The sequence below is a fragment of the Abramis brama genome, assembly GCF_963993115.1.
Source record: "Abramis brama genome assembly, chromosome: 3".
Taxonomy (NCBI): Eukaryota; Metazoa; Chordata; class Actinopteri; order Cypriniformes; family Leuciscidae; genus Abramis; species Abramis brama.
In genome coordinates, this window is record NC_139965.1 from 8201236 (window position 1) to 8345414 (window position 144179).

The 144179-nt window shown below is 40.5% G+C and overlaps 5 protein-coding genes, 1 long non-coding RNA gene and 1 pseudogene across 14 annotated transcripts; 4 read left to right on the top strand and 3 right to left on the bottom strand.

Annotated features, from left to right (window-relative positions):
* Positions 1-18790: 18790 nt before the first annotated feature.
* LOC311078633 (macrophage mannose receptor 1-like) lies at positions 18791-45370 on the top strand (the record flags this gene model as incomplete). The annotated part of the gene is made up of 3 exons (XM_084107561.1): positions 18791-18827; positions 18920-19276; positions 45002-45370. 3 exons carry the CDS (start codon positions 18791-18793, stop codon positions 45367-45369), a joined length of 762 nt encoding a protein of 253 aa, XP_083963687.1. The 3' UTR covers position 45370.
* LOC311078631 (uncharacterized protein) lies at positions 30353-33484 on the bottom strand. Of its 2 annotated transcripts, none has more exons than XM_084107557.1 (4): positions 33278-33484; positions 32793-32866; positions 32585-32619; positions 30353-32104 (listed from the first exon to the last, which is right to left on the bottom strand). In XM_084107557.1, coding segments are annotated over exons 1-4 (1482 nt in total). In that variant the 5' UTR covers positions 33280-33484; the 3' UTR covers positions 30353-30733. The 2 variants fall into 2 exon arrangements, with proteins under 2 accessions (XP_083963683.1, XP_083963682.1); XM_084107556.1 differs by having other exon boundaries at positions 30353-32382.
* LOC311078905 (uncharacterized protein) lies at positions 38446-40307 on the bottom strand (the record flags this gene model as incomplete). The annotated part of the gene is made up of 2 exons (XM_084107955.1): positions 38446-39788; positions 40301-40307. The coding sequence occupies 2 exons, from the start codon at positions 40305-40307 to the stop codon at positions 38446-38448; spliced, it is 1350 nt and encodes a 449-aa protein (XP_083964081.1).
* A 10290-nt stretch (positions 45371-55660) lies between the features above and the next one.
* LOC311079880 (C-type mannose receptor 2-like) lies at positions 55661-59080 on the top strand (annotated as a pseudogene). The gene is made up of 4 exons: positions 55661-55697; positions 56050-56409; positions 58196-58548; positions 58713-59080. The product of its transcript is annotated as a C-type mannose receptor 2-like (transcript).
* Positions 59081-75185: 16105 nt separating this feature from the next.
* Positions 75186-98180, top strand: LOC311078638 (C-type mannose receptor 2-like). The gene is made up of 5 exons (XM_084107566.1): positions 75186-75229; positions 75407-75445; positions 75538-75891; positions 96754-97101; positions 97266-98180. The coding sequence occupies exons 2-5, from the start codon at positions 75409-75411 to the stop codon at positions 97631-97633; spliced, it is 1107 nt and encodes a 368-aa protein (XP_083963692.1). The 5' UTR covers positions 75186-75229; positions 75407-75408; the 3' UTR covers positions 97634-98180.
* A 21342-nt stretch (positions 98181-119522) lies between these two features.
* On the top strand, positions 119523-125637 carry LOC311078719. 7 transcript variants are annotated; one of them, XR_014605251.1, is made up of 7 exons: positions 119529-119594; positions 119696-119751; positions 120126-120293; positions 120558-120605; positions 120837-120906; positions 125094-125204; positions 125359-125637. It is a non-coding gene; the product is annotated as an uncharacterized lncRNA (long non-coding RNA). The 7 variants fall into 7 exon arrangements; XR_014605252.1 differs by having other exon boundaries at positions 120226-120293; XR_014605250.1 differs by lacking the exon at positions 119696-119751 and having other exon boundaries at positions 119523-119594; positions 120226-120293.
* Positions 125638-133510: 7873 nt separating this feature from the next.
* On the bottom strand, positions 133511-139996 carry LOC311079847 (macrophage mannose receptor 1-like). Its single transcript, XM_084109576.1, has 5 exons — positions 139953-139996; positions 139736-139774; positions 139281-139643; positions 136431-136775; positions 133511-134242 (listed from the first exon to the last, which is right to left on the bottom strand). Exons 2-5 carry the CDS (start codon positions 139770-139772, stop codon positions 133875-133877), a joined length of 1113 nt encoding a protein of 370 aa, XP_083965702.1. The 5' UTR covers positions 139773-139774; positions 139953-139996; the 3' UTR covers positions 133511-133874.
* Positions 139997-144179: the final 4183 nt, after the last annotated feature.

Here is a 144179-nt window from a genome sequence, read left to right on the forward strand (position 1 = left end):
CATAGTTTACCATGATTTACCACGATTTACCATAGTTTACCATGATTTACTATAGTATACCATGATATACCATGTTCAAGTATGATTTACTGATTCTAGCATGATTTATCATAGTTTACCATGATTTACCATAGTTTACCATGATTTACTATAGTTTACCATGATTTACTATAGTATACCATGATTTACCATGTTCAAGTATGATTTACTATGATTCTAGCATGATTTACCATAGTTTACCATGATTTACCACGATTTACCATAATTTACTATAGTATACCATGATTTACCATGTTTTAGTATGATTTACTATGATTCTAGGATGATTTACCATAGTTTAACATGATTTAGTCAAAAGAGCCAAGTCCCATCTCTATACTATGTTTTGATGCAGAGATATACGTTTTTCTAAACGGTTGCTAGGGTACTCTTTTTGGTTGTTATGGAGTTGCTTGACAGCTGCCAATGATGAAACTGCAAAGGCTTCTTGACACTTTGAATGATATAAACCAACTCCCATGCCTCTGTGACATTCAGAATGGAAGATATCCCTCTTTGGATTTTGGTTGCTAAGGTGCTCGACAATGGTTGCTATGGAGGGGCTAGGAAGTGTTGAGGTGATTCATGATTGGCCGTTTGCTGCCCCGAGTCAAATGAGACCACCCTCGTGTTTGTATGACAATTCAGTCTGGAGATATCCCTTTGATCTATTTCAATGGAAGTGTATGGGACTTGTTGCTAAGGTTCTCTAAATGGTTGCTAGGGCGTGGCTTGATAGCTTCACAATGATCCTGAGAGACTGATTGGTCATCTGAGTAAAATGAGCCCTCCCCCTTGTCTCTATGACACTGTGATCCAGAGCTACGTTCAATACAAAATCCCTATGCAATTTACCATAGTAGGAAAAGCATGTGTGTTTCACGGGACGTTCCTTCCCCATAGTAAGTCAATGGGGCAACTTTGGGCATCTCCTGCCCCCCAGGGGTGCAACTTTTACCCCATTGTGAGGTATGTTTTTACAGAGCCCGTCAGCCTCTTCAAATGTGGCAAATCACACGTTTCTGCGAAATCCTCGCTCAGAGCTACGTGAGGTCAAAGTTCGTCGCAATGTTAAGTCAATGGGACTTTTTTGGCCGCTTTTTCGCCCCTGGGGCAAACACCGCACCCCCGATCGCTTATAAAAGTCATAGCACACCTCTCCTCAATGAGCCGGTCGATTTGACACCTCAATCAGGAGTCTGGGACAAACGGTGCGGGGCGAGTTTCGCGCCAAACTTTGTCCAGAATAAAAATAAGAATAATAATAATAAGTATGCAAGAGAACACTAATGATGCCTTGCTTTCAGCAAGCACCATTAATAAGTATGAGCAATAACAATAGTGATGCTTTCAAAAAAGCACCACTAATAAGTATGCAAGAGAACAATAGTGATGCCTTGCTTTCAGCAAGCACCACTAATAAGTATGCAAGAGAACAATAGTGATGCCTTGCTTTCAGCAAGCACCACTAATAATAATAATAAGTTTAAATAGGATTTCAATATGTTGGCTCTCTCAAGCCAACTTAATAATAATAAGTATGCAAGAGAACACTAATGATGCCTTGCTTTCAGCAAGCACCATTAATAATAATAATAAGTATGAGCAATAACAATAGTGATGCCTTGCTTTCAGCAAGCACCACTAATAAAACAAATCTGAAATGTAATAATCTTTCCAGGAAAATTACAGACTTTGTAAACAATTCAATGTTCTCATTTCCTTCTTAAACTTTGTGATGGTATAAAACTGATTACACAGCTTACATCATCCACTTTATGTTACTCTTGAATGTATGAAATTAATGGAAATAACATCTGGTAGGGGAGACCGGGGACAGTTGCAACACTTTTTGCATTTCTCTCAGTTACTCAGAGACTATTTGGACTAGACCAACCAAATTTGTATATATTAAACTAGCATCTGTCTGCTAATTACCCATACCATTTAAAGATGATTATATATGACATATCGTTCACAGTATTTATTTGAATGGAAGAAGTCAGATGTTGCAACTGACCCCGACCCAGGGGACGGTTGCAACACGTTAAAAATACCTTAAATTTCTCTAATTAATTTTAGCTTTTTGTCTCAATGAGCATATAATTCTGAAAATATAAACTGTTTTAGGCCTACTATAATATTATAGTATTATTTATTTAAGGGCAGTGGGCAGGTCTAACGGACCTGTACGGGAGAGTAAGACGACCCCGCCCTACCACGAGTCATAGGAGCTCACCATGGGCAAGTGACAGTACCCCTTTATGCCTCCCAACTATGGGTCAAATAGTAGATGTCAACTCGGCAGCAGGGGTTGGCAGCTGTTGTAGAGCATTGGAACATTCCTGGTTGGTCTACCACAGCTTCCTCGGTGGGCGGATGATCCTTTACAGGACAACGGTCAGCGTGTATCAGGCCAAGTTAGTAGGCTACTGCGGGGCGATCCTGCTTTGCTCTTGACTGTCGTGCTTTGCACTCCGTCGGATCTAGTGGTGCAGGACCCAGAGGAAGACTGTTGTCCTGGGCAAACATCCGTCTTCTGCACTTTGCCCTGGCATTCGGTGCTATAGCATGCATGGAAAGTAATACACATATTCAGCGACTGGCAAATCGGGAGCCCTTGCACTCAAGGGCTGTCGTTGCTTGGCAGGACACGCGTGTAAGGCAGGCGCGGTCAGGTCGACATTCTGCGACTGCCTCCTCTTCCTCTTCCTCTTCTTCTTCTTTGACATTGGCGGGCTGGAACATCAGAAGTCTTGGAGTGCACTCCGATCTCAACAGTGCTCCTCCTCGGAAATCAGCCGTAATTGACTGCGAACTATCTCGCCTCAGAGTGGATATTGCTGCTATAAGCGAGACTTGGCTGTTGGGCAGTGGTTCGGTGCGCGAGAGGAACTACACCTTTTTCTGGCATGGTTACCCAGATGACCATCATCCAATGCATGGAGTTGGCTTTGTTGTGCGAAACACCCTGCTGTCCACAGTCTCTCAACCATCTGCTTGCTCTCCACGTCTAATGTCCCTGCGGATGTCACACTCAGCTGGCTTTCTCACTCTCCTCTCTGCCTATGCACCCACTCTTGACGAATCTCCTGAGGACAAGGACGCCTTTTATGCCCACGTTAGCGAGGTCATTCATTCCGTCCCAGCTGGGGATGATCTAGCTTTGCTTGGGGACTTCAACGCCAGAGTTGGAGGGGATGTCATTGCCTGGAGGCCGGTCTTGGGTCATTTTGGGATTGGTAATATCAATGACAACGGCCAACGTCTCCTTGAGTTGTGCGCTGCTCATGACCTATGCTTACCGTCTTCCTTTTCATCTGGACCTATTAGATCCAAGGTTACCTGGATGCACCCCCGGTCCAAACATTGGCACCAACTTGATCACATTATTGTCAGGAGGCGCCAACTCAACGCTGTCAAGAGGTACAGGAGCATGCACTCTGCTGACTGTGACACCGACCACGCCCTTGTCTGCTGCTTTTTAAAACTCACTCCAAAGAAGTTTCACAGTGCCACTCCAAAGCCCATTCCAAAGTTAAACACTGAGTTGATGCGGAAACATGAATACGTGGCAAGATTTTGTGCGCGTATGGAGGGCCTTCACCTCAGAGCTGACGACACTCCTGAAAACATCTGGGCCGAGCTAAGAGGTTCCATAATGGAGGCTGCATCTGAGGTCTTTGGCCTTTGTAGTAGGAAACAGCCGGACTGGTTCCTTGCAAGCTCTGCTACTCTGCTCCCGGCCCTTGCTGACAAGCGTGCTGCCCGTCTCAGTGTTCTCCAAGATAGAAACGACTCCACTATCGCTCACTATCATAAGGCCAGGAATGACGTTAAGCGTATCACACGCCAGGCCCACGAGCAGTACTGGCAGGATCTTAGTCAGAGGGTAGAACGGTGTGCAAGCACTGGGGACATACGCGGCATGTACAGCGGCATCAATGAGGCACTGGGTCCTACAGTGAAAAAAACAGCACCTTTGCAAGCCAATGATGGCACCATCATCAACGACCTTCCAGGCCATCTTGGTAGATGGGTTGAGCATTACAGCTTGCTGTATGGCACTCCTGTGGATGCCGACTTGAATGCTGTTTCTGCTGCAACAACTATCGAGGCATTTCGATCCTTAGCCTTCCAGGAAAATGCCTTGCCCGTGCAATTCTCCCAAGACTGCAGCGTGTTGCTGACCAGGTTCTGCCGGAGAGTCAGTGCGGCTTCCGTGCTGGTCGCTCGACCTTGGACATGATTTTCTCAGTACGCCAGCTTCAGGAAAAGTGTGTGGAACAGCAATGCCCATTGTACATGGTGTTTGTCGATCTGACTAAGGCTTTCGATTATGTGAGTCGCTCTGGTCTCTTCCACGTTCTGCAGCGACTCGGTTGTCCGGCAACTCTTTTGGCAATACTCCAAGGTTTCCATGATGGGATGTGGGCAACCGTACAGTTCAACGGTGCCCGCTCAAACGAGTTTGATGTCTGCTGTGGAGTAAAGCAAGGGTGTGTCCTCGCTCCCACCTTGTTTGGCATCTATTTCTCGGCTGTGCTGCGACGGGCGTTTCCGGATCCAGGTGGGGTTCTGCTGCACACCAGGTGTGATGGCAACTTCTTCAGCCTGGCTCGTCTAAGGGCCAGAACCAGGGTGAAGCGCGTCCTTGTGCGTGAGTTGCTCTACGCAGACGACGCTGCATTCGTGGCTCACACTGAACAAGAAATTCAGGAGATGTGCAATTCTTTTGCCACTGCCTGCACAGAGTTCGGACTCACCATAAACCTCAGTAAGACAGTGGTGATGGCTTAGGACGTTCCTGCTCCCCCTCACGTCACCATCAACGGCACAGTGCTGTCGGTTGTTGAAAAATTTGTCTATCTCGGCTCAACTCTGACAGCAAACAACAGCCTTGATGCTGAACTGAATACCAGGATCGGCCGTGCCTCAACAACCTTTGGGCGTCTTCAGTCTCGTGTCTGGAACAACAGCCACCTTTCTCTCAAAGTAAAGGTGCGCGTATATGAATCCTGTGTGCTTTCTGTTTTATTATATGGAAGTGAAACGTGGCCTACATACCGGCGGGAAGAGCACAAGCCTAATGCTTTCCACTTCCGTTGTCTACGACAGATCCTTGGCCTGTCATGGCAGGATCGGGTCCCGAACACCACTGTGCTGAAGCTCACTAACAGCAGTGACATGTACACTGCAATCCGGAGGAGACGTCTTGGATGGATCGGCCATGTGCGTCGTATGCCGGATGAACGTATCCCAAAATCCATCTTCCATGGGGAGTTAGCTGTTGGACATCGCCCTCGTGGCCGACCCAAGCTCCGTTTCAAGGATGTCATCAAGCGGGATATGAATGTCTTTAACATCAACCCTGACCGATGGCATCATATTGCGGAAGACAGGGCAGCTTGGCGGTCTGCGCTGACAGAGGGCATGACTCTGTCATGCCAAGCTTACATTAGTTTTTGCACAGAAAGACGGCATGCTAGACATCGTTTAGATCGGCGCTCGCGCTGCAAAAGGCCTTGATATATATATTATTATATTATTATATCTGCTCTCATATCTTATTCAGCTCATCACATCACAATATTTGTTTATTACTCTAAAAAAAGCCTTTTTAATTTTTCTTCTTCATTTGCTTGTCTCTATATCTTTACTCTCTGTTGGTCATTGTTGTTGTAATTCTTTGGAAACATGTTCATTTGAATGTGAGTGAAGGATCTGTATATTGTATTTCTATAGCAATTCACAGGAAAAATCCGTGAAAAATTTCATATTTGCATTTTCTATTCTTATCATTTATTTTCCATGTTCTTTCACCATTGATACTGTCAGTGACCAATAGCATGTTTCTGCATCCCTTTTTAATCATATAAATCAGCAGCACAGAGTAAGTCTACATTATTTCACTACGTAGGAGACATCACTCACTCTTGATATGATGCCAACTCACAGTCAACATTATAACATGATAAATTTCCTTCAATCTATTTTCTCTCTCTTTTAAAAAAAGAAAAAAAAAAAGAAGCGAAAGTAAAAGGCCCCATACTTGGAATTTGACCTCATTTAACCCACCCAAGTTAGTCCACACACATTAGGAGTAGTGAGTAGTGAACACACACACACTGCAAACTGTGGAAACACACACCAGGGCTCGAAATTAACTTTTTTACTCGGTAGCACTGGTGCTCCCAACTTCAAAAAGTTAGGAGCACCAGCAAAAATTTTGGAGCACCCACCAAAAATTAAGGAGCACCACAACTACAAATTATATATTAACAGATTTCATTTATTTAAAAACAACATCAACAATCACTGGGGCTTTACACATCCTCTGGCCAGGATTTGAAATTTGGTCTTCTGGCTCTATATCATCTCACCCCGATAATATTGGCACAAGATTTGTGATTTGCGTATGTCATGTTAATCGCAACTCCGTTCTTTTTCCATGAGCTGCAACATGAGTTTAAATATAGTGAAGGCAAGCTCTTCTTTGGTGATGGTGTATGCGTTGTTAAATTTGAAGTATAATTAGCTGCCGATTAAAAGCCTTAATAATCGAACCTGAGATGAACCTGATTTGTTTGCCACACACCTGTCCCTGCATTTTTTGCATGACACTTGGCACTCTATTGCTATTAATATGGTGTATTAATCTTTGTTAATCTTAGTTAATAAAAATACAGCTGTTCATTGTTTGTTCATGTTACTTGTACTTCACAGTGCTTTAAATATGTTAACAAATAATAATAAAAAAAAATTCAATAATGTAGATTTTTATTTTCAACCAAAATGCAACGTCTTTCCAGTGTCGGATGTTGACGTCAGTCTGACGCTGGGTTATGACGTCAACCCAATTATCATTTTCAACCAAAATGCAACATCTGTCCAACATTGAAGGTAAACGTCAGTCTGACGTTGGGTTATGACGTCAATCCGATGTTGGGTAATCCTTCAACGTTGGACGTTGCATTTTGGTTGAAAATGGAAATCGGTTTGACGTCAGACCCCAATGTTAAGCTTGACATCAAACTCACATGTTGTGCCAACCTCCAACAGTGGACAGACATTGAATTGTGGTTGTAAATCAATAGAGTTGATGTCTTTAAATTAGCTCCAACTTTGAATTTTGGTCAGAAATCCAAATCAGATATGTAAGGACCATCCATTGGCCCAACGACGGAATCCAACGGCCTGGCGAAGGTTTAAAGCGTGTATGTCTTTTCAGCGCTCCAGTGAAGTTCACTTAATTTATTGGAACTTAGTTTTAGTATTACTTTAGCTCTACGCTTAATCTGACTCCAATTTCAAATGATAATCAAATTTAGATCGTATTTCTGATTAGAAAATAATCATAAATATTGATTATGAATTAATTTAGATCTTTGATTATTCTGATTATCCCATACTTTCAATTATTCGTTCATTACGGACCTAGTGTCGCTTTGAGACGTCACGTCGCGACTGCGCGCTCACGATCACAAACTAGCCAGTCCTGAAATAGTCAGAGGGTGCAGTACAAATATTTTACCCTATGCGGCCGCACACTACAGACCCATAGGTGTAATTTATATAATATTTGCAGCATACAACATGCTAAGTCAGGGAATAGTCAGAAATCAGAAGGTCTTTCTAAGATGTGCCCCATGCTCCATTCAAAGTGCTTTCAGTTTTATCTATTCTGGACAAAGATTTGCGGAAACACCAGACTACACATTAATCTACTGGAAATAATGATTTCAGAAGAATGCAGAATAAATCAAGATGTAACATTTATTTGTCAGGTAAAAATGTATCATGCCAATTACAGAAGTAAATGATTAAAAGCCAATTCAGAAAATACATGACATCATTTACTCAAAGATGACTCTAAAAGTAAGCAATGTTCTCCTGACAAAGACACACTAATGTGTCAGGGCTTTCCAACAAGAAAACACTGAAACATTACTATGGGGGATGTCTCCTGGTAAAAGAGTCCCAAAGTATGCTCTGTCCCCTTGCCTTAAATACCAGATCAGAACAAAAGGGGGTTATACAAATGTTGTTTAGAGTTGGTTGGGCCAATACATGTACCCCAGGGGGGTAGCACCTGGTTTCTTGAGATATCGTAAAGAGATATCAGCCAGAGAGGAGATACAGGATTCTCCTAAGTTCTCAATCTTTTTCATTAAACCAATGACTGCAATGAAATTAAGACCATTTTACCAATCGCACTGTGCCCTTTAAAATGACACCAAACATGAAAAGGAAAAACAACATATTCACAAGATACACCATATGTGTTAAATAGACATTCTTAATGACTTTCAGTGCCTTGAGGAGGGAGAGGGGGGATAAGTTGAAGTCAAACAAGGTGACAATGAGATAAGTTTGGGCAGGACAAGGTTCTGTGCTCTGTCTTTGTTATCTGCTGTCTAGGGTGCATTTTATGGCGTTATTGCAGGGTGAGTTTTGTTTTAGCAGGAAAATCAGTTCTTACAGATATTTGTCAAAACACAACATTAGCTGTCAAATTACAACTTTAATTAAATATATGGTTATTTTGTTGGCATGACATCGAACTTTTAACAGAGCCAGGTTTTCGTTGTAAAATAAAAATCAACATACAAAGAAACTTCATGTAACAACAAGGCCGGACAGAGGTCGATCCAATGCGAGACAACCCAAAAGTATTTATCTTAAGACAAGAGCAAACAGAAAATTAACTTAAAAATCTTAGTGAAACTGGAATCCACAAATGTTGTTTATTAGATAAATGACAGAAATTAAATGGATTATAAAATAACCTTATATTTTATTTATTTTTTTACAATATTTTAACAGAAGGTAAAAAAAAATTCCTGCCATCTCCGGCCACCCTGTCTGGGGCATATTTTAAACATAAGGCAACAGCCGCTCCAATGTTTGCCTCCGTCTCCTTTGAAGTCCTCTGGACACTCTCTACAAGAAATATTTGAAAATTAAAATTTATGGGGAATATAGGATATGATGCACTACAGTAAGCATTAAATTGCAATCAGTCTTAAAGCTAGGGTAGGACATTTCAGAGAGGCTAGCATTCTTGGCCTCTGTCCAACATCAATCGCGTCTTGGACCTCTAATATTTGACCTCTAATATCTAATATTTCTGCCATCTGATAATCAGGAGCGCATTATGAGATGTATCCTGGACCGGGTTCAGATGCCAGACGAACCTTTGCCTACGTTTGTTGCTCACATGCTGAGTACATTTCAAAAATTGAGAACTCCGCCTCCTCGGCTGGAGCAAATTGAGCTAATATGCAAGCATGCTGTGGAGAAATACAGGGTAGCACTCTATGGTACTGCGGTAACATCTGTGATGGACCTTCTCTTGTGTACGCATGAGATGCATTCAGTCTTGGGTCTGTGTAGTCGTAATGCATCCCATGTGCCTCAGTCAGTTCCTGTAGCAAGGGAAGTTCACTGTTTCAAGTGTTTGATACCATGGTATACTTCCCATAACTGTCCATCCCGTAGACTTCGGAATAGTCTGGATGTGTGCTCAGTTTCGCCCAATCAGCAGGTTGAACATACTACAGAGACGCAGAGTTCGGAACACCCAAGTAATGTGTTGCATACAGTGGTTGCGGACCTGGGCGCCTCAGTTAGGCCCAGGTCGGGAAACTTCAGAGGGGGGAGGACGTTTCAGAGAGGCAATCCTCCCCCAAGACAGTAATTGAGCCTCACTTACCTGATTCATCCCAGTCCACTCCACTTCATGTGGAAGACCTCACATCCTCTTCTTATTGGAACACACCTTTTCGTGTTCAGGTCAATTTTCATGGCCGGGTACTTGAAGCTACCTTGTATACGGGTGCTTCCGTTTCAGCGGTTCAAGGGGATGTTTCAAAATTTGTTCCAGGGGGGACTTTCAAAGGTCTGCGACTCGTTTACAGCTTGCCGATGGAGCTATGTGTTGTCCATCGGGGTTAGCTTGGCTACAGTTTTGCAGTCATCCAAAACCTTTCAGCACCGCTTGCTTAAGCATGGATTTTATGATGAGTGCTTCTGTTGTGATTCGGGTTCCTTCCAGAACAGTTGTCCTGGGTGATGTGCCAGAGGCCTCAGATGAGCTGGAGGGAGTTGACTTAATGACGCCAAGTCACAGTATACTTAGTTTGGAATCCGGTTCTTCCAAAGTTGACGAGGCTGCTCTAAATGATGGTGAAAAAATTAAGCTTTCTGAGTTGTTGAGATCCTTTGCTGATTTATTTGATGGACATCTAGGTCATACATCCATGGTTGAGCACAAAATTGACACAGAACTGGCCAGACCTGTCCATCTTCCTCCATACCGTACATCACCTGTGAAGAAAAAGGCAAATTGACATGATGTTGGCGGAAGGCATTGTGGAACCAGCGTCGGGGCCATGGGCTGCACCAGTGGTCACTGTTCAAAAGTCTTCCGGGGAACCAATGTTTTGCGTAGACTATCGAGGTTTGAATCTCTTTACAGTGAAAGACTCGTACCCACTTCCAAGAATAGATGAGTCCCTTGATTTTCTAGCAAGACTTGCACAAGTCTGAATGCCCTTACTCCACCCTCGAGAAGGAATGCCTAGCGGTAATTTGGGCGCTTGAGTATTTCAGACCGTACATTGAGGGACTGAACGTCACAGTTTTTTCCGACCACAGCAGTCTGAAGTGGTTCATGTCATGACCAAACCCTACTGGAAGGTTGGCTCAGTGGTCACTTCGGTTGCAGGACTTTGATTTTGAAATTGTCCATAAACCTGGAGTGTCCCATAGCATTCCTGATAGTTTGTCCAGGAACCCCTTACCTACCTGTGGTCAGCCGCTTGACATTCTTCCTGATCGCGCTGTTCTTGGGAGTCTGAACTTGCGCTCCTTGCCGTCTGTGTTGTTTACGGACAGGGATCACTTGAGAAGTTTACAGCTGAATGATCCGGACATTGGGAAGCTGCTCAGGGTATTGGAGGATGGTGAGAGTTTGTCTCCAGAGGAAGATCCCCTGTGTGCTGTTCTTGATGGTCTTTTGTATCCAAGGCCGCATTAATGCACGGGCTTACCTGGGCTGAAGCCCAGGGGCCTCCCAAGTTCAGGGGCCTCCCATGTTCAGGTTCATGATGAGCTGAAAAGGTCATATTGTTTTAACTTGTCAGATTTTATTGCTGTATGTCGCTAGTCGCTTGTCGCTTGTGGGCGTTGGTAGTGCTCTAATGTTATTGTAATGGTGCGTTCACACCAAACGCGAATAGAGCGTCTGGCGCGAGTGATTTCAATGTTAAGTCAATGCAAAGACGCGTTTACGCGCGTCTAGAGGTCCCGCGGCGCGAATGAGGCGTTTAGACTGCTCGTCTGGCCACATCTATACAAAACACCATCACAAGTGATATTATACAACTATATCATTTTAATTTGGCTAGGAATTAGGCTCAAAAGAAACAGTATGCTGTTGGGAGAGTGTTTTTATATTAGGCTACCACACAACAGTGTTCGGTAAGTAATTTACTAACGATCGATCAATCTACAAATTAAACTCACTCATACTATCATAAATTACTAAAACGTCATCCGAATTTGACAAATAATACATTTTCTTGTCCCTAATAGTCAACATAATGCAGGGGAAACTGTAAAATGAACTGCAGCAGTGCTAAACTTGCATCATAAAACTACAACACTCGAACTATAAATGTATGAATTAAACTCACTGAGACAGACTGTCGACAGTTTCTTTTCCATGCATCATTTTATTATTTCCATGTTTGTGGTTAGTTACAGTCAAATCATATAAAACAGTGAAATCGCCCTTGAACTCTTCTGTCTTGCCTGCACTGCACTCGAGACGTTGACGAGAGCTGAGCTCCATTGAAAGGCTTCTTTCCTATTGGTTGTCGCTCGCGAAAATCGCTTCTCATTTGCATAAAGTTGAAATTTAGTTGCTGTGTGTGGTTGTTAAATAAAGTTTCTTGTGTTTATGTGCTCAGTGATATGTTAATAACAATATTAAAATTAAAAACAATATAAAAAAACTCACTGTTGTAGGTCTCGAAAGAAACTAATGCATTTTGTAATGTAGATAAACTAGATTACACTTTTTTAAAATGAGACTCTATAAATCGATGGGATGGGGGGCCTACAAAACCTCTCAGCCCCGGGGCCTAACATTAGGTTAAGGCGGCTCTGTTTGTATCACAAAGACCGAAAATCTTCTTGCACATTGCATCCCATGAAACAGTTTAAGCTTTATGCTCCTCAGACTGTCAGGAGGTCTTTGTTGGAGTATTTTCATGATCATCCCACTGCAGGTCACTTGGGTGTGACTAAAACGACTAAAGGCTTAAACAGAGATTGTTCTGGCCTAACATGGTGTCAGATGTGAAGAAGTATGTGGGTTCGTGCGCTGTCTGCCAATTCACAAAGCCGTCCCATAGAAAGCCTGGTGGTTTCATGGTTCCAATCCGTCCCCAATTTCCCTGGGAGTACACAGGGGTGGACTTCGTGGGCCCTTTGCCTCGGACGCCGAGTGGTAATGCGTACATCCTTGTGTTCGTAGATTACTTTTCGAAGTGGATCGAAGTTTGTGTTGTGAGGGAAGCTACTGCTCTTGTCGCTGCCAGTAAGCTGCTCAGTAAGGTTTTTTCTCGCCATGGTGCCCCAAAGTATTTGATATCAGACAAGGGTGATATCACAAAGTTATGCTTTTATGAGTGATCTCTTCAAATACACAGTTTCTGCCTTGGGTACTGAGCACAGACTTATAACAGCCTACCACCCTCAGACCAATGCCACTGAGAGAGTGAACCGGACACTAAAAACGTCCATTAGAGCATATGTTGGGACTAAACATGCTTCTTGGGATCGCTTTCTTCCACACATTTGTTTTGCCCTACGTACAGCTCAACACGAGAGTACAGGACTGAGTCCGTCAGTGGTGCTGTATGGCCGAGAACTGGACACGCCCTTGGATCTGATTTCTCAACCTGATTCTCTGGGAGTGGAAGATCCAGGTGTGACTTTGTTGGATGCCCTGAAGCTTTCGCTCCAGGAGGGTAAAAAAAGGTAAAAAAAATATCCAATATTTTTCCAGGGGGGACTCTGTAACGGTCACTTTGTGCTTTTATGTTAATCTGAGGTAAAATGAGAACTGCACATGTGCGTAGAGTGTCAGCGCTCTACCGACCTTTGTACTCTTTCTTTTATTTCCTTTTATATTTGTGACCAGAGTTGGATGTTTGTTTGTATACTTTTTCTCACTCGATCCCCATGTATGCTACACACATGCGAGTGTGACGTTTGAGTAATTTTATGAAACAGGGAAAATACGCCATCTCTCATCTCTTGTGCATCTTTTCCTCCGACACCTATTTTTTTTTTTCTCTCTGGGCAACGTCTCAACTTTGCGTTACACCGCCTCCTTCTTCCCATAACAACATACTTTGCTACATTGGTGCCGAAGCCCGGGAGGAAGGAGGGATATGCTGTGGGAGAGCCGTCGCTGCTGAGGGGGAACGCGGTACTGAGGAGGTCGAGCAGAAAAGGAGCGGTGACCGCCGGTGGCTGTCTGAGGAGGTGGAGCTGGAGCAATTGAGACGGAGAGCTCACTGCCGTGCTCCTGGGTCGAGGAGGGGTGACCGCCGGTGGCTGTGTGAGGAGGTGGAGCTGGAGCTATTGAGACGGAGAGCTCGCTGCCGTGCTCCTGGGTCGAGGAGGGGTGACTGTAGTCCGAGAGTATGGGTTACCATACTCTGCCTTCGCCTTTTACTTTCACTGTTTTTCAAAAAGAGATAGAAAGAGGTTAAAAAGAGAAAAAGTAATAGGAGAGTGTCATTGTTTGTATCATACGGGGCTAAAATACTAATGCTAGCACTTTTGTGTATTGAATATGGACCTGTTAGCCGGTGCTAGCGCTGGCTGTACTTGTTTTATTGTATGAATCAGACTATATATTTTGTGCCTATTTGTATTGAATTTATATGAACAATGCACGGATAATTAATTACATTTAAAGCAATATTAATGTTGAATGATTATGAAGTGGTCAACCATACCTGTCATCTTATTTCACTGTAATATACTCCACAACTTGGCACCGCAACCTTGTGTCTGTGTTTCATTAAACCCAGCCTTTTCCTCCTTGAGCTGAACCTAGTTCATCTGATATTGGTCTACTATTTCTACCTACCATTGCAGCACTTATACATGCTACATGTGTGTTGCTGCTGTTGTCCTTTTTTTCCTTTGCACGTCTGTTGTTGGCCAATAAATTGTGTGCATATAGAGCTCCAATATGAAGTATAGTAAATATAGTAAATATAGTGCTGATGGAGACAGACTGCATCTTAAATTTTGTGTTTGGGATGCAGAAACAAGGTATTGGTCACTGACAGTATTGATGGTGAAAGAACATGGCAGGGCTTGACATTAACTTTTTGAGGCACTTGTCCTTCGGACAAGTACATTTATGTTTTACTTGTCCATGCACAAAAGTCACTTGTCCGGGTAAAGATTTATAATTTTATCATTTATTTATTTTTTTGTGTTTTGCTAATGCAGAATTCAAAACAAACCATTGAAAGCATCCAAACACTATCAATATTAATAAAATTCAGTTGAAACAGTAGGCCTAGTTCCCCTTCAACAAGAAATAAGGATCTCCAGACTCCAGATCTCCAGACTCCATAATACAAAGTAATACTTTGCACGCTGGTGTGCAGTGTATCACCAGAGGAAGTGGTGACTCTTGTAGGTATCCTCAGTATTTGCAAGCTAGCTAGCCTTACTGTACTATATCTAAAATAATTTTGTAGATGCACTGATTACAATTTTCTAGGCCGATTCCGGTTTTTCATTGAGTTTGACCTGCCGATTCCGATTTATTTTTTTTCTAACCACTTTACAGCACACACAAATATTCATTTTTTATATTTTCTTTAACCCTTTCACGCGCAAGTTTAAAATATTCTAACTGACACCCCCACCCCCAGAGTGAGTTTTTTCAAGGCGAACGTTCCCTTTAATGTTTCCATGGCGACGCGTCACGCGATACACCGCAGCCACAATAATACTGTATGACAGATGTGTCGCTTTTATTTCGCTTTTCCTTTTTTATTCAAAATATTCACAAACTTGCTTACCATGTCATCAATCAGCCTATCTGATATTCCGATTCTCAAATACGTGTGAGTGGTTGTTTAAAAACCTTTATAAATAATCTTGATCTATAACATGAGATGGGCGCCGCAATGTTGTCCTGTCAGTCGGATTTACAGCACGTGAATTCATCAGTTTCTCCCGAAATAAATGCAAGAAAGTGGCCGGTGAACTGAGAAGAATAGAGTAAACTTTAGTTACTTCCACTATGTTTGTCTGATATGAATAACACATGTCGGCAAATTATATTTGAATAGATTATTGCTGCTTCAGACATCAGTGTGTATTGTACAAACTCCCAATGTATGTGTATGTGTATATGTGTATTTAAATATCTGAAACCTAAAATAAACATTATGAGGTTGAAAACACTGCTTAGGGGCCGATCACACCTGACGCGTTTTTCAGGTTCGAAAACGCGAGGTGCACAGTACTTTACATTACACAGAACGAGCAGTGCGCTGCATTTTTTATGTTGCTAGGCAACCAATGAAACAGCTGTCCTGTCAGTCAAGTAAACGTCAAATCAGACTTTTATTACCTTTATTTACTTTCTGTTAACATTGTGGTAGTTATGGTTCGTGAAGTCGTTAAGCTCCTAGTAACCCGCGAGAGCACCACAAGTTTATCCTCTATCATCGCACTTTCCTGGCGTTCAAGCAACTGTAGCTTTCATCACTTAAACGGAAGGCCCGCCTCTCACTTCATTCGATTGGACAGTGGAAAAAAACGCGATGACGTCAGGCGGTTTTTCCGCTCGGAGTTGCTTTTTTTCAACTTCAAAAACGCGAGGCGCAGCGGGCGGTAAAACGCGAGGCGCAGCAGGCGCATAAACAGCGCGCAGAACGCTCGCTGCCATAGGAAACCAATTGAAAATAGGCGCCTCTCACTGCAAAAAACGCATCAGGTGTGATCGGCCCCTAACGGTGCGTTTCCACTACAGCGGCAAAAGTCCGCTCAGTGCCGCTGGCAACGCTGTAACGTCTCCGCTTTGGGGTGTGTCTGTTCCGAGTGTGTTTAATATAAGTTTTTTCAACACACGGACAGTAATCATGATCAGCGATGCACGCGATTACATTTAGAAATAGACAAGCTTTGTTTCCAAATGCCCCAAGCAAAGATCCTTTCAATTTTATAAACTTTTATAAACCCAGCCAATATAATCACAATGAACACATCCAAAATAAAATCTTTAACATATATATAACAACTGCAAAGCGTATAATTTGTAAACAAAATGATTTACGCACTAAATCCAGCATAAAATCCGGCACAATTTGCATATTTTTAAACTCTCAAAACAGACGTCACATCCCGAACCTCACAGCAATTGGCTGCCGACCGCGTTTTTCGCTTGATATTTGCATAAAGTCGAGAACTGCCCAACCTTTTGACGCTCTCGGTCGCTCTCAACGCTTTCTCCGGTCCGCTGTCAATCCCAAAATGCACTGCGCGAGCGTGAAGCTCGACTTCCATAGGAATGAATTGAAAACGCTCGCTCCGCTCCGCTCGCAACGCGCCAGTGGAAACGCACCGTAACGGTGCGTTTCCACTACAGCGGCAAAATTCCGCTCAGTGCCGCTGGCAACGCTATAACGCCTCCGCTTTGGGGTGTGTCTGTTGCGAGTGTGTTTAATCGAAGTTTTTTACAACACACACACAGTATAATCATTAGAGATTCACGCGATTACATTTAGAAATAGACCTGCTTTGTTTCCAAATGCCCCAAGCAAAGATATCCTTTCAATTGTATAAACTTTTATAAAACCAGCCAATGTAATTACAATAAACATATCCAAAATGAAATATTTAACATATATAACAACTGCAAAGCGTCTAATTTGTAAACAAAATGATTTACGCACTAAATGCAGCATATACTCCGTCACAATTTGCATATTTTTAAACTCTCAAAACAGACGTCACATCCCGAACCTCACAGCAATTGGCTGCCGACCGCGTTTTTCGCTTGATATTTGCATAAAGTCGAGAACTGCCCAACCTTTTGACGCTCTCGGTCGCTCTCAACGCTTTCTCCGGTCCGCTGTCAATCCCAAAATGCACTGCGCGAGCGTGAAGCTCGACTTCCATAGGAATGAATTGAAAACGCTCGCTCCGCTCCGCTCGCAACGCGCCAGTGGAAACGCACCGTTACGCCGGTTTCACACCGCAAGCGTCAGCGGCGCGTGAGCAGCGCGTATTTTTTTCGGCGTCCATGTTATTCAATGAGTGCATTCACACCGCACGCAGAGGCGGCGCGGTAGCGCGTAGCAGGAGCAGAGCAGGAGCAGCAATGCCGCGATCGTTTCGGCGCCGAGTCTATTTTTGCTGCGCCGCTTACGCTGAATTAAAGTGACAATGCTTTGATCATGGCCAAAATACACCGCAGTTACCCAAAAAGCGCATTGATGATATCTATTGTGTTTTAAACAGTCTATCAAATGACCAACAGCAATTTAAAAAGAAAACAAATGTCCAAAAACAAACTTGTTGCCAGAACAATAAAAACAAAGATGAACCAAAAGTTATATAAATGCAATGATTAATAAAATAAGCTTCTTGACAAGTCATTTCTCTTAAATGTATTTGAAAACGAAATAAAGCAATGCCAACTTATCCATTATAGAGTACTCTGTCTATACACACGCCTCGGTTCAGCCGCGCGTGACAAACGGTTCCAGTGTGAAAGCAAAACGCGCGTGTCCTGCTCCTGCTCACCATACGCACTGCTCCTGCGCTGCTTAAGCTCTGCTAACGCGTGCAGTGTGAAACCGGCGTAAGTTGTGATATATGACAGCGCTGAACGCGTCCGACTCTGGCTCAGCGCCAGGCAACGTGCGAAAGCACAGTTTGAATCTGGCAGTTATGCGATGTCTCAAATCGGTAAAATTAAATCTGTAAAATTATAGACGTAATGAGTGGCATATAACGTGAAGTAACATGGCATTTTATTTTGTTTGAAATTTAACTTGTCCAGTGGGACAACTAATTTTCTCTTCCACTTGTCCTACAAATAACTAATGTCGAGCCCTGCATGGAAAACAAATGATAAGAATAGAAAATGCAAATACTGAGGTGGACTTTTCCTGTGAATTGCTATAGAAATACAATATACAGGTCCTTCACTCAGATTCAAATTAACATGTTTCCAAAGAATTACAACAACAATGACCAACACAGGGAAAAGATGTAGAGACAAGCAAATGAAGAAGGAAAATTAATAAGGCTTTTTTTTTTATAGAGTTATAAACAAATTATGTTATGTGATGAGCTGAATGAGGGATGAGAGCAGATATAATAATCACGTAGTTTAAATCTGCATACAGAAACATCAGACTCAGGACAGAAACACACGACCTCTAAAGTAAGAACATGTTCATTCTTCAAACACAATTAGACTTTCAGATGTTAATGTCTGAATGATTGTGAATCATGTTATGCTGATAAAATGTTTTTATTACATGATCATGTTAAAACTTGGGTTGAGTTTTTCAATGTGTTTCTTCCTCTTGCTGTTGTTAAGATACTAACTTAAATTGTCATTTTTTACTCCAAAATTAATCAGGGAATGTTTGATGTCTGAGTTTTTCAATGTGTTTTTTCCTCAGAAATGGACCAAACTCTATATTTGATTCTTCTTCTCATTGGTGAGTGTGTTTGTTGTTTTATTTATGGTTTATAGTTTCACCAGGTTTGACCCTGTTATGAAAAGCATTAAATCAAACGCTCTCTTTCACAGCTCTCTGCTCCGTATCTGAATGTGTTCAGCGTCAGTATCACTTTATAAACGTGAGGAAGACCTGGACTGAAGCTCAGAGATTCTGCAGAGAGAATTACACAGATCTGGCCACCGTTGACAATGTGAACGACATGAACGAGCTGAAGAAGAGTGTGAATGGTGTTCAGTATATCTGGATTGGGCTGAGGAAGACGAGTGTTGATAAATGGCAGTGGTCTTCAGGTGAACCTGCGCTCTATCTGAACTGGGGATCTGGACAACCTGATGGCACAGCTGAGTGTGCTTTAATGAGAAATGGAGAATGGCATGATTGGTCATTTAGCATCAGCCTGACTTTCATCTGCAGTTCATCTAACAGTAAGTGCAGCTCCATACAATCACAATAAACATTCATTAATAAAAAGATGCACCATATACTGTACAAAATTATAATGCAATAAATGCTGCTACTTTTTAATTTGCTCATAAATATAGGAGAGACTGTGGATTTTTGTCACAATTCTAACTTCTGTATAGAAAATAAACCGATATTAAATGCATGTTGATCTTTTGTTGTTGATACCTGTGAGAATCTGACATTAGAGAGCCTAGAGAATTATATTTTCAAAAATTTCAAACCATTGTTTTGACAAACGATTTAATGAATGCATAATATTTTAACATAAAATAGACATACAACATCTTGCCCCATCTTGATATTTATGAACAAAACTCTTGTCCTGAGAACAAAGTTCAGTTCACATCTTGTCAGTTGATTTGATTGTGTTCAACTGTATTATAGAAATATGATTGTAATTTATTATTTTTATAATTTATTTTAATTAATATTGTAATTAAAAATATATCATCTCAACATAAACCTGTAAAAAATGTCATTCTTAGATGAACTTTAAATTAACTCACATAGACACAATGGCCCTCATTTATCATTCTTGCGTAGAAACGGGCGTATATGTTGGCGTAAGATTATGCTTACACTCCTCTCACCGCCTGATTTATGAAGCTGTGCGTACCTTTGAAATCCAGGTGTACGCAATACCTGCCCTGTCACAGTGTCTGGTGGTTCCCTGGGTTAAACACTAGAGGTCCTCAGTTTTCACGGTGTCTATGCATTCTCACTACAATTCCCATGATCCTGTCTGTCACTGATTGTTCATTGCCTTACAGCTGTTTCTCGTCACCTTGTTAGCACTTGTGTATATATACCCTGTCTGTTTCAGTGTTTGTCACGGAGTCCTTGTATATTGTCTTCACACTTCCGTTGTTAGTTCAAGCCTGTTTCTTGTGTTTATCTTTTATGTTTTTTGGATTGCCTTTTGGATTATTGACCTCTGCCTGGACTGGTTGTGAGTACGGATTACCCTTTAATAAAACACTGCTTTTGGATCTTACCTTTCCGTGTGTGTGATCGTGACATGCCCTTGATAAATGCCGCGGCTGAAAACGATCGTCATTAGAATAACACGCCCCTATTGGATGAGCAAATGACCTATCACAATGCATTATTTTACAGCACGTGTATCACGTCACATGTATTGGGGTGTACAATAGTGATGATGATGTGATGTGGAGTACCATTCATTCACATTAATAATTGCATGACAATTTGTAATATTCTTATTATTATTATTTTGAATATGATTTATTAATGACGCTTATTGTTATTTAGAAGAAGAATGTTGTTAGTATTATTATTATTATTATTATTTAAAAGAAGAGTGTCATTTTTATTATTTTGTCAGTCTGAATAATTTTTTGGTCATTGAAAGCCTTTCATTACTGAACCCAGTCCGTGCGCACCTGCCGGGCCTAACCCTGAAACGTCAGGTAAAGCGCACAGGCTCGCAACCAAGCGGCAACCTCCCCTTCTCTCTCTTGAAACCAACACGGAAGTGAGTTAAACTGCAATTCATTAACTGGCCGCTTGGCCTGGCTGCAGAAGTGAGTCAAATCTGTATCTCCCTCATGTTAAAATGACCAACTTTACAGCAGAAAAAAACATGTTTACAGCCTGGTTCTCTCTGTGGCTTTGGTCTATACAGCTAATTTTGCCCTTCATAACAACTGTGAGGGGGGTGAATTTTTTTATAACTCATCCGTTTAGTTGATTAATATTTAAATTTAAGGGTGTGGCCACTTGAGTGACAGGTGGATTTCCGCTGATGTCAATGCTAGCCGTTTGTCTGCTGTTACTGGCCGTCACGACGCCTCAGCAAATGTTAGCTGCAGAACTTGCCTTCTCTGCAGTGTTTGTGCTTTTTTTCGGGATTATTTCATAGTATTTTCTTCAAAATTATGTGAAAATAGTCTTGCTTTATCGTTCAAATAAAACCATACATTGATTTAAATTGATGTAAAACAGGTTTTGCTTGGAAAGCCAATATGCGAGGAGGCGTGAACGAGGAGTGGTTTACACCTGAAATTACAATGTCCCATCCCACTCTGCATAATGACTCTGCATAATGACTGTGTATAATGATGAGCCATTCACACAGGTGTGACAACTGACTGAGCCACAATGCAAGGACAAAATATATATTTAGAAGAAGACTTATATTGATCATTTAAGATTTTGCTTACATCTATCTTGTAAATATGTTTTGCTATTTTATTAAAAAGGTTACAATTACAACAATAATTACAATTTCAACAATATTTCAAGTGTACTCTTTCTTTGAAAAAAAAAAATGATTATAGGCCTACATTTTATCTGTATTCATTAGTTTGAATATAATCAACATTGGAACAGCTAACATCTTAGTTGATGACTTTATTTTTGACAAAAAAAGTATACAGTACAGTAAAAACTATACCCAAATCTAGTCAACAAGATGTTGTCTTTCATATTTCGCCTGACTGTAACGTTGTTTTCATGAAATATTAGGGCATATTGTTCATTTGCAGTTTAATACGTTGCTTATACAAATAGCCTACATTTTATTTCAACATATTTCAGTCGATTTTTACTCATCTCAGTATAGCAATACAGTTTGCTAAAACATCATCATTCATCCACACACGCGATTTAAATTTAAACTGTCTTTGCCAGTTGTGGTAAACAGCGCGCATCTCTGCCGTTCATTCATTCATAAACAGAAACCCACGTGAAGAACGTGAGAAGGAAAAAACACTTACTAGTATTCCTCAGCTCGCTCCTCGATATACCCGCACTTCTGAGAGACTTTTTCCATTATTATTATAATTCCTCACAGCGCTGCAAGACGGTGTTAAAGTAATGATCTGAAATAAACTTGTGTTTTCTCGAGCTGATGGGGCGTTCACAGAATTGCGCTTGGATTGTCTCAGTAATTTGCGTTTGAATAGCTCGCGCTCTCCGTGGGAGGAGTCACATTACATCTGAATCAGCTGTAATGAGCTCGACTGGAATCGCTCTCTTTTAATACAGATTTCACAAGATGAGAATATTTGTTTTTTATATAAATTACTTCATTTAAAAGAAGAGAATTCAAGCTTCATGCCTGTCTGTCTGAATGCCTGTTTGACTGAGTATTCGCTGAGTTATGGTTCATTTTCGGACGCGTTTCAGAATGGACTACACTGGCAGAGAGAAGGCAGAACTCGCATCACATTTATTTTTCTTTATTTGGCAAAAAGCACAACACTTTGTTTTTATTGTGAGTATACACAAAAATAATACACATTTAACAGAATCGATTGATGTATGAAACTTGTTTTGTAAAATCAAAGTCAAAATAGTATTTCGGGTCTCAATTCAACTCATAAGGAAAAAAGCGAGCAGATCACGCCGACGTGATCTCCGACCTCTAAGGGTTAAAACTGCATTAATTCATTACTTATAATTGTTTTACATAACTGTTGGCGTGAATTTGATTTATTATTGTTTTCCCGTTTACGCGATGAACTATGACCAATTAGGCATAATGGTGGAGCTGAATTAGTCATGTCTTTGTTTTAAAGTTTTAAATGGTGACGTAAACTAGGATTTATGTAGCGTGACTACAATACATAAGCTACACTTTTATTACATCTCGATACATATGATTATGACCGTTCATAATTGATAGACATTGATAAACACTGTGTGCTGACAGACAGCAAATCATATATTTACATATAAGTTAACATTGCATGCGCTTTGTGATTTTACAAAGCTACTGTCATATTACTATGTTAACATGACCTAAAAATAACTGATTTTACAATTATAACTTTAATTGATAACTGAAATGAAATCAACCATCTGTAATATTTAACCCCCTGAGGTCGACAATCACACCGGCGTGATCTGCTCGTTTTTTTTTTATATTAGTGCAAAATACTCTGTTGATATTGATTTTACATACTTGTATTGTACATCATTCAAAACTTTTAAATGTCTTCTTTTATTTGTGTACACTCATAATAAAAACAAAATGTTGTGTTTTTCGTAAAACAAAGAAAATGTGAAACTCATTCTGAAACGCGACAGAAAATGAATGTATATATATTGTTGTAGCAGAGTTTGTGCTGAATACAGTTTAATTAGACTTTACCCATGAAAATGTCACAAGTAACAGAAATAACCAGAAATGTCAGAGCATGTCAGAACACCTCCAGGGCCCAGAAAACAGCTCAGACCTCAGAGGGTTAATTAATTATTAAAAGATATAACAGAAGTAGAATATTTAGGCCATGAAATAGTATTCCCATTAAATATGAATGTAATTTATCTTGAATGTATACATTTCATCAGCGCGTTAATCCATACAGAGCAAAATTTGACTCAAATATTAATTTGATTCTTTTCTCCCTTTTCCTTGTGTGTAATCAGATCATTGGCACCATCAACTAAAGGCACCGGGGTTGCGGTGCCACCGGCTTGGGCCCGTAATCGCTGCTCGCAGCTATATTTATTATTGTTGTTCAAGGGTTCGGGGACTTTTGGGGCCTTTAACAGATTCAAAAACTCATGAAACTTTGCACACAGGTCAGAACCCGCGGCCATTAGGGCCGGGCTGAAGCTGGTACCCGGGCGTGGCAGGGGGGCTCAACAGCGCCCCCTAGAACACAATCTGAAATCTTGGACACATACAAGAACGTATTAGTATGAAACTCGGTACACATATAGATCTCATCGGGCCAAACAGCTTCTGCACTCTATGTTCTTAGCTCTGCCCAAAAGGAAGTGAGCTATTATGGGTTGTTTGAAAAACACATGCTGAAACTTCAGCAGTGTGTTCGTTGTCAGAGGCCGATCACATTGATGTGACTATTGTGAGTCAAAGTTATAGCGCCACCAACTGGCAGCAGGAAGTGTGTCACTTTAAAAATGCTTTGAAATCACCCTCTTAGTTTTACCCGATTTGCTTCAAACTTTATGTGTATAATGTAAACACACGGCAGATGTAGACCTGTGAAAGGATTATTGATATCTTAGATACTGTTGCTGTGGCAACGCATCAAACTTTAATATTTTTTTCGGATGCTTTTGAGACCCTTAGCATGCTTGAAATTGGATGAAACTCGACAGACACATCACATTTATTATCCACTAGACATGTGCAAAGTTTCAGAAATGGGCGTGGTGAGGGGCTCAGTAGCGCCACCTTTAGTCAAAAATGGGGGCTTAGTTTTAAGTAGAGTCACAAAAATCGTTATGTATATTGTTCTCATCAAGCCGGACAACTTTCTAATTTATAGTCATAAGCTCTGACCAACAGGAAGTGAGATATTTTGGTTTGAATGTGATTTTTTGGAGAATTCTCTCTCTCTCTCTCTCTCTCTCTCTCTCTCTCTCTCTCTCTCTGTATCTGTATCTCAGTGTGTGTGTGTGGGGGGTGGGGGGATTTGTCTGTTAGGAGAGATTTGCTTTTATAATTGTTTTTCATGGTTTCAGGGGCTTTTGGGGCTCTTAATGTGCTCAAAAACTCTTGAAACTTTGCACACAGGTCAGAACCTGTGGCCATCAGGGCCGGGCTGAAGCTGGTACCCAGGCGTGGCAGGGAGGCTCGACAGCGCCCCCTGGAACGGGATCCGAACACTTGTCCATAAATCAAACACACTTGCATGTAATAATATGAAACTCGGTACACATATAGATCTCATCGGGCCGAACAACTTCCGCACTCTAAGTTATTAGCTCCGCCCAACAGGAAGTCGGCTATTATGGGTTGTTTGAAAAATGCATGTTATGGAATTTGATGTACTCCTCCTAGATAATTCATCAAATCGCCTCCAAACTCGGTGTGCATGAAGCCAAGACATTGAGGATGCTAAATTGCGGACGGATTTTTGATATCTCGAACGGTTTGGCCGTGGCGAGGAAACTAATTTATGGCGAATAATGGAAACAGGAAGTGTGTTTTAACTTCAGCATAAATTAACTGATCTTGATGAAACTTCAGCGGTGTGTTCGTTGTCAGAGGCCGATCACATGGATGTGACTATTGTGAGTCAAACTGGCAGCAGGAAGTGTGTCACTTTCAAAATGCTTTGAAATCACCCTCTTATTTTTACCCGATTTGCTTCAAACTTTATGTGTATAATGTAAACACACGGCAGATGTAGACCTGTGAAAGGATTTCTGATATCTTTAATACTGTTGCCATGGCAACGCTTCAAACTTTAATATTCTTTTTTGATGCTTTTGAGACTCTTAACATACTTGAAATTGGATGAAACTCGACAGACACATCACATTTATTAGCCCGTAGACGTGCAAAGTTTCAGAAACGGGCGTGGTGAGTGGCTCAGTAGCGCCACCTTTAGTCATAAGTGTGGGGGGGGTAGTTTTATCAACAGCAACAAAACTTGGTATGTGTTTTGTTCTCATCAAGCCGGACAACTTTCTAATTTACACTCATTAGCTCCAACCAAAAGGAAGTCAGATATTTTAGTTTGAATGTGATTTTTTGGAGAATTTTCTCTCTCTCTCTCTGTCTCTGTTTGTGTGAGGGGTGGGAGGGATTTGTCTGTTGAGTTTAATGTTTGTTTTCAAGGTTTCAGGGGCTTTTGGGACCCTTAACGTGCTCGAAAACTCTTGAAACTTTGCACACAGGTCAGAACACACGGCCATCAGGGCCGGGGCTGAAGCTGGTACCGGGTGGGGGGCTCAACAGCGCCCCCTTGAACGTGGTTCTAAAACTTGGTCCATATATCAAACACGCTTGCATGAATTAATATGAAACTCGGTACACATATAGATCTCATCGGGCCGAACAACTTTCATCCTCTACATTTTACACCAGCCCAACAGGAAGTCAGCTATTATGAGTTGTTTGGAAACGCATGCTGTGGAATTTGATGTACTCCTCCTAGGGAATTCATCCTATCGCCACCAAACTCTGTCAGCATGAAGTCAAGACATTGAGGATGCTAAATTGCAAATGGATTTTTGATATCTCGAACGGTTTGGCCGTGGCGAGGAAACAAATTTATGGTGAATAAGGGACACAGGAAGTGTGTTATAACTTCTGCATACATTAACTGATCTTGATGAAACTTCAGCAGTGTGTTCGTTGTAAGAGGCCGATCACATGGACGAGAATATTGTTAGTCAAAGTTATAGCGCCACCAACTGGCAGGAAGTGTGTCACTTTCAAAATTCTTTTGACAAAAGTGGGGGGGGGGGTGTAAGACTGAAAATATTGGTTGCGACCTGGTCTATGAGACAAAGGGGCCTTGCTGGCTAATTAGCATTCGACCTCCCCATACAGCCTGACTTCCTCTCAGAAACAACAAAGAACACACTCAAGAACATGGTTTGATGGTTTGATGCGAATGTTGATCAATAACTTATGTTTTTAGTGTCATTTGAAAGGTCTCAAAGTGAGTGGTACAGATATCTCATATCCAGATAGATAAAATAAAAGGTAATAAGGTTTATAGAAGTTTAGAGAAAACTGGTTAAGCCATTTGAGGGTGGTCTTCCCCATCCCCCATGTCACCTGGGCAAACAGTATAAAGGAAGGTGTGCTTGCTCTATGGGGTCTCTTCTTGGCTGGTCACGAATGGAATAGGTGGTCTCTCTCTCTCTGTTTCTCTCTCTCTCTTTCTCTCTCTCTCTTTCTCTCTCTCTCTCTTTCCCTTTTTCTCTCTCTATCTCAGGTGCAAACTGGGTAAGATTATTTGGTGTAACCAATGTATAACCATGTACTAGATATTCGAATTGATTGTGGAATTGATCTCTAATATCTGAAATATTAAATTGTTACATGTGATTATTCTAACTGATTTTGACATTGTTCATTTAATGGTTAAAAGGAATAGTCAAACATTCACTAATGATTAATGATCCACAGATATCATTAAAACCCTTTCATTTATGGAGTCAGATGAAATTACGAGAGAATACATAACTAAATGTATTGTAAATTTAAACAACCAAATACTTTGCATGAGTGAGGACAGAACACGTGATACCTTCCCTGTGTTATTGGAAAACCTCCATTGGGCCAATTTCACGGGCCTACAGGGGGGTAGTTTTACCTACAGTTAAAAAAAACTCAGTACGTACAGTGAGGAAAATAAGTATTTGAACACCCTGCTATTTTGCAAGTTCTCCCACTTGGGAATCATGGAGGGGTCTGAAATTGTCATCGTAGGTGCATGTCCACTGTGAGAGACATAATCTAAAAAAAAAATCCAGAAATCACAATATATGATTTTTTAACTATTTATTTGTATGTTTGTTAACTACTTTAAGCAGTGCAGCTACAATGCTGGTTGAACGCCCGAGTGCCTCACAGAGCCTGGGCTTCCGACGGCATTCGAATCAGAGTGACTCAGAGCTGCGTTTCAGCACTAAAGCCCTGGTTAGCGGCTGACTGGTACCAGCGGGGAGTGACAATGGGAGCCGTCTCACACCGCAAAGTTATCTTGACGGACGCTTCCACCTCAGGTTAGGGCACTCTTTTTGAGGGCAAACCGGTCTTCGGCCTGTGGTCAGACCAGGAGAAATGCCTCCACATAAACTGTTTGGAGATGATAGCGGTCGAGAACGCGCTCAAGCGCTTTCTCCCATTCATACGGGACCACCATATGCTAGTCCGCTCGGACAACATGTCCGTGGTGTCCTATGTGAATGGAGAGGACCTCTTTACGTCGAAAGACAATGCTCACAGCCCAACGTTCTTCTCAAAAAGCAAGGATGCGCTGGCCCAAACCTGGCCCAGCCTCCCGCTGTACGCTTTCTTTCCGATCTCCCTGTTACCACAGGTCATCACGTGGATCAGGGAAACGCACCACCCAGTGCTTCTTATAGCCCCGCGATGGGAGAACCAAATCTGGTACCCAGAGATAGTGAGGCTATCGCACTCTTCCCCATGGCCGATCCCGGTGAGAAAGGATCTCCTCTCTCAAGCCGGTGGATCGATCTGGCATCCCCATCCGGAGCGATGGTCTCTGCATGCATGGGTGATCAACCGATACCCATTGACCTGCCAGAAGGGGTCGTGAACACGTTCACGCAATCTAGAGTTCCCTCCACGAGAAGGCTCTATGCGTCTAAATCAGTGGTCCTCAAAGTGTGGGGCGCGCCCCCCAGGGGCACTACAAAGCTGCTATATATTAACTTTTAATTATAAATTAAAAGTTAAAGTTCTGGTTTATTATTCTCTCTTACTGTTGATTCAATGACATGGCAAATTAAAACTATTCCTGTTTTTTATTGCACGTTTTTATTTTATTTTGTAATTTTTTATTTTTCATTTTTCAAGGAGAAATACAGAAAGCAGGCCTTCAATAATTTCCTAGATCAAAGACACTTTGCGAAATTTATCATTTCACGTTTTTCATTGTAAAAAATATGTTCCGCATATATATATATATATATATAATATATATATAAATAATTAAATTTTTTTGGGAGGGGGGGGCGTCAGATTTTTTTAAAGTTTGAGAACGACTGGTCTAAATGGTCTGTGTTCTCTAAATGGTGCGCTACTAAGAGCTTGGATCCAATTACATGTGGGGTCCCACGGGTGCTCTCCTTCCTCCAGGAGCTGTTGGACAAGGGCAGGTCCCCTTCCACGCTCAAAGTGTATGTGGCGGCTATTGCAGCGTTCGCTGAGACGACACGCAGCTGGGCAATAGGAAGGAACGAGCTTATTATCCGTTTCCTCAGAGGAGCCAAATGGATGAATCCCCCGCGGCCCCCCTCGGTTCCTATTTGGGATCTGTCCTTGGTCCTGGAGACCCTGAAGGCTTTTCCCTTTGAACCGTTTGAATCCGTGGATTTAAAGTACCTTTCGCTCAAAACTGTTTTTCTGATAGCTCTGTCTTCAGTAAAACGCGTGGGCATCTGTTAGCCCTGCATGTCTTGAGTTCGGACCAAATGACTCAAAAGTCATTCTCAGACCGAGACACGGCTACATCCCCAAAGCGATTGGAACCCCCTTTAGGGCGCAAATCATCTCCCTTTCGGCTCTGCCAGCATCCGATAACGGGGACAGTGATAACTTCCTATGCCCTGTTAGGGCGCTGAGAGTTTACATCACGCGCTCTGCCGCTTTCAGGCGTTCCAAGCAGCTCTTTGTTTCCTTCGGTGGATGCACCAAGGGTCTCGCCGCCTCGAAACAGAGCCTGTCCAGGTGGATAGTGGACGCGATTGCAGCAGCTTACGCCTCCAAACACCTGCAGTGCCCTTCGGGTATCAGAGCCCACTCCACTAGAGGCATGGCCTCTTCGTGGGCCTGGTCCAGCGGAATTTCTATTCACGATATTTGCATGGCGGCAGGTTGGGCCTCCCCATCGACATTCGTGAGGTTTTATAACCTGGAAGTTCCTGCCTTGCAGGTTAAACTGTTGTCAGTATAAGTGGCATGTATGCTCTGCCCAGTCGCTTATGCGCAGACTACGTTCAAATACTGGTGATATTTCTGGTATGGCACTAAGGAAAGGAGTATTTTGTACTCAGACCGGCTGTGCCGCTCTGTTCCTTATTCCCTGTTACATGCTGTGTACTGGTGCTGGCCCGCGCCGCTGGCCGCCCGTCATACACTCTGTTGCGCGGGGGATTATTTTCTACACAAATAGACTGGTGAAACCGCTCTATTTCTTTGCCCTAATATATGCTTATGTACTGTGTGGGCCCGCACTGCCGGCCGCACTGTTTACGTTGATATGTATAGACCGGCTGTGCCGCTCTATCTTATATACGAACTGAAGTGCTTTGTGTTGGTCCATTTATTATAGGTTATCATAGGTTTTGATAAGTAACAGTCATTATCCTTTGTCCCATAGGTGCCCACGGGCAGGTGTGTTTTATTAGAGTTGAAAATGAACATCCATCATTGAATTCTGGTATCAAGAATGACTCCTGCTTTCTTTTTTCCTCATTCACTTTGCAAATAGTTCTGTTTAAAGTATTTCTAAGTTATGTTTATGTTAATTTATGTTTATATAATCATTTCCATATAACCTATTTGAAATATCAAAGCATACATGTCAAGCACAGACTACAAAGTATCAATTTAAAAGCATATTATTTTTATTCAGTCATCATGTACTTTGAAATAATCAAACATGCTCAATCACACATACTGTATATAGACATAATAATACCATGTTATCAATTGTATTATGGGCATTTGTCTCTGATAAATTGAAGAAGAAAATATAAAAAGCAGGGCAAGTTTAGCACTAATGATTAAAAAAAAAAAAAAAAAAAAAAAACAGCCGATATCTGCATTATAAATGTATGCGGGAAGTTAAAATGTGTGCAACACAATTTAATTAACAACCCTAGTGTGCAATGTCTAAATGAGTTTTACATAGTTTCCCAAGCTTTTGATGTGGACAAAAGTAAATGATACTGGAAATTGGAATTGCTGAATATATCTGAATTAAATTTTTTTATTCAATTATTTTTTTCCCCCCCTCAAGTTTATTATCATAAGCAAGAGCAACTAATTCACTTATCTTCTCAACCACAACTGTTGCATTCTCGTAGTTCAGCTTTGCAGCTTTGGTCATTGCGTCGTACCATGAATCAGCTTCTTCTGCAGCTTTCCATCCAGTGACTCCTCCACCAATGGCTCCTGCTAGAGCTGCAACTCCGACAGCTTTAACTGCAACAAGCCCTGCACCTGCCGCTGCTCCGGCACCTCCAGCCACTGCTCCTGTTTCCGCTGCTGCTGCTCCTCCTGCTACTGCTCCTCCTGCTGCTCCTGCTGCTCCTGCTGCTGCTGCTCCTCCTGCTGCTGCTCCTCCTGCTGCTGCTCCTCCTGCTACTGCTCCTCCTGCTACTGCTCCTCCTGCTCCTCCTGCTGCTGCTGCTCCTCCGGCTGCTCCTGCTGCTGCTCCTCCTGCTGCTGCTCCTCCTGCTGCTGCTCCTGCTACTGCTCCTCCTGCTCCTCCTGCTGCTGCTGCTCCTCCTGCTACTGCTCCTCCTGCTGCTCCTGCTGCTGCTGCTGCTCCTGCTACTGCTCCTCCTGCTCCTCCTGCTGCTGCTGCTCCTCCTGCTACTGCTCCTCCTGCTGCTCCTGCTGCTGCTGCTCCTCCTGCTACTGCTCCTCCTGCTGCTGCTCCTCCTGCTGCTGCTCCTGCTACTGCTCCTCCTGCTCCTCCTGCTGCTGCTCCTGATGCCACTGCTGCTCCTCCTGCCACTGCTGCTCCTCCTGCCACTGCTGCTCCTCCTGCCGCTCCTCCTGCTGCTGCTGCTCCTGTTGCTGCTTTCAGCAGTTTGCATGCTGGGAAAAATGATTTTAATATAACCAGAGCTGCAACCACTGCAACAGCTACACCCAGTAAAGCACCAATCACCACCCCTGCTGCTACTCCTGCAAGTTGCCTACACAACTTTTTATTAACAATTTCCTTTGCTTTTTCTCGCTTCTCTTCTGGAGGCAAATTGTCCTCATTTTTCTTAATCTCCTCTTGAATTTCTTCTTCCAGCTTTTTAAGCAGCTCATTTGAGAAGCAGCCGTTCTTTTTCACCATCTTGTCGATGGTCTCCAGCAGATTTTTCACCTGAACTCTGTTGCTCTTGTATCCTGAATCACAGCCATTCCAGTTTTTGTTGTCGATGACGTGACAGCGTCCTCCACATTTATCAACCAGCTCCTGTAGTTGTGGATTGACCTTCACAAATTTGTCAATGGTCTGGCCTTCTAGTTGATCACCATGAGTGAATAAGATCACTGTGTGTTTCAGCACATGTTCCCCTTTCATTGTGTTGAGAAATTGTTGTACCACCTCGTTTTCTTGGCTTGTGTATCTTCCAACCTTTAGAACAATCACAAAGGCATGAACAGCAGGAGCGCATTCAACGAGAGATTTGATGATCTCAGATTTTATCTCCTCATCTTTACGATTTGTGTCAAAGAATCCAGGTGTGTCAATAACTGTGATCTTTTTTCCATGGACCAAACCATATTTTCTTTCAGATTTAGCTGTAACAGCATTTGGTGAAGCTTTAGTGGTGAATACTTTTTTTGTGAGAATCGTATTTCCGGCACTGCTTTTGCCATCTCCTGTTTTTCCAATAAGGACAATCTTTCTCGCTGTCAATAATAATAATAATATATATATATATATATATATATATATATATATATATATATATATATATATATATATATATATATATATATATATATATATATATATATATAGTTTTTTTTAAATACAAAATTATAATGTGAGGTATCATCAATGATTGTACATTTTACACTGAAAACACTGTATGCAACAATAATTACTTACATTCCATGATCCTTGTCTGTTGATGACGTCAGTCTCTATAAGTTAAATAATATTCAGGTTATTCTTGGCTCTGATTTAAACTAAAGTGTAACATATCCCAGCAAACTCAAGAATATTCCTGACGAATTCACTGACATATGAGCACTAGAACACTTTACACAGTGACTGTTTTACTTTCTGTAAATGGTGTGCAGTGCAAAATACTCACTTTTTATTTCCTTTTCAAGACTTAAATAGAAGAGGTTGTTGGACGGTTGGACTTTCACTTCCTTCTCACACGACCTATATGGAAGAGTGACATGCTTAAACTCCCTTATAACAGGAATAATAGCAGAATAAATAATCAGTTTTTTAGATTGTTTTCAAAATGTGGATAAAAAAGATTAGAATCATGATTGCAAACTTTTAACTGCAGACAAAACAAAAAGCGATATCTAATTTTTTTTTTTTTTAAATTTTATGTTTGACATGATGTCTATTTGAAAAGTAAGGAAAGATGGGTCTCAGACTTGTTCACAATCAAGTCAACTGTATCTGTGCAAAGTTTTGTGTTGATAGCTCAAAGCAACAATCAAAGGTTATGTCATCTGTAATCATATGATAGCATTCTCATCAAAATAGTAGAAATCAAAGAGTCCCAAAACTTCCCAAACAAGTGATTTGAGTGTTCTACTGAAAACAAGAACTACTTACATGTAGTGACACTGAGAAATATGCAGTGGAACATCCAATAAAGCGCCGTATAGAGCTTTTTCTTCTTCTTGTTTTTTTTTTCTTTTTTTTTTTTTGCTTTCAGAGAGTCACGCGATCAGTAAAACAGCTCTACTCTCCATTCAATCGTTTGTAAGTTTGCATGTAGGAACTTTACTCCAGTGATCTGCTTGTTTGGATTTGGGGAGTGTAGTGTACTTTGACCATTTAAAGAAAGATATGGGTCATTCCTGGGATTCAGTAATATCTCTACTCAGTCAGTTTTTTACTTTCACTATCTGAAGTGAACAACTGACTGAGTTTTGAGAATTCTTCACTGCGACATAACTCTTGCACACATTGTTGATATGTGTCATATCAACTGGCTTGATCCATTGCCTTAAATTATGTCACATATGGGTGGAGTCTAAATAGGTGTGATGGGGGATTTTATAAAATAATTTTTTTTTTTTTTTAAATAACCAAAATTTTTTTAAAAGAATTCACAAGAACGTAACACAAGCAAATACTTAAAATCACAAATTATAGACTGTGCACATTTTGTTAAATATTTTCAAAGTAAACATTTATTTGAAGTGACAAAATATTGTACGATATAAATAATGGGCCAACATTATTTTATAATAAAATATTTTTTTTATATTATGTTTATTCATTAGCCTATAATTGACACACCAAAGTAGAAAAAGAAAAATGTTTTAACATTCCATTTTGGTGAACCATCACATTAAAAAGTTATTACATACTAAAAAGTATTAGAGAATCCCAGGAATGACTGAGTGTTTAGTAAAAACTAGGACATTGCGTCCTATAAGGTGCGAACAGATCCACCTGTGCCTGGCCAAAAACCCCTCAAAATGTGCTCCACCACCTCATTCCCCGTGCCTCAGCCCCTGCTTCGACAGAATGTCTGTGTAACCAAGGTTACTAATGCTCATATCAAACCTATGGAAAAAAAAAAAGATAAAAGTAAGATTTACATATAAATATTTGATTACTTTATTTTAATGTTTAAGATTAGCTCTTGTTTTTTTTTTCCCTTCATGTCCTTGATATTTCTCTTTGAAAGTGAACAAGGAGTTCTGAGTTAGAACTGTTTCTGCCATCAATGAGGAGTGCTCAACATTGGTGGAAACCGGCGGGCCAACCTGGTTTTTCCTGAACTTGGACAACATTTCATGTTTCATCGAAGTGGTAGGACCACACATATACATTTTTTCTTCCCTGGACATTATTGCATCTGTGAACAAGAAGTATTTTTTCCTTTTTTTACCCCTCTCATTCGTTCATCTTGAAGTTTGCATATCTGCATTTTATAACTGAAACACTGAAACTGGTGCAAAGGTCATTGAACTAAGTTAAACTCGCTTGAGTCATTTCTGACTCCGATTTCATGTAACATTGGACATTTTACCTGAAATGTATTGTCTCCATTGCTGTTTTTTTTTTTTTTTTTTTTTTTAGTGTGAACTGGGTATATCATTTACATGAAAAGGAAATAAACTAAGGAAAGTAAGAGTAAACAGCTAGGCTATAACTAAAACAAGCTACAAACTAATTTAGTTAAACCAAATAAACAAGGAATCTCAGAACTAAGTAAAAAAAAAACTAACAGACTAACCAAAGAGTTAACTACAGAACTATTGAGCACAGGAGGTCAGTTATTTGAATTAAATTAATTTGTTTCAAGAAGTTCATTTAAATGGTTTTGTGAATTTTTTTATTTAAGCTGTTAACTGTTTTTAGTTTCTGTGGCTATTTCCCTTGTCTTGTTGCAACACTGGCTCAAGAGGGAACGTAGTCTGCTGATCTGGTCCAATACATCAGAAAGTGGTTTAAAGGTGCACTAAGTAACTTTTTTACCTTAACCGAACAGCTTTGGAGTCATTGGAATAGTTATATGACTTGTTTCGGGTTGAATGGTGGTCGTCGCGCATCCCCCGAGCGCCTGTGAGCGGAAAAACCACCCTTGCAACTTTGGGCCGGCGGGTCGTGTCAGGAAGTATCGCGTGATATCAGGTCTCGCGATGTAACAAATTGCTTTACGGCACTGCACACAAAGCTAGGAAAGCTTTGTCGGAGGACGAAAGAAAGGAAACGGCAGACTGACCGAGCAAGGAGTCAGACTCGAGTAAATATCGTTCTTGTTGATGGACTAGTAGACATCTTCAGAGGTTATCTGTGCCTGTTCGATGTCCGCCGCTTTGTAACGCGTTCTGTCAGGAGGAGAAATAGGGATAGCTCACAGATGAAGTTATTACCGAGAGCCAGACAGACTCACGGAGGCGATTGGCATCTCACAACTGGCACTTTATTCCCCAGTTGAACACGTGTAACTGTCTGTCACCCGTTCTACCATCCACATCTTTACTTGATAAACAAAAGTAGGATAAGAATGTGCATCAAACTGAAATAACCCGCAAACGGGTGTTCGAGGTGCACATGATACAACACAGACTGCCGACGACAGTTCAACAGGGCGCGCGCAGCTCTTAAAGGGGCCACACCTTATTTCCACTCGTTACAGCTTCCATCCTACTGAACAGGTACCGGTATAGAGGGTGGAAGGGATCAGGCCGTGAGTGAAGAGACGGCTCTGCGCGAGTGCTATTTACGACAGTAACGTTAAATACAAGTACTCCACAGCGACTCTAGGGGTCGCTGTTTGACAAAAACGGAAAGCTGCAAAGTGTCCCTTTAAGCTTAGACTGTGGGGCGCTATATCTGCTCCTACATTATGATGTCTCGGAATATAAACTGCTATTAGGGTGATATAACTCTAGGGACCATGAGAGAAAAGTGGACATAGTGGACGTAAACCTCTGTGGACTGTCACCCGCCCGTGACATTCACTCTCGCCATTGGACACGCATGCTTCAGATGTAATCACGCAGGAGCATTCCCAAAGCATCATCGACACATCGCGAGTTCCCTCAAAAGGGAACAATGTGCAAGTGTACCTAGACAAAAGCTGTTTTAAACACAAAGGGTTTTATCACCATCAGATCAGATCTCCGTGTGGAGCACCAGCTGTTGTCAGACTCCTTGTGCATACACAAATCTCACTGGCTTATTAGAAATAATGGCATGTAAATGAATGTAAACTGATATTTCTTACTGACACACTTCAGCAAAATATTTAAATAACTGGCTTAAAACCATTTAGTTTAGGTGAAAATACAAACATGACTAAGACTTTTGCACAGAATTGTATATTTACAAAATTCAGTGACCACAGGTCCATTTCATAGTGGATGTTTTGACATGCCTCCCATTATCCTGCACTGCTGTTGATATCGGCCACTGTAATAAAAGTAATACTGTAATTAAAACATAAATAAATAAAAAATCCAAATAGCTTGCACAGCATGTGAGGCAGAAGAACAACATGGAACAGCCTATTAATTCAGAATTTTTTTTAACCCTTTCATGCATGAATTATGATAACCTCAGTCAGGATTTTTTGTCCTATCTGTTTTTATTGCTCTTAGGGCATGAAAAACAAGAATTGATTTTTATTTTATTTTTTTTTCCAATTTCTCAAAGAGATCTTCAGATGTCCACTTGAGTGGACAGCATGCCGTTATGGTTTAAACAGAAGATATACTGTATTAAATGTAAGGACCACCCATTGGCCCAACAACGGAATCCAATGGTGGCTGAAGGTATATGCATGTATGTCTTTTCAGCGCTCCAGTGAAGTTCACTTAATATACTGGAATTTAGTTTATGACTTTAGCTCTGTGCGTAATCTGACTCCAATTTCAAATGATAAACAAATTTAGATCATGTTTCTGATTAGAAAATAATCATAAATATTGATTATGAATTCATTTAGATCTTTAATTATTCTTGGCATTTCTTAATTTCAAATATTCGTTCATTACGGACCCAGTGTCACTTTGAGACGTCACGTCGCGAATGTGCGCTCACGATCACAGCTCGCCAGTTAATGAAATAGTCAGAGGGAGCAGTGTAACCATTTTACCCTACGCGGCCGCTCACTGCTTAACCCGTAGGTGTAATTTTTTATAATAGTTACAGTGTACACCATGCTAAGTCATAGATAGTCAGAAATCAGAAGGTCTAGGGATGTGCCCCCTGCTCCATTCAATAGTGCCTTTCCAACAGGAAAACACTGAAACAGCTCTGTAAGGGGGATGATCCTGGTAAAGGATCCCATGAACTTCTGGGTCACCCAGCCTTAAATACTCAGACCAGAACAAAAGGATTATACCAATAGAGTTTGTTTTGGGTCAGCTCATGTATCCTAGGGGGTAGCACCTGGTTTCGAGATATACATCACCCAGAGAGGAGAACAGGATTCCAGTTCTCAACCTTTCTCATTAAATTAAGTTGATTCACATATGCAATGTTTTTAAACTTCACATTGTTGGCAAACAGCCTAATTACATTTACAACTAACAATAAAAGTAATCAAACAGTCATTATGACCATAAAGCAAGACCGTTGAACTCCAGTCCAGAAGGTTTACGATGCATATTATATCTTAGAAGAGGATTCATTAACCATGCACACTGCAGCTAAAATCGGCTTCACTTTAACAAAGAGTTCGGAAATTTGGCTATAAGGAGTGACTCCTGTGTTCTCATGGCTTTACTCCTATGCCAAAGACAGTTGAATAGACGTGAACGTGAACCTAGAATTCATGTAACACATCCCTCAAATGCAATAAGTTATGCTTTAAATACCTGAAACTATTGTACATTATTGTAAATGTACAGACTGCAGAGTATCATTTTAAAGGCATTTTTATCCTCAGTTATCATGTGCATTGTTTATGATCACTAGAAATTCAGCTCATATCTGCATTCTTACCAGGAAACTATATATATTCAAATGTGCATTACAAGAAGAATTTAGAATTTCCTTTAACAAATAATGATACAGCTCATATAATGTGAGGTGAAACTGTATGAAAAGAAAATCTTTCTTTGGTCACGAAAAATAATAACAATCTTAGAATAAAGAATCAAACATTTCATGATTTCAAATAGAAGTTAAAATTAATCAGAATATAATTTTTTTGATTTACACGAATCAGTTTTTCACACCTGTTAATGTGGCTAATCATGAATACAACTGATTTGTCTCTGATCAGGTCACTGAATACACATAAGTTCAAATTATTATTTTTTATTTTCCTCTGTTTGTGTTTTACTGAAAGCATTAGCAAAAAAATTGTGTATGTTCTCAACCACAACTGTTGCATTCTCGTAGTTCAGCTTTGCAGCTTTGGTCATTGCGTCATACACTGAATCCGCTTCTTCTGCAGCTTTCCATCCAGTGACTCCTCCACCAACGGCTCCTACAAGAGCTGCAGCTCCGACAGCACCGGCAGCGACTGATGAGCCTGCTCCTCCTGACACTAAAGCTCCTGCCACTGTTCCTCCTGACACTAGAGCTCCTGCTACTGCTCCTCCTGCTTCAACTGTTGCTCCTCCTGCTTTTTCTCCTGTTTCCACTTCCGGTTCTCCTGCTTTTTCTCCTGTTTTCTCAGCTTTTCCTCCAGGAACTGTTGCTTTTGTTTCTTCTATCGCTGCTCCTCTTGCTCCTCCTCCTGCAGCCTCCACAACAAACGATGCCACATTCAGAAATGTTCTTTGGGGGAAGGTCTTTTGCAAGAGACTCAAAATGCAAGTCACCGCAACACCAAGAAAAGCACCAATCAGAGCCCCTGTCGTTGCTCCCGCAACCTGCTGCAGCAGCTTACCCTGAACGTTTTTCTTAGCTTTTTCTCGTTTTTCTTCTGGAGGCAAAGTTTCCTCATCCACATTATTTTCAATCTCCTCTTGAATATCTTTCTCAACCTTTTGAAGCAGCTCATTGGTGTAGCAGCCGTTCTTATTCCTCATCGTGTCGATGGTCTCCAGCAGATTTTTCACCTGAACTCTGTTGCTCTTGTACCCTTGTTTACGTCTTTTCCAGTGTTTGTTGTCGATGACGTGACAGCGTCCTCCACATTTATCAACCAGCTCCTGTAGTTGTGGATTGGCCTTCAGAAATTCTTCAATGCTCTGTCCTTCTAGTTGTTCACCATGAGTGAATAATATTACTGTGTGTGCAAAGACAACCTCTTCCAGTGTGTTCAGACGTTGCTGTAGCGCCTCCATTTCTTGTGTTGTGTACTTTTCCACCTTTAGAACAATCACAAAGGCGTCGACACCTGGAGCGCATTCAATCAGAAAATTTACAATCTCAGGTTTCATCTTCTCATCATTACCGTCTGTGTCAAAGAATGCAGGCGTTTCAAAGACTGTGATCTTTCTTCCATATCTCCCCGACTTTTTTCTTTCACTTTGTGCTTTTACAGAATTATCTGAAGCTCTAGGGGTGAATACTTTTTCTCCAAGAATTGTGTTCCCAGCACAGCTTTTGCCATCTCCTGTTCTTCCCAAAAGCACAATTCTTCTCTCTGGCACAGACACACAAGCTGTGAAAAAAAAAAAAAAGTAATGTATGTAATATGAGTCTATTTAACAGTTAATGAAAGAAAAATGTTGTCAATGTGACCACTCTTAAAAATATAGGTTCTTTATTGGCATTGATGGTTCCATTAAGAACTTTTAAACTTAGGAAGTGTTCGGTTGAATTATTATTATTATTATTATTATTATTATTATTATTATTATTTTTATTTATTTATTTAAGTAAAAAGTCCAAACAGCTGATAAAACACCATCCCAATCTGTAAGTTGTCCACATGACTCCAGTCCATTGATTCAGACCTTGTGAAGTGAAAAGCTTAGAAACAAATCCATCATTAAAGTGTTTTAACAAACTCGTAACATGTTGGATGGCTTATATATATATATATATATATATATATATATATATATATATATATATATATATATATATATATATATATATATATATATATATATATATTTTAGGTGAACTACTTCTTTAAAGGGTTATTCATGGATCCATCAATGCCAATAAAGAGTATTTTTAGGAGTATATGATAATGACATGACTTACATCCCATTATCCTTGTCTGTTGATGACGCCAGTGTCTGTAAGTGAAATATGAAGGTTGTTCTTGACTTTGAGGCCTTCGATTTTATAAACATTCATGGATATAATGCATTTATTTCACCAAACAGCATTTTGTTCAAATGTCTGAATACATTATGTATTGCTATGTTTTCCTGTTGTACTATTACCAATTTAATCTGTGAATCTGAACTACAATAAAATAAATAAATAACACAATAAAGCAGAGCTTCATTTGGCAGCTACTCAGATGTCATAAAAAGTAATAAATCTTTTTACAGATCAACTTTGGTCTTTGCAGTGTTATGGTTGGGTTAGATGTAAGCTGTGCTTTTCCCCTGTAAACTCTGTTTATCTTTTTTTATTATTATTTACCATATTATAAATAGCACTGTCAAGGGGCTCAGAAATCCTTTGCCAACACATTAAATCAAAATTCAATCAAATCGATTTGAGATTTTACAGATTACCTAAATAAATGTCTATGCTAATCTGCCCTGGTAAAACTTCACACAACACTGTCTGTTAATGGTGTTAAAAATGTAAAGTACTTACATTACTGTTTCTCCGTCTTTTCTTTGTGGAGAGTTTGCTGATGGCTGGCTAAAACCAAGATCTAGCTTTCACTTTCATTTATTATCAAGTTAATATTTTTCTTATCAATAAACACACCCAAAAAACACGTGTAACTGTTTCATAAAACATCTTAAAGGGGTCATATAATGGTACATGCACTTTTACAAGTTGATTGTACTGAAATGTGTGTTGGCAGTGCCTGTACACAACCATCATAAAATGATAAAAATCCATCCAGTGTTTTTGTTTTTTTAATCTTATATGTTTTCCCCGTCTCAAATCAAGCTGTTCGACCATGTGACGTCACACGGTCGGATGCCAGCGTTTCAACACAGACCCGCCCTGAGCGAGCTGTCATCATAGTCCACCATTGTTGATACGCTGGAGCAGAATGGCGTCTAAGCGTTTCTGGTGTTCTGTTCTTGGGTGTAATAACGAACACAGCAGTCATATTGATGATGTTCCTAAATCCGAACCACTGAAGACGCAGTGGCTGAGTTTGTTTTCGAATGGAATATTCCACACGATTAACGTCAATGCTTTCATGTTTGCGTGAATCATTTCACCAGACTGCTTTACAAACGAGGGTCAGTATAAAACTGGTTTTGCTAAGAAGCTGCTCCTGAAAAAAGGATCGATACCAACTATTCATGCTCCTGCTGCACCTCCAGAAGAACTGAAGTGAGTGTAACGTTTTATTGACCTTTATATTAATATTTATATGAATCTTTGCAAATCGCTAGCACGCTTCACGATGAATGCGGCTATGATTTACACTCAGGGTACATTATGGCATGTTTTCTATGTACGACGTTCTCAATATAATTCATAATCACACGTTTATAATGAACAACGCGTTATGGTTATTGGGTTATTACAAACTGTGTACGCAGGTGTTAAAGTTAACGTGGTAATACTACACTAAACTTACTTTTGTCGATGGTTTATAACGGTGCCTGTTACTGATTAAGAAGTAATGTAAAAAAAAAACAGTTATAACTGATGAATGGTAATGAATGGTAAAACAAAATTCTTAGGTGTCCTTCAACTACTGTTAGAAACATTCCTGCTGTGACCTCATGTTAGTGCTTCAGCCCTGACAGTTGTACCTAACACTGCATAGATAACGTTACGCATCACTGACAAGCCTACATTTACAGAGAAAAAGTTTTTCATGACCATTAGCTGTAACATCAATCTGTCAATGAACTAACGTATACATCAGTAAACCCATAGCATTAGTATCTCACTACTATACTCTATACAAAGATAGATCAAAGTGACATTACGTTAACCAACCATTCAGAAACGTCCTGTTCGAGCCTTAATTGTCGAACTTCTTCTGGGCCGTCATCTTGTTCCGGGTCCGACTCCGGTTCAAATTGATATGGTTGCACAGATGTTTCCTCAGAGACTCCTGCTGCCATTCTTCAAAATATACCCTCAACTGTTGTCAAGGCAACACTCCACGTGTGTTGTGTCAAAACCAAGCGGCAACCTCCCCCTCTCTCTCTTGAAACTAACACGGAAGTGAGTTAAACTGCAATTCATCGACTGGCCGCTTGGCCTGGCTGCAGAAGTGAGTCAAATCTGTATCTCCCTCATGTTAAAATTACCAACTTTACAGCAGAAAAAAACATGTTTACAGCCTGGATCTCTGTGTGGCTTTGGTCTATACAGCTAATTTTGCCCTTCATAACAACTATGAGGGGGGTGAATTATTTTATAACTCGTCCGTTTAGTTGATTAATATTTAAATTTAAGGGTGTGGCCAGTGGCCACTTGAGTGACAGATGGATTGCTGCTGTCAGTGCTAGCCGTTTGTCTGCTGTTACTAGCCGTCACTTCACCTCAGCAAATGTTAGCTGCTGAACTTGCCATCTCTGCAGTGTTTGTGCTTTTTTTCGGGATTATTTCATACAATTTAATACTTGGGTACAAAGCCCACGTCTTTGGATTCAGTCGTTGTCGTCGAGTATCGTTTGAGAGAACAACCAGCGCTGTATTTCAGTTGTTTTCCTCTGTGAACATGCACTAATGGATATCTGACCATTTCGTTGCTTTTTGGGGTTTCAAATTTAAAACGTCAATAAAGGCTCGTTCGTTCTGCTCTCACGGAACAGATGGATTATAATATGCTTATGTACCGTCAGATGAAATCATGCAGGCGTCGGCGCTTTCTCCGTCCGTGCAATAAATGCACATCCATGAATGAGCGCGTATTTTTTAGCGCATTTACTTGCACTTCAAAGGCAATATATCTATGGTTTAACGGTTTAACCCATTTGAGAGGCGGCCAAAATCAGAATTTAAAATGGACTGAATAAGCTCTCTACGAACTTGAGCGATGACGGACCATGAAAGAGTGACTGACATGTATGCACATAAATCACTGTCACACACAAACACTCTGGAAGTAATACACAGTCTCACTTGTAGCCATGTATTTTAACTATTATAATATTTCGAATGGCAAAAACAGGAACTTTTAATTGGCTTTACATCATCAGCTAACTCGATCACGTCGAGCTAGGTGATTTCAGACAGCCAGGCTCATATCTATGGCTCCTCAGCTCCACTCACGCCCCGCCTGTTTGCCTATTTTCTGTTATCTGGGAGTGACGCAAGGCCAAGATGGCGACGGACGGCTCCGCCCACTTTAGGCTTCACAAATGCTCTTCAGAAACCTACGGGTGACGTCACGGACACTACGTCCATATTTTTTTACAGTCTATGCTCGCAACTGAAGGAATACATATGCCTACAAATCAAATGCTTTGGTAAAGTCACACAAATTAAACATTTAAGTCCATGTTGCACAAAAATAAACACTGAAGTTTATAATTACTATGTTGTTTTTTTACAGTGGGTCATAATATATCATATTTTAGTTTGTCAGTGCGTTTTGTGGTGTTAGGAATTGTTTTTCTGCGCATTTCCGCACTAACTCAAAACGTGCGTACATGTACACCACCTCCTGAGCTGGCGTAGGATTTGAGCGTGCCATACGCCAATGTCCATATTGATAAATCTCAAAGTCACCGTGGTTTTGGGTGTACGCTAGGTGTATGCTGGAAATGTGGTGTATGCACTTTTGATAAATGAGGGCCATTGTCCATTACAGTGTGAAAAACCAAACAGACTATTAACAAAATAAACACTTACACTATTAGTATTGCAACAATATGAATTTGTATGTATTATTAGTTTACAATTCAACCTTTTGAATTATTTTTTTACTGACATATTTCTAAGGACTAGTTAACAAATATATTTAGCTGCAGTTTAACATCTTCATCTGTTTGATGTTTCTCTCATTTAACTCTGTGTGTCTGAATACAGTATTCTAGAGAAATGTGTAACAAAACATGATGGAGAAATATAAAGATGCAATACAATTACCACAAAAATTCACAAAGGATACTTAATATTAGCAAAATCATCATTACTATAATTTGTAATATATCATCAGCTGTAGAAACAGTCTTTGAATTACACGTTTCTGATGCTTCGCTACTCTTATTCACATTAAAAACCATAAACCAGCGTAAGAATGATGAACAAACTTGATTCATGAATATGTTTCCATTTGTTTTTCTTAAAGCAAACACAGGACTCGTCTTTGTCAATCAGACGAAGAACTGGAGAGACGCTCAGAGTTACTGCAGACAGAATCACATTGATCTGGTCAGTGTGAGGAACCAGAATGAGAGTCAACAGATTCAGAAGTTCATCAATGATAGTCACATATCTAATGATGTCTGGATCGGTCTGTTCAGAGACTCATGGCAGTGGTCAGATCAGAGTAACTCCTCATTCAGATACTGGGCTTCTAGTGAACCTAATGGTGGAGGTGTTGAAAACTGTACAATGCTCATTCCGAACACTCAGGGCCAATGGTATGACGTCTCTTGCAACAACCAATATCCTTTTGCATGTCATGAAGGTGAGCAGATCCTCACAAACACACACAATCCATCCATCACCTCCAGATATCTTAAAGTTCACGCTACATGTCTGACATGACAGATTCCTCCACAGTGTTTGTTCTGCGTGTTGTTTTTGATCAGTCTCTCTCTAGTTTTTGCTTGTGGTTTGTTTTGTGTCCAGATAAACTGATTCTGATCAAAGAGAATCTGACGTGGCCTGAAGCTCTGAGATACTGCAGACAGAATTATACGGATCTGGTCTCGGTTCAGTCAGAGGAGATGCAGCGTCGTGTGATGAATGTGGTTAAACGTGCGTCTACTGAGGCGGTGTGGTTGGGTTTACACAACTACTGCCAAATGAACATGTGGCTCTGGTTGAGCGGAGAGGTCGTGTGCTATCAGAACTGGGCTCCAGGGAACGGAACGACACCGGAAAACTGCAGCCTTACGAAGAGAAAAGGAGCAGTTCAGTCTGGAGGAGATCAGCGCTGGATCAGCCTTCCTGAGACTCACAAACTCAACTTCATCTGCAGCAGATCTGAGGAGTGAGAAGACGTCAATGTTTGTGTGTTTACTTACATTCACTGTTTTCATTCTTTATTTTTCTTATTCACTTTCATATGTTTAAATTGTTCTTTAGTCATTTCTGAGTGAATCTTCTAATTATATTTTAATAGTCTGTAATATTTATCTGTTAATTATCATAACATAATGTGATCTTATTAAAGTTTTCTGACATCAATGAATATTCATTAGATGTCTAAAATACTAACACATTATATGTGTGTTTTAAGACTATTTTTGCATATCTGGTGTGTTTATGTGTCTTTATGTTTTTCACTAATCTTATCTGTATCAATAACTGTTGAATATGATTCTGTGAGCAGCAGCTCTTAAGAATAATCATTATTTGTGTCTCAGGAGAATTAAATCTGGTTTATTCTTAGAAAGGCAGAAGTGAAGTGATGTCACAATAAACTGTCAATTAAATGTAATAAATATGCAAAATTTATATTTGATTGGTTGATATTTATTATATTATGTCACTTACAAAACATGCACATTTCAGTTTCCTGGAATAAATTAGTGGTGTGAATCTTTGGGTCGACAGTGAATCGATTTGATTTTTCGATTTTTCGATTCGATTTTTCATGATTCATAGGTTTTCGATTAAAGTGATTTTCACAAATTCAGAATGATTCAATTTGAGACGATTTACAATGAGATACAATTAAATTAATGATTCGATTCTGAATTTCTAAAGTGCATTCATAAAATGATGTAAATGCTTCCCATAACGTTTCTTATTAATGGTGTGAATCATCACACAGAAACCTTCAGTGGGTCAAAGAGTCAAAATCAAAACCATTTTTTCCATTGATAGATCATGTTAGTTATTAATGATGATACATCACTTTATTTTATTAGCCTATAAAAATGCTATATGTAGAAATGTACATGAGCCAAGATTTAAAAAAGGCTAAGTATATTTTCATGTTTACTATAGTGCAGTGGTGGAAAGAATACAAAAAAAAATGTACTTAAGTAAAAGTATTTAATTTAGAAATAATTTACCTGAGTACAAGTAGAAGTACTGAAAAATAACATAACTCAAGTAAGAGTAAATAAGTAGTTTGTTGAAAAACTACTCAAGTTACTACGTTACAAAGTAGGGGTGAGCGGGGCACAAACTAACGTGGGGTTAGTTGTAACACACATGGATGAAAACTTTCCACAAATGTCAGCATGATGAAACTTGTACATTTAGAGCATCTTGTTTAACAACATTCATATCAACCTTGGACTTCGAAGGATTCAGCTCTGAATTGGGACACAATTATAGTGTAACTTTGCTGTTGTTGCAGTAAAACTAACAGATGAATAAGACTGAATGACATTTAATGAAATGTCGTTAGAAAAGTGTATTTACTACAGTAGTTGCCATATCAACACTATATAGAGAAAAAATGTGGTAAATAAAAAAAAAAAATTCATTGGAAGATATCACTGAACATTTATTTAACCATAGCAAGTACATTTCTTAAGTACATTTTTCATCTCTGTTTTTTGTGTTTATGTAAAATTAGAAATAAGAAAAAAGAAAATTAGACAGATCTGATATTACGTCAGTCGTCCATGAGGGGCTGTCGCCTTTACTTTTGCTTTGTTTATTTATTTTCTGATTATTTAAAATCCGACGAATGTTTGCCGGTTCCCCCCTCCTTCTTCCCATAACAACATACTTTGCTACATTGGTGCTGAAGCCCGGGAGGAAGGAGGGATACGCTGTGGGAGAGCCGTCACTGCTGCTGGTGGCTGTCTGAGGAGGTGGAGCTGGAGATGGAGAGCTCGCTGCCGTGCTCCTGGGTCGAGGAGGGGTGACTGTAGTCCGAGAGTATGGGTTACCATACTTGGCCTTCTATTTTTACTTTCACTCTTTTTCAAAAAGAGATAGAAAGAGGTTAAAAAGAAAAAAAAGTTTTAAGTATCACTGAAATTAAATAGAAGAATGTTTTGAAACACCAGTGAAGGAAATGTATATTTAAATTTATTTCTAAATTTGTTATAATGTTGACCGTGAGTTGGCATCATATCAAGAGTGAGTGATGTCAGTCACCTACATAGTGAAATAATGTAGAGTTTTGTGTAACCCAGGTATTTTATCTTCCTTATTTTCCCTTCTTACGGCTTCACACTATGTTCACATTATCACGAGACTTCATGCTGGTATCGCGAGATTTGACGCAGAGCTTGCGTCACTTTCCTTTATCCCTTGTATGGTGTTCGGGTCTGTAGGACCCGTTTTAATTTTTCATCAAAAGAAAAATGATACGATAAATTATTTTTTCAAACTGAGACTCATTGGCCTTGGCTCATTTTCTGTGAAGAACATATATCAGAACACATTTTCAATGACCACACATTGTACACCCCCCCCAACATTTATATTACACACAGGATGTTCGGGTCCACTGGACCCGGGGCTAATAAAAGTGTGGAAATTTTAGATCCTGTGTACCTTTACTCTGTCCTCCTCCTGTCAGGGCTTGCTGTTATTGTATGTGTGTGTGTGTGTGTGTGTGTGTGTGTGTGTGTGTGTGTTCTTGTATATGGTTTATGAGGACACAAATGTGTATAATGACATGGGTATTACAACATGTATACATCTGTGTCCTCGTAAACCAAACGGCTTAAAAAAACCATACTAAATGGTGTTTTTTGAAATTCAAAAAATGCCAAAAGTTTTCTGTGATTGGTAGGTTTAGGGGTAGGGTTAGTGTAGGGGGATAGATTATACAGTTTGTACATTAGAAAAACCATTACACCTATGGAGAGTCCCCTTAAACCACATATCCAAGTGTGTGTGTGTGTGTGTGTAGTATGTGTGTGTGCGTGTGTGTGTGTGTGTGTGTGTGTGTGTGTGTGTGCGTGAATGTGTGCGTGCATGTGAGAGAGAGATTGTGTGTACAATAAGTGAGAGAGAGTGTGAGTGAGTGTGTGTGTTACGCTGTCAAGCAAATGGGAACAGTGTTTGTGCTGCTTTGTGCGTTGTGTTTCTGTTTCCTCCATAGGTCACGTGACGTCTCGCCGACTGTTGATTGTGGGCGGGGCAATTGCTTTAAAGATGCCTTGGTTGACATCCGCTCTCTCTCTCACTCTCACTTCCGATCCGCTTCTGGTGGCAGACGGAGCGTAGCTCCGAGGTGTCCCGTGTGCTTGGCCCGTTATGCCTCTTTATGGAGTTCCTCGTGTCGACTTCCTGATCGTGTTTTTTTATAAGCACGTCCCGGCGTGGAACTCATGTCTGTTAGATTTAGTTTATAACTTTATTTAGAGCTGGTGGTATTGGTGTTGGGTTTTCACGTTATTTAGTTTAGGATTAGTTAGGGCAGCAGTCAGAGAACCCGGAAGACTCACGGAGAACATTGTCTTTGGTTTTCGAACGGGAGGTAGGCAAGTGTTATTTCTCCGGTAGACATGTGTGCGCAGGGTTTTCTTTCTGTTTGTTTTGTTATTTTCTTTTACCACCATGCTCTGCTTATGACAAATTATTCATCATTTAAATCATTTATAAATAAATAATTTATGCACCGTCACTGAATCTCTGTGGTCTTTATATGTTATGATGTTCCATTTTAATTCATTTAATGGGCTCGTAACAGAGTGTCAAAAGTGAGTTTTGTTTCTACCCCTGCCATTCCTGCACAAGGTTGCAATTCTTAAATGTGATCTAACAAAGGTAAAGGGAAAATATTAAACCATATATGCTGTTTATATTGCTTGTAATTGGGATGAAGTAAACATCTGTTGAGTATTTTAACATAGATTGTTTGATTACGTTGAATTAAATACCCAAAAATGCAGCGGGTCCACCAGACCCACAAACACTGGCTGAGTAACAAAAATATGAACACCACACAAGGGTTAAATATGGCCGCGCGCTGTTGGTTAGTGTGTGTGGGCCGGTGTGTTTGAGCTGCTGCAGGTTGGAGTTTAGCCCTGTAAACGTATAATTTAACTCTCTAAACTGCTGGTTTGACTGTTATGCCTGCCAACCTTTTTAGACGCCTCTACCATTCGGTTGAGACTGTGCTGTTTGAGTGACTTAATGATACAGGAACTGGTGAGTGTCATTGTTGGTATCATACAGCACTAAAAAACTAATGCTATTGAAAATAGTGTTACTCATAGCTTGGTCCTGTTTTGTACAGGCCAGGTTACATATATGGATGGCGAGCTACTAGGCCTTGAGGCGAAGATTAAGAGTGCACGCATCTGCCGGTACGGTAGGAGGCACTGTAGCCGCTCCCCTCACACAGCTTCACACAGCCTCACACACCCTCACACACATTAATACTGACCTCGTGGACTGATTCTCTCATGAACTTTTCTTCTAAATTATTGGACTCTGCCCTTTGTATGGGCTGTGTGTGAACTGTTGCAGCTTCGAGCACTTGGATCGTTGTGTATGAATCCTGACTTTGAACTGAATACTACCTATGAGCACATGTAAATATTGTAAATACCTGTCATCTTATTTCACTGTAATATACTCCACAACTTGGCACCGCAACCTTGTGTCTGTGTTTCATTAAACCCAGCCTTTTCCTTCTTTGAACTGAACCTAGTTCATCTGATACTGGTCTACTATTTCTACCTACCATTGCAGCACTTATACATGCTACATGCATGTTTCTGCTGTTGTCCTTTTTTTACTTTGCACGTCCGTTGTTGGCCATTAAATTGTGTGCATACAGTGCTCCAATATGAAGAAATATAGTGCTGATGGAGACAGACTGCGTCTTAAATATTGTGTTTGGGATGCAGAAAAAAAGGTATTGGTCACTGACAGTGTTGATGGTGAAAGAACATGGAAAACAAATAGAATATAGACTGAAACAGAATAGAAAATGCAAATACTGAGGTGGACTTTTCCTGTGAATTGCTATATAAATAAAATATACAGATCCTTCACTCACATTCAAATGACCATGTTTCCAAAGAATTACAACAACAATGACCAACACAGAGAAAATATGTAGAGACATGCGAATGAAGAAGAAAAATGAATAAGGCTTTTTTTTAGAGTAATAAACAAATGATGTTATGTGATGAGCTGAATGAGGGATGAGAGCAGATATAATAATCACGTAGTTTAAAGATGCAGACAGAAACATACAACACACAAGGAGAGAGCAGTACACTCTCAGTAACCAGTATCACTACTCTTCACTAATGAACTCAACCCTCATCAATCAGATCATTAGTGGGGTTGTTTGGTTCACACACAAACAGATAAAAAGTGACCAAAAACAGAGAAACACAAACAGAAATGTCAAATTGAACAAGGACGTAACACAAGTTCCCTTTCGAAAGGGAACTCGCACTGTGTCCTGAGACACTATTGGGGAACGTCTCAGCGTGACTGATGACTGAAGCACTGTAATATACACAACAGTCATGACGTCACTACTAGTGCGACCAGGAAGTATAAAAGCGGTGCCTAGAGAACGTTATCATCTCCTTCATCTACAGGGACTGTTTTGCTGAGTACTGAGAGAAAATGGAAAGTGACAAGCACTTTTAATAAGTGTGCCTGTGTCTGAGGTTTCTGACACCTGGTGACACTCACAACTTATGCGTCTTTTGTTTTGGTGAGGAGCATGCGTGCTCGGCCCTTTGAGGGATCCGTGTGTTCAGACTGTGAGTGTTTTTCGCTAAAAATGCTCCGCTCTTGTCTGTCTCTCACCTTTACTATGCCGGAGGCCCAACTATACACAATGGCCAGTCGATTTTAGCATGTGAGGGGGATGTTCTGTAAAGTGTACATGCATTGATTTTTTTGTATCTTTAATACCGAAAAGTCAATAGCTGCTGAAAATCTATTATTATATAATTTTATGGATTATATTTATTTTATTTTTCCTTAAGAGTTCAGGAGTCTGCCCATCTGTTCAACCATAGCATGTTGAAATGAAATTAAAAATAAATTAATTTTTCACTTTATTGTGTACTGTATTTTCTATTGCAGTAAATCTATACCAACCAATGTTAAAGAAAACAAGAAGGTATGTGGTTAAATAGATGGCAAGTAAAATAAAAAGCACATCTGTATGCAATACAGTTTCATTATTGTTCATTATTATCCAGAGCGGCTTACTATAAATAATTTGTGCGACCAAATCATGTTTTGCGCCAGTAACTAAAAAAGTTAGTAGCACAAGTGCCACCAGTGGAAAAGGTTAGTGTAGTTCCCTGACCTTGCCTGTCCCGAAGCGGTTGACAAGTCTGAAACATTTGTGTATGCTGACGGGGAAGATCATGAGGAGGTACTTCCAACTAAATTCTCTGAATTGTGCTTACCCGCAAAAAAAGTCATCATGGATAGACACGTGTTTAATAATTCTGGCAAAGAAATGTGAATTCGGATCACTGCAAGATTAACTCATTAGAGGCTGCATGGTTTGCGGTATAGAAAATGACACTGTTCGCAAACAGTTACAGTTAAAAAAAACTCACCTTGGACTTGGTTGTTAACATATGTTTGCTGCCGTCTGAGAGAAGCCTGAAAGAGCTGATAAAAAGACAAAGTATGGTGCAGTATGCTTACAGCGAGGGCGGCCTGTGGCATTTGCATCACGGGCCCTCACGCCCACTGAGTCCCGTTACGCTGAAATTGAAAAAAAAAATGCTGGCACTTGTGTTTTTAAACAAAAAAAATTCCATGATTTTATCTATGGCCGCCCTGTCACTGTACTGGACCCAACTCATTTTTTGACCAAGATATGTTGAAAACAGCTCTGTTAATGTTTAGTATCTCTTCACTATCAATTATGAATCACATTAATCACTAAATGATAGCCTAGATTTGTCATTCAAAAAGGTTTTGTATGCATAAATGTATTTTGTTTCAGAAAACAGTTGTCAAAAATGTAGCCACTGAATTCACACTCAGGTTCTGTGAAAAGTAAACCCGCCTTCTTTGATTTGATGCACTATTTCAACCTTTATGACACTGATGTGCAAGGAAGCCCATCCTAAAAATGTAACTTTTTCTATTAACTTGAACTTGCAACAAAGCAGCATCACAAACAAAGACAAACACAATACTGTCTTAAATGTCACATCAGATCTATTAGATCAGCCAATCTTGACGGACAGCTGTATGTTTTGGGAGGATCTTCAGCTGGTTCGGCCTGTGATACACCCTGGGAGCAATGCCGTGACCTTACGCCGATCTCGCTGCATGTGCTTAACAGCTGCCTGTGCGCCTGAAGAGCTGAAATAGAGCAATGTAATTTTTTATGAATATATAATAGGTTATAGTAATGCTACTATTACTTCTATTACTCTCTCTGTCTACATTGGCTTGCTTAGTTGGGTTGTAAAAGACACTTAATAATCAATAATATTATTGATTTGTCAGCACTGACACTATTGGATGAGAACAAAACTGAATTGAGCTGAATTCCTTCTCGATTACATTCATAACAGACACATGCATACTATACTGAATGGTTCTGAAGTATTTAGTTATTCATAAGTATCTACTCAGAGATTTTGTGATTTCGGATGCAGCCACAGCCTCAATCCTTCCCAGATGCGTCCGAATATGTCATACTATAATGCAGTGTAAAAAGCGCAATAAAGTTAATATGAACATGAGTTTTAGTATGAAATTACCTTTTTTTTATTTTATTTTTTTTACCTAGTCTAATTTCATGTCTAGTCATAGTCATTGCAGACCTGAAGGTTTTCATATGCATGATGATCAGCGAACATCAGCCAAAATGGGGCAGTCATGGCTTAATACAGTAGTTAGGGAGTCAGACTGGTAACCTGAAGGTTGCGGGTTAAATTCTCAATACTGGCAGGAATAACTGAGTTGTCCTTGAGAAAGGCTCCTAAACCCCAATCGCTCCTCGGGCACCACAGCAAAAATGGCTGCTCACTGCTCTCTCTGTGTATGTGTGTGTGTGTGTGTGTATTCACTAATCACTACTCCTGTGTGTGCACTAACTTGGGTGGGTTAAATGTAGAGGTCAAATTCTGAGTATGGGTTACCATACCTGGCCTTCACCTTTTACTTTAGAAAGAGGTTATAAAGAGAAAGAGGTTTAAGTAGCACTGACATTAAATCCAAGAATGTTTTGTAATGCCAGAAGGAAATTTATCATGTTGTAATGTTGACCATGAGTTGGCATCATATCAAGAGTGAGTGATGTCTCCTACGTAGTGAAATAATGTAGATGTTCTCTGTGCTGCTGATTCATCTGATTAAAGAGTTGTGTGTTGCTGCTATTGTTGTTTAATTTCTTTGCACACGTCTGTTGTTGGCCATTACATTGTGTGAATATAGAGATATGAAGAGATATAATGCTGATAGAGACACAGACTGCGTCTTAAATATTATGTCTGGGAAGCAGAAACATGCTATTGGTCACTGACAGTATCGATGGTGAAAGAACATGGAAAATAAATGATAAGAATAGAAAATAGGTGGATTTTTCCTGTGAATTGCTATAGAAATACAATATACAGATCCTTCACTCACATTCAAATGAACATGTTTCCAAAGAATAACAGCAACAATGACCAACACAGAGAAAAGATGTAGAGACAAGCAAATGAAGAAGAAAAATGAAAAAGGCTTTTTTTAGAGTAATAAACAAATGATGTGACGAGCTGAATGAGGGATGAGAGCAGATATAATAATCACGTAGTTTAAATCTGCAGACAGAAACATCAGACTCAGGACAGAAACACACAACCTCTAAAGTAAGAACATGTTCATTCTTCAAACACAATTAGACTTTCAGATGTTAATATTGTCTGAATGATTGTGAATCAAGTTATGCTGCTAAAATGTTTTTATGGTAACACTTTAGAATACTGTATCTTACTTACTGCATAACTAATAAGTAATTATTGAAGAACTAATAGGTAATTATTTATTAACTACTTCTTCACTACTGTTAACTACTAAGGAAGATGTGTTAACTAATCAGTATGTAATATAGTTTTATGATTGTGTTAAGTAACAGTTAGTTAATCAATAAATAATGAATTCTGTCATAACTCTTGAAGAACTACTACTAATTATCTACTAATTAAGGTTCAAGAAAAATAACTAAGAAGTAACTACTAATGAACAGTCATACAAAACTAACCTCAGATTAGTTTTTATATTTTATATACAGTACTGTGTGTGTCTGTTTTCCTCAGCATAGAATGCCATTGAGTAAATTCATGTTTGAGGCAATGACTGAGGGAAACTGAAAATATAGGGAACTTATTAGTAATTCATAAATAATTATCAAATAATTCTGCAGGAATTACTTAGAACCTGGAACAGTATTCTAAAGTGAGAATATAGGGAACTCATTAGTAATTAATAAATAATTATCAAATAATTATCCAGGAATTAGGCTACTTATAACCTGAAACAGTATTCTAAAGTGAACATATAAGGAAATTAATTGGTAATTAACAAATAATTATTAGATAATTCTTCAGGAATTACTTGGAACCTGGAACAGTATTCTAAAGTGAGAATATAGGGAACTCATTAGTAATTAATACAGAATTACCACATACTTCTGACTCAAATCAAACTTACTGTAAAAAACACATTATTAACGGTATTATCTAAACCTTTGTAAAATAGATAAGTTATCATACATTATGATACATTTTGCTAATTAAATAAAAAGTTTGCTTATTTGCAGATCAATATATAGCCTAGTAAATGTCTGCACTTATCTTTCTTATTAGTGCTGAAGAATGACTAAAACTGGCTAGAAAATAAAATAAAAAACATTGATCAGTGCTTTTTACTTTTCAAGTAATTACCTTTGTATATTTACTAAGGTAATTTTGAAAATGAATAGGCCAATAGTTTATCATTTTACTGGAGTAATATTTTATTGGGTTATCTGTACTTTTACTCAAGTACTTGATTTTTGTACTTCATCCACCACTCCACTGCTAAAATAAAACGGTTTATTGTAGTAACCACTGTGTATGACTGTTCATTAGTAGTTACTTCTTAGTTATTTTTCTTGCACATTAATTAATAGATAATTAATAATAGTTATTCTATTACATACTAATTAGTTAATACATCTTCCTTAGTAGTTAACAGTAGTGACTTAAGTGTTAATAAATAATTATCTATTAGTTCCTCAATAATTCCTTATTAGTTATGCAGTAAGTAAGATCCAGTATTCTAAAGTGTTACCGTTTTTATTACATGATCATGTTAAAATGAGTTTTTTTTTTTTTTCTTTTTTTTTTTTTTACTTGCGTTTTTGAGTTTTCAATGTGTTTTTCCTCAGAAATGGACCAAACTCTATATTTCTTTCTTCTTCTCATTGGTGAGTGTGTTTGTTGTTTTATTTATGCTATATTTTCTAAATGTCATAATCATTTGTTAACAAACAAGTATTTATTACTTCAATGAGCTCATTTTATCTGCATTAAATTATTACATTCTTTCAATAAATACATTTTTAGCTAACTGTGACTTTCTATATGTACATTTCTGTAATACTTAGACACTTCTGATAACAGAACACTCTAAATTGTAAAATGAACTCATGCATTTTCTGTAAAGCTGCTTTGAAATGATGTGTATCGCTATACAAATTAAACGTGAATTGAATTTTATAGTTTCATCAGGTTTGACCCTGTTATGAAAAGCATTAAATCAAACGCTCTCTTTCACAGCTCTCTGCTCCGTATCTGAATGTGTTCAGCGTCAGTATCACTTTATAAACGTGAAGAAGAACTGGACTGAAGCTCAGAGATTCTGCAGAGAGAATTACACAGATCTGGCCACCGTTGACAACATGAACGACATGAACGAGCTGAAGAAGAGTGTGAATGATGGAGGTGTTCAGTATGTCTGGATTGGGCTGAAGAAGACGAGTGTTGATAAATGGCAGTGGTCTTCAGGTGAACCTGCGCTCTATCTGAACTGGAGACCTGGACCACCTGGCAGAGATGAGTGTGCTATGATAAGAAATGGAGAATGGCATGATTGGTCATGTAGTAACAGCCTGACTTTCATCTGCAGTTCATCTAACAGTAAGTGCAGCTCCATCTCAATAAACATTCATTAATAAAAAGATGCACCATATAATGTGGTCATAAATGTAGAAGAGACTGTGGATATTTGTCACACTTTCAACTTTTTTATAGAAAATAAACTGATATTGAACATTTTGATATTTGTTGTTCGTAACTGTGGGAATCTGTCATTATGAGCCTAGAGAATTATATTTTCAGCAAACTTTATACTGTAATTTTTAAATTGAAAAATATCAAACCATTGTTTTGACAAACATACTGTAAATTGTAATGATTTAATGAATGCATAACATTTCAACATATAATAGATGTACAACAACTTGCCCCATCTTGATATTTATGAACAAAACTCTTGTCCTGAGAACACAATTCAGTTCTCGTCTTTTCAATGGGATTTTATTGTGTTCACTTGTTACACGTATTACAATAAAAAATGTAATAAAAAAATATCTTAACACAAACCTGTAAAAATCGTCATTGTTAGATGAACTTTAACTGAACTCACAAAGACAAATTGTCCATTACAACCTGAAAAACCGATCAGACTAGAACAAGACAAACACTAATAGGGCCCTATCTTGCACCCAGCGCAATTGACTTTGTACACCGACGCATGTATCATTCCTATTTTGCACCATCGCACAGCGGACTTTTCCCTCCACAGTCGCACGTCGGTTAACTAAGAAATACACTTGCGCTCCCCGGGGCGGTTCAGCGCAAAGATGAGGCGTGTTCCGGCGCAAACGTTCCCTGGTGCTATTTTGCAGATTTAGAAACCAATTCCGCCACAGACCGAAAAATCCTAGTCTAAAGTCAGTGGCGCGTTGCGCATGTTATTCATATGCTATTTTAAGGGCGCATGCTTGGCCATAATCAATGTAGCGTGAGCACAACGCGCATACACTTTGATTCTCTCATCTACACAGAAGCAGCAGTTTTGCAAATCATACATTATTACGATAGATAGATAGATAGATAGATAGATAGATAGATAGATAGATAGATAGATAGACAGTTTATTATAAAACCATACATCTAGCTTACACATTTACCCAAATTATCATACGCCTGTTTAACCGAAGCTAATTTGGGTGTGTTTCTCCATCCCCAACGTCACTTCTCTGTGTTTTACGGCCCTGACGAGAACGTTGGTCTCTCGGCTGTGAACCGCTCCTGGCGCGCGCCTGGCAAATCCGCCGTTATAATAGCAAACCGCTATAGAACAAGTGTGCCTGCTCTTAATCTCGCCGGTATAATAGCAACAGCGCCCAAGACCCGCCCACAAAGTTACTTGCGTTTCGCGGTTGATACTTGCGTTTCAGATCGTTAAAATAGGGCCCATAGTGTTATTATTGCAACAATATTAATTTGTGTGTATTATTAGTCTACAATTCAACCTTTCGAATTTATTTATTTTTTTGCTGATATATTTCTAAGGACTAGTTAAAAAATATATTTAGCTGCAGTTTAACATCTTCATCTGTTTGATGTGTCTCTCATTCAGCTCTGTGTGTCTGAATACAGTATTCCAGAGAAATGTGTAACAAAACATGATGGAAAAATATAGTTGCAAAAAAATTCTCACAAAAATTCGCAATGGATACTTGATAATCATCATGAATATAATTTTAATATTTAATATATCATCAGCTGTAGAAACAGTCTTTGAATTACACGTGTTTCTGATGCTTTGCCGCTCTTATTCACATTAAAAACCATAAACCAGCGTAAGAATGATGAACAAACTGATTCATGATTCTGTTTCCATTGGTTTTTCTTAAAGTGAACACAGGACTCGTCTTTGTCAATCAGATGAAGAACTGGACAGACGCTCTCAGAATTACTGCAGACAGAATCACACTGATCTGGTCAGTGTGAGGAACCAGAATGAGAATCAACAGGTTCAGAAGTTCATCAATGATAGTCACAGATCTAATGATGTCTGGATCGGTCTGTTCAGAGTCAGAGACTCATGGCAGTGGTCAGATCAGAGTAACTCCTCATTCAGATACTGGGCTCCTGGTGAACCTAATAATGCTGGAGGAAATGAAAACTGTGCAGTGATCTATTCGAACGCTCTGGGTCAATGGTATGACAGCCGTTGCGATGGCCAACTTCCTTTTGTGTGTCATGAAGGTGAGCAGATCCTCACAAACACACACAATCCATCCATCACCTCCAGATATCTTAAAGTTCACGCTATATGTCTGACATGACAGATTCCTCCACAGTGTTTGTTCTGCATGTTGTTTTTGATCAGTCTCTCTCTAGTTTTTGCTTGTGGTTTGTTTTGTGTCCAGATAAACTGATTCTGATCAAAGAGAATCTGACGTGGCCTGAAGCTCTGAGATACTGCAGACAGAATTATACGGATCTGGTCTCGGTTCATTCAGAGGAGATGCAGCGTCGTGTGATGAATGTGGTTAAACGTGCGTCTACTGAGGCGGTGTGGTTGGGTTTACACAACTACTGCCAAATGAATATGTGGCTCTGGTTGAGCGGAGAGATCGTGTGCTATCAGAACTGGGCTCCAGGGAACGGAACGACACCGGAAAACTGCAGCCTTACGAAGAGAAAAGGAGCAGTTCAGTCTGGAGGAGATCAGCGCTGGATCAGCCTTCCTGAGACTCACAAACTCAACTTCATCTGCAGCAGATCTGAGGAGTGAGAAGACGTCAATGTTTGTGTGTTTACTTACATTCACTGTTTTCATTCTTTATTTTTCTTATTTACTTTCATGTTTATTTTGTTCTTTAGTAATTTCTGAGTGAATCTTATAATTATATTTTAATAGTCTGTAATATTTCTCTGTGTTAATTATCATAAGTTTTCTGACATCACTGAATATTCTTTAGATGTCTAAAATACTAACACAATATATGTGTGTTTTAAGAATCTCTTTTCATATCTGGTGTGTTTATGTGTCTTTATGTTTTTCACTAATCTTATCTGTATCAATAACTGTTGAATATGATTCTGTGAGCAGCAGCTCTTAAGAATAATCATTATTTGTGTCTCAGGAGAATTAAATCTGGTTTATTCTTAGAAAGGCAGAAGTGAAGTGATGTCACAATAAACTGTCAATTAAATGTAATAAATATTTAAAATTTATATTTGATTGGTTGATATTTATTATATTATGTCACTTACAAAACATGCACATTTCAGTTTCCTGGAATAAATTAGTGGTGTGAATCTTTGGGTCGACAGTGAATCGATTTGATTCATAGGTTTTCTATTCAAGTGATTTTCACAAATTCAGAATGATTCGATTTGAGACGATTCACAATGAGATACAATTAAATTAATGATTTGATTCTGAATTTCAAAAGTGCATTCGTAAAATGATGTAAATGCTTCCCATAACGTTTCTTATTAATGGTGTGAATCATCACACAGAAACCTTCAGTGGGTCAAAGAGTCAAAATCAAAACCCAAAAAAAGTCAAAATTATCTCCATTGATAGATCTTAGTTCTTAATGATACATCACTTTATTTTATTAGCCTATGAAAATGCTATATGTAGAAATGTACATGAGCCAAGATTTAAAAAAGGCTTTAAAAGTATATTTTCATGTTTACTATAGTGCAGTGGTGGAAAGAGTACAAAAAAAAAAAAAAAATTGTACTAAAGTAAAAGTATTGCTACTTAAGAAATAATTTACCTGAGTACAAGTAGAAGTACTGAAAAATAACATAACTCAAGTAAGAGTAAATAAGTAGTTTGTTGAAAAACTACTCAAGTTACTATGTTACAAAGTAGGGGTGAGCGGGGCACAAACTAACGTGGGGTTAATTGTAACACATGGTTGAAAACTTTCCACAAATGTCAGCATGATGAAACTTAGTGTACAGTATTTACTACAGTAGTTGCCATATCAACACTATATAGAGAAAAATTACACCAAAATTTAAAAAAATCATTGGAAGATATCACTGAACATTTATTTAACCATGGCAAGTACATTTCTTACTTAAGTAAAATTTTCATCTCTGTTTTTTGTGTTTATGTAAAATTAGACAAATCTGATATTATTTTGGCAGGTACCACTCGTCAAGGCGGCTTCTAGCGGGTTCAGCTGGGGAAAGCCAGTCGAGACCCAGCTCGTCGACAGCGCGAGACATGATACGGAGAAGCTCCGCGTCAATGCTTGCTCTGGTGTCGAAACGATCACACTGAGAGGGAGGGGCGGGGTCCACGGAGCCCGACCAGACCAATCCTCACCCTCAGATGCCGCCACTGAAACTGCGTCATCCAGTTCCTCAGCAGATCTGCCAAAGGAAACGATTCCCGTCGCTTCAATAGAGGGGGCGTTGGTCGCTTCTAGCGAACAGAACTGGAGATGAAGGTGTAGGCGAGGCATGCGGGGAGGGACCCGGCATGCACGCGCTGAAATCACCTCGTTCAGGGATCCTCTGATCGCGCCGCTTCTTCCTACTGTGCTCGCGGGGCGCCGAAGACGGAAGGTGGGCGGGTTCACTCTCTGAAGTAGCGAGAGCGAGTCTGGATCGGAGGACAGCCACAGGCATGCTGTCACAGTGATGACAGCCGTCTTTAGTGAGCACTGCCTCGGCGTGCTCAGTGCCCAGACAGACAGCGCACTGGGTGTGTCGGTCTGACACATGCAGGGGAACCCCGCAGGATTCGCAGATGGGGAGCGGCATTTGAAACAACGCGCTCCGCTGTTAAAACAGCATTTTGCTCTTTTAGAAAGCGTCTAAAAGGATACTTGCCGGATGCCACAGGGAAACGCTTGCTGGGTGAAGACTACCAACGACGCAAAGCTGTTCCGCTGAGAGGCTGTTCTACGGCGAGCGGCTTCCAATCCGGAGAAATCAGCGACGAGGTGTGTCTCAGAGCTGAAGGAGAATAGATCTGTCATATGGCGAGTTTTCTCTGAATTTATACTCTCCTGCCACGTCCATTTTGGCGCGCTCGAGTCTGGCAGGGCGCCAAGCGCTCCCATTGGATCGTGCGCTCCTACTCACTCGCCATAGGTTTGTGCAGTTGCCGCAGCACAGCCAATCATCTCGCTCGTGCAAGCTATGATGCTCTCACTCTGCAGCTGCAATGCGTTTTAAATAAAGGCTTCAATATTCTCAAAAAAAGGAGTTTTCCCACAGCGTTTGCAACGCAGTACGAGAGAACGTTCTTGTAAGGGAACTGGACATCTTGTTGGTTTTATACAAATTACTTAAACAGAGAATATTTGTTTTTGTTTTGAATCAGATAATTTAAAAGTACACACTTAAATGTTTATAAAGATATATGGCTCATAAATGTGTGACAAGTATTCCTGAGTTTTGTTTCAGTTTATAGACGTGCTCAAGAAAAAAAGTTCATCGAGACGGAGAGGCAGAAAGCACACCCTGTCTAACATAATATTGTACTTAAAAACGTGAAATAAAAAATAAATAAATGGACAGTGTTAACTAACGTTCTTATGCCTAATGTAGTGAGTGTTCAAGCTACGGAGAAAATTAAATAAAGTCTGAATTTGTCATGCTTTGTTCCGATCAGAGCATGTGAGCGGAGATCGAGCGCATTTCTGAATATTCTGCTCCGCTCGCTCATTCCGCTCAGGGTCGCTCGCTCAACCCAGAATGGCCTGCTGGTTCGAAAATATGTGGAATAAGGGCTGCCTCCGACTAAAGTTTTTTGTTCTAGTCGTCTAGTTGTCACGGTTCATGAATTCACTGTCTCTCTCTCGTCTAGTGTGCTGTTGTGTGTGTGTGTGTGTGTCTGTGGGCGTGGTCACTGATCAGCGGTGATCAGTAGCGCCAGCTGGATTCAATTGTTTGTTCCCTTTATAAGTTCAGTAACCAGTGTCTCATGTTGTCAGATCGTTGTGCTTCCCGGTGTGTTTCCTGTGCCTGTTCCTGTGTCTGTTCATTGGATTTGGATTCCCCGTGTCATCGTCGTGTTCATTCCTGGATTCTCTGCACTGCACTGAATCACTGAGCACCGTCACGAGGGTTTACTGCACTGGACCAGAGCACCATTCACGAGGGATCATCACTGGACTGAGCACCTTCACCAGTTGTCCACCGAGGTCCCTGCGTCACAGTTTCCATCCTGTGTTGTGTCCGCCCGTCTGTTCTGCTGTGCTGACGGCTGTCTTTGTTCAGTGTTTCTGACCATTGTGCTGAGTGCTAATAAAGAGCGTTATTGCATTTACATCCTGTTTCTGTCTTACGTAACAGAACGATCTGACCACATTATGGATGTAGCAGGCGCTACGACTTGGGACGAGTTCGCGGCTCGAAGCATCGCAAGAATGGACACCCAAGAAGAGAGCATCTCTAACACGGGACGGGCGGTCCAAGCGCTTGTGATGCAGGTGTCCGAGCTCACCCAACAACTACAACAGCTAAGAGTTCCCACTGCGCCGCCCACACCGCCCGTTCAGCCCATTCCACCAGAGCCGCGGCGAGAACCGAGACTGCCTACACCGGATGGGTATGCAGGTGAACCAGAGTTTTGCAGAGCATTTTTGACCCGATGTTCTATGCACTTTTCATTACAGCCACAGATGTTCGATCAGGAACAGTCCAAGGTGGCGTTTGTGTTGACGCTGTTATCGGGCAAAGCGGCTCTCTGGGGAACGGCGGTGTGGGAGAATCAAGACCCATGCTGCGCCTCGTTCCAGGCACTCTCCGAGGAGATGAGAAGGGTCTTCGATCGTGCGGTGGCGGGTTGGGAGACGGCCAGACTACTCGCCGATCTCCGCCAAGGTAACAGCTCGGTGTCGGAATATTCCATCCAGTTCCGCACCCTGGCTGCAGAGTGCCGATGGAACGAGGAGGCACAGTGGGACAGATTCCTGCATGGGTTGGCTGACCGTGTCCAGAGGGAGATTTATATGCTGGACCTTCCTACCAGTCTCAATGGACTTATTGAGTTAGCATTACGAGTGGATGCTCGGCTGAGCAGAATGGGTCGCTTCCAACAGAACCATCCGTTTCGCGGCACGGAGACTCTGCGCTCCGACAGTCCCATTTGCGATCCTGAGCCCATGCAGGTGGGTAGAGCTCGGCTTTCCCGGGAGGAGAGAGAACTGCGGAGGTCCCAAGGACTGTGTTTATACTGCGGGAAGGCGGGCCACTTCATCCACTCATGCCCGTTAAAAGATCGAGCCCGGTAGTAACTATGAGGCTACTATCGGGTGGGATCTCCGCTGAGAAGACCTCATCATCACCATCATCATCTACTCTCCTTCCGGTAAGACTAAGGTGGGCAACCAACACACACGACACCAAGGCTTTACTGGATTCAGGGGCAGAAGGTAATTTTATGGACTCAGGACTGGCTCACCGTCTTCACATTCCTATCACCCCTCTCACGTACAAGATTTCTGTCAATGCTCTTAATGGACAACAGCTTCCCAACATTTCACACGCTACTGAACCCATCACTCTCATCACGTCTGGCAACCACACTGAGACAATAACATTCCTCTTCATGAACTCACCTCTCGCACCCATCGTACTCGGTCATCCTTGGTTCACACAGCATAATCCCAGAGTCGATTGGGGTCACAATTCTGTATCTATGTGGAGTAATACGTGTCATGAGTCATGTCTAGTGTCTGCGTGTTCGTCTGTACCTGTGTCTGTATTCCAGGAGGAGGCAGTGAATTTGTCTAACGTGCCCGGAGAGTACCAGGACCTGAGAGAAGTGTTCAGTAAGTCTCATGCTGCTTCTCTTCCTCCACATCGTCCCTATGACTGTGCCATAGACTTAGTGCCAGGTGAGTCTCCGCCTAAGGGCAAGTTATATTCACTTTCTGTTCCAGAGAGGGAGGCTATGGAGAAATATATTTCTGATTCTCTAGCATCCAAATTCATTAGACCTTCCTCATCTCCAGCGGGGGCGGGGTTCTTTTTTGTGGGGAAGAAGGATGGGTCTCTGCGACCGTGCATTGATTACCGAGGGTTGAACAACATCACGGTAAAGATACTTAAAAAAATACTTATCCTTTACCGTTGATGTCTTCAGCCTTCGAGCGATTACAGGGAGCATCCATCTTCACAAAATTGGATTTACGTAACTCTTAACATTTGGTTCGCATAAGGAAGGGTGATGAATGGAAGACCGCGTTTAATACCCCTAGGGGGCACTTTGAATACTTGTTTATGCCTTTCGGGCTGTCCAACTCCCCAGTGGTCTTCCAGGCACTCGTCAATGACGTGCTGAGAGATATGGTTGACCAATTCATATATGTCTACCTGGATGACATATTGATCTTTTCGTCTTCTCTCCAGGAACACATTCAGCACGTCAGACGAGTGCTTCAGAGGTTGCTAGAGAATGGGCTTTTTGTCAAGGCGGAGAAATGCATTTTTCATGCACAGTCTGTTCCTTTTCTAGGGTACATCGTCTCGTCTGAGGGAATGCGTATGGATCCTGACAAGGTTAAGGCTGTGATAGATTGGCCAAGTCCAGATTCCCGTAAGGCCCAACAGAGGTTTCTGGGGTTTGCCAATTTTTATCGGCGTTTTATTCGCAACTTCAGCCAACTAGCCGCGCCTCTGACTGCCTTGACCTCCCCCAGAACGACGTTCAGGTGGTCCGATACAGCGGAAGCTGTATTCGCCAAACTTAAGAGCCGCTTCGTTTCGGCTCCCATCCTCGTTGCCCCTGATCCATCACGTCATTTCGTGGTGGAGGTCGACGCGTCAGAGGTGGGGGTAGGAGCAGTTCTTTCCCAACGTTCTTCCACAGACGACAAGATGCATCCTTGTGCGTTTTTGTCTCATCGTTTGTCACCTGCCGAACGTAACTATGACATTGCTAACAGAGAATTGTTGGCGGTCAAGTTAGCACTGGAGGAATGGCGTCACTAGTTAGAAGGGTCAGGGGTACCTTTTATCGTTTGGCCGGATCATAAGAACCTAGAATATATTAGAACCGCTAAAAGACTCAACTCTAGGCAGACTTGGTGGGCACTTTTTTTCGGACGTTTTGACTTTTCTCTTTCGTACCGCCCGGGTTCCAAAAACATCAAACCCGATTCTTTATCTCGTATTTTTGACCATTCCGAACGCCCGTCTACTCCCGAGTGTATTTTACCTGAGACATTATTGGTCTCCACTCTCAGATGGGAGGTCGAATCGAAGGTCATGAAGGCCTTAGAAGGGGTAACGCCTCCGACCGATTGCCCACCGAACCGTTTGTTTGTGCCAGAGGAGTATCGGTCTGACGTCATTCAGTGGGGTCATTGTTCCAGTATAGCGTGTCATCCAGGAGTAAATCGCACCAGTTTTTTGGTGAAGCAACGATTCTGGTGGCCATTAATGGCTCGCGACATCCGCAGTTTTGTTTTGGCTTGCTCGGTTTGTGCCACTGGCAAGACTTCCAATCGACCCCTGGATGGGTTACTCCAACCGCTGTCGGTCCCTTCGAGACCCTGGTCCCACATTGCGCTAGATTTTATTACCGTCCTCCCGCCCTCCCAGGGCAAGACGGTCGTTTTGACTGTCGTGGACCGGTTCTCGAAGGCGGCTCATTTTATTCCCTTGCCCAAATTACCCTCAGCCAAGGAGATCACGTCTTTCGCTTACATGGCCTCCCGATGGACGTGGTTTCCGACAGGGGACCCCAATTTGTGTCCAAATTTTGGCAAGAATTTTGTAAGTTACTGGGGGCGACTGTCAGTCTCTCTTCGGGGTTTCATCCCCAAAGTAATGGTCAAACGGAGAGAGCCAACCAAGATCTGGAGAGAGTGTTGCGATGTTTGGTTTCCAAGAATCCTTCCTCCTGGAGCCAACAACTTTCTATGGTGGAGTACACCCACAATTCATTACCAGTGTCATCCACGGGCCTTACTCCGTTTGAATGTAGTTTAGGTTACCAGCCACCAGTTTTTGCTAGTACGGAATCCGAAGTCGTGGTCCCCTCCGCTCACGCCTTCGTCCAGAGGTGTCGCCACACTTGGACTAGAGCCTGTGAGACTCTTCTCCAAGTGGGGGCGCGCACCAAGGCTAAGGCCGATCGCTACCGGTCGAAGCCTCCCGTATACGCCGTTGGTCAAAAAGTGTGGCTTTCAACCAAGAACATTCCTCTCTGCTCCGTTTCTAGTAAACTTGCTTCCAAATTCATCGGCCCGTTTCCTGTCACCAAGATCATTAGTCCAGTGGCAGTCCGACTCAAACTTCCTCCTGCGTACAGGAGAATTCATCCCGCCTTCCATGTGTCAAAGATTAAACCTGTGTTTTGGGCACGCATTAATCCGCCAGTCCCGGTTCCCCCCCCGCCGCGTCTCGTAGATGGGGAACCAACTTATTCGGTTAACCGTATTCTGGACTCGAGAAGGAGGGGACATGGATTTCAGTACCTGGTGGACTGGGAAGGTTACGGTCCGGAGGAGAGAAGTTGGGTTCCTGCTAGAGACATTCTGGATCACACCCTTATCGATGATTACAATCGACAGGTAAGCCCATCGGGGAACGCCAGGAGGCGTTCCTTGGGGAGGGGGTACTGTCACGGTTCATGAATTCACTGTCTCTCTCTCGTCTAGTGTGCTGTTGTGTGTGTGTGTGTGTGTGTGTGTGTGTCTGTGGGCGTGGTCACTGATCAGCGGTGATCAGTAGCGCCAGCTGGATTCAATTGTTGGTTCCCTTTATAAGTTCAGTAACCAGTGTCTCATGTTGTCAGATCGTTGTGCTTCCTGGTGTGTTTCCTGTGCCTGTTCCTGTGTCTGTTCGTTGGATTTGGATTCCCCGTGTCATCGTCGTGTTCATTCCTGGATTCTCTGCACTGCACTGAATCACCGAGCACCGTCACGAGGGTTTACTGCACTGGACCAGAGCACCATTCACGAGGGATCATCACTGGACTGAGCACCTTCACCAGTTGTCCACCGAGGTCCCTGCGTCACAGTTTCCACCCTGCGTTGTGTCCGCCCGTCTGTTCTGCTGTGCTGACGGCTGTCTTTGTTCAGTGTTTCTGACCATTGTGCTAATAATAGTACTAATAAAGAGCGTTATTGCATTTACATCCTGTTTCTGTCTTATGTAACACTAGTAGTTGTTCATTTAAGCCATTAGTGGACAAATCGCCCCTTTATATATATTTAATTACTTAAATAAGCTATACAGGATAATGAGCGTGTACATAATATAGCTGCACTCAGGCACACCACCGCACGCATAAAGCTTGCCACAAAGAACCGGCAAAAGTATGAATGTGTCAAAAATAGCAAGGAGACATTTAATTGTTTATTAATAAACTGGTGTTTTCTGTGTCGCTGCAAAGATGAAGTTGACGATGCGGACTCGCCATGAACGCCAGAGAGAAATGCAAATTTCATATGGATTACATATTCAGAGAGTAGCCTATTTCTTTTGGTTTTGAATATTTTCGTTTAAAACTAGACATTTCAAGCTTTCTATAATAGATACCCTATATTTCTCAAATCTGTGAGGCACAAGCTGAGTTTCAACGCCCTCCAGTTCACGTGCAATGCAAGTGATCGTGCCGGCGCCTTATTACATTGTCTGCTATATATTTGCTTCTTATTTATTAAATACAGGCAATTGGTTGATAAAACATTGATCAAAATTAAGATACAATTTATACAAAATGAAAATCTTTTAAAAAGAGATTTTCTACAAAACAAAACTTAATGAAGTGGTCAAAATCATGTCTTACCCATGTCTTTAAACCAAATTAAGGCATCTAAATATGATTTCTATGAGATTTTGTGTCAGTCTGGCTGTGTCAGATGTAAACATGCTTCAAGAACGTTTCCTTTTGGGGGGGGAAGGCCAAAAAAAAAAGAAATAAAAAAATTACAAAGCATGCAAATTAATGATAAACCCACTGCTGTAACTGGACTGTGGTTCGTCCTGATGGATGAGGTGTTGTTAGAGAGGTGTTCCAACTACTGGTGCCGGTTGCACCAGCTGTGCGTAAGTTACAACTTAGCCTAGTTTTGACGTAAATGGACACTAAGTTACGACTTACGCACTTCTAAATATTTTTGCGTTGCACCAATAAACTTAGTTGAAGTGTAACTTTATGTATAAACTAAATATTTACGGCAGCCTCCGATCAGGAGTAACGGTTGGACTAAAATATCAGACAGACTGAACTGCATCAATAAGCTCTTCTTTTACCTGACAGACTTCAGTTCTTTAGACATATATGATAATGCTGAAATTTACACTCGCTTACATTTTAAGAGAGAGAACATTATGTGAAAAGATTACTTTGTTAGCTCTTTAACACAAACCCGTTCTAAACAGCACGCTACTGTGTGCATCGGTCCATGTTGTGCATGTCAAATATCAGTCATAATCAATAAACGTAATTTCTTATGTTTTTTGTATCAATATTTATTTATTGATCCTTATTAATTTCATTTCAAATACAGTTTCTGAATGTTATTTACATATAAAAACACTTATGTTATTCATGATCAAGTATTCTATTTAATGGAAACTTATTTTTACCATTAGTAACTTGAGGCAAAAGAAGTTAGAATGAAGGATAAACTGAAATTAACGGCATTTCAACACAACTTCTGCTCACGAATTTGAAGGCTGCTATTGGATCATGGAGGCTAAACGTCATATTCTGCGACTGCGCATTACTTTACGAAGAGCTTACAACATACTAGCTACGTTCTGACTTATCACGAACAAATGGTGCAACGGAATAAAGTACAGAGTTAGTAACAAACTAGCTAGTAGTTACTAAGACTCTAGTGTGGACTTTAGGTTCCAATTAAAGAAAGAATTTATGAACGGCTGGTGCAACCCTACCCTGCTCATTTCAAATATGAAATGAAATATCAGTTAAATAACATGAGAAATACACAATACTTCTTTTAATTGTCTATGGTCTTGTCTCAGCCTGAGACATGACGGGTGGCTTCTAAAAGTTCTAAAAGTTGCAGTAAAACTAACAGATGAATAAGACTGAATGACATTTAATGAAAAATGACTTGAACAATAACACTCACTGTTTCTCCTGTTTCACGTCAGAGATGTAAATATTGTCCATCCTGAATGTCTAAATGTGGACATAAACAAATGAGTGATGAGGATGTGTTTACATGCAAATGTGTTCATGTTTTACAACCAAACAAAGAAACAGTAAACAGAAGGAGTATGACATTTTCACAAAGAGAGAAATTCTAAATAATGTAACAATGTTTTAATGTCCGCATTCCAGCCAATCACAATCAAGTATTTAGACGGAGGAAATAAAGACATGTTTATTCTGAAACAGCAGCAGCAGAAGATGATGATATTATTTCAGTGAGATAATAAGAGTCCAACAACCTTTACTAACATTAGAAATGGACTTTAGGGGAACGAAAGTCTTTATCTCGTCTCTTTTGTGAACGTCTGCCGTGTCTCCTCCTCAACACCAGTGATCTCGGCTCTCAAAAGAGGAAAACAATTTTCAAACCCTCCTCTCAACACAAAGGGTGCTTCTCAATATCCCTCCTCGTTTCCTTGCTCCTCCGTCCTCCATCCTCCATCCAAGATTCCCTGATATGATTGTAAAGCGCTTTGGGTGTACAGTAGTAGATATGAAAGCACTATATAAATGCCTCATTCATTCATCCAATGACCCGGAAACCAATCGAGCTCAGCCATCTTGAAGGATATCTCAATTTTCTAATTGCACCATGATGAGTCGAGGAGTGCGAAATGAGGAGTGAGAATCGAGGATTGAGGAGTGAGGAGTGAGGATCGAGGAGTGAAGAGAGAGGAGTGAGGAGTGAGGAGTGAGGATTGAGGAGTGATGAGTGATGAGTGATGAGTGATGAGTGATGAGTGAGGAGTGAGGAGTGAGGAGCGAGGAGCGAGGAGTGAGGAGTTGAGGAGTTGAGGAGCGAGAAGTTGAGGAGTAAGGAGTCCAGTAGTGAGGAGCGAGGAGTCGAGGAGCGAGGAGCGAGGAGTGAGGAGCGAGGAGCGAGGAGTGGAGGAGTGAGGAGTCAAGGGGTCAAGTAGTGAGGAGCGAGGAGCGTGGAGTCGAGGAGTGAGGAGCGAGGAGCGAGGAGTGAGGAGTGAGGAGTCGAGGAGTCAAGTAGTGAGGAGTCGAGGAGCAAGGAGTCGAGGAGTCGAGGATTGAGGAGTGAGGAGCGAGGAGTGAGTAGTCGAGGAGTGAGGAGTCAAGGAGTCAAGTAGTGAGGAGTGAGGAGCGAGGAGCGAGGAGTCGAGTGAGGAGTGAGGAGCGAGGAGTCGAGGAGCGAGGAGTCGAGGAGTCAAGTAGTGAGGAGTCGAGGAGTCGAGGAGCGAGGAGTCGAGGAGTCGAGGAGCGAGGAGTCGAGGAGCGAGGAGTGATGAGTGAGGAGTCGAGGAGCGAGGAGTCGAGGAGCGAGGAGTCGAGGAGCGAGGAGCGAGGAGCGAGGAGTGAGGAGTCGAGGAGTGAGGAGCGAGGAGCGAGGAGTGTGGAGTCGAGGAGTGAGGAGTTGAGGAATGAGGGCGAGGAGTCGAGGAGTGAGGAGCAAGGAGTCGAGGAGTGAGGAGTCGAGGATTGAGGAGTGAGGAGTGAGTAGTGAGGAGTTTAACTGATTGTTATAATATTGCTGGATCTCATGCTGCAGTAACACAGGGTTTGTGATGTGAATATATTAATGGTACAACACAATTGTTAGATTCAAAAGACATCAGTGAATCAGTCTATTTCATGATGATTATAAAACCATCAACAGGTATATTGATATGATAATATGATATTATTTCAGTGAGATAATGAGAGTCCAACAACCTTTACTAACATTAGAAATGGACTTCAGGGGAACGAAAGTCTTTATCTCGTCTCTTTTGTGAACGTCTGTCGTGTCTCCTCCTCAACACCAGTGATCTCGGCTCTCAAAAGAGGAAAACAATTTTCAAACCCTCCTCTCAACACAAGGGGTGCTTCTCAATATCCCTCCTCGTTTCCTTGCTCCTCTGTCCTCCATCCTCCATCCAAGATTCCCTGATATGATTGTAAAGCGCTTTGGGTGTACAGTAGTAGATATGAAAGCACTATATAAATGCCTCATTCATTCATCCAATGACCCGGAAACCAATCGAGCTCAGCCATCTTGAAGGATATCTCAATTTTCTAATTGCACCATGATGAGTCGAGGAGTGCGAAATGAGGAGTGAGAATCGAGGATTGAGGAGTGAGGATCGAGGAGTGAGGAGAGAGGAGTGAGGAGTGAGGAGTGAGGATTGAGGAGTGAGGATTGAGGAGTGATGAGTGATGAGTGATAAGTGAGGAGTGATGGAGTGAGGAGTGAGGAGCGAGGAGCGAGGAGTGAGGAGTTGAGGAGTTGAGGAGCGAGGAGTTGAGGAGTAAGGAGTCCAGTAGTGAGGAGCGAGGAGTCGAGGAGTGAGGAGCGAGGAGCGAGGAGTGAGGAGTCGAGGAGTCGAGGAGTGAGGAGTGAGGAGTGAGGAGTCGAGGAGCGAGGAGTGGAGGAGTGGAGGAGTGAGGAGTCAAGGGGTCAAGTAGTGAGGAGCGAGGAGCGTGGAGTCGAGGAGTGAGGAGTGAGGAGTGAGGAGTCGAGGAGTCGAGGAGCGAGGAGCGAGGAGTGAGGAGTGAGGAGTGAGGAGTCGAGGAGTCAATTAGTGAGGAGTCGAGGAGCAAGGAGTCGAGGATTGAGGAGTGAGGAGCGAGGAGTGAGTAGTCGAGGAGTGAGGAGTCAAGGAGTCAAGTAGTGAGGAGTGAGGAGCGAGGAGCGAGGAGCGAGGAGTCGAGTGAGGAGTGAGGAGCGAGGAGTCGAGGAGCGAGGAGTCGAGGAGTCAAGTAGTGAGGAGTCGAGGAGTCGAGGAGCGAGGAGTTGAGGAGTGAGGAGTGAGGAGTCGAGGAGCGAGGAGTCGAGGAGCGAGGAGTGATGAGTGAGGAGTCGAGGAGCGAGGAGTCGAGGAGCGAGGTGCGAGGAGTGAGGAGTCGAGGAGTGAGGAGCGAGGAGCGAGGAGTGTGGAGTCAAGGAGTGAGGAGTTGAGGAATGAGGGCGAGGAGTCGAGGAGTGAGGAGCAAGGAGTCGAGGAGTGAGGAGTCGAGGATTGAGGAGTGAGGAGTGAGTAGTGAGGAGTTTAACTGATTGTTATAATATTGCTGGATCTCATGCTGCAGTAACACAGGGTTTGTGATGTGAATATATTAATGGTACAACACAATTGTTAGATTCAAAAGACATCAGTGAATCAGTCTATTTCATGATGATTATAAAACCATCAACAGGTAATCCTCATCATCTGCTTTTGTTTCACTTTAGCTTTCTTTGCTGCTGCAAATGTGTTTGACAAACACACTGTCACAGGGGCCAAAAAAAGACAAAATATATAATAAGAGTTAAGAGCCAAACTAATGGAAACACTAATCACTGTTATGGTGACTTCAAATGAAACACAGAGTAAAACCCCTGTTAATTTTAAATTAAAACTTTTGTAGATGTCTGACAGAAATATAGTCAGTCTGGTTAGTAATAAGTGAAGCTGGTAACGCTGTTAGTGGAGTTGTTTAACCCTCCTCTGCTGAGATCTTGAGAGATTTAATGTCTTCTTTTATCTTCAGTTGATTTCCTTGAAGTCAGCTGTAGTTCTTGTGTTTCTGCTCATCTCTTTTTCAGTTCTCTTCTTTTTCAGTGATTCTACTTGTTAACAGGCTTATTAAAGCTGAAATGACTCCATATTTAATATACACAGATTTTGTGGCTCAGATAAGGCCGGGTTCTGGTTATATTTTTTTGATCTTGGCTGACATGTGGCATTGCTAAGGCCTGCTTAACATTTTTAACATTTAGTCATTTAGCAGACACTTTTGTCCAAAGCGACTTACAATTTAGGACTGAATTAAGTGAGTCATCGTGAAGAGGTAAAAACAATGCAAGAAGTGCTCAAAATACGAAGTTCAGGCATTGGTCAGAGTAGCATAAGCCTCATAAGGGAGGATTAAAGGAAAAGGAAAGAATTTCAGTTGTCTTTTGAAGGTTGTCAGGGATTCTGCATTCCGGGTGAGGGTGGGGAGAGCATTCCACCAGCATGGAACCGTGAATGAGAATGTTCTGGAAAGTGATTTTGTGGCTCTCTGTGATGGAACCACGAGACGTCGCTCGTTGACCGATCGTAGGCTTCTGGTAGGGATGTAGACTCATAGGAGCGAAAGTGAAAGTAGGAGGGAGCTGAGCCTGTGATAGATCTATAAGCAAGCGTCAGTGCCTTGAACTTGACGCGAGCAGCGAGAGGTAGCCAGTGCAGAGAGATGAACAGAGGAGTGACGTGGGCCCTCTTGGGCTCATTGAAGACAAGACGAGCTGCAGCATTCTGAATCATATTAAGAGGTTTAGTTGCACATGATGGAAGTCCAGCCAGAAGAGCATTGCAGTAATCAAGCCTAGATATGACCAGGGTCTGGATGAGAAGTTGTGTTGCATGCTCAGTTAGGAAAGGCCTGAAAGGCCATGATTTTAACTGTCTATGGTCTTGTCTCAGCCTGAAATATGCCGGTGGCTTCTAAAAAACTAAACATGGCTCCATTTTTGTATTTAAAAGTCTGTCAGAAACGTCTCTGCTGTGTCCTGATGGCATCTGTCACAGTTGCTAGGCGACAGGAGCGGTGGGCGGGAACAGCTGGTGATGTAAACAGGAAATGATAGAGAGTCTCATTTAACAACATTCACTTAGACCTTTGTGAACTTAAAATGATTCTCTAAATTAGGACAGAATTATAACGTGACTTTCCTGTTGTTTCAATAAAACTAACAGATGAATAAGACTGAATGAAACGTAATGACTAGAACAATAACACTCACTGTTTCTCCTTTTGTTTCACGTCAGAGATGTAAATATTGTCCATACTGAACGTCTAAATGTGGACATAAACAAATGAGTGATGAGGATGTGTTTACATGCAGATGTGTTCATGTTTTATTAACAAACAAAGAAACAGTAAACAGAAGGAGTATGGAATGAAAGAAAATAAGAATTTTCACAAAGAGATTAAATCAAAAAAAAAAAACAACATTTAGTTAGTATTTAGACAGAGGAAATAAAGACACGTTTATTCTGAAACAGCAGCAGCAGAAGATGATGATATTATTTCAGTGAGATAATGAGAGTCCAACAACCTTTACTAACATTAGAAATGGACTTCAGGGGAATGAAAGCATGATATGAGCACTTTAATGTCTTTATCTCGTCTCTGTTGGGAATGTCTGTCGTGTCTCCTCCTCAACACCAGCAATCTCGGCTCTCAGAAGAGGAAGAAAAAGAAGAAATATAAGAGCAAAAACAGTTTTCAAACCCTCTTCTCAACACAAACTCTCTCAATAGTCAAACTCACTCCTTCATCTCACACACGTTTCTTTCTCTTTGACTGGAGTCTCAAACAGGGGCTTTTAAAGGCTCTCAGTAACCAGTATCACCAATCTTCACTAATGAACTCAACCCTCATCAATCACATCATTAGTGGGTTGTTCAGTTCACACACAAACAGATAAAAAGTGACCAAATACAGAGAAACACAGACATACATGTCAAATTGAACAGGGATGTAACACAAGTTATACAGTCCAGCAATAACATTAGAGAAACTGTTTAGTTATTAATGTTCAAATGTATATAATTTTCTGACAAGGTCCATATTAACATAGACTGATACAGACCGACAGGCGCCAAGATGCAAATAAGGGGAAAGAGTTGCAGAAACACAAATAAGGAGGAAGTAAAATATGGAAAAGGGGTTTTCAGAGAAATAAACAAGTGACGTGATGAGCTGAATGAGGGATGAGAGCAGATATAATAATCACGTAGTTTAAATCTGCAGACAGAAACATCAGACTCAGGACAGAAACACACAACCTCTAAAGTAAGAACATGTTCATTCTTCAAACACAATTACACTTTCAGATGTTAATATTGTCTCAATGATTGTGAATCGTGTTATGCTGATAAAATGTTTTTATTACATGATCATGTTAAAACTTGAGTTTTTTTTTTTGTTTTTGTTTTTGTACTTGGGGTTTTCAATGTGTTTCTTCCTCAGAAATGGACCAAACTCTATATTTGATTATCCTTCTCACTGGTGAGTGTGTTTGTTGTTTTATTTATGGTTTATAGTTTCATCAGGTTTGACCCTGTTATGAAAAGCATTAAATCAAACGCTCTCTTTCACAGCTCTCTGCTCCGTATCTGAATGTGTTCAGCGTCAGTATCACTTTATAAACGTGACGAAGAACTGGACTGAAGCTCAGAGATTCTGCAGAGAGAAATACACAGATCTGGCCACCGTTGACAACATGAACGACATGAACGAGCTGAAGAAGAGTGTGAATGATGGACGTGTTCAGAATGTCTGGATTGGGCTGCAGAGGACGAGTGTTGATAAATGGCAGTGGTCTTCAGGTGAACCTGCGCTCTATCTGAACTGGGCACTTGGACAACCTGAAACCAGTTATTGTGGAATAATGAAAAATGGAAAATTGGAGGATATACCATGTACGGATACTCTTTATTTTATCTGCAATAACAGTGAGTGAAGCTATTTATAACTACAACAACCGTTCATTTATAGATGCACCCTATATATCAAATTTTAATGCAGTACTAAAAACTATTACTTTTTATTTTGATCACGAATATAAAAGAGGCTGTAGATATTCGTCACACTTTCACTGTCAATTTCTGTATAGACACAACATTTGGTAACACTATTACTATATTAAGGGTCCTTAATTATGCGATAGTTAAGTATTAATAAAATAGTAATTAATGATTTACTTGTTCACTATTATGCATTAGTTAAGTATGGACACAATATTAATTAATGATTAACTTAACATATAGTAAGGGCATATTAGCCATTATTTACAAATTATTAAACATTTGAAAGATACACATTTATGCTATAAATAAACAAAAACAATCTAGTAATTAATCATTAATTGAATGTACAGTAAACACATTTTAGCCATAATTTACAAAACAATAAACCATATATTATTTTTTTGTAGTGATGTAATTACATTTCTGTGCCATTTTTTTAAGTTAACTGAACAATAAACTAGTAATTATGTTTGATTACTGCTGGTTTTGCAGTTATAAATTGCTAAAATAGTGTAATAAAGACAATTTGACCCCTTATTCTAGCCAATAATTACGGCTAAACTGACATTAAAGGAGAACTCCGGTCAATTTTAACATTGAGCTAATTTTTTTGTAAATTTGGAGTGCTGTCAATACAGAGAACAACGACAAAAATCAGTGTTGCCTACACCGTGTTATCCTCTTTTTAAAATTTGCACCCTGTTGACTTCAATGGGGCAAGTTTTAAACCTGCTTTTAGCCTCTTAACATCCTTGATGTGTCATTACAAGTGCACAGCCAATGTGAGTGATTCCTTCAGAGTGAACACGGGTGAATCTGACTGCAGTAGATGTGAAAGATATGAATAAAAGTGATGTTATTTCAGCCAGCGCTCATACCTATATTTACATCCTGTTTTCGGTCGAAGTCCATAGTAATCGATTGTCAAGTTCACGTGCATATGTTTAGTTACCTATGATCACGCGCGTGAACTCGACAATCGACTACTTGATAAAGCCAATTTGACCCCCCATTCTAAAGTGAAAGGTATATTCTCAGTAGTTATGGCACTTATTGGGTGGCCTCAATTGTTATTAAAGTATTAATGTGTAACGTTTACTGACACAAAACATACATTTTTGTACACTTGGATTAATGGTGAAAGGTACAACATTGTAAGGTCCGGGTGAGGAAGGAGACAAGCCAAGCGAAGTACCAAAATAACAAAAGGTTTTTTTAACAGGGAAAACTCAAAACAAACACGAAACAGTGTGCTGGTGCACAAACAATAACCGACAAGGACATGAGTGACAAGGGGAACTATATACAGACACAGATAAACACAAGACAGGTGATGCAACTGATGATGATGAAGAACAGGTGGGTAATTGAGAAAGTGAGTTCAGGTGTGGAGACAAGGAGGATTCTGGGCACTGTAGTGAGCAGGACGCAGACAGACGGTGAATGTGACAAACATGGACGTTTTGGCAACATTTAAACATAAACATACTGCACTTTTACAGCAAAAAAGCGTTACATATTATTTACGAATCTTTTATATCATAAATATATCTGTATAATTACCCTTTTACCATTTTATAGATAAATGTTATAGCCCATTATAAAATGATACACAACGTAATTGACAGAAATATTTAGGAAAATGACAATTTTAGTAACAATATAGTATTAAAAAGATATGTTGAACTACTAATCCCACTCAAATCTCTAAACCTACCCATAACCATTTTTTTAAAAAAAATAGAGTTATATAGAAAAACATAACAGTGTAGCAAATTAGCTGTCAAGAAATATTAATAACCAATCATAACTTGTTATAATTGATTGTGAACATTTGGATCAGTTTATACACTGAAAAAAATTTCTAACCCTCCCAAATCAAAAATTTCAAGTGACCGATAACATCTAAATTTTTCAATTGGCCCAAGTGAAATTCTTGTTGCAATAGGCTGTTAACATTGGCTCAATGAGAAATAATACGTCAGACTAATTTAAAAATTTAGATGTTATCGGTCACTTGAAATTTTTGACTTGGGGATGTAATTTTTTTTTTACAGTGTATAATTAACTTAATGTTGTAAATTAATATTACAATCAATTAACCTGTTTGTCCCGTGAACACTCAGGATTAATTGTTTATTAATTCTAAGAAATGTACATTTCCAGGGCTTGGGAGATGTCTTTTTTACTGTGCAGTACTACTAAGAGCAAGTAGTCAATATCTATGATTAGAGACTCCAGATATGAGCTTGAGACACGGACAACTTTTCGTGTGACCCGAGAAAGACTTTATTAACTAGACTAAACATTTAAACTACTCGAACACACACATACAACACAACACACTGAATACAGGAAAGCAAGAAGTTATAGCATTGTTTGAAATTCAGCAGATCAACAGCCTTGAGCAAACCATCAGTTTAGTTCTAACACACCCTTCTTTAAAGGGGTAAGGATTCTTAATGTATCAAATAATGAGACTAAAGTTTGATACTTGCATGTCTCGCCCATTTGAATTAAACTGTCCTGATGAAATCTGTTGAGGCTCCAGTTGATCTTTGCTGATGTGGTCTTGATGAGAGAGAACCAGTGGTAGTCAGAGGATCTTTGGTGAATGGAAAGACAAGGCCGCAGCCTGGCACAAGCTTGGGGGTTCTTAGAAGTTTCTAGTTCAGCATCTTCTTCACATCAGGATTTCAGAAAAGGGACTAAGAGAGTAAAAAACGTGATCTTGTGATCAGTGATTTTTAAAGCGTGAATATGTCACACTGGGGGTGTGCGATATGACGATTTTTGATCGTGGACGATTAAAATGTCTCCACGATCTGCTTTTGAAGAAATATCGTAGAATCGTGCATTATATCCGTTCTGGGGCCTCTGTCAACAACATACTGAACAACGCGACATATATTCACATAAAATGTTAACGCAGCGGAATGGGAACTAACAGTTCACAAAAGTTCATAATTTTCATGTGCTTTAATGCCTTGTCGGTTAAACATTTAAAGGTGCTCTAAGCGATGTCACGAGTTTTTTAGGCCAAAATATTTTTTGTCACATCCAGCAAACATCTCCTTGCTATCTGCTAGCTGCCTGTCCCCTGAACACACTGTAAAAAAATGCGATCTCTGTAGACAGCCCAGGATCCACAAACAGCAAGAAAAACAAACTGGGCTAACCAGCACCACAAAACATAACAAACTGTTCCAGCCAATAACTGACAAGAAGAATTTGGGGGTGGGGTTTGGGGGGTTAGTGCTCGGATGAGGAGGAGGGAGGGTCTAGCTAGCCTCCAGTTTGTTTGACAATACTTCAAACGTCAACAAGAAATGACATCACCCAACATCACTTAGAGCACCTTTAATTCGCGTGCTGCTGATGTGCTGTTCTAAGGTGTGCGTTCCTCAGCGCCTACATGTGAAGCTTGCATGCACTAAAAGCCTGTCTACCAGCGCCTGGATAGCCTACTGGACTAAGTTATCTTTCAAGTCTTATTGTGCTAATACTGTTAAATACACACAAGGTTTACATAAAGTCGGTTATGTCTAAAGTGAAAGCAAACTTGAGAAAATTGAGAGAAAATCTGCTTGTCAAATGCGTGTAGCGTCGCGCGCAACTCTTAAAGAGACAGTAGCAATAAACACCCTGCCGCTTGTCCTTAAAGGGATAGTTCACCCAAAAATAAAAATTATCTCATCATTTATGTCATCATTCTGGTATCTTTCTCTGTCTCCCTCTTCTGGTCACACACACACACACACACACACACACACTCACACATTACCTCAGTTCACCTTTAATTATCTTCAGCTGTTTCCAGTTACTACTTGTCATCATGTTAATTCCTTCACTCCTGTTCTCTGTTTTCTCTAATTGTGTTTGCTACTTCTAGCTTCCCTTTTTCCCTGCTTCTTTGCCAGATTATTTTCGTACGCTACTGATGCAAGAAGTCTTTTCTTATCTGCAGTCCGAGTCCTGTCTGAAGTCCTGTCTGAGTCTAGTCTGAGTCCCGTCCAAGTGCTGTCCGAGTCTACACGAGTTCTAGACCGATTATTCATCCAGCCAGGCACAGGTCTATTTCTATCTGTTCATTAGTAACCATTTGTTCTGCACTCTGTCCAGCCTGCCGGTTGCTGACCTTCACCCTGAACATTCGCCTCTTCATCTGTTTGCTCCTAACTCACATAAGAGATCAGAGGACTGTGCTCGCTGGATCCTTTTCCCCGGCTGTTTGCTGCTACCTACTCAAGACGAGTCTTTCTGTTATCTGTAAATAGAGCATCTGCCTTGTTGGCGACTTTTCTGTTGTCTTTCTAAGAAGAGGAAACATTTTTCTGTTGAACTTACCTTTTCTCTCAATTAAAGAGACTGTTCCTCTATTTCGCATTTGGGTCTTATCTTCATCATCACAGAATAATCTGGCCCCACCATGGACCCAGTGAAGGAGAATCCGATTCACACGGCAGTCGAATTGCAAGGTGCCATGCTCGGTCGACACGATGAGGAGCTGACCGCCGCCCGGCGCGCGGTTGAGACGCTGGCTGCCCAACTCACCGATCTGTCTTTACAGGTCCATCAGTTCAGGACAGATCCGCCAGTTCCTCCCAGGTCTTCAGAAGCCCCCGAGCCCCGCATTAACAATCCACCATGCTATGCCGGTGAGCCTACTCAGTGTCGTTCATTTATCACTCAATGTGAGGTTGTGTTCTCCCTTCAGCCTACCACATACTCGAGGGACCGAGCTCGGGTGGCTTATGTCATCTCTCTTTTAACTGGACGTGCTCGGGAATGGGGGACTGCCGCCTGGGAGGCCGGTATAGACTTTACCACTCGCTTCGACTCATTTAAAGAGGAGATGATTCGGGTGTTTGACCGCTCAGCTCATGGGGAAGAGGCTTCTCGAATACTCTCGTCCCTTCGCCAGGGCAGAGGAACAGTAGTGGATTATTCCATTGAATTTCGCACCCTGTCGACTACTTGTGGATGGAATGAACCAGCCCTGGTCGCACGTTTCTTAGAGGGGCTTAATGCGAACGTCAAGGACGAGGTAATTGCTCGCGAACTGCCCACCCGTCTGGATCCTCTCATCGAGCTGGCCATCCGCATTGAGAAGCGGTTTGATCTCCGCCGTCGCACCAGAGTCATGGACTCTGCCTCACCATCTCCTGTGTCTGCTGTCTCCAGCCCTCCTCCTTCCCACTCAGAGCCTGAACAAATGCAACTTGGTAGTCTTCGTATCTCCGCCAAAGAGAGGGAAAATCCTCCTCATAAATCGTCTGTGCATGTATTGCGGGGCGTCCAACCATTTTGTGTCCGTTTGCCCAGTAAAAGCCAGCGCTCGCCAGTAGAGGAGGGATTACTGGCGAGCGCAACCTCTCTGATCTCTCCATCTAAATCATGCACCATCATTCCCATAACTCTACGCTGGTCTGGTACCTTCGTTTCGTGTAACGCTTTGATTGACTCTGGTGCCGAAGGAAATTTCCTTGATGAATCATGGGCACTCAAACAAGGTATTCCCTTGAAGAGACGTGAGGAAGCCACTCCCCTTTTTGCCCTAGATGGTAGTTCCCTTCCTAGGGTCCATCTGCAGACCTCTGCCTTATCGCTCACTGTGTCAGGCAACCACCACGAAACTCTTTCCTTTTTAGTTTTTCACTCCCCTTACTCTCCAGTAGTTTTAGGACACCCCTGGCTAGTTAAACATAATCCCTACATTAACTGGTCTAATAATAGTATACTCTCATGGAACTTGTCATGTCATGTCGAATGTTTAATGTCTGCTAATCCTCCTGTTTCTCTTGTCTCTGTTTCTCAGGAGGAACCGGGTGATTTTATCGGGGTCCCGGAGGAATATCATGATTTGCGGGCGGTTTTTAGTCGTTCACGGGCCACTTCTCTCCCCCCTCACCGTCCTTACGATTGCGCTATTGACCTCCTTCCCGGCACTACACCGCCCCGCGGAAGGCTTTTTTCTCTGTCTGCTCCTGAGCGCGATGCGTTAGAGAAGTATCTTTCTGAATCTCTCAACGCTGGTACTATTGTCGCGTCCTCCTCTCCTGCCGGCGCGGGTTTTTTCTTTGTCAAGAAAAAAGACGGCTCTTTGCGTCCTTGTATAGATTATAGGGGGCTCAATGACATAACCGTTAAGAATCGCTATCCCTTACCGCTTATGTCATCCGCCTTCGAGTTACTGCAAGGAGCTAAAGTCTTTACTAAATTGGATCTGCGTAATGCGTACCATCTTATTCGCATTAAGGAGGGGGACGAGTGGAAGACTGCGTTTAATACCCCGTTAGGTCACTTTGAATATCGGGTTCTTCCGTTCGGGCTGGTCAACGCTCCTGCTGTTTTTCAGGCTTTAATTAATGACGTCCTAAGGGACATGCTCAATATTTTCGTCTTTGTATATCTTGACGACATTTTGATCTTCTCACCCTCTCTCCAGGTTCACATACAACATGTACGCCGAGTCCTCCAGCGTCTCCTAGAGAACCGTCTTTTTGTTAAGGCAGAGAAATGCACTTTTCACGCTTCGTCCGTCACCTTCCTGGGTTCTGTTATCTCGGCTGAGGGCATTGAGATGGACCCCACTAAGGTACAGGCAGTAACCGATTGGCCAGTTCCTGACTCTCGTGTTGCGCTTCAGCGCTTTCTTGGCTTTGCAAATTTTTATCGCCGCTTTATACGTAACTTTAGTCAAGTAGCTGCGCCTCTTACAGCCCTTACTTCAGTCAAGTCGTGCTTTAAATGGTCAAAGCCTGCTCAGGAGTCTTTTGATCAGTTAAAGTCGCTTTTTACCACCGCTCCAATTCTTGTGACACCTGATGTTACAAGACAATTTATAGTTGAGGTTGACGCGTCCGAAGTCGGCGTCGGAGCGGTTCTTTCTCAGCGCTCATCTATTGATGACAAGGTTCATCCCTGCGCTTTTTTTTCCCACCGCCTCTCGCCCGCGGAATGAAATTATGATGTTGGGAATCGTGAACTGCTCGCCATTCGTTTGGCCTTGGGGGAGTGGCGACAGTGGTTAGAGGGGTCTACCGTTCCTTTTATCGTCTGGACTGACCATAAGAACCTAGAGTATATTCGCACCGCTAAGCGTCTTAACGCTCGTCAGGCTCGCTGGGCTTTGTTCTTTGGTCGTTTTGATTTCACCATTTCCTTTCGCCCTGGTTCTAAGAACATAAAGCCCGACGCTCTCTCTCGCCTCTTTGATTCCCCAGGAGCTGCCTCGACCCCCGAAGTCATCGTTCCGTCAGATCGAGTAATTGGAGCAGCTATCTGGGGAATCGAAAGACAAGTTAAACGCGCTCTTTCTCGCTCCGTTGTTCCACGTAACGTTCCTAGAAATTGCCTTTTTGTACCAGTTACTACACGGTTAGCGGTGCTTCAGTGGGCTCACTCCTCTAAATTGACTGTCCATCCCGGCGTTAGGGGCACGCTCTCTGTCATTCGTCAACGTTTCTGGTGGCCCACTCTCGAACGTGATACGCGTCGCTTTATTGCTTCGTGCACTGTCTACGCTCAGACTAAGTTGAGTAATTCTCCTCCGTCTGGTCTTCTTAGACCCCTTCCTGTTCCGTCTCGTCCTTGGTCTCATATCGCGCTTGACTTTATTACGGGTCTTCCCCAGTCGACCGGCAACACCGTCATCCTGACCGTCGTGGATCGATTTTCCAAGGCTGTGCACTTTATTCCGCTCGCTAAACTTCCATCTGCCAAAGAGACGGCCCAGATAATGGTTACTCATGTTTTCAAGATTCACGGTCTCCCCTCAGACGTCGTTTCAGATAGAGGTCCTCAATTTGCGTCTCAGTTCTGGAGGGAATTTTGCCGTCTGATTGGTGCGTCCGTCAGCCTCTCCTCGGGATTTCACCCCCAGACTAACGGTCAGGCTGAGCGCACCAACCAAATTATCAGTCAACTTCTGCGTAGTTTGGCTTTCCGTAACCCCTCATCTTGGGCCGAACAATTACCTTGGGCTGAGTATGCCCATAATTCTCTACCTACATCTGCTACCGGTCTTTCTCCGTTTCATTGTTGCCTAGGTTCTCAGCCTCCCCTGTTTCCCTCTCAGAATGCCGAGTCTAATGTACCGTCGGTTAAGGCTTTTATCCAACGTTGTAGGCGCACCTGGAGAAGAGTTAGGTCGACTCTCTGTCGTTCAAGGGCGCGTACTCAAAGAACCGCTAACAAACGTCGTGTCAAGAGCCCTAGATATGCTTGTGGTCAGAGAGTGTGGCTTTCCACACTTAATTTGCCTCTCCAGGTCACGTCCCGCAAGCTGGCTCCTCGTTTCATCGGACCTTTTCAGATTTCTAAAATCATCAATCCTGTCGCCGTCAAGTTGAAACTTCCTCCCAACCTTCGTCGTGTTCATCCTGTCTTCCACGTCTCGTGCATCAAGCCTGTCGTGCGCGCGCCTCCTCGTTTCCCCCCCCCCTCCCTGTTCGTGTCGAGGGAGCTCCTGTTTACACCGTTCGTAGACTTCTTGATATGCGTCGTCGGGGTCGGGGATACCAGTTCTTAGTGGACTGGGAGGGGTATGGTCCTGAGGAGAGAAGCTGGATTCCCTCCCGGGACGTCCTGGACCGCTCGCTTATTGATGAGTTCCTCCGGGCCCGCCAGATCCCTGCCTTGGGAGCGCCAGGTGGCGCTCGTTGAGGGGGGGGTACTGTCATCATTCTGGTATCTTTCTCTGTCTCCCTCTTCTGGTCACACACACACACACACACACACACTCACACATTACCTCAGTTCACCTTTAATTATCTTCAGCTGTTTCCAGTTACTACTTGTCATCATGTTAATTCCTTCACTCCTGTTCTCTGTTTTCTCTAATTGTGTTTGCTACTTCTAGCTTCCCTTTTTCCCTGCTTCTTTGCCAGATTATTTTCGTACGCTACTGATGCAAGAAGTCTTTTCTTATCTGCAGTCCGAGTCCTGTCTGAGTCTAGTCTGAGTCCCGTCCAAGTGCTGTCCGAGTCTACACGAGTTCTAGACCGATTATTCATCCAGCCAGGCACAGGTCTATTTCTATCTGTTCATTAGTAACCATTTGTTCTGCACTCTGTCCAGCCTGCCGGTTGCTGACCTTCACCCTGAACATTCGCCTCTTCATCTGTTTGCTCCTAACTCACATAAGAGATCAGAGGACTGTGCTCGCTGGATCCTTTTCCCCGGCTGTTTGCTGCTACCTACTCAAGACGAGTCTTTCTGTTATCTGTAAATAGAGCATCTGCCTTGTTGGCGACTTTTCTGTTGTCTTTCTAAGAAGAGGAAACATTTTTCTGTTGAACTTACCTTTTCTCTCAATTAAAGAGACTGTTCCTCTATTTCGCATTTGGGTCTTATCTTCATCATCACAATTTATCTCATCATTTATGCACTCTAATGTTGTTCCAAACCTGTATTAATTTCCTTCTAATATTTTTCTAATATTAATATTTTGAATAATGTGGCTATCCAAACAGTAGCTTTTCCCCATTGACTTCCATAGGAGAAAAATATACTAAGTCACTGGGGTACATCAACTGTTTGGTTACCCACAATCTTCCAAATAACTTTTATTTTCAACAGAAGAAAGAAACTTATTCGAGTTTAAAACAACTTGAGAGAGTAAATTATGACAATTTGAATTTTTAGAACAACTATCCCTTTAATGTTAAAACAACAAAATGCAAAGAGAAAATCACTCATTGCTCTTGACTGATAACTTTAATAGTAGCTTTAATAAGTATCAATGTATAATTGTAGCTGAAAACATAAAGCACTGTTTATTTAATTTGTATATTAACCCTTTCATGCATGAATTATGATAACCTCAGTCAGGATTTTTTTTTACTATAGTAGTAGCAATAGTAAAACCAACATAAAAAAGAATCGTGATAAAATCGTTAATCGTGATTTTCCTGAAAAAAATCGTGATATGATATTTTTGCCATATCGCCCACCCCTATGTCACACCATCTGGAGGTGTGTGTGCCAATAAAAAAGTTTTCCATTTGGAGAGACATTTTTACGACCCTTTGTAGGGCATTTGAACATGTAATTTGATTGGATGTTTAAGAAAAGAATCTTCACATATATATATATAATTAAAATGTATAGGATATATATAGGATTAAAAGGGTTTATTTCTCCTTCTCAGACAGAATTAAGTGAGTCACAATTCCCTGCAAATTCCTTTTGGGGTTGTAAAACTCTTATCAGTCTCAATGTGTTCTGTAACAGGACACAGAGTTCTGCCAGTGTGTTAGCTTCATTTGGGATGTTAGTTTTTGGGGGAAGTTTCATAGACCTATGTTGAGTGAGTGAGTTTTCTGGGGGGGGAGGGGCGTGCACCTGAGACCTGCTGAGTGACTCACAGGGTCGCAAGACGACGTAAAGTACATGCATCTGATGAGTTTTATCAGAGCCCGTCATTCTCTGGTTTTATCAAGTTGATGTCAATAGCATGCGCTCTCTATAGGCATATTCATATTTTGCCGCTATGTGAAAAAATCCAGCAAAATGCGCCGACGCGTTTGTCGACCCCAGAGGATTAACTTTAGCCTAACCATAAATTGTGATTTATATATATGATCACTCACATCAAGACGCCGCTGCGGTGGTGGAGTCCATGCAGGAGGAGCAGCGTTTTGCACTGCGTCGCTTTTCAGCGCGAGCTGTGTGGAGAAGCCCATTTCCACCTCTATTGCGTTGGAAAAGCAATCCCGCGTAAAATGCAGGTTTCAAACTCATGGTCTTCCAAGCCAAGTGCATGCAAACACTGGCGCCTAATTTCCAAGTCTGCTGGGAAGCTATGCAGTCCAGCAGTGCTGCTGCAACCAGCAACACTACACGTACCCTCCTGACCACTGTACACAGATATGCTAGCTCATACCAAGGGCGTGGTGAGCTCGTACCAGAGGCGTGGTAAAGCTGGAACCTGCTTACGTCACCTGCCACCGCTTACGTCACTTGCCACCGCAACATCCAATAGGAAAATTCAACTGCAGTAGTCACCGTTCAACCTGAAGAGGGCAGCACTCAGACGTTTTTACACCATTTATTGTAAAATTAAAACACTTTATACCCAAATGTCAAAAAAGTTACTCAAATCAATGAACAGCACTAATAAAGCCTCATTTTTACAGATCATTAACTAAAAAAAGTTGGTTTAGGGTTTAGTTACCCTTTAAGAAAATGTCAAAAGCGGTACCAATAGTAGTCCAAAAGACGATGAGTTGCAGTCGCAGTCCTCTCCGTTGATATATAATAGTTTTGTTTTAGGTACAGAGCAGAATTTAAGTTATTAATTCATGAAAATGGTATCCCGCTTCACTTCACGGCATGTCGCAATCTGTGACGAAGCAGGCAAGAGCCAATAGGTGCGTTCCATTCGACAGGGTCCCTACGCAGTGTTCACTGCTATTAAAGTAATATGATGTCATAAAGAATCGCATGCGCAGGGTAAGATTAGTGAAAGTGTACATAAGATTGCAAGCGTAAATTAAATTTGCATGCGCAAGAGAAGATTTGTAAAGGTGTAAATCGCCTTTCAAGTGTAAGAGAAAAATATTTGCAGCATTTAATTTTTTTTCGTAAGTGTAATTCATGTATTGTGAAGCTGAAGCTTCATGCTAACGCAAAATAAAAATGATCTGTATTCTTCTGACTTCCATTTTTCCGCGCTTACACTTTTGGCGCGGTTTTTGCGCACAAATACGGCCAAAAGCATTGCAGGCCCGTGAACAGCAATTTGCGACCGAAAACAACAGAGTTAGGAACTGCAAAACAGATTCACTGCGCAAAATCAAACTTTGTGTAAAAAAATTAACTGTTGCAAATCTAAATGACTTGTGTGCATGGGGCAAAACAGTTCCCTAAATAACCCGATTTGTACAGTTTCGTCTTTCTTTTACCTGCGCTTCCAGTTTTGGCACGGTCCTCTCACTCTTTGAGTTTTGCAAGCATGAAGAGGAGGGCGGGTCCACCTTCTTCATGTAGCCAATCAGATGAGCTTCTCGCTGACTCTAGGTTTACTCTTATCTGGTTGGTTCAAAAAACACGCCAGTCACCAGAACACATCTTTATCTTCATTTGGCTCAGAAACGTTCTCATTGCCGAAATGGTACTTTTAATGCACACATACATGTTAAATAAATAGATAAACAAATAAATAAACAAATAAGTCATGATTGCTTAATAAGCTGTGCACCATTAGGCTGATTAAAGCTGACTAACATTCATACTGAATTTCAAGCTGGTGTTAATGTTATTGGATTGAAAATTGATATATTATATAATCTGTTACACCATTGAGCAGATGCTAAACTTTACAATCAAAACATTTAATACCCATTCTTTATGTAATAATACAATTCTGATGCAGTGTTTTTCACATCATGTCTCTGTTCGTGGTATTTAACACTCAATTATATATTTTGAAATATCGTCTTGGTCGCACTGTCAATATTGATTCTGATTAGTGATTACTTTCGTGTGACTGATCAAGCTATTATTATATGTAGCTAGTATAAATAACAAAATGCTTTTTCTGTGTCCAGATTTGACTGTAATGAAAAACTGATACTAAATCAACATAAACTCAACTTTGACAAAAAGTAACTAATTATGTCTGAATAAAAACCCAGCAACCAAGGAATATACAGCATCTTGATATGTTCATGTATAGGGCTATACAGTCATCAAGTGGTTACACGATGGCATTGCAGGTGATAAAAGGGTGCATAATTTAGAGATGCTCTTAAAGGGGACCTATTATGCCCCTTTTCACAAGATGTAAAATAAGTCTCTGATGTCCCCAGAGTGTGTATGTGAAGTTTTAGCTCAAAATACCCAACAGAATTTTATTTACAGCACGTTTAAATCATCATTTTTTGGGTCTGTGAAAAACACACTGTTTTAGTGCTTCTCCTTTAATGCTAATGAGCTGCTAGTTCACGGCACAGACGGCGGAGCCTAAGCAGCCGCGATCAGAGCCAGAACAGGGAAGATGATAATAATAAAACAGTCACAGTAATGGTGTTCATTTCGACCATAAAAATGCCTATAGAGTCAGAGAATATATGTTGGAACAGGTATAGTTTAGTTTAATTATGATTATGATTATTACCTATTTGGCATTGCTTACACTATTAATGCAAGCCTGCTGTAGGACTCCGTCTGACGATCTGAATTGTCTGAATGATGACACAAAATATACTGATGAGTTTAATAAAGTTTACTGTATGACATTCTGTTTATTAAAAGCTGCATTTGGATCCCAACCTTCAAGTCTCGGAGCAGTTCGTAACAGAGTAATCCAAAGAACAGGCAAGGGTCGTACACAGGCAGGCAGTCCAAACAAACAAACAAACAAACAAACAAACAAAACAGGCAGGGGCCAGAGGCAAAAGAGTAATCCAGGGAACAGGGCAAGAAATCCGAAAAACAAGAAACAAGAAACTGCAGTGCAACAACATACAAAACTTCGCAACGTGTGAATGAGTGAACATGATACAAATAGGCTGAGACTAACAGGGTGATGGGACACAGGTGAATGCAATCAGTGATAATGAGGTACAGGTGAATGTGATGAGTGATCAGAGATGATGAGTCCGGGCAGTGAGTATGGGAAATGTAGTCTGAGAGTGAACGTGAGAGTCTGATGTGGAGTGCCCTCTGGTGGCTCTCAAGGGCACTCCAGCTGGTGACCGTTACATGTTCGTTGTCGTGAATTAGGCCTATCCTTTTATTTAGATTTTTGTTAGTTAGGCCTAACACATTTTAACTTTCTCGTCACCTTAATTTTGTTCATCAGTGTTATGTGCTCGAACCGCTGGAAGGATTTTTGAACTATGACCAAAGATAAAAAACGCAAATCTAAGCCGATGGATTCATCTTTAAATCTTGGTGCAAGTGTTACTGTGGAGTTCGACACTTGTTCTGGTGCAGTTGTTCCTTGACAAAGGCATCGAAGAAGTGAAGGTATCAGTCGAATTTCTGGCAGAAGAAATTAAAGATGTAAAGGGGGATGTGGAGCGAGTTGATAAGCGGGTGACAAATGCCAAAAGACAAATCTGTGAATTGGAGAACAAAGTACAGGATCTCTCCAGGTACAAGAGGAGAGACGGCTCCACGGTCTACCTGAACAACCAGGAGAAAACATCAGGCAGAAATTTCTGGATATATGCGAGACTGTTGTCCCAGCTTTTGCTGGTAAATATCACAAATTAATTGATGTGGTACACCGTTTGGGAAAAGTGAAGAGCGACGACACTCTGCCCTCTGGTCAAAAAAAAAAAAACCTTGCGGAATTATTCTTCAGTTCACAATGCGTTATTTTAGGGATGCTCTCTGGAAAACTGAAAAGATCTCTGTAACAATTTAGAATACTGTATCTTACTTACTGCATAACTAATAAGGAATTATTGAAGAAATAATGGGTAATTCTTCATTAACTACTTCTTCACTACTGTTAACTACTAAGGGAGATGTGCTAACTAATCAGTATGTAATAGAATTGTATGATTGTGTTAAGTATCAGTTAGTTAATCAATAACTAATGAATTATGTCATATCTCCTGAAGAACTACTATTAATTATCTACTAATTAATAGTGATGGGCAGATCGAGGCTTCGTGAAACAATGAAACAGTTGAAGCAAATGTGCCATATTGTGTCGAGGCTTCGAAACAATCCGACACCCGTCTCAACGGTGACACCTAGTGGTCACTTGCAGGTGTTGATCTGAAACAACCTTGACAACGAGCCATTAAAAAAATGTGTTGTTTTTTATTATTGTATTTTTTTAATATGTGAAGCTTGTAACCTGTAGGCTCCTCACTGTGCATAATGTTATTTTGGTAATGAAAAATGAATATTAAAGGAGAACTTGGTAACATTTTTAACTTAATAAAACTGTCTAGAAATCATTTTGATGGTTAAACAACCTGTTCTGGTGATGTTGGTGACTTTCCCCGCTCCCCCCAGCGTTCCCAGGCGGAAAACCAACCTTGCAACTTTGGGACTACCGTCCCGGTAAGAAGAAATTGGAAGTCTCGTGAGAAGCGAGAATGAGAACGAGAACGAGCGCGAAACACGAATTGCTTTACGGCAATTCGACATAAACACACACGCATGTATGATGTATTACCAGATTACCCACCTCGGTAGACATCACTCCACACGATACCGTTGGCTTGTTCCGATCAAAACAAACGCACATGAGCAGCGGTAGAGAGGGGGAGGAGGCCGCCGCAAGTGAGTTTTTTACGACCGTGTTGTGAAATATACGCTCCCCCACAGCTGTAGGGGGAGCTCGTGGGGAAAACATGCGACAACAAAAGGGAAAATCAGCAAAGAAGTGACTAGAGTTCGCTAGAGTTGCCGAGTTCGGCTTTAATAAAAGAAATCAAGCCACAATGTCTCACTTTTTTATAGATTTTTATTCAAAAATATTAATTTCTCTGCTGTGGAAGGACTTAGCCTACTTCTTTTTTTACAGATAATTTCTCCAGCCTTTGAAAAAATCCTCTCACAACTTGTTGCTGGCATGCAAAGATATTTTTTAGCAAGGACATACAAATGAGGAAAGATTACTGCTCTCTCTTTCCTAGGGGATTATGAGTTCTGGGCAAAAACGTATTGTTGAGGTATTTTTTCACTTCCACTATGGCATCAGCTGTAGCATTGTGTATCATCTGGGTTTCATGGATACGATTATCAAAAAGTTCCCATAAACTGTCTTGTGTTGATGTTGTTGATGATGATGATGATCCTGATGTTGACATTTGTGGCTCGGAATGAAAATGAAAACAGCAGTTAGTAACAAATCCTAAACTGACTGCATATATGAAGTATAAATCATATTATATTATATTCACAATGAAGCTGTTTTTAACATGATTGGCAGTTGTGATTGGGACGTTAGGTTGTAGGGCTTAGGTTGACACAGGTCTATGGACTTTCTAAAAAGTGTCCCAACAGTTTGTAATTATATTTCAATTATAATTATATTTCAAACAATGCATACCTTGCTTAGATGGCCCAGCAGTGTCAGTAGCAGGCCGAGGTACAGGGGGAATGCCATCCTCTGCACCCTAATGGCAGGATGAGTGCTCCTCAAATGGCACATCATGGATGATGTATTGTTGCAGTAGGCTAGCTGCCGATTACAATACACACATCTCACTTTATTTGGGGTTTCTAAACGGATATGCTCCCACACCACAAATGTGGCATCTCTTCTGGGGAGCCTCCATTTTATCAATCTATATAAATCTATATATCTATGTATCTAGATATGTATATAATCTATCTATGCATCTATATAATCTATAAATGTATCTAGATATGTATCTAGATATAATCTATCTATCTATCTATCTATCTATATATATATATATATATATATATATATATATATATATATATATATATATATATGTATTTATATATGTATTTATATATGTATCTATAATCTATCTATATATGTAGGCTATATATTAATCTAGCTGTCATTTATCTATGTATCTATTAATGTGTCACTATATGTAGGGGAGCGCGGGGCACAACCTAACGCGGGGTTAGTTGTAACACGCTTGTTTTAAATACTTCCGCACATGCTTGGATGACGAAACTTTGTTTATTTACTAGTTGCCATATCAACACTATATAGAAAAAAAAAAAAATCCGCCAAAATTACTTTTTTTTTTTGGAAGATATCCATAGACATTTATTAAACCATAGCAAAAGTAAATTTCTTACTTAAGTTAATGTTTCATCTCTATTTTTTGTGTTTTTTTAAAATAAGACAAATCTGATATTATTTTAATCTCCAAGATGTTATTTAACAGTTGAGATAGTTATTTAATGCTTCGCTAACTAGCAGAAGACACTAGCAGGGTTTAAATCCCAGTTGTGCAGGCGAGGGCATGTTGTAACACTGCGTTACAATGTGCCCCTATTAGAAATATGCTATTATATTCTATACTTTTATTAATTTTATTGAGAAAACGTGAGAAAAAGGTGAATAAAGACTGAGGGCCCTATCTTGCACCCAGCGCAATTGACTTTGTACACCGACGCATGTATCATTCCTATTTTGCACCCGCGCAAAGCGCGCTTTTCCCTCCACAGAAGCACGTCGCTAAACTAGGGAATGAACTTGCGCTCCCTGGGCGGTTCAGCGCAAAAAAGGAGGCGTGTTCCGGCGCAAACGTTCCTTCATGCTATTTTGCAGGTTTAGAAAACAATTGCGCCACTAACCAGGAAAAAATAGTTTAAAGTCAGTGGCGCGTTGCGCATGTTATTCATATGCTATTTTAAGGGTGCATGCTTGGCCATAATCAATGTAGCGTGTGCACAACGCGCATACACTTTGATTCTCTCATCTACACAGAAGCAGCAGTTTTCATTTTTGCAAATCATACATTATTATGATAGATAGATAGATAGATAGATAGATAGATAGATAGATAGATAATTTATTATAAAAGCATACATCTAGCTTACACATTTACCCAAATTATCATACGCCTTTTTAACCGAAGTTAATTTGGGTGGGTTTCTCCATCCCCAGCGTCCCTGACGAGAACGTTGCTCTCCTTGGCTGTGAACCGCTCCTGGCGCGCGCCTGGCAAATCCGCCGTTATGATAGGAATCCGCTTTAGAACAAGCGCGTCTGCTCTTAAAGGGAATGTGAGATGACGCTCTGATTGGTTTATTTCACGTTACGCCCAAACCACACCTATGAATAATGAAGCTCTTCAGACCAACCCATTTTAGATTTGCGCCTGGCGCAAGAGTCATTTTTTCCCGCCGGGAAAATAGCAACAGCGCCAAGACCCGCCCACAAAGTTACTTGCGCTTTGCGCTTTGACACTTGCGTTTCAGATCGTTAAAATAGGGCCCTGAGTGTCAATGTTCAGAAATTACTAATTATTTATTTGTTTTGAACTATGTTGTATAGCTGTGTTTTCATGTGTTCATTGTCAAAACTCAAAAATGAGTTTCTATTTAATTATTAAAAATTGCCATTATTTTATATGAAAAAGTTTTTTAATTGTATTTTATTTAGAAAATATTTTAGTTTGTTTTGTATATTTTTTTTATTAGATCAGATAACATTTTAAGCTGTCATATATTATGTTACAATGTGCCCCACGACATGTTACAATGTACTCCACCTATGGGGCATGTTTCACATTTCACTTCCATTCTTTCGGGGTATATCAAGAAAAAAGTATATACTGTATTAATAAAACAAAAACACATAATTGTACTAGACATGTGGGAAATTAATGTGGGAAAAAAATAATACTCTGAACCATAAGTAGATTTACACAAACTGAGAAAGTCAAAAAGCGTTAGGTTGTGCCCCGCTCTCCCCTATACTCTGTCTGTCTCTAGCCTATCAGTCAATGTGTTGTGTAAATTTAAATGTAAGCCTAAATAGCCTATAACTAATCAAATCACACTTTGTCACTATATCATCAAAAATCCGCTATCTCAAAATCAAACTCCTCTCACAAAAACACACGAGGTCAATATGCGTTGATTTCACTTTTATACAGATGTGCGATTGTGTGGTCTGTTCCCGACCGTGTCAATCAAACGCTGATTCGGCGGACCACACCTGATGAAACACTTAGTGAAACACTTCGAGGCTTCGTTTGGCCATAGTCACGTGACATGGGTGTTTTGAATCACGCTTCGGATCAGTGTTTCGAAACATCTGCGCTTCGGGATCTTGCAAAGCTTCGGAACGACTATTTCGCCCTACTAATTAAGGTTCAAGAAAAAAATAACTAAGAAGTAACTACTAATGAACAGTCATATACAGTAGTTACCGTTACTACAATAATCCAGGGTTTTTTTCAGTGGAGTGGTGGATGAAGTACACAAATCAAGAACTTGAGTAAAAGTACGGATACCCCAATCAAATATGACTTCAGTAAAATTATAATTAGGCCTATTCATTTTCAAATTAACCTTAAAAGTAGGCTACAAATGTAATTAATTTTTAAAGTACTTAAAAAAAAATCAGCACCAATCAGTATTTGGCAACATAGCAAGCATTGACCAGCTTGATGATGATCATGAGACGTTCTGAAGAAATCTTCCCCCCTCATTCGGCGAGAAGCGGAAAGGTTGAATTTGGAAAAAGATTAGTCTGTGTTTGGTTGATCCTCGCAGTCGTTACACCCCCTTTATGCTCCTTTTGTCTTCAGTTTGATGAGACCATTATTCATTTGTTTTTAGAATGTGTGTATTGCAAAAATGTTTGGGTTGACTTCTCAAACTTTGTTAAAAGGTATCTATCTTTAAACTTCTTTATAAGCCACAAAAAAAAAAGTTTTTGGTGAATATCTGAAATCAGACCCTTATCATTTTAAATATGTTCTTAACTTGCTACTTTTTCAAAGAAAACTCCTTTTTTATTTTTAAGAAAGATTTTGATTTATATCTAAATTCTTTGAGGAACTCTAAAAACTCTACTGCATGTAAAACTCTGCAATGGTGTCAATCATTTAAGCTAGTTTAATATTCTGTGTGTTGTTGTAATGTAACCCTCTGTATTGTTCTGTATTGTTTATTATTGTCTTGTTTTTGTATTTGTTATTGCATGAAAAAAAAAAAGGTTTTAAAGTGCAGTCCTTTGAAACAAGTCTGCAGCGGAAGTCACAAACAGAGCAAAATGTTTTTAGTGATGTCAGTATTGTACATTTCAGTGTATGGAAAACGTAATTAACGTGTTGTAGAACCACATTTTACATTGTGAGATCATGTTGCAGAATAACTAAACAAATAAGAACCTATCTTTAGAACTAAGGGTAACATTTTCTTTATTAGTACTGTATTAGTGAGTTTAGCCTTATTTATTTGCTTATTCTGGTCAATAAACTTGAATATCACTCAATAAGTGCCTTAACTAATGACAATATACCTTTCACTTTAGAATAGGTGGTCATAATAAATGTGTATCTTTCAAATGTTTAATAATTTGTAAATAATGGCTTATATGCCCTTACTATGTTAAGTTAATCATTGATTACTGTTGTGTCCATGCTTAACTAATACATAATTCTCAACAAGTTAATCATTAATTAATGCTTAACTAATGAATAATTCAGGATCCTTAAAGTAAAGTGTAACCGGAAAATTAATTGTGAACAAGTAATATTGTTAACTAATGCATTATTCTGGACCCTTAAAGTAAAGTGTAACCGGGAAAAAAATACAGAGAGAGAGAGAGAGAGAGAGAGAGAGAGAGAGAGAGAGAGAGAGAGATTTATCTAGATAGTAATGATATGTTGATATTCATATTAAATATACAGCAGTGACTAGAGCTCATACAGCTTTATCTGTATTTTTAGTCCAGTCCATGTAGAAATAGTCCATTAAACTGCAACTGATAATTTAGAAGTTTAGTCTACAGTCAAATTAAAGTTTTGGACTAGTTAACTAACATATTTAGTTACAGTGTAACTTCTTCCTCTGTTTCTCTCATTCAGCTCTTTGTGTCTGAATCCAGTACTTCATAGAGACTGTAAGGAAACATAATGGACAAATAGAAAGTGCTTTAAAATCATCAGGATATTCACAAATGTTACCTCATGTTATTTCTTTAAAATAATCCTCAATATTCAATGTATCATCAGCTGTTGAAACAGTCTTTGAATGACATGTGTTTCTGATGCTTCGCTGCTCTTATTCACATAAAAAACTATAAATCAGAATAAGAATAATGAATAAACTGATTCTTTAATCTTTTTCCATTTGTTTTTCTTAAAGTGAACACAGGACTCGTCTTTGTCAATCAGACGAAGAACTGGAGAGACGCTCAGAGTTACTGCAGACAGAATCACACTGATCTGGTCACTGTGAGGAACCAGAATGAGAATCAACAGGTAAATAATTTCATTAGTGGTCTTGGGTTATCAGGATCATGGATCTGGATCGGTCTGTTCAGAGACTCATGGCAGTGGTCAGATCAGAGTAACTCCTCATTCAGATACTGGGATTCTGGTGAACCTAATAATGCTGGAGGTGTTGAAAACTGTGCAGTGATCAAACCAAACGCTCTGGGTCAATGGCGTGACGTCACTTGCAACCTCCAATATCCTTTTGTGTGTCATGAAGGTGAGCAGATCCTCACAAACACACACAATCCATCCATCACCTCCAGATATCTTAAAGTTCACACTACATGTCTGACATGACAGATTCCTCCACAGTGTTTGTTCTGCATGTTGTTTTTGATCAGTCTCTCTCTAGTTTTTGCTTGTGGTTTGTTTTGTGTCCAGATAAACTGATTCTGATCAAAGAGAATCTGACGTGGCCTGAAGCTCTGAGATACTGCAGACAGAATTATACGGATCTGGTCTCGGTTCAGTCAGACGAGATGCAGCGTAGTGTGATGAATGTGGTTAAACATGCGTCTACTGAGGCGGTGTGGTTGGGTTTACACAACTACTGCCAAATGAACATGTGGCTCTGGTTGAGCGGAGAGATCGTGTGCTATCAGAACTGGGCTCCAGGGAACGGAACGACACCGGAAAACTGCAGCCTTACGAAGAGAAAAGGAGCAGTTCAGTCTGGAGGAGATCAGCGCTGGATCAGCCTTCCTGAGACTCACAAACTCAACTTCATCTGCAGCAGATCTGAGGAGTGAGAAGACGGCAATGTTTGTGTGTTTACTTACATTCACTGTTTTCATTCTTTATTTTTCTTATTCACTTTCATTTGTTTAATTTGTTCTTTAGTCATTTCTGAGTGAATCTTCTACAGTAATTATATTTTAATAGTCTGTAATATTTCTCTGTGTTAATTATCATAACATAATGTGATCTTATTAAAGTTTTCTGACATCATTGAATATTCTTTAGATGTCTAAAATACTAACACAATATATGTGTGTTTTAAGAATCTCTTTGCATATCTGGTGTGTTTATGTGTCTTTATGTTTTTCACTAATCTTATCTGTATCAATAACTGTTGAATATGATTCTGTGAGCAGCACCTCTTAAGAATAATCTTTATTTGTGTCTCAGGAGAATTAAATCTGGTTTATTCTTAGAAAGGCAGAAGTGAAGTGATGCCACAATAAACTGTCAATTAAATGTAACAAATATGTAAAATGTATATTTGATTGTTGGTGTGTTTGGTTGATATTTAGGATATGATGTCACTTACAAAACATGCATATTTCAGTTTCCTGGAATAAATTAGTGGTGTGAATCTTTGGGTCGACAGCGACTCGATTTGATTCATGATTCATAGATTTGATTCAAGAGCAATTTTCGCAAATTCAGAATGATTAGATTCGAGACGATTCACAATGCGATACAATTAAATTAATGATTCGATTCTGAATTTCTAAAGTGCATTCGTAAAATTGTTGAAATGCTTCCCTTAATGTGTCTTATTCATGGTGTGAATCACAGAAACGTTCAGTGGGTCAAAGAGTCAAAATCAAAACCCTTTTTTCCACTGATAGATCATGTTAGTTATTAATGATGCGACTTCAAAAAGTCAAAGTTTTGAAGACTTCCTCTTCAAAAATGGCACAGAGCATCATTACAGCTCCAAATATTTTCAAAAGAAAGCAGATCATCAATACTTTATAATAATAAAAATCAATTAAGATTCTAGATTGTACCAAGTTAAAAAAACAAAAAAATACAACAGTGTTTTGCATTACATCCTGTGCAATTTTTCTTCTCCTACTCAAATAGATGGCCATTTTTGCTTGTCCCACCACAAAATTAAGCAGTTTTTTAGGACATATTCCGCTTTGTCACAAGAAAAAAAAAAAAAAAAACAACACTTAAAGCTACACTGTGTGATTTTTACCCCCATCTAGCGGTGAAATTGTATATGACTACCCATTGAATATTAGTTTCTGTTCCTCTCAATTCCGAGGGTGTTTTTACTCCTACGGTGACCGTATTATTCCAAGATTAACATGGCTTCCAGTTATCGACTTCGTCCATGACAATAATAAACAATACGTCTAAAATGAATAAAACTACAGGACAGATACATGTCAGGAGGTAAACGTCACCCTTGGAATCGGCTATCCCAGCATAATCAGATTAGGCTAACGTTACAATGTGTACAAAGTAAAAGCAATTAAAAATAACTAAAATTTACAGTGTCCTTTTTTTTTATATAGCTTAAAAAAATTGCGCCTTTAAAACTATTCATCACCTGTGATCCGTCGCAGCACAGATTTATGTTACAAGGTAAACAATACTTTTTCACCACTGACGCGAGGATGAAGTTATACTAGAGGTCGTTCTGCCATTATGCACAACCATGCTATGGTTAGACAAGCAACTATAAAACTTCGAATTTACACAAATGAATTACAACAGGCTGAATTACCTGTCGAGAAGAAAGCAGGCAACCTCGGCGTCCGTTTTAAAATCTTCTCCTCATGAGCTCTTTCCATCTGGGAAAAGTTACTCCAATATTGACTATGGTCTTGCTGATTTGCCTGTCGCGTTGACGTTTTAATTCTCTCTTTCAAATGTGAGTACACACACACACACCACACTATCTTTCAAATCTGCCAGCACTCGAGAGCTCGCGAGTAATCTCCCCCTCGGATTCGTCACCGTGTCACTGAGTGAAAAACGCAAAAGGCGAAGCTTGAATTTACAGGCATGTCCCTCTTTGGCTAATGTAGTTTCAAGATGGAGGGGCAACATGGCGACCGACATTCGAACCCCTCACCCGTATGTACTTTCAATGGCAGATTATAAACTTAAGAGAATACTTTATTACTTGAAAGAAGTAAATATACATTAATGAGCACATATTTTTGAAAGAACTAAGTGTTTTTTGCTAAGAATCAACTAAAAAAGTTACACAGTGTAGCTTTAAAGAATCAACTTGTTCAAGATAAAAACCAGCACACCCATCCAGCTTAAGAGAATAAAACAAACCCGGAAAACACTCTTTCGAGTCTGGATTACACAGTTTGTTTTTAAAGTCTGTGATGGAGCGGAACAATTGTGAAACCAACCTTTTACCAGTAAAGAAATCTGACTACGCCACCCTAGAAATTAACTATAGGGAACAATGCTCAAAACCCAAAAATGGAGTAAATTAAGCACACAGGTTCGGTTCCCTCATAGAAGTAGCAAGAGACGTGGGTGAAGTATAAAAATACAAATGTTTATTAATGCAAGAATGTTTTTAAAATAGACACTAAAATGTCAGAAGAACAGCATGAAAACCCACTTTAAATGGAGGAAAACGAAATTACAAAAAGAATGAATGTGGGCAATGACACAATCAATTTTAAATATGAAAACAAAATAAAGTAAATATCAGCAGGGCTGAGGCTCCCAACGGCAGGAACAAAAATGGAGTCTGGTTTTACAAGAGCACACTTCCACGCACACACACCAAAGTGCACTCAGATCACACTACCACACACTTGAAGTGGTACACAGCACGCAATAAAGAACCACCACCACAAGGAGGAAGATCCGTTCACCCGTGGGACCCCCAGCTCCTGCAGACAAACAAAAATAATAAATAAACTGTAACAAAATCACAATTAAACACAATTAGCTCCACATACAATATAAACAAAATAACTGATGAAGCAACTCCAAACAAAAAAAAGGTATCAATATCACATGAAACAAAGAAAAACGTTAGAAGAATCAAATAAATTCAAGAAAAATTACAAAGCAACTTGGAGTCAGATGTGAGCAGGAAGCAAATCAAGTTGCGTTAATAAAGGAAAAATAACAAACGAATACACGTCACAATATTTCTGTAATACAATAACCGAAAGAACAATCAAAAAAGACAAAACAAACTTTACTCCCACAAAAGTATAAACAAGAAAACGAAAACAAAATCAAAAGAAAAGAAACAAAACAATTATTTTGTTTCAATAAAATGAGATCGTCGTATTCTCCATGCTGATACACAAACAGAAAGCAGCCACTACACACAATCGGAACCAGACGAACAGTCCCCTTTTAACAACGATGGCGGTGGCGTCTGCACGACAGTAGCCTATACACAGCAGGACTGCAGGAATGTGAGCAAAATGTCCGCAGCACAAAGCGGAAGACAGCAGCAACGCAGCAAATCCGATATAATATAAGATAGAACGAGATGAAAAGAGAGTGAACGAGAGGGAGAACCCTATAACGAACACAAAGAGAGACGTTACTAATAATGATACTTGCCCTTCACGAATTATAGTTACATTTAAAACACTTACCGTCAAGTATCACCCCAAATAGAAAATGTACAGGCACAGGTCTATTAATCAGCCCACCGATAACAATGGGGTACAGGAAACTATACCTAGACAGCATGCGGCAGTGTCAACAGCACAACAACGGCAGTACAATATGCATTTATACAGATGCACATGCACACACACATACCTGAGAGGCAACCGGTCACTAGATCCACTAAAGCAGCGCCGAAAACACACTGACACCCGGACAAAACGACACTATAAATTCACAAAAAAATGCTTTAAAAGACCAACCAGTTTTAAAATTACTTCCCTGTTACAGCACAGCACGCTTACCTGTAAACACCAGGGGGGCAGCGTTTCATATTATTTTGAAGGTACCCCCGGGAGCCGCCATTGGCTAACAAGCCTTCACCTGCTGTTAGCATCTCATTGACTCCCATTCATTTTGGCGTCACTTTGACAGCGAATAACTTTACATCTGAGGCGTTTAAAGACTTCATTTGTCCATGGTTTATTTCTAAAGAAACACGACAATGTATAAAAGGCTCCATTACCTTGTATCTTACGTTATGGCCCCGTAGAAGCAGTTTTTGTAAAAGTAGGCTAACGATTGCGTCATAACCACGCGACTCTCTGGAAATTACCGTAGAGACAGGAAGAGAAGCTCGCAGTCAATCGGGGGGACGTGGAGGCATAAAGTCCGATAAAGTCAAGGGAGAAGCCCATAGAGAGTCATGACGTTGCTCTTGCTCCTAGCTCATGGACAGATCCTACTCACGCTTTCTGTCTCTGCAAGATTCGGAAGGGAATGGTTCAGATTTCGTTTGGCACAGCTACTAGAAAACTTACAACTGTCAGGCAGGCTGCTCACATCACATCCACGTCGTCAAGCTCAGTTTGAGTCTGCGCAGTACGCTTGGCAATCAGGAAATGAGGGCTTCTAATGTGCTTCACTTCTCTCCGTTGAAACCTATGGGGTCGCTGTGTCCAGTTTATATACTGTCTATGGTAAACACGGGCACAAAGGGGAAAGTCGGACGTGACGCACCACGGTCAACAACAAATCAGCCCTTATATTACGGATACTGATCGCTGATAGGCAAATCCGGCTGTCAATCACCTAATCTCATTACAAATCCAATAGCAAAAGTCTCTCTTGATCACTTATTGCAGATTCCCATCTCTGAAGAAGTTGTGCTATAACACGAGTAGAATTGATTCCAAGACATCGAGATGTTGCTTCCTTGTTTTTAAAATCAAGTCCAGTATATGTCACAGGGTGGAACTGTAATAGACAGCAAATGCCCCTAGGGGGAATTGTTTTTGGGGGTGAACATAGTCGGCAGCGAGACGGCGGATCTTCCGGATTTTGGAAAACAAACAAGTGACGGGTGATTTGTAATGAGGAAATTAGGAGCGGCTGGACGGGTTAATCAACGTGGGCTTGTGATTGGGGATGGGATGTTTTGAAGTCCTTTAAATACCCCAGGGAAGAGGAGGACGGGGGAGAAAAACAAGAGAAAAACAGGAGAAAAACTAAGGCGGAAGAGTGAGGCTTGGCTGGTGCGAGGACAGCGGGGAGCGGTGAGCGGTGAGCGGTGAGCGAGACGCAACGTGTTTGGGACATCCTGAGTCGAGAGACAAGAAGTGTAAGGACCGGTGATTCACCGCGGAGCTTGGGATTTGGATCGGTGGCGATCGGCACCGTGGATGTGCGGAGACCGAGGATATGCACCGCGACAGATAAGTGCTTCCGGTGTTTATTGAAGAGATTGTTGTTACGCTGAAAATAGCTTTGGAAATTCGACTCTACTGAGGGCGGCCCCTTTTCATTCATTCGCTTCCTGACTTTCTACTGATAAATAAGTTGCAAGGTGCCCTGGCATGCTTGGTGCTTGTGGGTAGTGCATGTTAGCCCAGTTGTGTGATCCCCCCCCACTGTGCGAGGAATTACTCCCTACTTTGTTTACACTGTGTGATAGTGCATGTCGCCATTTGTAGTGGGCATATGCCATGCACGTTCGGTTGGAGTGTTTCCCCTAGTTGACTACTTTGAGTGCAGTTATTCACGAATATAAATAAACCGAGTGATTCCTCTTACTGCACAGAAGAGTGAAATATCTGGATTCGGAGTGTTTGAACCAGCATTACCTACTAGCCGCCTCTGCTAGTTCCTTCCATTGCACCAGAGGAGTTTTGCTGTTGGGTTAAATTATTATATAATCTGTGCGCTGTTGTCTTGTACCCGCAGAACTGTGAGAGCCGCTGTTGTGCATAGAAGCCATTGCCTCCTCACTGTGATGAATTAGTCTGTCTGACGTAATAACTTGAGCCATCATTTGTGTATTGCTGTCCTGTAGCAGTGAAGTCCAGATAACTCCTGTTGCCTTGCACTAACTCTCTTCATTTCCCTTACACCCCGGCCAGCTGGTGAGTTGTTGTTATTCTAACGAGTGATACTAGGTGCACTGCTGCCTCCTACTAATTGTCTGTGGAGCTGCTGCTTTATCAAGGCAAACTACTCCACCATTGGTACGCTACCATTCGCCTGTGCCCAGGGAGCCACTGCTATACCAGTCTAACTGTTCCGGCGCTGTTCCACGTTAACCATCTGAGTATAGTGAGCCGCTGTGGTAACGAAGCAAGACGTCCCGTCCCTGGCACACTTCAACCACCGGGTGAGTCCAACCTCCGCCCTAAATTAATCTGCCTTGTTGCTCTTTACCAACAGAAAAGTCGAACTGCTCCATCGCTGTCACACTACAACCGTCTGTGCTTAGAGAGCCGCTGCGATATCAAGTCCAACTGCTCCAACGCTGCCCCACGTTAACCGCCTGAGAATAGTGAGCCGCTGTGGTACCAAAGCAAGCCGCCCCGCCACCATCACGTTCCAACCACTGGGTGAGTCCACTCTGTGCTCCAAATTAATCTGCCTTGTTGCTCCTTGCCAGTACAGCCTGGAGGGCTGCTGTTGCATCCAGTTGAGTTGCTCCACCACTGTCACACTTCGACCATTGGAGCTAAGAGAGTCGCTGCTACATACACTCCAACTGCTCCAACGCTGCTTTACGTCAACCGCCTGAGAATAGTGAGCCGCTGTGGTACCAAAGCAAGCCGCCCCGTCACCGTCACGTTGAGATGGTCCTCACTGCAGAGCATAAAATCCGGGGGGAGGAGTCGGATAAAATCCAACTCCTCCCACCTTACATACCTAAACCTACCAATCTCCACCCCCTGATCCCTAAACCCACCCCTAAACCTACCCATCTCCACCCCTAAACCTACCAATCTCCACCCCTTATATAAAATCCGACTCCTCCCCTCGGATCTTGTGTACTGCATTGAGGTGCTACTGGTCACGTTCCTACCACTGGGTGAGTCCACTCTGTGCTCCAAATTAATATGCCTTGTTGCTCTTTGCCAGTACAGCCTGGAGGGCTGCTGTTGCATCCAGTTGAGTTGCTCCACCACTGTCACACTTCAACCATTGGAGCTAAGAGAGTCGCTGCTACATACACTCCAACTGCTCCAACGCTGCTTTACGTCAACCGTCTGAGAATAGTGAGCCGCTGTGGTACCAAAGCAAGCCGCCCCGTCACCGTCACGTTCCAACCACTGGGTGAGTCCACTCTGTGCTCCAAATTAATCTGCCTTGTTGCGCTTTGACAGTCCAGCCTGGAGGGCCGCTGTTGCATCCAGTTGAGTTGTCCCACCACTGTCACACTTCAACCAGTGGAGCTAAGAGAGGCGCTGTTACATACATTCCAACTGCTCCAACGTTGCTTTACGTCAACCGTCTGAGAATAGCGAGCCACTGTGGTACCAAAGCAAGCCGCCCCGCCACCACGTCAAACGTCTGAGTACCAGGCGAGCTGCCCTACCTACACTTCAATTGCCCAAGCTTGGAGAATTGACATCCCACTTAGCCTGGAGAGTCGTCGGGGTACCCAGCTGAATTGTTCCGCCATCGCAACGCTCCTTTCCGCTCGAGCCTGGAGAGTTGTTGAGCTAGCTCATGTGCCCAGCCATCTGGCGAACTTCAAGTCCTTGCCTGGCTATAGGCCAACAGCCCTAGCAAATCTGCTTTTCTATAGACCCTTTTGACTTGTTCTTAAATATATTTAATAAAGGAAATCTTATTGTTTATTATTTCCTCTTTCTTGTCCTGGTCTTTGACGGGTGGGTTACGTGGTGCTCCTTGGGAGAGTGGGAAGAGTTAGTGGTGGATAGCGCCCCCTGCCTGTGACATATACTTCCAGCAAACGGCCAAGAGTCACTATTTTGTTGTCAATAAGTGCTTTGTTTATTCCGGGAAGGAAAAAATTGTTTAAGTCCAAACGCTTCCCATGGATTAAAGGCTCTTCCAATAGCCAGTAAAGAGATTTGGAGTCTTCCACTTTTTGAAAAGTAAAAAGATTCCACACTTTAAAAACATTACTATAAAAAACAGGTAACATAGGAAAACTTAATTTCACTGGATCCAACAAAAAAATTGTCCTGCCCAAAGTAAAATTACCCAACCTGTTCAAAATCAACCTTGCTACAGCATTCCAGTTAAACACATCTGAAACAGTTAAAAGTCTTTGCACAAAATGTAATCTATTCTACTCTGCAGATGTATCAGTCCCTGACCACCTTCTTCTTTGGACAGAAATGAAACACTTTGCGGGATCCAATGCAGCTTATCCCCAAAAAAATCCACAAGCAGTGCTTGTAGTTTTATAAACAAAATTAACGGGGGATCTAAACAAGTAAACTTGTGCCACAGCGAAGAAGCCACTAAATTATTAGCTCGCCCTCTAAATTACATTTTTGGAAGCAACCATTTCCATTTCTCAAGTCGACCTTTAACGTTCTCAGTTATACCCTCCCAGTTTCTTTGTGTAACTACTTCATCTCCAAAAAAAACCTCCTAAATATTTAAAACCAATTTTTCCCCACTCCAGGGCCATAGGAAGTTTTGGTTTATCATTTTTCCAATCTCCTATTAAAAAAGCTTCACTTTTTTCTAATTTATATTGGCAGAAGATAATTTTTAAAGTTTTCAACAAATTTAACAAAGCCTGAATATCACTTTGTCCATTGTTACACGCAGTCACGTCATCTGCATAGGCCGACAGTGTGAATTTATTCCTACATTCTGGTAAAATTATACCTTGAAGCTTACACCTTATCTGATTTTACAAAGGCTCAATCGCTAAAGAATATAACATACCAGATAATGCACAACCCTGTCTTATGCCTCTAAACACTGTAAAATGAGTACATAAACCACCATTGACCTTTAAAATACTCTCAACATCATTATAAAGAACTTTGATGTAGTTAATGAAACTATCACTAAAGCCAAATGCGTTTAAAACCTTCCATAAAAAACAATGTTCCACCCGATCAAAAGCTTTCTCTTGATCTAGCGAAATAAAACCACAATTTAGCTTTAGCATCTTGGAGACTTCGATTGATCTACCTGGGACACAGTAGGTTTGATCAGGATGAATAACACTATCCATTACATTAGCCAGTCTGTTAGCTAAGACCTTCGATAAAAGCTTAGAGTCGCTGCAGAGCAAAGAAACTGGACGCCAACACTTTATATCTCCAAGATCTCCTTTTTTCGGTAGGAGGGTCAACACAGCTCTTCTGCAACTTTGAGGCAGTTTACCCCTTGCCAGACTGGTATTCAACACTTCTAGGAGATCTTCTCCTACTGTTGACCAAAAAGACTTGTAAAAGTCCACTGGTATACCATCAGTGCCTGGTGTTTTTCCAGAAACCATCCCTTGAAGTGCTTTCTGTAGCTCACTCATACTCAGAGGGCCAGAAATTCCAGTGTTGATGCTTTCAGGCACCTGAGGTAAGTTATCAAAGAAGAACTCACCCTCATTTTCTAGCTCTACAGCAACTTCACTTTTATATAAATTCTCATAAAAACCAACTGCCCTCTGGCGAATATCCGAAGGATCTGTCAAAAGAATTCCAGATTTAGATCTTAAAGCATGAATGGTTCTACTCTGACCATTCTTCTTTTCTAAATTAAAAAAGAATTTAGTTGAATCATCCATTTGATTGACGTTTTGAAATCTCGACCTGACCAAGGCCCCCTGTGTCCTAGAACCAAGTAGATCAGCCAATTTTGTTATTTTATCTAAAAGTAAGTCTAAGAAACCTCTTGTACCAGTAGACTCTGCCAATTCTTGGAGTTTTAAAATATCAGCTTCCAAGATACTCATTCTAAAAGTAGTCTCTGTAGTGATGTTTCGAGTAAACTGTAAAAAAAGCTGTTTAATTTGGGCTTTTCCTACATCCCACCATTGTTGTACAGAATTATAAAAACCTTTCTTAGTTTTAAAATCCTCCCCCCAAAAAATAAAACATTCTTTAAAATGTTTGTCACTTAATAATGAAGTGTTGAATTGCCAATAAGCACTTGGGGGTTTTAAAAGATTTATAAAAACTGAACATTTGACGGTCCGTGTAACGCTTTGCAGTTCTTTGTTCAATTTGAAATTTAATAATCAGAAATGAGAAAATGGTCCCTTTATTCGTTTTTTCGTTTTTTCAAAAAAACGAAAAAACGAGATTTCGGCTTGATTTTTCGTTTTTTGGTTCACAGGCAAAAAAAACGAATAAATGACTTCAAAATTCGTTTTCCACATCTGGGCGGCCTGACACGCCCCCTTCCGCCGATTGGTCAAGCAAATCTGATCATGTGACGTCATCAGTTGTCGCTCAGGTCTGTTCAACAAAATAATAGTCTCTACTATGGCTACAGATTCTTAAAGTCCCTGTAAAGGCAATTCTAAAAAAAAAATCTAAACACATTATAAATGTTAGAAATGTATTGCTAAATCATATTACAAAGACTGTGAACTGTGAAGTACTGAATTGTGGAGTTAGACCGTTAAACAGTTTTTCACCGTTGCTGTGTTCCGGATTTTTTGGGCGGGGCTAAAACGGGGGCTCGATGACGCACTGGAGCCCCTGAGCTCCTGGACACGCCCCTACTTGATGACGCACTGGAGCCCATTCGCATCAGTTTACAACTCAATCGCGAGTTACCGTCAGTTCTATTAGTTACTACATCCTACAGTTTGCTAGCTAGCTATGCCTTTGTCACGGAAATGCGTATTACCTGGATGCGATCACGTACAAAACAGATCGGTGTCCCTATTTAAATTTCCGAAAAACTATCATATCAACAAGAGGTGGATTAATTTTGTGAAGAGCCACCTTGATGGAGAGCTGAGGATCACCGCCAAACCAGTGCTTTAAGTGGGCCGGTACGCGCCGGTACTCAGTACTGTGTAACGGTCACTTTGTGTTTTTGGGTTAATATGGGGTGAAATGGGAACTGCGCATGTGCGTAGAGCGTCAGATGTAGGTTTGACGGGTGATGAGAGGAGATAACCGCTCTACCGCTACTCTTTCTTTTATTTCCTTTTTATATTTTGTGACCAGAGTTGGATGTTTGTTTGTATGTTACTTTTTCTCACTCGATCCCCATGTATGCGGACGAGTGTGACGTTTAAGTAATTGTATTAAACACGGGGAAGATACGCAATCTCTAGTCTCTCGTGCATCTTTTCCTCCGACACCTATTGTTTTTTTTATCTTTCTGGGCCACATCCCAACTTTGCGTTACAAAGTGGCGCCCGAACATTGTGGATCTACCAAAGTTATCTCATTTTCTCTTCTCTCCCGACGGTTTGTCGACTGACGTGTTCGTGCTACAGTGGTGTATCCAGGCAAGTCAACTGGCGGGTATTACCGTGGTGGCCGTGCGGCGTCCGTTGGATGGGTCTGTAGCCTACTACGTCGCGTGGATTTCCTGATGTTTTTTTAAAGATTTGTTCGAGCTCGATTGGATTTGCAAGTACAAGGAGTGCAGGTGACATTTGATGTTTTGCTTCGTTTAGTTTGGATTGATTTTTTTTTCGACTGGACGGACAGTTTATTGTTCTGCATAACATTGACAAAAGAGAAATAGGAGAGAAAAGTACACTTGGAAGATTTACCTTTATTTATTTTTGTTTTTTGAAAAGAAAAACAACAACGAAAATTTATTGAGCATTTTTGCCTTATTGGACATTTCTGAAGTAACGCACAAGTCTGTTGGTCACTGTTTTTTTTTCGTTCACTTCACATCTGGTGGCCTGACAAGCGCGAAAAGGAGAACTGTTTCTGAGGGGAAAAAAATATTGTTGGACTTTATTTCAATTTGTAGTGTATTTTGTGCATTTTCTCTGAGGTTATTTGTTTATAGTGTTTTAACAGAGATTGTACTAGTGCACATGATTATTTTTTTTTTCAGGTAACAAACAGGTTTGATGTGCTGTTTTGTGCTTAATTCCTGATTGATTCATTGTAAACTGTGCATATACAAAATTTTGTTTAGGTTTTCTGGCAATATTTTTGTAATTTGCTGTTATACAGGATGACTGAAAATCGTAACCTACTTGACTTACTGACATGTTCTGACTACTCACCAAGACAGAGTACGTCTCGGAGAGAGGATGAGGACTTACGGTCTCAGGTTCAGTTCCTGCAGGACGAGGTTGCTGTACTGCAGCGGTGTCTCCGTGACTCACTGGACCTGCAAAGGACAGTGATTGACTGCATGAATCCAGATGAAGGTACCGTTCCTGTTGTGTCTCGGCCGAAAACTTCACCTTTAGCTGCTTCTACCCCATATGTTCAAGGACAGGCTCCAGTGGGAGATTTAAGGTCAGGTTTTGCTAATGTGCCTCATGTATGTGCACCTATGGTGACTCAACCAGCCTTGGCTGATTTGTCGGCTACGTCCAGGGTCTTGGCCTCTGTCCTACATCAATCGCGTCTTGAACCTCTAATATTTGACGGCGAAGGAAAGACGAGTCCAGAAGATTGGCTTCAGTCTGTCGACATATACAGGACTTCACTAGACCTTACTGATTCCCAGATGTTACTTGAACTCCCCCGTTTTCTGTCCAAGGAACCAAAGAAGTGGTTTAATGTCCTGAGCTCTCATCTTTCCACATGGGCCCAGTTTTGTGATCTGTTTAGGAAGGTTTTTCTGCCATCTGATAATCAGGAGCGCATTATGAGAGGTATCCTGGACCGGGTTCAGATGCCAGATGAACCTTTGCCTACGTTTGTCGCTCACATGCTGAGTGAATTTCGAAAATTGAGAACTCCGCCTCCTCAGCTGGAGCAAATTGAGCTAATATGCAAGCATGCTGTGGAGAAATACAGGGTAGCACTCTATGGTACTGCGGTAACATCTGTGATGGACCTTCTCTTGCGTGCGCATGAGCTGCATTCAGTCTTGGGTCCGTGTAGTCGTAATGCATCCCATGTGCCGCAGTCAGTTCCTGTAGCACGGGATGTTCACTGTTTCAAGTGTTTGACACCGGGGTATACTTCCCGTAACTGTCCATCATGTAGACTTCGGAATAGTCTGGATGTGCGCCCAGTTTCGCCCAATCATCAGGTTGAACATACTACGGAGACACAGAGTTCGGAACGCCCAAGTAGTGTGTCGCATACAGCGGTTGCGGACCTGGGTGCCTCAGTTAGGCCCAGGTCGGGAAACTTCAGAGGGGGGAGGACGTTTCAGAGAGGCAATCCTCCCCCAAGACAGTAATTGAGCCTCACTTATCTGTTTTATCCCAGACCACTCAGCTTGCACTTGGTCATGTGGAAGACCTCACATCCTCTTCTTATTGGAACACACCTTTCCGTGTTCAGGTCAATTTTCATGGCCAGGTACTTGAAGCTACCCTGGATACGGGGGCTTCCGTTTCAGCGGTGCGAGGGGATGTTTCAAAATTTGTTCCAGGGGGGACTTTCAAAATAACAGCTTGGTCTGCGCCTCCTTTACAGCTTGCCGATGGAGCTATGTGTTGTCCTTCTGGGTTAGCTTGGCTACAGTTTGGTTTCATGGGCCAACGCTTTTACCATCGTTTTGCAGTCATCCAAAACCTTTCAGCGCCGCTTGTCTTGGGCATGGATTTTATGATGAGAGCTTCTGTCGTGATTCGAGTTCCTTCCAGAACAGTTGTCCTGGGTGATGTGCCAGAGACCTCAGAGGAGTTGGAGGGAGTTGACTTAATGACGCCAAGTCACAGTATACTTAGTTTGGAATCTGGTTCTTCCAATTTGGCCACAAAAGTCGACGAGGCTGCTCTAAATGATGGTGAAAAAATTAAGCTTTCTGAGTTGTTGAGATCCTTTGCTGAATTATTTGATGGACATCTAGGTCATACATCCATGGTTGAGCACAAGATTGACACAGAACAGGCCAGACCTATCCATCTTCCTCCATACCGCACATCACCTGCAAAGAAAGAGTTAATTGAGAGGCAAATCGACATGATGTTGACGGAAGGCATTGTGGAACCAGCATCAGGGCCATGGGCTGCACCAGTTGTCATTGTTCAAAAGCCTTCCGGCGAACCAAGGTTTTGCGTAGATTATCGAGGTTTGAATCGCTTTACGGTGAAAGACTCGTACCCACTTCCGAGAATAGACGAGTCCCTTGATTTTCTAGCGAGAGGAAACTTTGTGTCCACAATTGACTTGGCCAGGGGCTATTGGCAGGTGGCCATGGAGGAATCGTCAAGGCCAAAGACTGCTTTCATTTCTCACCGTGGATTATACCAGTTCCGTGTTCTACCTTTCGGCCTGTGTAATGCCCCTGCCACTTTTCAGAGGCTCATGAACACTGTACTGGCGGGCCTTATCTACAAGACATGCGCTGTGTATCTGGACGATATTGTAGTCGCCTCGCCCACGTTTGAGCAACACCTGATAGACCTTGAGGAGGTCCTGGCTAGGCTCAAGTCTGCTGGTCTGTCGATCAAGTTGGAGAAGTGTCAGTTCTGTAGGAAGGAACTTACCTTCTTGGGGTATCGAGTCACCAAAGATGGTATCCTACCGAATGAGGAGAAAGTGAAGGCGGTGGTTGATTTTGTTACTCCAGCAAACGCTAAGCAGGTGAGACAGTTCTTGGGCCTGACTAGTTACTACCGGCGATTCATTCACGAATATGCTCGACATGCTGAACCTCTCTTTGCACTTACAAGAGCCAACATTCCTTTTGTGTGGACACAAGATTGCCAAAATGCTTTGGATTTCCTCAAAAGTAAACTGACGTCTGCGCCTATCCTGAGATTTCCACAGTTTTCACTTCCATTCTTCATTCATGTTGATGCGTGTGATGTCGGTCTGGGAGCTGCTTTGATGCAGAGGGATGAAGAAGGTAGAGACTGTGCAATTGCCTACGCCAGTCGTGCTTTGCACAAGTCTGAACGCCCTTACTCTACCCCCGAGAAGGAATGCCTAGCGGTAATTTGGGCGCTTGAGTATTTTAGACCGTACATTGAGGGACTGCACGTCACAGTTTTTTCCGACCACAGCAGTCTGAAGTGGTTGATGTCACGACCAAACCCCACTGGAAGGTTGGCTCGGTGGTCACTTCGGTTGCAGGACTTTGATTTTGAGATTGTCCATAAACCTGGAGTGTCCAACAGCGTCCCTGATAGTTTGTCCAGAAACCCCTTACCTACCTGTGGTCAGCCGCTTGACATTCTTCCTGATCGCGCTGTTCTTGGGAGTCTGAACTTGCGTTCCTTGCCGTCTGTGTTGTTTACGGACAGGGATCACTTGAGAAGTTTACAGCTGAATGATCCGGACGTTGGGAAGCTGCTCAGGGTATTGGAGGATGGTGAGAGTTTGTCTCCAGAGGAAGATCCCCTGTGTGCTGTTCTTGATGGTCTTCTGTATCGCAAAGACCCAAAATCTTCTTGCACACTACATCCCATGAAACAGTTTAAGCTTTATGCTCCTCAGATTGTCAGGAGGTCTCTGTTGGAGTATTTTCATGATCATCCCACTGCAGGTCACTTGGGTGTGACTAAAACGGTGACAAGGATTAAACAGAGATTTTTCTGGCCTAACATGGTGTCAGATGTGAAGAAGTATGTGGGTTCATGTGCTGTCTGCCAATTTACGAAGCCGTCCCAGAGAAAGCCTGGTGGTTTCATGGTTCCAATCCGTCCCCAGTTTCCCTGGGAGTACACAGGGGTGGACTTCGTGGGCCCTTTGCCTCGGACGCCGAGTGGTAATGCGTACATCCTTGTGTTCGTTGATTACTTTTCGAAGTGGATCGAAGTTTGTGCTGTGAGGGAAGCTACTGCTCTTGTTGCTGCTAATAAGCTGCTCAGTGAGGTTTTTTCTCGGCATGGTGCCCCAAAGTATTTGATATCAGACAGGGGTTCTGCTTTTATGAGTGATCTCTTCAAACACACAGTTTCTGCCTTGGGCACTGAGCATAGACTTACAACAGCCTACCACCCTCAGACCAATGCCACTGAGAGAGTGAACCGGACGCTAAAAACGGCCATTAGAGCATATGTTGGGACTAAACATACTTCTTGGGATCGCTTTCTTCCACACATTTGTTTTGCCCTACGGACAGCTCAACACGAGAGTACAGGACTGAGTCCGTCAATGGTGCTGTATGGCCGAGAACTGGACACGCCCTTGGATCTGATTTCTCAACCTGATTCTCTGGGAGTGGAAGATCCAGGTGTGACTTCATTGGATGCCCTGAAGCATTCACTCCAGGAAGCTTCTGATCATGTCAGATCTTTTCTGGAAGTGAGTCACTCTAAGAAAAAGCGCTACTATGACAAGAGGCGTCGTCTTGTTTCCTTTTCCGTGAATGATCTGGTGCGGATCAAGACTCATCCACGTTCTGACGCACTTACAAACTTCACTGCAAAACTTGCGCCTTTATACGCAGGTCCTTACTGTGTCACTCAGAAGTTGTCTGATGTAAATTATAGACTTACTGATGTGAATACAGGGTTGGATGCTGGGGTGTTTCATGTGGTAAACATGGAACCTTTCCGTATGTGGGATTCTGGAAATGTGTCAGAGGTTGTGCCTGTGGTTCCACCTCCGGAAGTTCCTGAGGACAGTACCTTGTTGGGTGACGGGGGCTCCTGTCATGAAAGTCCTGGTGTGACGTCCTGTGAGTATACAACTGATGATGTCTCTGATCTCTTGGAGTCTGATGTCAGAGTTTCTCTGTCTGATTTATTTGAAGATGTCAGTGGAGAGGGAGTGAGTGAGTCTGTTGATCCTATCATTTCTTGTGATTTGTCTGAGGGTGATAATGATTGTGTCGACCAAAGGTATAACCTGCGACCTAGACTTGCCCCCAGGATCACGTCGGGTTGGGCGACCAATAGATGGACCAATCCATTTCACACAGATCTGTTAGACTTAAAGTGAGCATGTGAATGCGGTGTGTGTATTTTGTTTTCTAAGACACTGTATTAACATACCATACCATACTGTTTCTAGGTTATCTTACATTTTTGTGTTTTGTTCTTATAAAAGGGGAACTTATCCTATAAAACGTATATTGCCGTGGGTTAATGAAAAATGTTTTTTCTGTTTACTTGTGACATTTTCTTTTTGTAACCTTGGATGAAGGATGTAAGATGAGTTAATAACTGTCATGTATGTCAGTATTTCTCGCAATTTTCCTTGCATATCTGTGAGGTGGGAGTATATACAACTATTCATGTGTGAAGTTGTTTATTTCTTGTATTTTCACAGTGCTGTTGGCTGAGGACAGCCAATGTTTTCCAGGGGGGACTCTGTAACGGTCACTTTGTGTTTTTGGGTTAATATGGGGTGAAATGGGAACTGCGCATGTGCGTAGAGCGTCAGATGTAGGTTTGACGGGTGATGAGAGGAGATAACCGCTCTACCGCTACTCTTTCTTTTATTTCCTTTTTATATTTTGTGACCAGAGTTGGATGTTTGTTTGTATGTTACTTTTTCTCACTCGATCCCCATGTATGCGGACGAGTGTGACGTTTAAGTAATTGTATTAAACACGGGGAAGATACGCAATCTCTAGTCTCTCGTGCATCTTTTCCTCCGACACCTATTGTTTTTTTATCTTTCTGGGCCACATCCCAACTTTGCGTTACAACTGCCACTTCCAAATATAGCTCTTGAGCGTACCGCCACCTGTCCGTGCGCCCAGAACGTGCTTTTAGCGTACCGGTACGCTCATTTGCACATCTGTTTTAATCCTTTGGCTGCGCTGCCGCTTTACTTCACAATGCACGCTTCCTCCTTGTTTATACTTTCGCCTGGCTCCGCAGCGCGAGTCTCCGCAGAGTGCGCGCGAAATCCGCGCACCTCCCCAAACGGACGAGGTGTTTATACTTGACGCGCTCGCCGTTGTACTATTCTTTGAAACGATAGGGGGCGACTGGGTACTTGTGAAAATAAAACAAAATATATGGATATGAGAATGTGTATACAAAATAAATTAACAATATCTTATATTTTCTAATTTCACTAAATATTTCATTAAGTTTCGTGAAGATTTTTACTAAACATGGACCTTTATGTTCATTATAAATACTTTTTATGCTATTGTATGCTCATTTTTTAAATGTAAGCAACTAATTTAGACTTGCAAACTGGGTGCCGGTGTGGTGAGAAGTTCGAGCTCGTTATTTATGTTCAGTAGCTCTTTCTACAGTAGCTCTTTCTTAGGGTATTTTTTCAATACCATTTTGCACATTTTATTTATGTTCAGTAGCTCTTTCTAGCGCAAACAAATCCACAAACTAATAAAAGGATTTATTATTTTTTATAAGGTCGTCTGTTGACTGCTGTATATAAAACCCCTTCAGTTGTTGTTACCTCAGGGGAGGAGGGGAGTCAGCGCAAAAAAAAAAAAAAAAAAAAAATGATTAGAGTACCGGCACCTCTTTTGGGCCACTTAAAGCACTGCGCCAAACCCCGCCTCTGTAGTGATCATTTTACATGGGATAGTTTTATAAACTTTCGTCGGAGACAACTGGGATTCATTCACTGATAATCCGCTGTTACTGGTGAATGTGGCCGAACCGACTATCTCCCGCCTCGGCCTTCATCCTCCCGTCGCGCCGACAGTCATCGGCAGTGCGTGCCCACCAATGAGTGTAAGTTGCCTTGTGTGCTTATGTTATCATTATAGTAGGTAGTCCAGGCTCGAACATGTATGACTTTAAGCTGCTAGGAGCATCCTTTCCGGCTGTAGCGGTGACAGTTGAGTGTGGCGAGTAGAGTCGACGGCAGCGAGCTTTCCCGCGAGTGGGCGTGGTTTCAGCGCAGCCAGCGGACACGCCCCCAGCGTTTGAGAGCAGAGACTACTGCTCATTTTTTCAAGATTTTGATCGCTTATTTTATGTACTTGCCGGCATTTTTTATCATTCAAATTTGACTGGGTGGCTAATAACACATGTTTCTGTGGTGTGACAAACTCAGAACACATACTTAATTTTGACTTTACAGGGACTTTAAACTGTACAGGGCAGGTCCTATTGGGCTTTCTTCTGTGCAACTTTACACGTTTCACAGAAATCATTACATCAGAAATATTAATTATTAGTCTGCCACCAGCCTGTTTTATTTAGCTGTGTGTGGTGAAGCTGCGCTTGACAGCGCCGAGCGGGAGAGGCTCACTGACCAATGTCCAGTCAGCAGTCAGAACTTTTCTTTTAGACGCTCCGTTTTGCCACGGGATGGTGATTGCAAATACTGTAATGCCAATCGGCTGAGGGTGGGTACCGATGATGGTGAAATACATTTTTACTGAAACTGTAATCATAGCCGCGACCCGCGAGAATGAGACAGATGATTGACAGGACGATAGCGGAGGCAATTAAAGGCGCAAGAGAACTAACTTATGTTAACAAAAACATAAATAAAAAAAGTGTTTAACCATTTCATGCATGAATGATAACCTCAGTCAGGATTTTTTTCCTGTGTTTTTATTGCTCTTAGGGCATGGAAAACAAGATTTTATTTTTTATTTTTCATTTTACAAATTTTTCAAAGAGATTTTCAGATGTCCACTTGAATGGAGAGCATGCGTTTATGGTTTAAACTGAAGAGATATTGTATTAAATATAATACAATAATCAAACAGATAAAGTATGTGTATTTAAACAAATCAATTAAATTATATCAAATCATCTGAAAACTATAAAATACATACAAAAATATATAAATGCAAAATATTGCAAAGGCAATTGAACTCCATACGTTTTCTATGCAGTATCCTGACATTTCATCTCTTTTTGAACGTGCTGTCAATTTCCACCAAGAAGAGTTCCAAAATGCTTTGAAAATGTTAATTGATCCTGTTCATCAAGTTCATGCTTAATAGTTTGCCTTACTGTCCTCTGAATTAACACAAAGTAGTTATTAGTAAAAATGGGGGAAACTGGATCAAGTTCCTGTGGAATCAATAAATGTTCTTGATGGCATGCATTGTTTCTCGTTTTTATTGTTTGATTATACAGCCAGAACTGGACTTCTGTTTAGGTTCCACCAGTAAATGACATACCTTTACACACACACACACACACACACACACATATATATATATATATATATATATATATATATGTATATATATATATATATATATATATATATATATATATATATATATAGCCTATATAATTTTTTTTCATGGTATAATTATGTAATCTGCTTATTGTGAGCCTAAATGAGTAAATTGGTATTCAATCATTATCAGGCTGACTTGCTTTTTTATATATTGAAAGTAGAGTTTCATGTTGTCACTTCACATTTAATGGCCGCTTAGAATGAAATTGCTATGCAAATTCACAGTGCCTCCTTTGAGCTGCATTAGACAGTGTGTAATGTACATCTAAATGCAGGGTCAGATGCTGCTTCTGTGCCACCTACTGCAAAGCTGTGTGTTTGTTCATACAGAGTTCATCAGACAGCCTAAAGCCTCTTACGTTGTTGATTTATATTTTAAACAACAATTCGACATTTGCTCGCAATGTTTTTCTTACAAAAAACCTCATCATTCTGCAGGACAATTGTCTATTACAGTATACAACACGCTTTAAGAAAAGTTTATTTCCATCACATTGTAAAGTGTTTTTAAATATTACATATAGATTACAAATACCAAAGATTTTACATGTTAATTATAGGCCTACCATGGGAAGTAGGGGTGCTGAGCGTGGAGCATGAAGAAATATGGTTGGGGATGAAAGTTCACACAAACAAAACCAAAAAAACTGTGGTGTTTTGCCTATAGGCATACATATTACGTGTGTTTGTTTTTATTTATGCTGTATTATAAAATACCCATATTATAACAAATAAATAAAATATAAGGGCATCAATATGCCCTTTAAAACGAAGGCTCAGTTTGTGGTTCACAATTATTTGATTAAAAACAACAAAAACAATAAAACAAAGACAAAGTCACTTATATTAAACACTTTTTTTTATTTATGTTTTTGTTAAGTTCTCTTGCGCCTTTAATTGCCTCCGCTCCCTGCTGAAAAATCCAGCTAAAACCAGCCTAAGCTGGTTGGCTGGTTTTAGCTGGTTTAAGCTGGAAGTAGCTGGTTTTAGCTGGTCTCCCAGCCTGGCTTAGCTGGTTTTAGCTGGTCTCCCAGCCTGGCCTAGCTGGTCAAGCTGGTCTCCCAGCCTGGCTTAGCTGGTTTTAGCTGGTCTCCCAGCCTGGCCTAGCTGGTCAAGCTGGTCTCCCAGCCTGGCTTAGCTGGTTTTAGCTGGTCTCCCAGCCTGGCTTAGCTGGTCAAGCTGGTCTCCCAGCCTGGCTTATAGCTTATTTTAGCTGGTCTCCCAGCCTTTCCTAGCTGGTCAAGCTGGTTTCCCAGCCTGGACAATTTGGTGGTCAGCTGGTTTTAGCTGGTCTCCCAGCCTAGCCAAGCTGATGAACATCTCACAATATTATATATATATATATATATATATATATATATATATATAAAATTATGTATAATAATAATAATAATAATAATAATTCACACACACACACACACACACACACACACAATAAGTTAATATAGACGAAGTTGATTATAATATACACTAGTTAATTATTGGAACCGTCTGGAACCCAGATTTTTTGTTTGTTTGTTTACTTGCCATTTAGTAATATAACGCAATTATTAGTATTCTAACGCAACTTATCATTATATAAATGTAAATTGAATTTTTCAAAAATAAAATAAAAAACTTTTAATACTTCTGTCACTGTCACAATTTTTTTTACTCGCCTGCCATAAACCTGGCATATGGGTCATATAACTACACAATGAGTTTTAAATTCATGATTTAATATTAATGATTTTTTAATTCTAGATGTTTATTTAAATGCTGCGTGACTTTGAAGTGTTTTAATGTGCGTGCGCGTGAACAATCGAACATTCGCATTCAAACACTGGAGCGAGCGCGCTGTGCGCGCGAGAGCAGATGGAAACGGAAACGTCATCAACTGACACACAGCAAAACTCTTGTTTCTCGCTGTTGTTTTCACTGCTTTCAGGTGAGTTTAGTCAACAAATTCACACAAATAATACATACAAACGTCCTTGACACCTTTATTACGTGTAATTGACACGCTCCTGTTGAATATTTACTTTATAGAAATGGTTTTGTGTCTTCGAAAAAGTCCGTTAGCATCTCAACCAGTTTCAGAAGAGGTAATTTAGGCCTAACTTACGTTAAGGCTAACTATAAGTTAGTCTGACTGGAGCTCTTGTTTATAAAAGTTTGGTGGTTTAACCACATCTTTGTGTAGATAACAGTTTTTGATAGTTTTGTTTTGCTGGTAATTTGTCAATGGGTGATTGGAAGTAAGCTAATTTATTTAACCTAAAAGAATGCACTGCACTGTTAATCAGTGACGTCACTTACAAATAGTGATTTAAAAAAAGTGATTTCAGGAGCAACAGGAAAAAAACCTCTACAACAAAGGGTGAATTATTAATTTCATATGCATCAATTTATATTAATATATAATTAATTATTATCTTAATATATTATCTAAATATATAATTTTTTCTCTTTTCTGCAGTTCACCTCTGCTCTGGCTTGGTTTCTTGTAATAAACCCTATTGTAAATCCTATGTAACAGTGTTGGCTCTGTGAAATTGCATGTTATGTTCCTACTGTAGATCATCATGCTGAAGGCCTGCTGCAACCCCGTCCAAGAAAATCTCCATGGCTATGAACCATATGATTAGTAAGCAAAACCACCTCAAACATACAATGCACTACTGTCCAAAAGTTTGGGGTCTGTAAGATTTATGCTTTTGAAAGAAGTCTCACATTTTAAAATCATTAACCCCAGGATTTTTCAGTGTGATTGTCCTTGAGAAGCCTGTAGGCTAAATAATAGGCGACAAATATAATGGTATAATGGTCGTAGTAACAATTATTTATTTAACTATTATGATAACAGGATATCATGGTCATTGGTATATTTTATTTTATTTTATTTCTCTAGGTCTGTTTTGAGTTATGTTGGCCAGTGAGACAGACACCATACTCAGGGGTATTTATTTATTTGTATGTATTTTTTACTGATAAATACTGAAATTCTTTTTACTTTTAAATGCTAAATATGGTTCAGGCACGCAAGTTATTTTTCACAGATATCTGGCCAGCTTACTCATGGCTCATACTCTTAGCCTTTAAAATGTTTGAATTGATATCCCCAATGCAATATCAGGGGCTAAAGATATCATTAGAGTTCTTAAACTTATGGCTATGCTCTTGTTATCAGATGAAATAATCCCTAGCGTTTGGCCCTGTGATTCTTCAGGACAAGATCTTGATGCGGTCACCTTGACAAGGTGAGTTTCACAATAGCTGCCACTATCACAAATCAAGAGACTGAACACAACAGGCTTTCATCCATATGAACACACCCATATGTAGGCATGGGTACTGAAACATGAACATTAATGGGTACATTAATTATGAACTACAATTAATTTGCCTTGCCTAAATTCATAACGACATCACCACATAACCACACTTGCGACATCACCGACGTGCATATGAGATCCATTCACAAATTGTCAAGAGTGCTTGCTTTAACAGACGCATCATTTAGAGCCAAGATGAAGACGGCATCGTTGTTCGTCAGTATTTTGTTTCCATAGCACATTAACAAAACATTGAATGACACTAATAACACTAAAAACAATACAATTACAAAATATTAATGATAATAATATCACTAAAATTATATAGGCCTAATAAAAGTCTTTAGTTCAAGAACGCAGCACAACTCTGCCGTCTGTGAAATCAAAAGCAACTTCAAACTAGGGGTGTCCCCGACTATGGATTTTCATAGTCGAATCAGAATCGCCATGTCTTGCCTATAGTCGAATCATGTGTGTGGGGGTGGGGCTGGGGGCGGGGATTTAACATTTCAAAGCCACCATGTAGAGAAAATCACACAAAGATATAGAAGAAATTAAATTAGAACAGAATATACCTTTCTAATAAATAAAAATACAAAACGAAATAAATCAGAATCAAGTCACAAGATGAGGAGCAAATGTGTGCAAAATGCCTAAAGTGCAGGGGAACATATATTCAAAACACAAGCCACAAATAAAGATTAGATAACCCTGACAGATCAATAAATAAAATTAAAATAAAGAAACTTTTAAAATAACGATAGTAGCCAGAATTTTCAACTTTGTCTTTTTAACTGCAGAAACAACAATAAATGCTAAACTGGAGTGGCAGTCTTTTTAGCTAAAAATGTTCACACTCACAGCATTCAAAAATCAAATTAGAACCGGCTGAAAAGTTTTGAAATCACTTGTACCCCTACCTGATCGAGAGAACAAATCCAGTCTTTCACTCTGTGTCCGTTGGAGTCTTTTCAAATTGTGCGCGCGGATAAAATACATTCTGACGTGAAACATGTTCGTTGGCCGGCAGAAGTGCGATCATGGTTTTCCTGATGCTAAATCCAGCCTTGGAGAATATCCTTTCTGATGGTGTACATCCACACTTTAAAGTTTCTTATCCCAGACATTGTTAAAAATGTAAATCCTTGCCGCCAAGACGCTCCTCTGTCGGTCACGGATTGAAAGTGAAACTTAAATCTGTCACGGGGTGTTTGGATTTATTCACGCACATTAAAAATATTTATTAAAAGCTTATTTCTTTGCACATTTTTATATACAGCATTATCATAATAGGCTGAATATTAATGTATTGACAGAAAACCGGTAGTTCTATGTGAAATCAGACATTGAGCGCTCTCATATAGCCAAAGTGGCATGATCCTCGTTTCATAACACCTCTGCGAAGATTCGACCGTGAGATCGGTAGTCGAATCAGGCTCCTCCAATCGAATCTTCGACTATTCGGGGTCACCCCTACTTCAAACACTTGTTTAACAAGTAATATTCTTCTTCTTCTTCTGTGTCCGTAAATTTCCCGCTGACATGTTGAAATACTCTGAGTCAGATACAAGAATGATAAGGATCTTTTTTTTACTTTGCTAGCAAAATAGAAAACAATTCTCATATATAAAACAAACTAATAAACGAGTAAATAAGCAAGTTAATGATCAAATAAGTAAGCCCCGCCCCCTCACGATAATATCGCGTACCACCGATCTTACAGGCTGACGATAGGACGATATGAAAATGGAGCATATCGGCCAACACTAGTTAAGACCGACCGATATTTTTTTTTACCTCTTCAAACATTTAATACAATTGCAATAAAATAACATTAGTTATTAAGTATTGTGAATATAAATTGCCTAGACCTACATACAAACACAAGCTACGTTTTTTAAATAAAAACCCGTGGCACGTCATCTCTATGATTATGTTTACACCATTGGTTTACGCATGTCACACTACAGCCTGCAGGCTAAGTTCGCTTCGTTTCATTCACTGTCAATGGTTCGCGCTTGGTAATGATGCTGCGGCTTTACTCTAAAGATTATTTCATTTTTATATGTTGTTGAATATGGTTTATTAAAAAATAAACATGTGAGAGCGTGTTATAGGCTATATGTCATGTTATAGTCAGATATGACGATGCTACTGCAACACGCATCGCCGCAGATGAGCATCTATTCATCAAACCAACGTGCAAACTATCGCAAATCAAAGTGAAAGTCGCTGACGCTTAACACACAATCATCTTCATTAAATGTAAAGAAACTAAATGATCTTACCAGGGCTGTTTCTGCTTTCTCTTATTGCGGGCTTTGATTCAGAAATTTTAGCTGATGATCAATAAAATAATGTATCTCATATCTGTTGCTTTCGGTGACGTGCACTCCATTAAATCTGCAAATAGCAGGAATTTAAGATCGGATTTATATCCGAAAAAAAAAAAAAACACACACACATTGATGTAACCAGGTGTAAATGGAATCGTTTTGATAAATCAGACAGCAATCCGATCTGAGAAAATGCATGAAGTGGCCTTGTGTAAACAGCCCCTAGACATCGGTGAAAAACTAAATAGAGATGCATTGTTAATGTAACACATTGACATGTTTTTTTTTTTTCATAGGTATTACATTGCATGTTAATGCAATTAACTGTCATTTTGTGAATTCTAAAGTCAATTTAATTTATTTGTTTCCCTCTGAAAATCCACTTTAGTTGATATCTAGTGGCTTGAATACTAATCAACTATTACATAGTGAAACTCCTGTTGTGGATGCGCTCCTCCCAGGACAACACGCTGAAACCAAGCGTGCCGCACAAGCCCTGAAAAGTGAAGCCAAAACGTCTCGATCGCCCCCCGGTGACTGGTCCTAGTGTAGGTCATAAGCCCCGCCTCCCCGTGTTATTCAACGGGACGTGAGACCAACTAAACAATTAAATACACTTCAAATATCTTTTTTCCAAAGGTGGTTTCTTTCATTTGCTGTTGTTTTTATCACGCTGGTGTAAGATCAAGTGTCTGTTTCAAAAATAAGTTGGTTTTTAGTTAGTTACGTGATGCGGTGGTGTAACGTCATGATTGACAGCTGTGATTGACAGGTTCTCTGAGTGAAGTAGTCACCGAAGCACCAACGGACATTTTGTCTGGATCTTCGGGGGACTGAGGAGATTGTATACTTTATTTTAACAAGCCTCTTGTCGTACTGCAATCAATTTTTAAAAAGTGTGCAGAATCCACTCTCCCTCAGTGCATTCGGCGAGAGTGAGGGCAGAGCGTTGATTACTTCCTGCTCACTACTGCGCAGGTCTGGTCTCGAGATCGCTACTGCGCAAACTCAAGCCCCAAGATGTCAGCGCCATATCGGGCTTCAGTTCTCATCAATGGAAGAGAGCGAAGGGGCGTCGTCCATCTTTTTTTACAGTCTATGGCTGAAACACAGCAACTAATCCCAAAGAATTTACAACGTTTTTAATGCAATATTTTGCTCATTATAAAGTATGTATATATGGCAGTCCCAATCATAGTTATTAATGTTCTGCATTGAAGCTAATGATCATCACATATTGAGACTTTTAATTCGAAATCAAAGCTACAGCTAACACTGTCTGTAAAAGACAGACTTACAATCGGTTAAATGTACTGTTATGTTGATGAAATATTGAAAAAAATCAACTTTAGAAAACATGGGTGGTGATGAAGTAAAAAGATCCAGCACATTTAGATGGTACAAACTTTTGAACTGACTGTATGCATATTCCACACAGCCTCATTTTTGATTCACTTGGAATTAAATATGGCATCTACCCAGACTGAAGTTGCTTGACACGTGCTGAAAGGTTCCACACAAATTGTTAAGATCTCACTGAAATGACTAGATATCTTTGTAGGAAAAAAAATACAGCTTCTTATTTGTAATATTGAGATCTTTAAAAAAAAATGCAGCTCTGATGTGGTAGCCAAAGTAGGAGTAACGTCACAACATTTATAGCTACCAACTGGAATATATTCTGTATAAGTTTATTTTTTCTGTAGAACATAAAAGAAGATATTTTGAAGTGTTTTTTTTCATACAATTGAAGCTCATTTATGTTTTGTCTTGAAGATCCACATACAAACACTTTAAAGAGCAGAAGTGTGTCAGGAAAGGAGTGTCCCACGAATAAACACTCTGCAAAGCCTCCCCTGACACCATCCAAGCTGCAAGTTTTGAGAGGTAATCTGTTATTTAATTTATTCATTCATTCATTCATATACTTTATGTAGCCGTAGCCAATTTAGTAAAACGGTTTTACATTAGTTGATTACCTTTCTAAGTTTTACTAGTTGAAAAGTGACAAATTAATAATCTAAATTATTTATCTTTCAAGTCTGCTTCAGTGACTGGCTCAAACAAAAAGAACCCGAAAAAGGAGAAAGAGAAGCGGGAGAAGCAAGTGGGGTATTACATATCCCAAAAAATACAAGATGTCATAAAAAAAGAAAAGAAAAATGTAATGTAAAATGTATCTCTATAATTCTGTTATTGTTCTCCTTTAGTTACTATTATAGTTTTTAGCATTTTAATCATTTCAATTAATAATTTTGTACATTACTGTTAGCATATCAATGGGCTGTTTTAAGGGGCTGCAATATCAAATAAAAGGAATTTGTTTGAATTGTTTCCTGTGCTCCTGAAAATTATTTTAAGTATACTTGGAATTGTTTACATTATTTTTCCTGCCACTGTGTGTTGTGACAAATAGAGAAGACATAGAGTCAGCCAGTCTGACCAGCTAAAAACAGCCTGACCAGCTAAGCCCAACAATGACCAGCTAAAACCAGCTAAGCCCAACAATGACCAGCTAAGACCAGCCTGACCAGCTAAAACCAGCTAAGACCAGTCTGACCAGCTAAAACCAGCCTGACCAGCTAAGCCCAACAATGACCAGCTAAGACCAGCCTGACCAGCTAAAACCAGCTAAGACCAGCCTGACCAGCTAAAACCAGCTAAGACCAGCCTGACCAGCTAAGACCAGCTAAAACCAGCTAAGACCAGCCTGACCAGCTAAAACCAGCTAAGCCCAAAAATGACCAGCCTGGCCAGCTAAAACCAGCTAAGCCCAACAATGACCAGCTAAAACCAGCTAAGCCCAACAATGACCAACCTGACCAGCTAAAACCAGCTAAGCCCAACAATGACCAGCTAAGACCAGCCAGGCTGACCAGCTAAGACCAGCCTGACCAGCTAAGACCAGCCTGACCAGCTAAGACCAGCCTGACCAGCTAAGACCAGCCAGGCTGACCAGCCTGACCAGCTAAAAAAGTGTTCAAAACCCCTCTAAAACCAGCCTGATAAACCAGCTATGACCAGGCTGGGAGACCAGCCAAAACCAGCCTGACCAGCTTAGGCTGGTTTTAGCTGGATTTTTCAGCAGGGCTATCGTCCTGTCAATCATCTGTCTCATTCTCGCGGGTCGCGGCTATGATTACAGTTTCAGTAAAAATGTATTTCACCATCATCGGTACCCACCCTCAGCCGATTGGCATTACAGTATTTGCAATCACCATCCCGTGGCAAAACGGAGCGTCTAAAAGAAAAGTTCTGACTGCTGACTGAACATTAGTCAGTGAGCCTCTCCCGCTCGGCGCTGTCAAGCGCAGCTTCACCACACACAGCTAAATAAAACAGGCTGGTGGCAGACTATAATTAATATTTCTGATGTAATGATTTCTGTGAAACGTGTAAAGTTGCACAGAAGAAAGCCCAATAGGACCTGCCATGTACAGTTTAAGAATCTGTAGCCATAGTAGAGGACTATTATTTTGTTGAACAGACCTGGGGTGCGTTTCCCGAAAGCATCGTTGGCCAACTATGGTCGCAAGTTCATCGCAATGTCCATTGAACTCTATTGGTAACGACGGAACCTGCGACCATAGTTGGCCAACGATGCTTTCGGGAAACGCACCCCTGAGCGACAACTGATGACGTCACATGCTCAGATTTGCTTGACCAATCGGCGGAAGGGGGCGTGTCAGGCCGCCCAGATGTGGAAAACGAATTTTGAAGTCATTTATTCGTTTTTTTTGCCTGTGAACCAAAAAACGAAAAATCAAGCCGAAATCTCGTTTTTTTGAAAAAACGAAAAAACGAATAAAGGGGCCATTTTCTCATTTCTGATTATTAAATTTCAAATTGAACAAAGAACTGCAAAGCGTTACACGGACCATTTGACCATACAATGGTCAGAAAAACTAACAGGTACAATGTGACAGTTGCTTATAATGTTATAATGGTGTTTGAAAACGTAAAATCTGTCTAATCTTGCCATAGAACTGATTCTATCACGCACATGAGTCCAAGTGTACTGTTTTTGCATGCCCTTTTGTCGTCTCCAAACATCACACAATTCATGCATCTTAACAAATTGAATCAATCGATTTATAGAAGATATATGAGGTTATAAATGATTCCTGTCTAGATTAGATTCACTGCGCCAAAGCACACCGGCTTCTCTTTTCTTGGAATGTAAAGCAGGTAAATGTTGATGAAGGTTAATGGATGAATATGGCTACAGCTATTTCAGTCTAATATAGCAGCCAAAACCTCCTTGAAAAAGGTAAAAATTGTTCATTACAACAGCATCGCATAGCCTACTGTCCGTAGAAATAATCATGAAATCGAATCATCACCTCACTAACCTCATGCTGGAATGTATTGTATTGCTGGTGTATCACACTACATTGGTTTAGTTGTGGTACCTAATACTCAAGTGTACCATTTTTCCTACAGACTTCTCTTAGCGGCCCTCCACTTCAATAACAATGGAGACAGAGACGTAGCTCGAACGAACAATGGTGAGGTGCGCTATGCAGTCCGTTACCCCCGGTTTCGTAAAGGTGGCTGGGTCGTCCGACCCATAAAAGAGAAACCATCATACGGTGAGCAGTTTCATGATCAGTTTCTAATGATAATTTTTTAGGTGACTCAATGAACTAGTTAAAGGGATACTCCACTTGAAATGAAAATTCTGTCATCATATACTCACCCTCATGTTGTTTCAAACCTTTATGAATTTCTTTCTTCTGCTGAACAGAAAGGAAGATATTTAGAAGAATGTAAGTAACGTCAGATGTCAGAATGTCATTTGTTTCCCTCATCAATAATATGCATCGGCCCTGATGGTCTCCCTGAGAGAGGGATATATAAGGTCACCACAGGCCCTCAAAGAAGACAGCGCCATCCTGTCCTCAGCTGCACCTGCCCCTCTTTCCACGCATCACAAAATCGCCAAGGATGAGGCAGTCGGCCACCATCTTGAACGTCATTCACATTTTAAGTCCTAATTACTGTCAATGAAATTAGAAATACATTTTATACACCAAGACAATTTGTGTGATTTTGTGTTCATTTTGTACAAAAATACATATTTATTGATTGACTCCCATATGGGGCCATTGGAAGCCTCTGTATGTTCCTCCTTCCTCTGGAAACTGCCTCCTGATTGCGACCACAACACAAGCAAGTATCGCCTTCCTGATCTCCCTGCCCAGAAACCCATATGCCCATCGGACCACCTGCCTGTAGGCTATGTATCGGAATTGCCTAGAGCAATGAAGGGGGCAATCATGATATTAACAATCCTATTATAGTCACTACAATTAAGTGATAAGTATTTGATGTAACATTTTCTGTTATTCTATTCCATAATGGTAACGTTAATTGTAGAGCCTCCTCAGCATCAATAATGCACATTCTTTTGACACAAAGTTAGTTATTTATGTAGAAAACTGACAACTATAATAGATTAGGTGTGTGGTGTTATAACTTCGTCTAAACATACTCTGGTCTGTTGACTTGGAGAGGGCCATGCTCCTGCCTGAAGTTGAGGTATGCTACCTGCAGTGAAAACGGGTTGAGGCAACACGCATCAAAGCCGGGATGGAGCGTCAGGCAGGTAATATTTGTGGCCAGAACTAAACCCTCAACTACGGCCCAATAGGCATCCACCTCTTGACAACACATGCTGTCCACCGCCGACGTCATAGACTCACAATGTCCACACAAGCACCTAGCCAACAAAAAGCCATCAGAGAGACACTTGCCTCTCTTCCTAATCTGCCCCTCTCTCCCTCCCTCTTGCAGGCAAAACCGCGTAACTTACTGGATTTTTATACAGATATGATTGTTAGACCGTTGTTATTGTTATTTATTTATGTTGTTATGGCATGGTCATTAGTCAATGTAGCTAACGTTAGGTCAATGTAGCTAGTGCTAACCAGCTTGGATGGACTGCATAATCACTGTCTCAGCGTTCGAATCGTAGGTTGTAGAATATGAGAAGACAAAACATTGCTGGCTTAAATTAAGACAATCTAAATGGATGTTTAATCAAGAACAAGGTCGAACGTATGTTTGCTGAAGCAGATTTATTGCATAACGCCAAGGTACTAGCCCTACAGTAGATGAACCAGCGTTAGCCACGGTGCTAACTTGCACTCACCAAGTCACTTGCCCTATTCACCACTGGTTTTCTTGACACCACAACTCTACTTCTCTCCTCTGCCCATTGTTCCTCCCCATAATCTCCCCCTGGCCTCTATCTCACCTAGGAGGCTCATAATTATAGGCCTGTGGGCCATCATAGGCATGCTCGTCGACTTCGGAGAACTCGGTTTCTTCATTCACATTCATTGTAACCTGAGCTTCAACTTGACCGGACTCCCTCGCCGATCGTCACTTCCGGTTAGTGCTTTATAGATGCGGAAGTTATTTTATCACAATTTATCTCAAAATACTGTTAATGGTAGTTATATATCGCTCCAGTTATGAAAATCTAGTTGTTTTATCATCAACAAATGTGTTTACTCTGAAGGAATCACTCACATTAGCTGTGCACTTGTAATGACACATCAAGAATGTTAAGAGGCTAAAAGCAGGTTTAAAACTTGCCCCATTGAAGTCAACAGGGTGCAAATTTTAAAAAGAGGATAACACGGTGTAGGCAACACCGATTTTTGTCATTGTTCTCTGTACTGACAGCACTCCAAATTTACAAAAAAATGACCGGAGTTCTCCTTTAAGAGCCATCGTATTACAACTGAGTAAATCTATAGCCGCTTTCAGACCGGAGGAACCTTTTCACAGTTCCTAGAACTATTGGCTAAAGTACCCGGATGTCGGCGTGTTCGCACCGCAGGAACTAGGAACGATTTTAGTTTTAGGAACTCCATTTGTAGGAACTAATTTAGGTCCTACTTCAGAGTAGGGTCTAAACCAGCACTATAGGAACTACCCGTGACGTTAGTGTACGCAGAATGACCGAATGCATGCGGAACACCAGCACCCGCCATTTTTAAAACAGCTAGAATGTAAACACACAGATTATAGCCTATATATTTACTCCATAAACTAACTATACAAACATGGAAAACAGTGATAGATGGGTCTCTAAACCTTTATGCTGAAGAGAAAATCCAACGCAACTTTGAGGGGACCAAGCCTAACTTGATTATGTTTATCTGCCCAGCTAGCAACACTGGACTTCAACCACACGGCATAGGCTAATAACCTTTTTTTCATATACTGTCTACTTTCTATAACAGTTCTATCTAATAACATATTAAACAGTACTGTTAGACAGATCGCTAACTAATAAACATAGAGAATGCGAGCATTGTTTGCTCTGGCGTACTCAGCGCCGCCAAAATAAAGGTCCGTCGCGCCGTCAAAATAAAAGTCACCGTGCTTGCGTCACTCCCTTACCCCTCCTACCAGTTCCTATGGCCACTTGGCGAGTGCGAACGCAAACAGCAAAACCGAGTTTGGGGGAGAGTAGTTCTTAGAACTGTTTAGAAGTGGACAGTTCCTAGAACTAAGTTCCTGTAACTACTTGGTCGGAAAGCGGCTTATGAGTCATATATGTTCAAATAAGTATTGATTGATATAAATAAGAGTAATTCACTTATTTATGGTATTTGTGGTATTAAGTATTTGTGGTAACAGATTTTTGGGGGGTCTTACTATTTTAGTCATTTTAGTCCGAATATTTAGAGTTTTGGGTCACTTAAAGCAACACTATGTAACTTTTCAACCTTCATAATATATTTCCAAGATTCTTGTGATGGTACATCGACTTACAATAGGTTGAATGACACGTCTGCCAGCCTGACAGGGTCTGTATCACTTTTACTGGCACTACAGTATGTAACTTCGGGGTTCGGGTAGTAACCAGAGCACAAAAAGAACTACAAAATCCGACTGCTTTACGGCATACATCACTTCCCCCACCACTTCGTCAAATTTGGACATGAGAGGCCAACCAGCGTTTGTTTTCGGCTTTCGTGCGTATGTTTTTGTCATGAGGGCTGTTTACACCTGGCCACTTCATGCGTTTTCTCAGATGGGATAGCTATCCGATCGTGAAAAGTCCAGGTTTAAATGCCCTCCGAAACGCATTTGAGACGGATTTGAATTCGATCGCCCAAACCACTTCAGGAGGAGATCTGAGACGCATTCCAGACAAAACTGGACAAGTGTAAATGCATCTGGTTGTTGAAACCATATGTAAATTGTACTCCTCCCAAAAATGCTAAAAAAAACCCAAAAAACGTGTGAGAGCGTGTTATAGGCTATATGTTATATCCAGATATTACGACGCGCTGGAACACGCATCACCGCAGATGAGCAACTGCATCAAGCCAACGTGCAAACTATTGCAAATCAAAGTGAAACTAAGTCGCAGACGCTTAACACACAATCTTCATCATTAAAAGTAAAGAAATGAAATGATCTTACCAGGGCTGTTGCCGCTCTATCTTATTGCGGTCTTTGATTTTGAAATTTTAGCTGATGATCAATAAAATGCAGCTCATATCTGTTGCTTTCAGTGACGTGCACTCCATTAAATCTGCATATAGCGCAAGAATTGAAGATCGAATTTAAATCAGTTTTGCAAAAACACATGTGACCAGGTGTAAATGGAATCGTTTTGATAAATCAGATAGCTATGCCTCACGAATTAGTTTGCCAGCTGATCTCAGGTGTTGTGAGGTGTATTTATCACGTAGTCCTGAGGGATATCAGACGACGCTGTTGACGTTGATTTCTGCGATTATCATGAGAACAGCTTTCAATATCTCACATAATTATCAGGACATAAATAAGCCTAACGTAGAGGTTGTAAATAGTGTAAACGAGCACAATTTGCAAACTATTATGATAAATTGCAATAATCATGTCTAATGACATCATAACGGCCAATGTTATGAAATAATGCGACGTACATTTAACTTAATTGATGTTATCTGGCATTTTGTAATGTTTACATTCCAATAAAAACAACACAAATTAAATTATACAGTAGGCCTAGACTATAGACTATTTACTTGTGATTTAGCTGCAATCATGTAAAAACGTTATAATATAAGCTAATATATTTACGACAGTGCAAGTATTCCACAGCGACTCTAGGGGTCGCTGTTTGACAAAAACACAATTTCTACTTAGTGTGGCTTTAAAGTGCTGTACTATTAAATGTGGTAACATTGTATTGTATTGTATTGTATTGTAGGTTTCCCTGAACCATTCAAGATTCCATCACTGTGTAAGTAAATTATTCTGTATTTTCATATTCCTGCCATTTGTTTAATTTGTATTTTATTTTATTTATTTTATTTATTTATTTATTTTATTTAAGTTTTAAAAAGTATTTTATTATTATTATTATTCTCAAACACATGAGAATATATGTTTATTAATTGGAGGCACCGCGCTATTTAACAAATTATTCTTGTAGTATTCTTGTAGCTAACTATCAATTCTTCAGGGGAAGGATCAGACATTACCCTTCATCCAAAAAATGAAAAATTCCTGATTATTTACTCACACCAAAGCCATCCAATATGTATATAATCTTCTTGCCTCAGCAGAAGAGAAGTTAGTTTTGGAGGAAAAAAACTCAAAGATTGTGTTTACAAGTGAATGGCGCACAACCTGGGCCATTTTTGACAGTAAAAAATCCATATTTAGGGCTTCAAACACCCAGCTGGCGAATTAGGGTCTTCTCTAATGAAAAGATTTACCATTTTCAGAAAACAATAAAATATATACACTTTTTTCAAAATTCTGAATGAAAATGAAATTAAATTAAATGTATGTTTCATTTAAAAGCCTGAGGGTAATTTGTCCCAGAAAGTACATTTACATTTACATTTAGTCATTTAGCAGACGCTTTTATCCAAAGCGACTTACAAATTAGGACTAAATTAAGCGAGTCATCAAGAAGAGGCAAAAGCAACAAAAGAAGTGCTCAAAATACAAAGTTCAGGCATTCAGAGTAGCATAAGCCCGATAAGTGAGGTTTTAAAGGGAAAGGTTTTTTTTTATTTTATTATTATTTTTTTTTTATGAGGTTAAGTGCTCACGGAACAAAACAAACGTAAAAAAGTACAAAACGGACTCATGCAATTATGAAGTTCCAGGAAGTCCCTTATATGGACAAATGAATCCAACAAACACACGATTGCGACTATATATTGTTTGTGCTTGTATATTGTTTTTCAAGCAACATCGGTTTATTTTCATATCAGTAAATTATAAACAATGCAGTGCACATTTCTACAGATAAGATTAGTGAAAAGCATAAAGACACACACACCAGATATGCAAAGAGATTCTTAAAACACACATATATTGTGTTAATATATTAGACATCTAAACAATAGTAATCACTGGTGTTAGACAACTTTGATAAGATCACATTATGTCATGACAATTAACAGAGAAATAAAACAGACTTTTAAAACACAATTTGTAGATTCACTCAGAAATGACTAAAGATCAAATCAAACAAATGAAAGTAAACAAGAAAAATAATGAATAATGAACACAAACATTGCCGTCTTCTCACTCCTCAGATCTGCTGCAGATGAAGTTGAGTTTGTGAGTCTCAGGAAGGCTGATCCAGCGCTGATCTCCTCCAGACTGAACTGCTCCTTTTCTCTTCGTAAGGCTGCAGTTTTCCGGTGTCGTTCCGTTCCCTGGAGCCCAGTTCTGATAGCACACGATCTCTCCACTCAACCAGAGCCACATGTTCATTTGGCAGTAGTTGTGTAAACCCAACCACACCGCCTCAGTAGACGCATGTTTAACCACATTCATCACACTACGCTGCATCTCCTCTGAATGAACCGAGACCAGATCCGTATAATTCTGTCTGCAGTATCTCAGAGCTTCAGGCCACGTCAGATTCTCTTTGATCAGAATCAGTTTATCTGGACACAAAACAAACCACAAGCAAAAACTAGAGAGAGACTGATCCAAAACAACAAGCAGAACAAACACTGTGGAGGAATCTGTCATGTCAGACATGTAGCGTGAACTTTAAAGGAACACTTCACCGTTTTTTAAAATAGGGCTTATTCATACACTTTCATACATTTAGATAGGTGGGTAAATGCATTTTTGTCTCAGTGCATGCATTGTTTTAGTTTGACAGGGTCGGCGCTAGCTTAGCTTAGCACAATGAATGGAATCCTTTGTTGCCAGCTAGCATGTCCTGAGTAAAAGTGCTAAAAAATTTTTTTAAAAACCCACGTAATTACTTCTTGTGGCCTGCATATTCACAACGAGTACAAATAGCGATTCAGATTAACACTAGGTGATTTCTTAGGCAGATATTGACTTGGGACTATATTATGGGGAAGCACAGGCGAAGCACGGCTACTTAGGCAAAGCACTGCTACTTGGGCGCAGAGATATCACGTAACACATGAAATCCCACGACTTCTGTCAACATACCGGTGTGCAACGAGTCGAAACACAGAAGAACAACATGCGTGACCTGCACAGAGTGTCTTCGCTTTTGGATTGTTTGTTTTTTTGTTTTTTTTGGAGAAGTTACAGCTACAGTTACAGCAAATATGGTAATTATCTGCGTAGCAAAAGGTTGTGAGAACAAGCAAAGGACATACACGAATGTAATGTTTCACAGAATTCCATCTAATGTGGAACTGAGAAATAAATGGCTAGCTGCTCTGGAGATCTGTACGCCTCTCTACAAAATCAAACAGTATCGTGTTTGCAAAGAGCATTTTGCACCGGAGGACTAAGTTACTTTGAAAAAATGGAATATGGGCCCAGAAAGACGGTCTGAAACATACGGCTGTCCCCATCCCATCTATTTTCAAAGCACAGGCAGAACAAAGTGCACATGTAAGTTGTCTTTTATTACTCTTCCTTATGTTAATCTGTGTCTTTATTCGGTTATAAGATAGATGCTGAGAAGCTGTATATAGACTACGGTTCAACGTTAGCCTCCTCTAGTATAACCTCATGTTGAATTCAACCTGTTTAGCATGAACAACCAAACTAAAATAAAAATCACTGTTATCGTTACCTGTAAAATGAAATGACTGAGGGCTAAGTTAGCTATATTTTTCTCACCGAGTTAGCCTGGTTCGTTTGACTCTGGAGTTTTAGTATAACAACTAGAGAGTAGAAGGCTACAAGCAGTTTACATGTGTCATGTTTAAAATAATCACTTACTCTGTGGACAGCTGTCCATTTGGTCTATTCGGCGTGGGGGCGTTTTTTCCTGTTCACTTTATCACACCGAAAAAAAAAATCGAGTACTGCCGGATGGATCAGCGCCGTGAAATCCGCGGTAGCTGTGACACAACTGCGGGCACGCTCATCTTGATCTGACGCGTTGAGCCTGGTTATCGATGGCAGAAACTTGTCCCACTCGCCACAGCACAGACACTCTATTTCAGTCGGCATATTCCCCCACATTCACACCACCAGTTCGTGTTGGCTCTCATCCTCACGTCCTCGGGCTGTTGAGCGATCGCAACCTCCTCCTGTCGTTCTATTTCCACTCATTTTCTGTGAACTCTTGTATATAGGTATGGTTCTGGCTCACACAAAATCAGCCATGTTCATCGCCATTCATGTACTGTTGGGAAAATAGCCAGGCAGCTACTATTCTCACCGGTATGTTGACAGAAGTCGTGGGATTTCATGTGTTACGTGATATCTCTGCGCCCAAGTAGCAGTGCTTTGCCTAAGTCGCCGTGCTTCGCCTGTGCTTCCCCATAATATAGTCCAAAGTCAATATCTGCCTAAGAAATCACCTAGTGTTAATCTGCATCGCTATTTGTACTTGTTGTGAATACGCAGGCCACAAGAAGTAATTACGTGTTTTTTTTGTTTTTTTTGATCACTTTTACTCAGGACATGCTAGCTGGCAACAAAGGATTCCATTCATTGTGCTAAGCTAAGCTAGCGCCGACCCTGTCAAACTAAAACAATGCATGCACTGAGACAAAAATGCATTTACCCACCTATCTAAATGTATGAAAGAATGTGAATAAGCCCTATTTCAAAAAAAACGGTGGAGTGTTCCTTTAAGATATCTGGAGGTGATGGATGGATTGTGTGTGTTTGTGAGGATCTGCTCACCTTCATGACACACAAAAGGAAATTGGTTGTTGCAAGAGAAGTCTCCCCATTGACCCAGAGCGTTTGGTCTGATCACTGTACAGTTTTCAACACCTCCAGCATTATTAGGTTCACCAGAAGCCCAGTCTCTGAATGAGGAGTTGCTCTGATCTGACCACTGCCATGAGTCTCTGAACAGACCGATCCAGACATCATTAGATATGTGATTATCATTGATGAACTTCTGAATCTGTTGACTCTCATTCTGGTTCCTCACACTGACCAGATCAGTGTGATTCTGTCTGCAGTAACTCTGAGCGCCTCTCCAGTTCTTCGTCTGATTGACAAAGACGAGTCCTGTGTTTGCTTTAAGAAAAACAAATGGAAACATATTCATGAATCAGCCTCTTCATTAGCCTTATGCCGATTTACGGTTTGGAAGTAAAGAGGACCAGTGGTCATCAGAAACTAGTGATGTTAAACATGACACTGAAGCTTCAAAGCTTCATATCGAGTTTTCAGCGCAATATCTCATGAATCTCCGTGCCGGAGCGCGTATTGCTTTCAGAGAAACACGTGATCAATGAAAAATGAAGCCTCACTTTCTGTCCAGTCTCGCGAATGCTTCACTTTGCGTGTCGGAATGTTTGAACCCAGAACATTACTCTACAGGTTTCTGAAAGTTTAAGTCCATTTACTATTTTTATTTTATTTTTTATAAATAAGCCTATAGCCTGTGTTACATGATCACATATTCTGCCATAAACATCATAGAAACCATAAAGTAATTAGACCATCATTTACTTGCATCAAGCAACTTTGTTGGTATTTTAAAAAAAATAGTATTTATATAATTTTTAGATTCAATTTATTGCTACATTTTAATATGTGATTTATATTATCAGAAAACTGAACATTTAGCGTAGTCAGGCTTTTATTTCTGCTCAATAGATAAAACAGCGGCGCTGTGGACAGGGGTTATGGCTGCTATAAATTTGACCTGCCACAAGATGGCGCTGTTTTCGACACTCTTGATGCTTCCAATCTTTTCCCGGAACAATCAGGGAAATTCTCAGTGCTTCATGAGGCTTCATTTCTCCATCCCTATCAGAAACATGTGTCATTCATAGACTGATTTTGCTGATAACTGTTGCGACAAACTGCTGGCCCAGCCAGACTGCACCAGGTGGAGTTGATCTGCTCATTAGCAGGGTAGACACAGGCTGTGTACGAATACACCCTTAAATAGGGCACTATTTGAGGAAACAGCCATTTGTAGTGGAGTGTGCAAAATCCTGTTTTGTATCTTTGTAAGCTTTTAAAGTGGTGTTTGTATTTGTGTTTAAAAGTTTTTCACCTGACTGACTGAATCAAACTTTCAAAATAAAAAAGAAAGAGAGCAAAAGTGTGGTCAAAAGAGTGAAGTCCAGTTTAATTATTATTGTAGGCTATTGGAAAGTGGCAGACTTCTGCACACTGAGAACCGTGCAAAATATTGAGGAATCACTTGACAATAACATTAAAGGGATACTTCACCTCTGGAAAGACGAATGTGTATTTAAAATGGGTCATTTATGTAGTAGAAATGTGAAATTATTTTTTTATTTGGAGCCTTCTAGACTGAGAAAAGCCAGAAAATGTATTTTTGGCTTATGTGGATGAAAGACAACTCCCAGAATGCACTTGCTTCGCTGCTCTACGAGGCCACTCCCAAGCCACGCCTAGTTAAACAACTAGACTAGGCTAATAGTTGACTCGAAACTTAAAAGAGTCGTCTTTGTGAGTCTTCGTGACGAGTCTGCCCGGGATTTCGAGATCGCCCAAAATGTTCGGGATTTTGTTCGGGACAAAAAAATCCTCCAATGACGCAAATGAAGATTTTTGCCAGACAAAAAAAATACATAAATCTCTCATATCAGGGGGATATGAGGGAGGGAAGCACGGTAATTCGAAAATACTACAGGTTTTCTACTGATACAAAGCTTAATGCTAAATGCTGATGTATCCCTTTAAGTTACATTTACTGAATTTTCATGACAATTTTATTGCAACTTTATATTTCTCCACTATGTGTCCTTACACATTTCTGTGAAATACTGGATTCAGACACACAGAGCTGAATGAGAGACACATCAAACAGATGAAGATGTTACACTGCATATTAATGTTTGTTAACTAGTCCATAGAAATGTGTCAGTAAAAAAAAAAAAAATGTCGGATTGTAGACTTATATTTTAGGCTATTCAAATGATTATTGTTCCAATATTAATAATAATGTTACTGTTTATCTTTTTTTTTTTTTTTTTTTTTTTTTTTTTTTTTTTTAATTGCAATGGACAATGTGTCCGTGTGAGTTCCCTTAAAGTTCATCTAAGAATGAGGTTTTTCTGGGTTAGTGTTGAGATCCTGAATCAGCAGCTCAAGGCGTTCAGATTGTTTATCACATGCTCTGATGATCACAAATTCATGTCTGAAAAATTGTTCTCGGTACAAGAGTTGTGTTCATATACTGTATATCATTCAAGATGTGTAAAGTTATTGTATGTCTATTGTATGTTGACATTATATGCATTCATTAATTCATTACAATTTATTTTGAATTTATAATTTACAGTATAGTTGCTGTAAAAAATAAATCTGCTCTCTAATGGCAGATTCCCAGAGTTATCAACAACAGAAGATCAACATGTTCAATATTGGTATATTTTCTATAAAGAAAGTTGAAAGTGTGACAAATATCCACAGTCTCCTCTATATTTATGAGCACATTAAAAAATAGCAGCATTTAGTATTACATTAATTGTGTACAGTATATTGTGCATCTTTTTTTATAAATGAATGTTTATTGTGATTGTATGGAGCTGCACTTACTGTTAGATGAACTGCAGATGAAAGTCCGGCTGTTACTACATGAAGTATCTTCCCATTGTCCATTTCTCATCATAGCACACTCATCTCTGCCATCAGGTTGATAAGGTCCCCAGTTCAGATAGAGCGCAGGTTCACCTGAAGACCACTGCCATTTATCAACACTCGTCTTCTTCAGCCCAATCCAGACATCCTGAACACCTCCATCATTCAGACTCTTCTTCAGCTCGTTCATGCCGTTCATGTTGTCAACGGTGGCCAGATCTGTGTAATTCTCTCTGCAGAATCTCTGAGCTTCAGTCCAGTTCTTCTTCACGTTTATAAAGTGATACTGACGCTGAACACATTCAGATACGGAGCAGAGAGCTGTGAAAGAGAGCGTTTGATTTAATGCTTTTCATAACAGGGTCAAACCTGATGAAACTATAAACCATAAATAAAACAACAAACACACTCACCAATGAGAAGAAGAATCAAATATAGAGTTTGGTCCATTTCTGAGGAAGAAACACATTGAAAAACTCAGACATCAAACATTCCCTGATTCATTTTGGAGTAAAAAATGACAATTTAAGTTAGTATCTAAACAGCCGCATGAATTCACTGAACATAATCATTCAGACAATATTAACATCTGAAAGTCTAATTGTGTTTGAAGAATGAACATGTTCTTACTTTAGAGGTCGTGTGTTTCTGTCCTGAGTCTGATGTTTCTGTCTGCAGATTTAAACTACGTGATTATTATATCTGCTCTCATCCCTCATTCAGCTCATCACATCATTTGTTTATTTCTCTGAAAACCCGTATTTCATATTTTACTTCCTCCTTATTTGTGTATTTGTCCAACTCTTTCCCCTTATTTGCATCTTGATGCCTGTCAGTCTGTATTAGTCTATGTTAATATGGACCTTGATCAGAAAATTATATACATATGAACATTCATTATTTACATTTGAACATTAATAACTAAACAGTTTCTCTAATGTTATTGCTGGACTGTATAACTCGTGTTACATCCCTGTTCAATTTGACATGTTTGTGTTTCTCTGTTTTTGGTCACTTTTTATCTGTTTGTGTGTGAACTGAACAAGCCACTAATGATGTGATTGATGAGGGTTGAGTTTATTAGTGAAGGTGGGTGGGGGGGTTGAGGGATTGAGGGATAGAAAAGGACTATATTAAAGCTACAATATGTAAGATTTTTGTAATAAAATATCTAAAAATCACTTGCACAGTGTGATATATTTCCTGCAGTTGTGTACTTACAATATCCCAAAAGTTCCCAAAGATTTCCAACGCGTGCCGTTTCCGAGATGCCGAGAGCTTCACGTCCGCGACTTTGACTTGACAGAAACGCCGCTCTTGCATGTACTTTATTAGACAAGTGAGCAAATGTACATAAAACTAATCAATGTCATACAGTGTGTGCAGAATTATTAGGCATGTTGATTTTCTGATAATATTTTTTTTCCAGGCACATTTTACCAATTCCAAACCACATTAATCGTAACAACTACTATTAATTTTGTATTTAATAATTTATAAGTGAAATATAATTGTTCATGACTGGAAAGTGCATTTCTAATGTTAGTAAAGGTTGTTGGACTCTCATTATCTCACTGAAATAATATCATCATCTTCTGCTGCTGCTGTTTCAGAATAAACGTGTCTTTATTTCCTCCGTCTAAATACTTGATTATGATTGGCTGGAATGCAGACACTAAAACGTTAAAAAAAAAAGAAGTAAAATCTGTCTCTTTGTGAAAATTCTTATTTTGTTTAATTTCATACTCCTGCTTTTACGATTTTCTTTTCTTCTTTTTTTCGTGTTTATAAAGCATGAACACATTTGCATGTTAACACATCCTCATCACTCATTTGTTTATGTCAACGTTTAGATGTTCAGACTGGACAATATTTACATCTCTGACGGGAAACAGGAGAAACAGTGCGTTATTGTTCTAGTCATATTTCATTCAGTCGTATTAATTTAGTTTCACTGAAACAACAGGAAAGTTACACTATAACTTTGTCCCAAATCAGAGCTGAATCCTTCAAAGTCCAAGAAGCTCGAAGTGAGTGTTGGCTGCGTCTGAAACTTAGGCAGTGACTTGTTGCCTCGCTGCCCTATCAGGCAATGACTTGCAGGCAGACACGAAGGTACCTCACAAAACTGATTTCAGACACACTTCTGATGCAGCGATTACAGCAAAATCTACAGCAAAAGAGAGCGAGCTTCAGTGAAAACTAAGTGAATATTTAATGACTATAATAGTAATGTCTCGCTAGAAAAACTCATGAGTGGAAAACATTTATCAAAAATGTACATTTACACAAACTGACCACCGGCCGCAACTTTCAGACGCCATCTTTATTATTCTAGCTCAACTGTCACAGAATGGAAAGCACAGCATTATGGGATATCAAAGGCAGCAAAGGATCTCAGACAAGACCATGGCCAGGTGAAATAACTACCTAATGTTAATTTAATCTAGTTGACAACAATACATTTACTTAGATTATTTATCATATTTCATTTCATATTTGAAAGCGGAGGTGGAACGACTCTCTAACATCACCTCATCCAGAGGGACGAACCACGGCCTAGTTGCAGAAGAGGAAATAAATAACGCCAGTTAACATTTGTTTTTTTGGTGTTCAAGGGAGTCACTATACTCAGCATGCACATTTTTCTCCAGAATCATCCTAAATCAAGAGAAAAGGGAAACTTGTGAGAAATGTTAACACAAAAATGCAAACTTATAGGTTAAAAAAACTATTGCTACTTAAGAAATAATTTACCTGAGTACAAGTAGAAGTACTGAAAAATAACATAACTCAAGTGAGAGTAAATAAGTAGTTTGCTGAAAAACTACTCAAGTTACTACGTTACAAAGTAGGGGTGAGCGGGGCACAAACTAACGTGGGGTTAGTTGTAACACATGGTTGAAAACTTTCCACATGCCAGTGTGACCTTTGCTTTTTTTAACTGACCCGGTTTGTCCCACCCTTCATCAGCACACACACTCGTGGATGATATCAGCATTTATTGTCCTGCACACAGAGCAGTGAAAGAGAGACGATAGTAAGTCGTAGTGTTGTTAAAGCTCGACCCACCGCAGTTCTCTTTAGCTCTGCTGCTCTCAATGTAACAGTAAACACTCATTCACATTATATTGTACTTAACAAAACAGTAAACAAAAATAAAACAAATCTGAAATGTAATAAGCTTTCCAGGAAAATTACAGACTTTGTAAACAATTCAATGTTCTCATTTCCTTCTTAAACTTTGTGAGGTATATAACTGATTACACAGCTTACATCATCCACTTTATGTTACTCTTGAATGTATGAAATTAATGGAAATAACATCTGGTAGGGGAGACCGGGGACAGTTGCAACACTTTTTGCATTTCTCTCAGTTACTCAGAGACTATTTGGACTAGACCAACCAAATTTGTATATATTAAACTAGCATCTGTCTGCTATTTACCCATAGCATTTAATGATGATTATATATGACATATCGTTCACAGTATTTATTTGAATGGAAGAAGTCAGATGTTGCAACTGACCCCGACCCAGGGACGGTTGCAACACGTTAAAAATACCTTAAATTTCTCTAATTAATTTTAGCTTTTTGTCTCAATGAGCATATAATTCTGAAAATATAAACTGTTTTAGGCCTACTATAATATTATAGTATTATTTATTTCAATAATATTATTGTAGCCTATAATTTATTTAGTCATATTTATCAAATAACAGTTATTGAGTTTATGTGTAGAACATAGGCCTACATAGATTCCGTCTGCAGGCGTTACAGATGCTATTCAATCTCTCCATATTTCAGTGTCAGACAGGAAGAATTGAACAATTTGTAATGCAGCAAACCTTTATTAAACGTGCAATTTATAACTTGTTGCAACCGTCCCTGACCCTATCAGCCATGACAGAACATCATACGCCTGCTAGACACACTGACTTTGACACATGCTAATCATGTCACTTAGAAGTCAACAAAACAATAATTCAAACTAAGTAAGTTTTGATTAATTCATACAAAATGTCTGGACAGTATGACAAAAAATATATCTCATTAAAAAATTTACTTTCATACCTCCAAAACAAGTTTTGTTCAATAAATGCAGCAGCAGATGTTGAATATGTCTACTGTCTTCTTGGTGGGGGGAGGGTCTAACTGTGCATGTACAGTATGAGTGTCATCACTCTAGCTTGTTTCTGATTGGAGAAAAATTACATGTTGCAACTGTCCCCGGTCTCCCCTACTTTAAGTAAAACCATGAATTAAGTGCTTTATAAAACACAGTTCGTACCAAATGTTTCTTAACAATACAGAAAACACAACTACATGAACAGAATAAATTCTAAAACACTATATGATAAAACATTTACCTGCACACAGAGCAGTGAAAGAGAGACGATAGTAAGTCGTAATGTTGTTTAAGCTCCACCTATTCAAAATACATTTCACCTCGTTAGAAAGAACATGGAAAATGGCGCAGATAGAAAGATCGTTGAGTGCATCCAAATGGACATAAAACAATCAAAATACTCATAAATATAAACAAAAAAACACTCCCTACAAATCAATCAGTGTCTACTGACTGAACGACAAGAGCGCGCAAGTGTTTTTCTAGAATACTCTGTTCTCCTGTTATTTCAGTGCTGTATTTTAGTCAAGGTAAGGCCATCTTCGATTCTCTGCTTACTTTGTATTTTTAACTTCACATAATTCTGTATTTTAGTTAGACGCGCTGCCACATTTAACATAAAGCCGCGAGTGATAATCATTATTGCAGTCTAATTTGCACTTAAGCCTTTGCTCCTATAGCAGTTTCGTCTTGGCCCATTTTCCCGTTATTCAGACTTAATTGCCCG

Bases quoted from the DNA above. Each gene is read 5' to 3' on its own strand.
- LOC311079847 (XM_084109576.1), bottom strand. From the start codon at position 139,772: ATGGACCAAACTCTATATTTGATTCTTCTTCTCATTG. The intron at 139,644-139,735 runs GTGAGTGTGTTT...TCTCTTTCACAG, and splicing joins TTTGATTCTTCTTCTCATTG to CTCTCTGCTCCGTATCTGAA. The intron at 134,243-136,430 runs GTGAGCAGATCC...TTTTGTGTCCAG, and splicing joins TCCTTTTGTGTGTCATGAAG to ATAAACTGATTCTGATCAAA.
- LOC311078638 (XM_084107566.1), top strand. From the start codon at position 75,409: ATGGACCAAACTCTATATTTGATTATCCTTCTCACTG. The intron at 75,446-75,537 runs GTGAGTGTGTTT...TCTCTTTCACAG, and splicing joins TTTGATTATCCTTCTCACTG to CTCTCTGCTCCGTATCTGAA. The intron at 97,102-97,265 runs GTGAGCAGATCC...TTTTGTGTCCAG, and splicing joins TCCTTTTGTGTGTCATGAAG to ATAAACTGATTCTGATCAAA.